Source organism: Megalops cyprinoides, chromosome 11 (genome assembly GCF_013368585.1).
Source record: "Megalops cyprinoides isolate fMegCyp1 chromosome 11, fMegCyp1.pri, whole genome shotgun sequence".
NCBI classification, from domain to species: Eukaryota; Metazoa; Chordata; class Actinopteri; order Elopiformes; family Megalopidae; genus Megalops; species Megalops cyprinoides.
In genome coordinates this window covers 12,041,162-12,183,576 of record NC_050593.1, presented here as the reverse complement: position 1 = coordinate 12,183,576, position 142,415 = coordinate 12,041,162, and the positions used below count along the sequence as shown (strand labels likewise).

At 48.2% G+C, this 142,415-nt stretch overlaps 6 protein-coding genes across 10 annotated transcripts in view; 3 read left to right on the top strand and 3 right to left on the bottom strand.

Moving 5' to 3' along the window:
* Positions 1-10,005, top strand: part of LOC118785855 (tubulin polyglutamylase TTLL4-like) — a 14,135-nt gene extending 4,130 nt beyond the window's left edge. Inside the window, exons 4-19 of the mRNA XM_036540797.1 lie at positions 61-142; positions 1,118-1,236; positions 1,762-1,872; positions 1,985-2,061; positions 2,655-2,849; positions 3,419-3,501; positions 3,955-4,083; positions 4,963-5,085; positions 5,364-5,462; positions 6,330-6,464; positions 6,778-6,903; positions 7,117-7,219; positions 7,407-7,617; positions 7,851-7,921; positions 9,041-9,120; positions 9,231-10,005. Coding sequence (XP_036396690.1) covers positions 61-142; positions 1,118-1,236; positions 1,762-1,872; positions 1,985-2,061; positions 2,655-2,849; positions 3,419-3,501; positions 3,955-4,083; positions 4,963-5,085; positions 5,364-5,462; positions 6,330-6,464; positions 6,778-6,903; positions 7,117-7,219; positions 7,407-7,617; positions 7,851-7,921; positions 9,041-9,120; positions 9,231-9,390 — 1,904 coding nt within the window. The 3' untranslated portion in view covers positions 9,391-10,005. The remainder of the gene's footprint in view (positions 1-60; positions 143-1,117; positions 1,237-1,761; positions 1,873-1,984; positions 2,062-2,654; positions 2,850-3,418; positions 3,502-3,954; positions 4,084-4,962; positions 5,086-5,363; positions 5,463-6,329; positions 6,465-6,777; positions 6,904-7,116; positions 7,220-7,406; positions 7,618-7,850; positions 7,922-9,040; positions 9,121-9,230) is intronic.
* Positions 10,006-11,375: 1,370 nt separating this feature from the next.
* Positions 11,376-20,177, top strand: LOC118785523 (5'-AMP-activated protein kinase subunit gamma-1-like). 4 transcript variants are annotated; one of them, XR_005005296.1, is made up of 13 exons: positions 11,376-11,547; positions 14,068-14,107; positions 14,708-14,814; positions 15,461-15,542; positions 16,330-16,388; positions 16,605-16,650; positions 16,743-16,797; positions 16,893-17,019; positions 17,193-17,358; positions 17,551-17,588; positions 18,147-18,293; positions 19,066-19,234; positions 19,963-20,177. XR_005005296.1 is itself a non-coding variant. In XM_036540236.1 (13 exons), exons 1-13 carry the CDS (start codon positions 11,530-11,532, stop codon positions 19,974-19,976), a joined length of 993 nt encoding a protein of 330 aa, XP_036396129.1. In that variant the 5' UTR covers positions 11,376-11,529; the 3' UTR covers positions 19,977-20,177. The 4 variants fall into 4 exon arrangements, 3 of the variants coding, with proteins under 3 accessions (XP_036396129.1, XP_036396128.1, XP_036396131.1); XM_036540236.1 differs by having other exon boundaries at positions 19,066-19,159; XM_036540235.1 differs by lacking the exon at positions 19,963-20,177 and having other exon boundaries at positions 19,066-19,955.
* A 4,324-nt stretch (positions 20,178-24,501) lies between these two features.
* Positions 24,502-31,612, top strand: retreg2 (reticulophagy regulator family member 2). The gene is made up of 9 exons (XM_036540716.1): positions 24,502-24,810; positions 25,331-25,434; positions 25,901-25,931; positions 26,169-26,298; positions 26,572-26,656; positions 27,186-27,323; positions 27,711-27,799; positions 28,480-28,615; positions 30,035-31,612. Exons 1-9 carry the CDS (start codon positions 24,560-24,562, stop codon positions 30,697-30,699), a joined length of 1,629 nt encoding a protein of 542 aa, XP_036396609.1. The 5' UTR covers positions 24,502-24,559; the 3' UTR covers positions 30,700-31,612.
* A 5,696-nt stretch (positions 31,613-37,308) lies between these two features.
* LOC118785854 lies at positions 37,309-39,212 on the bottom strand. Its single transcript, XM_036540796.1, has 3 exons — positions 38,569-39,212; positions 37,941-38,324; positions 37,309-37,826 (listed from the first exon to the last, which is right to left on the bottom strand). Exons 1-3 carry the CDS (start codon positions 39,155-39,157, stop codon positions 37,309-37,311), a joined length of 1,491 nt encoding a protein of 496 aa, XP_036396689.1. The 5' UTR covers positions 39,158-39,212.
* A 1,229-nt stretch (positions 39,213-40,441) lies between these two features.
* On the bottom strand, positions 40,442-46,376 carry mdh1b (malate dehydrogenase 1B, NAD (soluble)). Its single transcript, XM_036540795.1, has 9 exons — positions 46,339-46,376; positions 45,943-46,055; positions 45,484-45,618; positions 44,898-45,040; positions 43,926-44,443; positions 43,055-43,196; positions 42,653-42,828; positions 41,814-41,953; positions 40,442-40,495 (listed from the first exon to the last, which is right to left on the bottom strand). The coding sequence occupies exons 1-9, from the start codon at positions 46,358-46,360 to the stop codon at positions 40,442-40,444; spliced, it is 1,443 nt and encodes a 480-aa protein (XP_036396688.1). The 5' UTR covers positions 46,361-46,376.
* Positions 46,377-73,852: 27,476 nt separating this feature from the next.
* LOC118785487 (neuropilin-2-like) lies at positions 73,853-141,640 on the bottom strand. 2 transcript variants are annotated; one of them, XM_036540168.1, is made up of 17 exons: positions 141,238-141,640; positions 133,603-133,780; positions 122,198-122,379; positions 114,740-114,970; positions 112,739-112,894; positions 112,476-112,645; positions 109,574-109,729; positions 101,143-101,287; positions 99,558-99,907; positions 99,045-99,189; positions 92,071-92,157; positions 90,668-90,829; positions 87,000-87,265; positions 86,123-86,219; positions 84,794-84,826; positions 77,340-77,402; positions 73,853-75,788 (listed from the first exon to the last, which is right to left on the bottom strand). In XM_036540168.1, exons 1-17 carry the CDS (start codon positions 141,305-141,307, stop codon positions 75,484-75,486), a joined length of 2,796 nt encoding a protein of 931 aa, XP_036396061.1. In that variant the 5' UTR covers positions 141,308-141,640; the 3' UTR covers positions 73,853-75,483. The 2 variants fall into 2 exon arrangements, with proteins under 2 accessions (XP_036396061.1, XP_036396062.1); XM_036540169.1 differs by lacking the exons at positions 73,853-75,788; positions 77,340-77,402 and adding an exon at positions 82,341-82,823.
* Positions 141,641-142,415: the final 775 nt, after the last annotated feature.

Below are 142,415 nucleotides of genomic sequence, written 5' to 3'. Positions count from 1 at the left end.
TTCCCTTTTCCCGTAGCGATTGTTTGATTTGAATGTTTTGTCTTTTCATTGTGTTCTTAGACGGATCTGAAGCCTCCTCCATGAATGACGCTTCTTCTGTGAATGACACCTCTTCTGTAGCCTCCATGGTGGTTCTATCAAAGTAAATATGGATCTGCCTCTGAAAAGAGCCCCTTTGGCTCTTTAGCAAACTGCACGACATGAATGCTCTTAGAATAGTAACAGGTTACATTTTGCTTCAAAGGACTGGACTGAAAAATACAAAAGGGACTTGCAAGAAGATCATTTGCATCCGAAAAGAGCGGGAAACTGTACCTTCTGTCTGAAGCTGGATATCGGTAGAATAGTCACCCTTTACATTCAGACCTTTTTAAAATGTTTTCAGAAAGTCCACCCCCCCCCCCCCAACACCACAACGGACGTAACTCATAGCGTTGAGCTTTTTTTTTTTGTTGTTCTAGGGGGTTGTTCTGCGTGAAAAGCTTGAAAAGCACAGAGGCCAGTAGAAAGCTCTTCCAATTGTCAATCACTGATAAAGGCAGGACAACCGTCAATAATAGGGACCTCAGTCTGTGGCCAAATTGTGCTGGGCCCAGGGGTCCATTGTGCTAAAAGGATGACCCAACCTGATTGGCTTATTTGTATTTTTTTTTTTCCTTTTGAAAGTAAAAGCAGATAGGGTTGAGTATGACCTCAGGCTCAATGCGGTTCACTGCCAGTGCAGACCTATGCTTTTAGCCCCGGGAAAGGACAGGAGTACGCTTTCCTAAATGACTGTCATGTGAGTTTAATGTTCAATGCTTCTCCCCTCCTTCTTAACTGCTGGATTGGGTGGTTAATTGATTTGGTTGATTCTGTAAGCAAGGCAGGAGGGGAAAAGGAATTGAAAGTGTTCGGAATTTATGAATTGAGTGTGTGTGTGTGTGTGTGTGTGTGTGTGTGTGTGTGTGGGCTCAGGCATGTGTAGGGGATACTTGGATATGATTCCAGGTGGGAGTCTGTGTTTGTATATATGGTCTGATTTGTGTGCGTGTGTGCGCGCGTGTGCGCGCGTGTGCATGCGTGCGTGCTGTGACGTTCATTACTCACAGCTCTTTATAATTTCCTTGGCGGTTAGCGTGGAGGAGCCGGCGACCCCCGACATGGAGGATAACAGGCCCGAGAGGCCGGCCCTGGTGCCCAGCCTGTTCCCTTCCTTCCCCCCCACACTCTACTTCAGCACAGCCGCTGAGAGAGGTGAGAGCCTGAGTCTCTGTGTAAACACTGTGTTTATATCACTGTCTGCCGGGCTCATGCCTGGCTGTAAACCTTCAGTACTGCGACCGCTTGTGGCTGGTCATAGTGATTATAACTTCGAACGTATTGCCACTACTACTACCCTTTTGTTACCAGCAATGAATATTCTGCTTTAACTGTGAGGAGGTGTAGCTGTGATGTTATTTAATCTTTTCATGTACTATAATGGTTTCCTATGCCCTTTGGTGCGACGCACTTTAAGTTCTTGAAGTGTCTGTAGAGAACAACTGTTTGATCATGTAGTGGTACAGCTGTGACTGTGATAATCACGGTGTTTTGCACTTAGTGAAAGAGACCCCCCTGAACTCTTGATTGGCAGGGTAATTTTACAGAGAGGGTTTACAGTGGCGGTGTGTCACTCTGTGTTTCAGCGGAGTGGAGTGGAGTGACCCCCTTTAACTCTTGATTGGCAGGGTAATTTTACAGAGAGGGTTTACAGTGGCGCTGTGTCTCTCTGTGTTGCAGTGGAGCTGCTGCCAGCGGAGCAGAGGAGGCTGCTGAAATGGAAAATCAGCTCCGTCACGCCAAACGTGGTCAAGCAGACCATCGCCAGGTCGCATTTCAGGGTCACCAAGAGTGAGTGGCACCGCGCGGAGCCAAGAGGCCTTCTGCTCTTTCATGTAGACCCGCCAGGTGTGGAGCCAGCGCTCTAACCAGAGAACGGGGCGTTTTTTTCTTTCGCCTGCAGGGAGCCACGACTGGCTGGGATGCTGGGGTCACCACATGAAGTCGCCGGGATTCAGGGCCATCCTGGAGCACCAGAAGGTAAACGGGTAGAGCGTTCTGGCCGGGCTGCCTGTTTTATCATCCGTGTATCCTTCTCCGACTTCACTGCTGTTGGATGGGGCTGCTGCATTCCAGGATATGTTTGGTGCTGGACTTTACATGGCGCAGTAGGAGAGGGAGACATCTGTGTGGTGAATGTATAGACACGGTGGCATATGTGCGTCGTGTATGATGAGTAAAGCCATCCTGTCATTCATACGTGTGTTGTTTTAGATTTTTTTTGATATTGTGAAACTTCAGTTAGTCAGCCAGATGTTCATCTGCTTTAACTGTAAATCAGCCCAGGCATGTATTTGAAACCATTATAAATGGTATTAATCTCAAAAATACATGTAATGTCTTTCGGTCTTTAAAATAAAGATTGTTTAACAATCACCATAGAAAATGGTTACCAAGTTTCATTGGAGATTTATTTACTTTGTTATGATACAATACCGGACTGGAAAAAAGAGACTCTTACGGGAGACTCAGTGACAGAGGTTTTGCTGTGTATTCTGTATTCCTTTCCTTGTTGTGAATGCGTCACTGAGAGTCTCTCCCCCCCCTCTCTCTCCCTCTCCCTGCTCTCTCAGCTGAACCATTTCCCAGGCTCTTTTCAGATTGGCCGAAAGGACCGACTGTGGCGGAACCTGTCCAAGATGCAGGCTCATTTCGGCAAGCGGGAGTTCAGCTTTTTCCCACGGTCCTTTGTGCTCCCGCAGGACATTAAGCAGTTGCGGAAGGCCTGGGAGGAAGGCGGCAGCCGGCAGAAGTGGATCATCAAGCCGGTACGTGTGGGGCTGGGGCGGAGGTCCAGAGGGCTCACAGTCCTGGACAAGCCTTACAGATGTTCTCATCCCACATAATCATGGAGCAAGATGGTCCATGACGCATATCTCAAGACGGTCTAATATCTCACCGTCTTTGAAAAGCTATGCAAAGCTGTCCAAATACAATAGTTCAGTTTCACTTTCTTTCTTTAAAAGTAAGCACAATACTTTGTCAATGTCAGGGTGCTGCTACTGCCAACAAATGAGTTGGCTTGCTGGCTTGTACAATAAGCCTTTTTGCTAAAGCTCATTGATGACTAGCATTAGCTGGCAAGAGCATCAATGTTAGAAAATGGCAAAGCATTTTTTCCCACAGGTCTGGTGATTTTGGGCTGTAGCCAAATGTCACGGGACTATTGGAGCAATAAAAGTAATCCTTGAGAAACGTACATTTACCCGTAAAAGGTCTTTGAAAGGTAAAATGCAAATCCGATTTGTTTGAGGGCGCTGTATAATGAGAAGAATGGAGTGACGAATGGCTGGGAAAGACCTGACAGGCTGGTTTTCTTTCCCCTCTCTCTGCGCAGCCGGCGTCGGCTCGGGGGATCGGGATCCAGGTGATTCACAGGTGGAGCCAGATGCCCCGCAGGAGACCGCTTCTGGTGCAGAAGTAAGAAACGCCCCTCTTCCAGACTCATGCTCTGGATTGGTTGGATTCTAATGGAAGTCATTAGCCAAGGCTCACACGCATCCTTGTCAGTGTTCAATCAGCAGAGCATGACTGAACTTTCTACGAAGGGGGTGATGAGTTAAGAACTCAACCTTTGGACTTCACTTCCCATGATGCTCTCTGTGAAATATTTTTTTGGTACTCTGATTACTGAATCTAGCCGTATTCGCAACAGGTTTGCAGCAGGAATTGCCTGTCATCGAGGCTCTCGTATGACGGTTTGCAGAAGACAGGCTGTGGTTTTGAAGGTTGACCTCTGACTGACCACAGTCAGTAGTCTAAGAGGAGGTTATGCGGGGGTGACCGCAGCAGCAGCGTAGATTCTGTGCAGGAGATGATAAATTGCGTGGTATGTCAGCCATTCCCTGCTCTTTATCGCTGTTTGTGTTGCAGATACCTCCACAAGCCCTACCTCATCAGTGGGAACAAGTTTGACCTGCGGATCTACGTTTACGTCTCCTCCTACGACCCTCTCCGCATCTACGTCTTCACCGACGGCCTCGTCCGCTTCGCCAGCTGCAAGTACGCTGCCACGTGTCTACATACTGCATTCCCTCCTGACTGCTCACTGCTCACTACTGCTGAGCGCATTCCCTCCTCACTGCTCACTGCTCACTGCTCACTACTGCTGAGTGCATTCCCTCCTCACTGCTCACTGCTCACTACTGCTGAGTGCATTCCCTCCTCACTGCTCACTGCTCACTACTGCTGAGCGCATTCCCTCCTCACTGCTCACTACTGCTGAGTGCATTCCGTCCTCACTGCTCACTGCTCACTACTGCTGAGTGCATTCCCTCCTCACTGCTCACTACTGCTGAGTGCATTCCCTCCTCACTGCTCACTACTGCTGAGTGCATTCCCTCCTCACTGCTCACTGCTCACTACTGCTGAGTGCATTCCCTCCTCACTGCTCACTGCTCACTACTGCTGAGTGCATTCCCGCCTCACTGCTCACTGCTCACTACTGCTGAGTGCATTCCCTCCTCACTGCTCACTACTGCTGAGTGCATTCCCTCCTCACTGCTCACTACTGCTGAGTGCATTCCCTCCTCACTGCTCACTGCTCACTACTGCTGAGCGCATTCCCTCCTCACTGCTCACTACATTCCCTTAGTACTGCTCAACACTTACGGTTAGTGTGTCTTTTCAATGGATTTGTATGTTCACCCTGTGGATTGGTGTGGTTTATGCCAGCATATAATTTAGTCATTTTCTTTGTAAAATGTCCAGTTGCTGATTACTGGAACTCATGGATCAGCCTTGTTCGGGCTAATGAGTTTAGCAGCGATTGTGGTAGTAGTACAGTTATGTCACAAGGACACTGTAGTCAGACCCTGGCCTTGTGGTGCAGGTGATTTTGGTGTAATTCTTATTTTCCCTCATTGATTTTGTCTGGTGCAGGTATTCCTCTTCAATGAAAAGCCTGAGCAACAAGTTCATGCACTTGACGAACTACAGTGTGAACAAGAAGAACTCGGAGTATCAGAGCAACAGCGATGACAAGGCCTGCCAGGGACATAAGTGGTGAGAGAGGAAGGAGTCTGTACACACACACACACACACACACACACACACACACACACACACTCATATGTGTAGATGCACACTTTTCAATAATGGGCATAAACAAATATGTTATGGAGTTTCACAGATGTTTATACCGTGTGGATTGGCTGATATTTTGGGGGCTGTCAACATATACTGAATCTCCCATTTTAAAACGTATGCTTCTCTGCTGAGTCTGTGATTTTTATATGTAACACTGTGTGAATAATGTCTGTCTGTGTTGGGTGTGCCCCTAGGGCTTTGAAGGCTCTGTGGCAGTATCTGGGAGCTAAGGGAGTCAACACCACCGTGATCTGGGACAAGATCAAAGACATTGTGATCAAAACCATCATTGCGTGAGTACTTCCTCCGTGGGCCAGCTGCAGTGAGTCCTAAATTGAAGCCTCAGTGTCGGTCAGTCCTGTGGTGGCTTGTGGATTTGTGTAACGTGTGGCGTCACGTCCAGTTGGAACTTAAGTACTGGATGTACTGGAGCTTATGGTCTTCAGGTGTGGACCAGTTTTCTATAAGCTCAGTACTACTACCCTCCAGTGGACACTAATGTTCAACACTTTTATATACACTGTGTGCTGGCTGAAATACTGACATGCTGTGGGCGGAAATTTCTTGAGCACTGTACTGTGCCTGGCTAAATTCTTTATTAGAATCACTTTCCATGAGTAGCCTCATTTGGTCATGTTACGTAATTGAAACGACCTGTTTGTACTCTTCAAGACATCGTTTTTTTCCCGTTAAATGTGTGTGGAGGCCCCAGACGCTGGCAAACAGCAGGGCTAACACTGGACCTGCTGCTGTCCTGCTTCTCTCTGCAGGGTTTTTGTTGCAGCTTCAGTGCAGTCCTTCTTCATTACATTACAGTTACATTACATTATATGCATTTAGCAGATGCTCTTATCCCGAGTGACTTCCAGCACAAAAGAACAGAAGTGTATCCATTCAAGTTAAATGAGCAGCAGTGTCAGACCAGGCTAACAACACTCCCAGACCAGAGCATTACACTATTCAAGCCCTACTACATGTTAACTTGTGCAGCCTGACTAGGGAAGTCAAGTATATTACTGTGCATCAGTTTTCAGGTTCAAGTGCTGTGATGTTTGTGTACATTCTTGTACAGACAGTAGTAGCCTCATTTGTTGTGAAAGTGCTTTTGTCGCCTGATGCAAGGCTGTGTTTCTGCCACGCGGGGGCGCTCCTGCGAGCAGGTCGGACCCGTACGTCAACGCGCTGCTGAAGATGCACGTGCACTCGCCCTACAGCTGCCACGAGCTCTTCGGCTTCGACATCATGCTGGACGAGAACCTCAAGCCCTGGCTTCTGGAGGTCAACATCTCCCCCAGGTACAGTGCGCGCCAGCAGGGGGCGCCCCTCCAGAACAGAGGGCATGCTGTTGGTTGATGAATGTTCTTAACTGCAGTTGAGTTTACATGCAGAGTTTACTTACGGTTGAGTTTACATGCGGTGATGATTAAGTGGAGAAGGTATTGTGCTGTATTTTGTATATCTTAAATCTCTCGATTGTTTTTTACACATTGCCTCGCTCTACCTCTCTCTCCCACTTCTTTCTCTCTCTCTCTTTGTTCTATTTATCCCTTTCTCCATCTCTCCCCCAATCTTCTCTCTCTCTCTCTCTCTCTCTCGCTCCCTCCGTAGCCTGCACTCCAGCACGGCGCTGGACGTCAGTATTAAGGGGCAGATGATCAGGGATGTGCTGAACCTGGCTGGCTTTGTGCTTCCCCACCAGGAGGACCTGGATCTGTCCAGCAGCTCCTCCAGCAGGTCTGGCTCAGGCGGTCGAGCACAGCAGTTTCACCTCTCAGGGAAACCCATTTCTATCCATTTGTTATACAAAATACAGAGATGTAAATGCACGGTGTTGACGTCTGTAGACGAGCGCAGCACTGGGTTTGTGTTGGGTTTTTGGTGTTTTATCCTTGTTTTGCATTGTAAATCTGAGGAGGTGAGCTCATGTGTTTGTGTTGCTTTCTGTAGCTTGTGCGGCGGGGCGACGGGGAGAGTGGGACACACATCAGAGCTGTCAACAGATGAGAAAATCAAGAGAGCTGCTTTTCTGAGCCAGCGCTTTGCAGATCAGGTACACAGTCTCACACACACATACACCGCCATGTACATGCTCAGTCTCACACACACACACACACACACACACACACACACACACACACACGGAACCACAGAATGCACATACATACATGTGCATGCATGCACATGTGCACGTCCTTTCTTAGGTTAAGAGGAAAGGCCCTTAACGTCCCCCCCCACAGGAGTTCCTGTCCTCTGTGCTGGACGTCCTGACTCCGGGTGATGTGCGGGCGCTGGCGGAGACGGAGGACGAGCTGACCCGGCGGGGCGAGTTCGAACGCGTGTTCCCCTCCCCGACCTCCTCCCGCTACCTGCGCTTCTTTGAGCATCCCCGCTACCTCAACATCCTGCTCAGCCAGTGGGAGCAGAAACACTGGCAGAACAGGGCCAAAGGTCAGAGGTCACGTCTGCTCCTATGTGTGCCTGAGAGTGTGTGTCTGTGTGTGTGTGTGTCTGTGTGTTTGTGTGTGTCTGTGTGTGTGAGAGAGAGTGAGTGTGTGTCTTTGTGTGTTATGTTTGGAGGGGGGGGATGTGTGTGGGTGCTGGTTTTTGATGTCATCCGTGCACTTCCTTAAGTAGCCTGCAGGGCGCGCTAGACCCATGCTGACCTGTTTCTGTTCACTTAGGCGTTGACCTGCTTAGGAGTCTCTGTCAGAAAGGCGTTCACCTGGGAAACACCTCTGACCCAGCACACCTTGTGAGTTCTGCCCCTTTGCCCATCTCTTGTCTTCTTCCACCACCCTCCTCATTCCCGTTCACCCTCTCCTGCCTTCCTCTGGAATTGGACACATGGTTATATCTCAGTGAACTCCACAATGCAATCCAGTCTTTCTACACTGTAGCTGTGCATTGAATGAGCATGGAATTCTAGGTTCCTGCTGAGGCAGCTTCACTGTACCTTCCACCGTTCCTGTAGTTGGAATTTAAGGCAAGTTACTGTTGGCAAAAAATGTGGAGGCTGTCTGTGATCTCCATGTACACACTACAAACTAGTATTCACAGTGATTCCATATCCACTGTCTATACAAACAGGGATTTATTATATGTAATGTTACTTATACTCATCATGGGTTTAAACTGTCAGTACAAACGCATTTACTACCAATACAAACTATTACTCATCATGACTGGCATTTACCAAAATACAAAGGAGTTTTCTCCATTGGTACAAAGTAGTATTCGGTACCCCTTCAAACTGGTATTCACCATCACTTTAAACTAGTATTTGCAGAAGACCTTGTTGAAAGGTAAAATGGGCAATTAACATATAATTGCAATAACCAACTACTACAACAGTTGAAGTCCATGACATACAATCTGCAATGCATTTAAAATAGATTTGTATAGCTCATGTTTGAAAAGGAGATGTAAGTGCACCAAAGGTGGTTGTGTATGCATAGCAACCTCAGAGAATGAGTTTAGGTGAATGCAGCATGCATTTATGAATCAGTCTGGCGAGAACCACTCACCTAATGTGAGATCAGTAGAGAATACCCAACTAAGTGCTTTCCTTGGACTTAATTTTCATAGTTTTCCTTTATTTGAATTTGATAGTTTGAAATTTGGATTCTAGTGAGATATGGCTAGTTTTTATCTGACCACATGCACAGAACATCCCTAAGTTCTCTTCTGTCAAGTGAAAAGGTTTAGCAGTTGCGCAAGAAAACTCCAAAGCTGTGTGGCCCTGTTTTGCTACTAGTCTGTGAGTTTACATGCACGCATCTGTTGGGTGCATAGATGCTGTTCGCCTATTGATTTCTGTTGGATCTGTAATCTCTCTGTAATCACTATCTCTCCCTCCCTCCCTGCCTGTCAGTGGTCATCCAGAACCAGCTGTGGTCAGAGGTTTGACCCCTGCAGTAACCCCTCCCCCAAACATGATCCAATCAGATCAAGGTGAGTACAGACTTCACCCACATTCACAGGGCCTTATCCGACAGCGACGATGGCTAGTATTGGTAAAGTCACCACTCTGGTATTTGTGTGTTTGCTGGTTTCCATCTTAGCGTGGTGATCAGTAAGAGGCGTGGATCCCAGGGCGAGGATGAGGATTCTCCCCAGGAGGACCTGTGGTCAGTGACCTCCAGCCTCTCCGACATCGGCCTCCTGGGGTCCCCCAGCCCCGGGCCGGCCGGCGACAGCCCGCACCCCACTGACTCTGCGTGACGCGCGTGCTGTCACTGTTTACACTTTGGGCTTCCAACCGACGCACAAACGCAGTCTCAGGGTCCGGGAGAGGGGAGTGAGGCGGGGCGTGCGTGCGCGAGGCACGGGGCGAGCACAAAATCGCAGACGCACCCTTCTGTCCGCTCTCCTCTTCCACTCCGGGGTGCATCCCTCGCTCCTCTGGCTCTGTCTGAAGAGAGGGAGAAAGGAGGATGAGAGGAGATCTATCTGATGGGCAAACAGCATTGCCGAAATCACTGGCCAATACCACGGTGACGTTGTCTTCGTTACAGAGCAGCCCTGTAACGGCTGTATAGGTTACACAGGAAATTACAGGAAGCCTTTTCAGCTGAAGAGAAGCAGGTGACGTCCTCCTGGTTCCTCGCCTGGGGTGGAGTCTGTCGAGAGCAATGCAATCCAATCAGGTCCCTCTCGTATGTATGTTTACATTTCAGCTGTGGGCACTGCGGGATCATTACTAACACACCTATTTGGCCTGTGATTTCATATATGCTAGATATTTGTTAATTTTTTTGGAAAAAAAATAAAATGGGAATAATAATTGTTATTAATAAAAACTGTATTTTTATCCTTGGATAATGGTAGTCACTGACGAGGGGAAGGTTTGGCTCAGGTTAAGGTTTTCACATTAAAACATATTTGAAATTAACCGCCTCTTGTTCTTGATTTACACTTTGTTTGCTGAACCAACTGCAACTTGTGCAACAACAACCCCACACTGATGGTGCTCTTAATGACCCCTTTGTAAAAAAACAAAAATACAGGTGGTATTTAGACGAAAGTCTGAACGGCCTCCTCCAGCCATTGAACAACCAAGGCTCATAATTTCGCTTCTAGTCAACAGAATGCTGCTGCTACTACTGTTTCAAGTCAAACCATTTTTGCCTACAATTTCAGTTGGTACACATCGTTTTTAATATCTGGTTGTAATATCTACCCCTTTTTGAAACAGTGGACATTTTTTGTGATGTTTCTGCCAGGAGGCATCATTTTTGTGCCAGTTTTGCTGAACACCGAAGCCTTCCCCCCCTGTCTGGCTCCTGCCGCTGTGTGATCCGTGGTTAGCGAGTGATACGCCAGTTGCCTAAAGCCACATAACCGTCAGGTCGCGGGAGCTAAGAATAGCACCGTCCGTGAAGGCGCATTGAAATTCTGACACCCAGTCGTGCTGTCAAGCGTCAAGAGTAAGACATCCTTAAAAAAAAAGAAGGACAACACCCCTGGCTGTTGTCCATTGTGTTCATGGGTCAACGTCAGTATGCATTTCCAATGTTTATATTTTAGTGTAGATATCATAATGGTTCAGGATATATGAATAATGAATATGAATACACTTTGCATGATGTGAAATACTATACATGCTGAATCAACACAACAAATAATGTCATGTAAATCCATAAAGTGGCTGGCGCAGGGCAAAGTATTTATAGTGAAAGAAGAAGAGGGCAGTTTACTGTAATGCTCCCAAATAGTAACGCAGACAACGCCTCTTCATCAAGTCTTAGCCATGTTATTTACATGTAATAAGGCAGCCATCCAGTTTTGCGATCCATTCAATGGCTTCCTGTTTTTCATCTGGCGCTCATCATAGCTGGATTGGTGGCTGAAAAAAGTGTGACCGATGCACACGTTTGATGTAAATGCTGACCTTTATGCAAGAGAAGAAACACATTGGAGGCTGAAATAAATTGTGGCTTCTGGGTAAGTTGACAAATAATTGTGTTAGGGAGCGCCAAGGCCCGCCCACTCAGACATCTGATTGGACGACAGCGGCGTTGAGCCTCCAGCACCCGCCCAATGGCCTCGGCCCGTGCTGAGACATGATCCCGGTAGCCTGCTCTGCCCTTTCCCCCATGGCAGCAGAGCAGCGTTGTTGTGTGTACACAGCCCCTCGCTGCTACAACATCTGTTGATCCTGCTCCTCCCCCCCCCCCCCACCCCCCCACCGAATGGGCCATTCCCCCACATGCCGCCACTGGCTCCTGCTCCCGATTTAGACCCCGTTGCTCTTTGGGACGGGAGCAGAGTTGGAGTATGTTCAGGACGAGACAGCGGGGCCAGTAAACTGCTGCTGCGGAGCGCCCTGAACACAGCACAGCCAGCGGACGCGCCCAAACCATGGACCCTCTCGCACAGGTAGGGAGCAGTGCGTTCACCTGTGTGTGACACAGAGAGAGAGAGAGAGAGGGAGGGAGAACAAGTAGCCACTTGTGCTGGTATGAATACAAACTTGAGGCTGAGGCTTCAGTGTTTATACTGTCGGTTCGAGTGCAACAAAATTTTTTTGTTCCACAAAATTGATTTTTTTTTTTTTTAAACAATTTCAAACTAAATATGCATGATTGGATAATTAATTCCTAATGATACCTCAACTACAGTTCTGAGAAACCTTTTTTAAACAGAACACTTTCTATGTAGTGTTAGTTTTGATGTTTATTGCTGAGTAAGCTCTTTTCTAAATATGGTGCCACCATCAAGTGCCAAGTGTAATTTTCACCATGTGCAAGATCCCGAAACACTGCAGTATATCATTTCTCAATATAACCATGCAGATAAGCTGCCTTGCTTCAGATCATCGTATTAAACCCGACTCAGCGCTGTGAGCAAATGAAATGACATGGAGCTGCTTGTGGAGCTTAGTTATGGTGGATATCATTTGAAAAGAGGAGGGATGATGCTCTGGCAACAGCTATCAGCTGGAGTGACAGCATTAGAGGCGATGAGGATGATCAAACGATGCTTGATCAATCTGTGCAGTGGGAACACCTTGCAGTTCTGTTCTCTCAGTTTAATGAAAAGAATGTGCAAAAAACCTTCATACACTAGTGAGGAAAAAGTGGAACCTCACCCCCCCAGTTCCACTGACGGCAGCCGAAACAAAACTCCAGGAATCCAACCCATTTTGTCTGTTCAGAGAGATCATAGAGATAAGCCTGAGCTTGAAAAGAAATGAGGTGGCAGCGGGCACACGCTGTATCATCAGTTTTTATCAACTAAAGCAGGAGGCAGGCACAGGGTGATGTGGGGTAGACCAGAGGCTCTGATTCTCTATAATTTGGAGCGTTGCTGTCCTCATCCCACACCCCTCTTGGACGGGGAGTGGTCTTCTTTCCCGGGTCCTGCTTTGGTGTTGCCATGGGGGGGCAAGTTCACAGATCTCTTCTGTTGAAAAGAAAACTGGGGGGGGAATTAGTTACATAACACACAATTTTTGTCCTCAGCAAAGACAAGCCAGGAGGTGCATTTGTTGCCACAACGAGTGTTTTGGTGACACACACGAGTGACATATTTAACTCCATCCTGATGCTGCACCTGCAGCACCAGTATGGGTCACAGCCAGGTGACATCACAGGAGCTTGATTATTGAGTGTCAGCACCAAGAGGCATAGGGGTAGCAATCAGGCAAAAATAAATAAACTGGTTCAACAGATTGAAGCTAATTATGTCACGAAAACATGAGCAAATTGTTACCATTCACATGTCTTACAGAGACTTTGTCTTGCCTCAGTTAAAATGTACACAAATAACTGAATAAAAGGTATGGATATCTGTAATATTTTGCTGTGTTGAACAGTGGTGTCCACACCAACAGGATATAGATGTGCAAAATAGGATAGTGCAGCAGGATAGTGCAGTAAATCTCTGGGTGTTGCACAGTTCCTCTGTTAAAAGTGAGTATGAACTTAAACTCTGAGATTCTGAGTGGGTCTTATTAGGTCCAACGCGTTGAAGGTGCAAAGATATTTTTATTGATGATGTCAATAATAACAAAAAGAATAATAACATTTTTGTATACCAAGTGTCCAGGAAAAAAATCATATGAAATGAAAAAACAATACAACTGAATACCATAAAACATAAAATATTAAAATGGTCTGAGCATAAAAGCAATGAAGTTATCAACCAAAAAAGCAATTACATAAAAGTGTGTGAGGCCACTAAAGACAGTTATTCTGTCTTGTGGAAGGCTGTTCAGAGCCTGGACGCTCTGACAGAGAAAGAAGTCTTCTTTGGTCTTCAGCTAGAGGCTGGAACAGCCAGTAATGCCTCATCTGAAGATCTGAGTTGTGAGGGGTGTGAAAACATGGCAAGCTGAGTAATATATTCTTTTGCCAGACCATGCACATCGCTTTGTAGGCAGTTCATAAAAATTTAAAGTTGGCTCTGAACATAACTTGCAGTCAGTGCAAAGAAAGCTAAAATTGGGATAATATGGATAATATGTGTTCTCTTTTCTCTTATTCGCAGCCAAAGATTCACAGCTCAAGCAAGCATAGAGGGAATTGCTGTAATCTAGATGAGATTAGATAAAAGCATGCATAATTTTTTCTGAGTCCTTAAACAATAACATTGACCTGATTTTAGCTTTATTTCTTAGCTGGTAAAGCATGGCTGAACCTGTCTCAGTTAGATGCTGATCAAAGTTGAAATTAGGATCAGAAATCACACCAATATTTCCTCAAACTAGATTTAACACTGGGGGGTAACACAGCCAAGACTCAACTGGATTTTCTCAGAAAACATGCCTTGGACCAAAAATCACAACTTGTGTTTTATCATAGTATAGTATAGTATAGTGTAGTGTCGCATAGTATAGTGTAATATAATATAGTAAAGTTGGCCAGGTTTGTCACAGTTCTTTTATCCATTTTGAAGGTCCCTGTCCTGGACAATGGGCTCACCATGAAGGAGACAGGTAACTCCCACTTTTTCATGGAGTGTGTGTGGACATGTGCTTCCATGTGCATGATTAGCACATAATGACACATTATGCAATTTATTAGGTGTAAATATAAATGACTGTATCTGCTTAGGTTCTGTTGTGTGCTACTACTCTGTACTTTTGTAATAACCAGAATGTGTATGAATAAACTTACAAATTCCCACCAATGAGTTTAATAGTTTTTAGTACTTTACAATAATGTATGGTAGCTATACTGTACCTATATACGTAGAATTTAAATGCACAAGTATTTAGGCCACTGGCAAGTGAGACCTTAAAAGTCAAGCACAAACAAAGCGACCAAGAAACAGGCAGACAGGGAAACATCTTCCTTCCATTGAGCTACAGCAAGCTATCTAGTTCATCAGCCTGCCTCCCAGACAGACAGGTGGGGCAGATAGACAGACTGTGAGATTGGCATCAGTGAGTTTCCAGTAAGTGACACAGGTTTTGGACGGCGCTTTGGAGCGGCAGACAAGTGCGCAAAGCGATGGGCGGATGGACAGACAGACAGGCGGGCAGACAGACTGACCGACCTGCAGCAGGGTGCTTCTCTCCTGTCCTCCCCTGCAGCCACGGATCCCGACCACAACGTGTACATGAAGTTCATGATGAGCCACTGCTGCTACGACGCCATTCCGACCAGCTCCAAGTTGGTCATCTTCGACACCACGCTGCAGGTGAGGCCCCCTCGTCCCAAAAATAGACCGGCAGGCCAGCGGATTCCCCCCACCCTGTCGGGCTCGCTCGGGCAGGCGTCAGTATTCCAACGTTGTCCAAGTCACTGTCATGCTTTGTTTTATTTACAGTCCTAAATAAAAGTACAGTGTGATCCTCAGATTAATGCACAATGTAACATGCACATACTAAGCATAAGAACAGGTCTTCCTGTTCAGATGGAGGTAATGAATGAGGTGCTGTATGTGATATGGATGTATTTGCTGGGACTCTCCTTTGGGCTCTGATGGGATGATGGGGATACAGAGAAATCAGGAAGGAGATTGGAAACTGAAAAAAAATTGCAGTCTGAAAGTGGGAAGGTGTTGTAAGACCACGCATCTTCCTGCTTCTTTTCAAACATATATTTGTGGTGTTATTTTGTTCTTTGAAAATCATGTACTGCTTGCTGTTGTACTTTAACATATTGCCATGTTTCAAATTAAATATAATAATGATTAAGCAAAATACACACACACACACACACACACACACACACACACACATTACATGTATATATGGTTCTCATATGCTGAGTGAACAAACATCTGGTATAATATCAACTGGAGCAGCTGTGATTGATACATGTTCTGTCTCTCACCTGTGCAGGTGAAAAAGGCCTTCTTCGCCCTGGTGGCCAATGGCGTGAGGGCCGCACCTCTGTGGGACAGCAAGCTGCAGTGCTTCGTAGGTGAGGGAACCTAAGCGGAAAACCAGGTGTCCCTTAACCTTTCCAGTCCCGCGGGGCAGCTATGCGCCCGGGTCGGGTTACAAACACCCCTGCGATATCAATACAGCCTTCCTCACACACTCCTCTCCAACCGTCCTCCAAGAAGAGATCGCTTTTTGGGGAAGACTAGAAGCCACTTCCCACAGGACGCTATGAGGAGTCCTGGGAAGAGAAACAATTTCACACAGAGCTTAATGAGTGCGGCCAAAATATAAAGGACCAAATTCAACAAATTCAATTCAGCCGTTGAGAGGGCCGAGTGCCTGGGAGTTTTTGTCCCTTTATTTCCACATGTCTGTCTGTGTTTTAGCACATTTCTGCCCGCCTGTCTGTTTTTTTGAGTGGGCTTATGAAATTGGAGTTGTACAAAATGTACTGAACTTTGCCACGCATAGCCAATTCCCCCGGGTGTAAGGGTAGAGAAAATACACAGCCATTTCGTAAGCGTGATGAAAATTTCAACAGCAGGGTCACTGATGGGGGAACATTCAACTCCAGCCTTTGCAGAACTGGTGCCAAAGCTCTAAGTTTAGTTGGGACACCTGGGTCCAATTGTCTTGTGGGAATTGGCAGGGTGCTCTGATAATCTCCCTCTCCGCAGCTAAAAATATCACTCCTCTGGGATAGATTGCGAGATACAGCGCAGGTGGGGAATGGCTCGTGTCGCCTCTGACGTCACCCCTCTCTGCGTTTGCTTGGGTTTAACTGCCCTTCCTCTCCCTCTCCCTCCTGCCCCTTGTCCTCACAGGAATGCTGACCATCACAGACTTCATTAACATTCTCCACCGGTACTACAAGTCCCCCATGGTGAGTGTCCTCTACCCAGCATGCACCTGTCTCACTGCTCCTGTGTCACGCTGCGGCCGTGCAGAAACGAAACAGCAGCTGTCCAGAACACTGCAGGGTGAACATGTGGCGGCAGGCCTTTCATCAGACGCCAGTGTGTCCACAGCAGGTGGAACACAGTGTAGCGGCCACTCAGGTGAATCTTACTGAAGCCAGGTATGCGCTTGTGTCTCCCAGGTGCAGATCTATGAGCTGGAAGAGCACAAGATTGAGACGTGGAGAGGTGACCCCTTTCGAACACCAATAAACAGAGTTAGCTCAGTTTAAGCCTGATAGGATTCCCCTTCCAACCTCTTGTCCTTTCCTGTGTTCCAGAGGTCTACCTCCAGTACTCCTTAAACTCGCTGATCAGCATCACGCCTGACTCCAGGTACACTTTGCTGCTTTCTCCCGCGCCTCGTGCGATTGGCGCTTTCGAAGGGAACCGCCGGAAACTAACAGCCGCCTCTCCTTGCCTTTCCTCAGCTTGTTTGATGCCATCTACTCTCTGCTGAAGAATAAGATTCACCGGCTGCCGGTCATCGACCCAGAGTCGGGGAACGTCCTGCACATCCTGACGCACAAACGCATTCTCAAGTTCCTGCACATCTTTGTGAGAGCTCCTCCTCTTAATGACCGGCCTTTGCGTATGACGTTCCTGTCTATAAATGGCGTTAAAACCTCATATGCCATTCCAGTTTGATTTGCGGGTTTCCGTTACATGTTATTCTCTCTCCCCCTCCCGCACCCCACCCCCAAACACACACCCACCCCCCACACCTGCAGGGCTCGATGATTCCAAAGCCCCGTTTCTTGCAGAAGCGGATTGAGGAGGTTGCCATCGGGACTTTTGACAGGATTGCCACAGTCCTGGAAAGTGCCACGGTCTATGAAGCCCTGGCCATCTTCGTGGAGCGGCGGGTGTCTGCGCTGCCAGTGGTGAATGATGAAGGTGTGTGTATTAATAGGTTAGCCCTCAGTGCTCCTGCAACCACGAGATCCGCTCCCTCTGTAACTGTTTACAGTGTTGCTCTGTTAAAGATTCTGTGTGTCCAATTGCTTTTTTCACATCTGAAGGGTGGACTGCTGCTGCCTGTGAAATGGTTTACTCCTCTGATGGATTCATGCTCTGTTTTGGTTACAGGGAAAGTGGTGGCCCTTTACTCCAGGTTTGATGTGATTGTAAGTATCATTGAACGGCATGCTGGGACTTTACACCCACGATTGTTCTGTGATGTGCATATTTGTCCATGTATTTTGCCCTGGCCCTTGCAAGATGTAGTTCTTACCAACCCCTTACTCAGACATTCAGGTACAACCTTCTACAAGGAGTCAGAAGGGATATGCAAGAAATATGTAAAATGTCTAATAAAAATCACTCACCATAAGATGTAGCAGAAATACAGGGCACATTTCACAGACTGACATCAGTTTAATTGTATCACTATAATAACAACAACTCATGGTATTTGTCTTCCATATGGTTACATTTCCAAAGTATTTAGATCTTGGAGACAGCGTCCTATTATTATCATTATGAACTCTAGCTGCTGCAGTACTGGAATGCACCACACGAGGGCGCTGGGTGCAGCTGTCATTTCATACTGGAACGAGCTCTACGTCTCAATACATCATGAATTGTGGGGAATTGTGTTCTGCTCCTCTTTATTCTGCGGTGACGCCAGGTATAGGTCTATTACCGATTCCGTTTTTTTTTGCCCGCTCTCTACATGGGGTCAGAATCTGGCGGCTCAGAAGAACTACAACAACCTGAACATGACGATGCGGGAGGCCCTGCAAGGGAGGGCCTGCTGCGTCGAGGGCGTGCTCAAGTGCTACCCTCACGAGACGCTGGAGACCATCATCGACCGCATCGCCAAGGCGGAGGTGAGCACGGATTCAGCGTGCGGCCGGGCAGGCGAGGGTTAACAGGAGAGCTAAAGAGGGACACAGACAGACAGCTGGAGATCTGAGACAGAATGAGAGCGCTGATCACCCTCCTGGCTGCTTTTATGGCTGTGGCTGATATGGTTGCCACAGTGGATATAATTCTTCTTTTGGTAGTTTCTGTGGCTGTATGGCATTTCTAATTGTCACTTTCTTGGCCCACTTGACTTGAAGTGTATCATGAAACTGAAAATAAGTCTTTTGGGGAAAGTACTGTCACATTCAAGTCAGAGGTATTTATTTATGAGGTATTTTCTTCTTTAATTAAATTATCAAAGCACTTATGGATAAACAGGCTGTGTCTTCATTATGGTGGTTTCAGTCTTTCCCACTTCATATCTGCACAGGCTTCCTGTGGAAGAAGCATATACAGCATAATTATATAATTCCATCTTTTCTGTATCTGTGAAAGAAGTGAAAGGGTGATCAGGATATCCTTGCTGCATCATCATGTTAACCGCTCTGATTGCTAATTTCCCAATGCCTATTAAGGTGCCTGATGAAGTGCTACCTGAGTCTGTTGTTCCTTTCTGCACTTGAGGATTTCATTGCGCTCTTCCCCATCCCCCCAGCTTTCACCACCTGTCTTGTCCCGTTTTATGAGGTTTGGCCTTGGCTACGCCCTGTCGCTGGGCAGATACGCTGCTCAGATATGTGTTCTGTTTAACAGCTGTGTGCAACCCCCTCCACCCTCCCCTTAACTTTCTCTCAGGTTCACCGTCTGGTCCTGGTGGACAAGGAGGACATAGTGAGGGGAATCGTGTCGCTCTCCGACCTGCTGCAGGCGCTGGTTTTGACTCCCGCAGGTATTGACGCCCTTTTCTCTTAGCACCTGGGCGGTCTGTTCACCTTCATCACCTCACAGCCTTTCCCCAGCCCAGGTAGGAGCCCTGTCCTCTCACTCCTCTCGCCCCTCTCGCCCTCGGCCTGCAGTCTTTAGTGCCAGAGACCCTGCAGGTTGCTGTCTGTAGCTGCATCTTGCCATCCTTTTTTCTGCTCTGTCACTCCCCTCCTGGCCCCACACACCCCCTGGCAGAGTCAGGGTCTGACGCGAGCAGATCTGGCAACCCGTCTCCTACCCCTCCCTGCTTGTCTGGTGAGAGAGCGCTTTGCCGCTGAGAGAATCTCCAGAGGTCGATTCTATGGAATCCCCACTGTTGGGGGGGATTGCTAGCCCCTTGTTCATGCATGGACTGAATGTAATGGCCGATGGAAAGAAAGCTCTGCAAACGACAGGCTTCTGTATGGATCCGCAATGGTGTTTTGCGTCTCTGTGAGCAGCAGCTTCCTGTTAAAGATGACAAACGGGTCTGCCTGTCTCGTTTGTTCCCTGCATGGAGTTCATTGATCCAATATCCATCTCACCAACATATGTCTTACACAGTCTTTTGCAATGTATCCACCAATGATTGATATGTTATTGTGATAACTTTGCTACATTGTTGTAATTGTTGTGATCAATCAATCAAACCTAATTGTGTTTGACGTATAAGGCCATATTAATACAGGTACATAAACCAAATAGATCAAAATAATATACTTAAAAAAACTGACAATGAGCAGTTTCATCTTTCATAAAATGTACCATTTTGCTGTTGTATTTCTTCAGAGATTTCAAGATAAGATGGCGATTGCTGAAAGAAAAAGTGAAGTGGATTATGGATAAAGAAGCACATTCTACATATTTGCATTCTTCTACATGCACCTCTAAAGAACTTATGAGCTGCCTATTTTTGACATGCTGCACAAACAACTATTGGACAATATATATGTTTTTCTCCTAAAACAAATACTTTGATATTTTTATATTGATGCCAATTTCAGCCTCGGATGTTTAGTTGTTAATTTATTATTTCTAAATGTTGTAAATTTTACAAAAAGTTTTGTATGCTTACTGGTGCAGAAATGTTGGTTCTTTTAGACATAAACTGACACACCTCTGAATTTGTTTGAAGTGCCATTGTATACTATCCCATATAATTACTCTCCTGTACCTTGGATGGGGTCAGGAATTGGTTGGTGGAAAACTGTGGTATAATGGAATATATGCCAAGCATACCCATGAGATGAGTCATAGTTCACTGCATGCTGTAAATCACTAGATTACACTATTACATCCCACATTTCAAACAATAGATACTCTAATTTAAATTTTTCCATTTTTCACTGCTAAGAATAGGGTGGTTTACATTAACTGTTGTGAAAATAAATGAGTTCATAAGGGCCCCCCTAAATTATTGGGGAATGGACATATTCACAACTAGATTAATGGCCATTTAGACAAGAGCCGTCTGTAACCAGGGAAACCAGATATGCAAACAATCTGAATCAGCACATCAGAGAATGACAATGCAGTGGTTAGGATATCATGGCGGGGGGAATAATCTGATTATATCTTATCTTATATCTTAATATATCACATAAATTATAGTGTAATGTGGCAGAAAACTAGTTCAGCTAAAACTTCTGAAGCAGAATTCAAAAACAGCAATGATGTGCTCTAGTCAATGCTGATGAAGCACAGGACAGCTGGAAATGACTGGACTGCACAGCAATCAGTGCATGTTAATTAACCCATGCGTGGGGAATTCTTTTCTGGGCAGTGCAAATGGCTGAGTGCTGATAATCCCACTTGCATGATCACGTCTCCAGCCAGTACTTTCTTTGATCAGACCCCCTCTCAACCCCTCCTTTCTATGGAAAGTTTCATTTTACGGTTAGCGGACACTTTCAACTCCAAGTGTATTGACAGGGGTAGGCTTTGAACAAGCTCTGCTCAGTTTATCCTAAAGACATGCTCCACGTAGATGACCCTGACTGACTCACAAGCCTAGCAGCCTCCTCTGTTCTGGATCATAAGATCTGCGCTGCTTATCATTTTGCATTATGCCTGACATGTTTGTAACCGCCAAGAATAGAACTGTAAGCCATTTAGTTGCCCTTTAGATTGCTGTTAAAGGAACCCCAGAAGGCAGCATACGGTTGATGTGTCAGTCTGTGCCTGGGACAATGACAAACAGAGAAACTGTGGGTTGATGAGTATTCACCCAAAGTGTGTTGATGTGATGTTGCCGCCTTAGGCTGACACAACCCTGCTGCAGACCTCCCATCATTACTGTTGTAGAAACAAGGAATAGTCACTTTGTTCTGTAATAACTGGTTTGTATATTTGATGTTTTTGTATTTCCTCTGAGACCTGGATGTCAGTATTGATCAAATTAGAACTGTTGCGCATGATAATATTTTATAAATAAAGTTCATGTGCTTACAGATGAAGTCTGCCTTCAAAGCTATAGTACCATGATTTAATTGCCAATATACATGTACATAAACATGCATGTCATATGGAGAAATGACTCTTCTGAGTTACTGTGTATTCATCATGAATGAGGAATTTCATTGTAACCCTAACCCCCTTAGTGTTTTAAATAGTGGTTTAAAACAGTTTCTCCATGTGCCATATTTGCATATTATTTTAATCTCTCATTGATGTTTCTTTATAGGGTACTTTGAATCCACTCATTGTCTTGATACTAAAGTGGTGTAAGGAAGAGTTATAAGGAACTAACTCCTGATGGAAATGAATTGCCCCTGTTTTTGTCTTTCTTTGGAGTGCTATTTGTACTTGTTTCCCTTTTCTTGTGTGACTCAGCTCAAACACCCCACCCCTGTGCCCAGTATCCATGTTACTGAGATGGTTAATTGCATGTCAGCAGCTAACAATCACATGTGCATGCCACGCCCCGCTCTGCTTTTCATATGAGTACGAGTTCTCTTCTGCTCAGACACAGAAACTCCTTTTATCTCTGTACCTCAGTTATCTCTGTTGAGCATCATTTGTGCTTGTCCATATTTTCTGTGTACTTTCATCTCTATTTTTTGACTACTTTGTATTGTCTGTGTTGCCTACCTCTTGGCCTGGCCATTATTAAAAAATAAAAAGTGGAACTTAACCGATTAAATCAAGGTTAATTGAATTAAACATTCATGTCCCTCAAAAGTTCTTGTGATAGTTGCAGTCTACCATGAAGAGGGCATATTGTGTAGCTACAGTAAGATGTGAGTGTAACATCTTTGTAACATCATTGTGACATGAATCGCAATGCCCTCCTAGACAGGAAATATTGAGTATGAAGCAGTCCTTGACATACAGACTGGTACCCAACTTCATTGAAAGAACTGGATCAGCTGGGGTCTGAGTACCTGTGACCAGAATTGTCACAAAATTGTTTGTTCAGTTGTCATTTTGTTAAATGTTTCAGGATTGTTGTTTTTCCATTTCCAGCTTTGTTAGTAACTGAGCTCATCCATCAAATGCATCCATACAGGTTAATCGTTTAATTGTTCATTGTAATTGCCTTTGTAATTGCCTGTGAATCAGCCATTGGTTAATGAGCTACACCTGCCTAATTAAGTGCCTATTAAATACAGGTGTGCGGCTAGATAGCAGGAGGCTCACTTCTTTCAGCTGACTGTGTGCTCAGGCTGGTTCCTTTTGTTTGTTTTAAAATAAATTCTTGCTTTTTTGAACCCTTGTTCCTACTCTTCATTTTTGTGAGAAGTGTTGGCAAGTTTCTCCACTTTTGGTTGCAGAAGTGGGATAAAAACCATGGATAGCACTATTGTTGCCCAAGATGTACAGCGGGGAATGGCTGTCTGCAAGGCTGGGGGGAAGAATTCCTGGCATCTGGTGATCTTGTGTATTGGGACTCAATGACCATTTCCTGATTTTTATGGCCAGTTGAGCCACAGTTGGCAATCTCACAGATTGGGAGTAGAGCCACAGACTGAGGGAAGTAAATGTGAAGGAGAACTTTCACCTTTCCCCCAAAACTGTTTAAATTGTCACTTCTAAATATTTAAGGATTGTTATCGTTCCACTTCCCACTTAAATAACTGGGCTACCTCACTTGTAAGTTGCTTTGGATAAAAGCATCTGCAAAATGAATAAATATAAATGAGCTCATGGAATTAAACTGATCACTACAGGTTAATTGTTTCTCTTTGTGTGAGCCACACCTGCCTCATTAAAGGCATATTAAATTAAATTAAAGGCTGCTCACCTTTTTTAGTTGGCTGTGTCTTCAGGTGGGTTTTATTTATTTTTGAGCATTTCTTCTTTCTGCTCACTTTTCATTTTTGCAAGAAGTGCCAGTCACCTTCTCCACAAGAATATTTGTGCAGTTTCACAAGAACCCATGCTGTGGTGTTAAACTGGAAATTGAAAAGATCTACAGGAGCCTCTGTGCCCTTGACCTTTGACACTGTGAGGTAGAAATTGATAGGGTTTTGGGAGAACTGCCAGGACAGCATATGTGTGAGAAGATACTACAGACAAGACAGAACCATACAAGAACAGAGGGAAGCTCATGTAAGGCCAACATAGAAGGCTTCTTCTTTTTAAAAAGGGGAACAAAAATGGCCCCAAGAGACAGAAAAAAAGTGGCATGTGCTGCTGCAAAGAGAGATCTGGCTAAATGTTTGAAAGGGCATGTTTCATAAAAAGTGGCATGTTATTTTTGCACACCATGTACAGCCCCACAGGGGTTGTATTGTATGCAAGAATTAAGCTGAAAGAAATCCATGTGAATGCACTTTGCATAGATGAATTTACCAGTTTGGCAGAGTAAGCCTCAGTTGTATTACTGATATCTAAGCGTGGAAGAAAATTATACAACTGAGCGTTCTCTCACTTAACAGGAGCCTGGAAAGTGGTTTATTCTAAACAGGCCTGTCGTCTCCAATTTTTCTAAGAGGTTTATTGGTGCCCTACGGATCAGAGATTTTTTGTTATTCTGAAGCTGTCCATGACAGCACGCAGCGTACGTACTTCAAGGGCTCAGCAGCAATCGGCTTGCATCATGTTCAAAAACATTTCTGCACCGCGCTGCTAGCCCCCTGCTAGCCCCAGTCAGCAGTGTGTTACTGATCTGATCAAGAAAACCGACAAAACTGAGATCTCCTTCACCCTACTACTGTACTCACGACACATCCGCCCAGCAGATGTCAGTAGGTGAAGTTATCTGATTTACACAGACCTCCTCGGAGCTGTAAACAGAAATGGAACACGTGGGGGGAAACAGCCAATGAGAACGGGTTCACGGTGTTTTTTTTTTTGTTTTTTTTTTTTTATCCGTGACGTCTCCAAAGGACCCTCCTTGCTGAACCCCGTGATCCTCAAAATACAACAACAAAGTGGGGCTAAGATGGCGAGCGGAGAGGAGGCAAAACACCCCGGTGTTTCCTCCTCTTTAGTGCGTCTGGAGGCTCTGTTCCAAGCCCAGGAGTCCGAGCAGGCCTGCGGGGATGGGAACCCGGAGCTGGTGCGACTGCGGGAGCGTCTACAGGGCTGGCTGTCGCAATACGAGCCCGTGATCCTGTGGGTGCAGAGGCTGCTGGTTTGGGAGAGGCCGCTCCACAGCATCTTCGTTGCATTCAGCCTGAATACCGTGTTCTGGTAAAATGGCCATGATCATGGGAACACTTCATAGGGTTAGGGTTGTAAATGATCACAGAACACTGCAGCCACTGAATATACTGTCTTTTATACGCTGGTCTGCGTGACATAACTTTAGCTGCTGTAAACGGCGAAGGTTTCAAGGTAGCTCTAGCTACCGTTAGCCAGCTAGCTGCCTAGAAGAGCGAGCTGCTAGCCGTTTGATATACCCTCGTGAATAGCTAGCTAATCTAGTTAGCAACGTGTGACACTTGACAGCCTCAAGTAATTGTAGCAAGGTAGATCGACTTTGTCCTCATTGCCATAGCGATACAGACTAGCTTTACCAGTTAACTTTGCGAATTAGCTAGATGGCTAATGGGACGTCATGTGGAAGTCGTGTCACGGTTTTTTAAAAAGTGAGATAGGAATATCTCGAACGCTTCATAAACGAGCTGCGAAGGACCTGAAAACCTTTCGGTGAAAATTTCGACTGCTGAAAATGTCACTGGTTCATTTTGCATTTTTTCCTGCGTTTCAGGCTCCTGTCCTCCACGTCCATGCGACCCCTGTTTCTTTTGAGCGTGTCGCTCCTCGGCCTCGTGTTGCTGGAGAGATGGAAGCACAATTTGCCCAGCATTGCAGGTGGGTGTGCTTCGCTCCCACGACATCTGCAGGCATTGCCGCTACAGTTACCTCAAATAACAGGTTCATTCAAGTCGCATTCCACCGGCATACCCGATGTGACTTGATGTAACAACTGCATAATAACCGCTTAATTAAAATCTTCCGATGACTGCGATCACATCAATCAAGTCGGTTAATTAAGCTGGCTAAGCAGTGTATACCCGGGTGGTATTTAGCAGTTTCGCACGATGTGCTCTTGGGAATTCTGCCTCGTGGCACAACAAACACGAAAACAATGAGGTACCAAATTGTAATTGATGTTAATTAATTGTCTAAATGAAACAATAATTAAACGCCACTGCTCTAAAAACGCCGTGGATCAGGACCAGGATTTGATGCATGTGGTTTATTTGTTAGGAATATTGGCTTTTTATTGGACTGTAATTGTAAATCTTTTGCCTCCTTTGTCCTCTGCCTATTGCAGTTCAGTACCCAGAAGCCCCTGTGAGTGAAAGGTAGGTTCTTTGTGCAGGTGGCCCCTGTGCTCTCCTCTCTTCTGCTCACGACAGTTCCCCATAATTCATTCTCATAAATGAGTGTCGTGGTATTATTCTTGCCTGTTAATGTCAAGTCAGCACTGAATTGCATTTGCAAGGAGTGCCAGCTAGAGTGCTTGATGTCAGTTTGCTTTGAGTGTGTAAATCTGTTGACCGCGGCAGCGCCGGTCTCATGTGCTCCGCCTCTGACCGCAGGGAGGGTGTGGCCGTTCACCCGCGGCTCCTCAGCGTCCCGGAGCTGAGCCATCACCTGGCGGAGAGCTACCTCACCTGTAGCCTCTACATCCAGGAGATGCTACAATACAAGAGGCTCAATCATGGCAAGGTGAGAGGGCAAACAGCATGCTCGGCTGGAGTCACATGTCTGTGCCACCAGTGTGTGGCCAGAATTCCTGTAATACAGCGCCTGATTACAGAAACCATCATAAACCTCACTGGGTTTTGAGTCTGGGGGGGTCTTACTGTTCTACCAGTTTTAAGCTTGTGATTAAAGAAATATCACATTGTAACTTTGATACAGTGTTTGCCTTCTGGTTTTAAGTGATGGTTATGAAAGGTATGATGATGTCACCATTGATCCTTCTCCTTCTCTCTCCAGTTCTGTGCGTTGATGTGTGGAGGGTGCCTGGTGCTGGCAGTGGTGGGGCACTACGTTCCGGGAGTCATGATCTCGTACATCATCTGTGAGTGGCAGTTCGGATTAATGCAGACATTGGTCCTGGACACCTGTATTGAATCAGTGCCTCTGAAAGAAAACCTGCTGTTTTTATTTGATGCTGTAGGGAATTATTGCACTTATTTATTGATGTTTTTATTTTTTTTTATTGAAGCACCTCTGTGTTAAGGGTAGCACTGGTTATTATAGCTCTGTGATAGGCTGTGTTCAGATGTAGCCTGTCATCATTGCTTAATGTTGTTCGTGTGACTCTTAGATACAGTCAAAGGTACGAAAAAGGGTAAGTTGGTGTGAATGAGAGAAATTGCCAAGTGACTGTAAACAAAGCCAGCTTTTTAAGCGCATAGCCAGTCTTTTGTCTGCTATCCGGCTTATGCCTTTACTGGCAAATCCACACTGTGCTCAGTCAGGGTGTTTTTTTCGTAATCACTGAAATAATTTGTTCGGTTTTATTCAGTGACACTCCTGCACGTGTGTGGTTGTTACTGTGGTAAACCGTAGAGGGGTTGATGGGGTCTCCCTCTCCCCCTGTGCAGTGCTGAGTGTGCTGCTCTGGCCACTGGTGGTGTACCACGAGCTCATCCAGAAGATGTACACAGGGCTGGAGCCCATCCTGATGAAGCTGGACTACAGCATGAAGGGGGACACTCAGCTCCGCAAGCACGACAAGAAGAGTAAGCACTGCTTTCTGACCGTCACTGCAGTGCTGGGTCCTTCCTTTGGCTCTTATATCCATATGAGTGCTGCTGTCTCATTACCGTTGCAGTGCAGGGATAATCCTTTGGCTGTTATACAGCATACGTACATTATATATCTGCAGAGTAAGCACTTCTTTCTCGCCACCACTGCAGTGCTGGGACCTTCCTTTGGTTGTTATATATGTGCATAATATATAACATGTCGTAATCTTGCCCATAATCAGCTTTTGCCCCGCAACATCTGCGGTTCAGCAGAAATCCGTTATTTACATGTTCCAAAGTCTGCAACTGTTGAGTGTTGTGAGTTGAAACTCCAGTGTATATAAGACCTGTTGTGAGCTTTCCTCTTGCATGCGTTTGCAGAAGTGAAGAAGGAGTCGGAGGACGGCGACGAGCCGCGGGCGGAAACGGAGAGCGAGAGCGAAGAGGAGCTGTCCTGCTTCGCCCCTACGGTGAGCACCCTTCCCACAATGCCAAGGGGCATCAGTGTCCGGTGCCTGGTCTGACCGGTGGATGTCTGCTCTGATGACTCACCGCTCAGCTGTGTCATTCTCAGGGATCAGATTATCCAGGAGCCCTTGTGACTCAGTTTTCAGCCATCTATATACAGTTGCACGCATGGCCTCGAGGTCACAGGGGAACGGATTTTCCCTCACCTTTTCCTCTCCAACGGTTAACAGTCGAGATACAGTGCACTCGGGTCATCAGTATTCATACTGTGCGTGGAAGGGTGATAAATTCATGATAGAACCATTAGAGATCTGAATTAATAGATTCCAATGTATACATTTACTGATATGCTTTTCATTCAGTGGGTGACACAAGCAGCACCTCCTTATACTAACACAGCCACAGATCAGCTTTTGTTTTGGCAGTGTGAGTGAAACGGTGACATGCTGTGCTCTGACGCACAGTTGTGGATAAGCACAGACCCTTCCATTTATGATCTCGCCGTTCCACAGAGAGGGAGGCAGGTGACTCATGGGGAACAGTAGGCCATTGAGCGTTGTACTTGTCACTGGCTGGAGTGTGGCGGGGCGACGGTCAAAAGAGGGCTTGTTGAAAGGGAGTCTGCCGTTTGTCGGCGGCGAGGTGGCGGCCGGTTCACAGGCCAGTCCTTGTCGTTGGTCAGGTGGATGTGAAGACCACAGCCCTGGCGATGGCCATCACGGACTCCGAGCTGTCGGATGAAGAGGCGTCCATCCTGGAGAGCGGCGGGTTCTCCGTGTCCAGAGCCACTACGCCACAACTGACCGATGTCTCCGAAGGTACGCCCTCTAGTGGTGAAACGTCGTTAATGTTGTTCGCTTGGGCGGGATCTACTCACTGATAGTGATGCCAGGCTTGCACATATATTGCCGACCTTGGGTCATGTAACCATTCATACTTATCGAATGAGCAAATGTTCATTGTGAGGATTCACAGTTAAGAAGGTAGGCACATAGAAGTTTAGGCACTTGCACAGCCATGTGCTCTTTCCAAGTCAGAGGGGCAGCATGAAGACATTTGTGCCGCTATATACTTTCACCATGTGTGCATTTCACATGTCAAATGGTATTGTCAGTGTTCAAAATGAGCAATGATTCGTCATGAAATTTCTCTGAACTTATTCAAAAGGGAGAGCAAGAAATACCAGTTTCTGTACATTTTATTACCTTTGAGGATTAATACTGTATGTAAAATAATATTTGTTCACCATTGGCCTGGTTTACGACATGGTGCAAGAACAAAAGGTGATTGTGCTTTACTTTGAACGTGTGTATTATCACCTTTAGCCAGTGGGTTGGTAAAATTTATTTGATGTTTTTGACATGTATGGAAATGGTAAACGTGCTTTCTTGCATTCTCACACAGACACACAGAGGGCAGGTTTTTAGTTTCAGAGCTGATTTGAGATTATGCAAATAGCAGTAGATGTTTTCCTCACGGTACAGAACGTTCATTGGGGGTAAAACCAAAAGCCTTAACACATGCAAACGCACAGCTGACTCCCCTATATCTTGTATGAACTGTTATCTGAATGCTTACTGAAGCTAATTGAATGCGACTCTCCACTTTGAAAGTAGCTAAACTTCCTGAGCGAGCTCCCTCCAGCTCTGGCGTTTCTTTGCGTGGTCTGTGACAGAACTTAGCAGCGCTGATGTCAAACAGGCAGTTCTGCAGCTGCAGCTCCGTTTCTCCTCCTTGGACTGGTTTTGTCGGTTGAGGCTCCGCCACCTTCAGCTTTTATTAAACGTTTTCTTTTGATAACGTGGTCATTTATCCTCACTTCCTATTAGCTGGTGGGGAATGCTCTTTGGGACATTACTTTGTAGTGCCACTCATGCTTCACGACAGAAAATTTCAGGCGCGTCAGAAATGCAAGTCATCTTAAAATGGCTGGGAGTTCTCAAAGGAAATTACTCGTCCATCACTAGCCCTCTCACAGGGTGCTTTGATTCTGAGCTGCAATGTTTCATGCTAGTCTTGATAAAAGATTGCGAGGTCGTATGATGAAATAGTGGCAGACTCTAAGGGCTTGTTTGGTAGCCAAAAAGGCCATACCTGACTCATTCACTGCAACTCCTCTTTGCATTAGTCCTGAGTTGAAAGGAGGTATGTATGTGTGTCTGCTTATAATCCCTTCAGAGGAATACCGTCTGAGAAGTCCCATTAGTAAAAATCTTTCTCTTCCCTTGGCCATACAGACCTGGACCAGCAGAGTTTGAACAGCGAGCCGGAAGAGAGCTTCTCCAGGGACCTGCCGGAGTTTCCCTCCGTGGACGAGTTCCCGTCTGTCGAGCACGGCCTGCTCCACTTCCCCACGCAGCCAGCGGGACAGGAGGAGGGGGCGGCGGCTGAGCCGCAGGAGGGGGAGGAGCCCCAGAGCCCAGCCAGCCTCCTCATCCAGCACCTGGCGTCGCCCCTGCACTTTGTCAACACACACTTCAATGGGCACGGGCAGGGGGCGGCCGCCGGCGGCCCCCAGGGCCACGGCCTGTCGCTGGAGGCCCTGAGCGAGGAGATCGTCAGCTCGGCCATCTCCACCGTAGTGCAGAACACTCTGACGGCCCTGCTGCGCTCCAGCGAGGCCAGCGAGGGCCCCGCCATCGCCGAGTTCCTGCCGGCCGACACGCCCCTCTCCCCGGAGGCGGAGTCCAAGGAGGAAGACGCCCCTCTTCTGGAGGCGAGCGCCGCAGAGCCGCCCACTGACACGCCCACGCCCATCGAGGAAGAGGACTTTGAGCTGCTGGACCAAAGCGAACTGGAGCAGATGGACGAGGAGCTAGGCCTGGGTTTGGGGGGAGGGGATTCAGACGAGGCCCAGCCCACTCTGCTGTCCCCGCCCACCCAGAAACCCAGGGAGTCCTAGTCAGCCTACTGCTCCTTCTGAACTGTTTTGATCCATAGTGCATACATAGATATATACACCACCTCCCATCATACCCGTTCATCAGAGGTCTCTTGATCAGTTGCAGTTGATTACTGTTCATTTGTCTGTTTTTGTGACTTGGGTGTAAATATACTGTGACCGAATGCTGAGTTCACACCCACGCTCTGACGGTTGATCTCGAACCCGAGGCTTGATGGCAGCTTGTGTTTCATAGGACCCTACTGCCACTAGCCAAGGCAGCAAGCCACCTGAGAAGGATGTGTAATCTGTATGTAGTGGGTGAATTTTAGTTAAACTGGTTTGACTAGTTTTTTTTTAGGTCTGATCTAGATCTCTGTTGTTAGTGTGAACAGACCACAATTGTTGATGAATTTTAAAAAACATATATAGAAAAATTTTGTTTTGACCACAGCACTGATAAATATATTATATACATTATTTAAACATGCTGGTAGTTTGATGAAAAACCCTTTCTGGAAGATAAATTTTGAGTTTTATTATTTATACAAATCATAATCCTCTAAACTTCAGCATGCTCAGTAACTAAATGTGGGTATTAAATATTCATATAGAGTGCTGGAGAAGGAAGATGGTTAGTTTTTAAGGTGCGGTGATGAGTTATTGATACCTTATGAGTTATTGAAAAATTTGACGTTTTCATGGACTTTTAGTCGTGTCCATTGAACCAAGATGCTTTCCCGGATTGGGCAATAATAAACATAATTTATTTAAAGAAATGATTTTGCACTACTTTGAACTTCCCCTTAAATCGGTGAAGATCGATTTTGCCACAGAACTGACATCACTCAGACAGCAGACCCGGATTTTGAAGGATGTTTAGCTTAATTTGATGTCTGGTCGTCTCGTTCCCACTCGTGCTCACAGAACGTTAAACGAACTGCAGATACTTAACAAGATTCGCATGTGCTCTCGAAGGAGGCCGATGCGTGTTTAAAATTCAACCCTGGAACGGTTTTTGGACGACTGTTGGGGCGTCGCGTACAATGAAAGCTTTGTGTGGCGGTGCTGCTTGGCATATGTCTGGTACATCTTAACCGCACACCCTCCGTCCATTTCATTTCCAAAGATGCACTGACTTTTTGCGCAGGACTGAGAGCTCGTCTCACGCTCTCCCTCTGGTGCCGGCCTAACCGCGAAGGTAAGTTTGCAGCTCTGTTCGTTCTCCTCTGAAAAGGGAGCCGAAGATCGTTGAGCCCAAACTGTGTCCTGCCTCGGGGAGGCTTTTGTGAGGCTGTAGCCTAAAATAAAAGAAACTGTTGAGTAGTTTGTAGTGGTTTAGCATGGCAGTGGCAATGAGTCTTTGCGTAGTTGCTAAGCAGCAGTCTTCCTGCCTCATGCTTTGTCGTTGCTCCTAAAAAGCCATAAAGACAAATTGCAGCAGAGTACCACTTAAAAAGCACTGAAAACATTCTCACTGGAGATGAATTGCTTTGTGATGCAGTGTAAGACACCAGCTCATTCCTTATTATGAACCTAGTTAGTGTTGGGGGAACTGAGCTTACAGGCAAAAGGTTGTCGGTTTGAATCCCACATAGTGTCCCAGGGAGCCACTGTTGTACCCTTGTATAGGGTACCTAACCTGTCCACCATTCGTTCAGTAGACAGCTACATGAACTGAGTAGTGCGTATGAACACGTAAACTAGGAATATGGCCTCATGCAAGGCAAAATAAGTAAAACGGCACAACCCTAGATTCCTCTCAGTGGCTCCATTGTTTGACATAAGTGCTGAACCCAGACGTTTAATTTCACACAAAACCTAACATCTCGACTCCAAACATATGAGATGTGGCCCGCTGTTTGCTTTGAGGCCGATTTTCTCCAGCTGTGTTGTTGCTGTTAAAAGGGCTGTATGTTGTGCAGGGAAAAATAGTTTGTGAAATATATTTGGGACAGATAGAGTTTCATATGATAGTTTTATATTGGGTGTCAGAGTTTGGAATGTATTTATGTATGCCAGTGGTTTCAGCTTTCATTTGACGGGGAAACTAATGTTGAGTTGAGTTGATGTATGGTGATGATGGTAGGTTAGGTATATAGTTGTACATAGGGAGGTTACTACAGCATAAGATTTTTTGAGCAAGCTAGGTCTGTGGTAATGCCCCTAAGATTCTGCAAAATCAGCTGGTTTGGAATACATTGAACAGCAGAGATCAGCTTTTGTTCATGAATCAGCTCCCCAAGTTTCATTGATGGTTTAAAGAAACCTGAATAGATCCCATCTGGCTGTGACTAAGTTTTGCAGACATGTACATTTTCAACGTTTCAAGTTTCAAACGTTATCCGTGATGCTTCATTCTTTATGCAAAATAAAATACAGCAAATTTAATGCAGAGTCAGCATGAGCACGATCCGCAGGGAGGAGATGCAGAGCAGTGCATTCTGGGTATTGACGGTTAAATATCCTGATGTAGATTATGAAACCATGTGAAGATTTCAGTTTAGTGCACTTCGTCAAAAAACAAGTGAGGAGCTCATCAATGTGGATACCTGCAAAAGCAACGGTAAGGAATACTTAAGTTTCCATTTTCCAAATTACAGCCTTAAGGTAATCTCAACAGCAAGAACATTTTCATCTTACAAAAACCGCAGGTCACCCTCACATACAGAAACTAGGTCTGTCTTTAAAATGAGTATCAAAATGATGCAGTTACAACCAACAATGTGGAGAGCATTACCTCACAAATTAACTTAGCACTACTCCCAAACTGTGCTACACAGTGCTACCCTAAATACTTTCATGTAACTTTGCCGTGGATTTTTTTCCCATCTTCCAAAAAGTACGACACATAAAGTTTAAAAGAGCACACATATGTGAAATGGCCAAATTAAATGGCCTGCCATGAAGATCCTCTAAAGTTTTGTAACATGTTTATGTATACATCATGTTTTCAGCCATACTATGTATCTTTTGCATCACTTCATATATTCTTGTGCACTCCCCTCTGTTATGTAGCTGCCATCTTTGTGTTATATGTATAATAAAAGGAATGGTACTTGTCTTTGCAGCAGCAGTTATTTATGTTGACATTCTGCACATGCTTTGGTTGTATGTCATATGTTCTGGACACTAGGAACCAAGTTGTACCACTGTAGGTTCAAAAGTCAGAGATATACAAATGAAGTTTCTGCAGGTGCACCTAGCCAAACAATTGAGAGCAGAAAACAAACTCTCTCTGCATGCTGCAACATTTTGGCAACATTGAGCTCTTTTTGAATGCATGTCCACTATGTGGATGGCATTCCATTCTCTGTGCTCCATACTACTGTAAATTACGTGAACAGAACGAATGAGTAGTAATGAAGAGCAGATACCAAGAGCGGGGACAAAATAAGCAGTGTTTTGGATCTGGGTTAACAGCTGTGGCTCTTGGCCTTGTGATTTTTGTCTTCCATTTTTACATTTTTACATTTAGTACAGGTGTATGAAGGCTGGGACATCTGTGGCAGTTGCAACAGCATGCAAATGGGGCTCAAATTGCATGCAGTGCAGTTGATTTATATGTAAAATATAGCATTCCTCTAATACGTCGATATTTGGTTGCATAATAGAGGAATAATGGGAATTTCATAAATATTTTTATAAATATATGAAAAAGACTTTCCAACAAAAACATTGGCAATTAAACCCCAAAGACAAGTTCTGTCTTTCTAAGGTCTTCCTGCATATGCTGTTTTGCTAAATTGCTTTGGCTGCTGTGTGTAGGCTCTCATTCACCACTGGGCAGGTCTGTGCATTTTGCTCTTCTTATGTGCTGTTGCATGTGTAGCTTTAGTTTTCACCTCTTCCAAATCAAACTGGTCATCTCTAGTTTTCTTTCAGATGTTGCCGTAGTACCGGGCAGCAGTGTAGCATAGTGGTTAAGGAGCAGGACTCGTAACCGAAAGGTTGCCGGTTCAATCCCTGCTGGGACGCTGCTGTACCCCTGGGCAAGGTACTTAACCCACAGTTGCCTCAGTAAATATCCAGCTGCATAAATGGATAACATTGTAAAAACAACTGTAACCTATGTAAGTTGCTTTGGATAAATGAATAAATGTAAATGTAGGTAAGGCACAGCTCACCCAGCTAACCTCTAACATTTACAAAGTACTTAAACTGAGCACTTAAAACACTGAAACAGTCCTTTTTTCATAAAAATTGTTACTGTACTTGCTTATGATGTTGCTGTTCAACCCATACTGAGCCCTAAACAGTTCCTACCTTTCTTGCTGCTGAAGAAACGCATGCAAATCCTCCATAATGGTATATTTGCATACCCTCTGCAAAAGACAAAGTTGCACTCTTTAGGTGAACAGAATACATGGCTGACTCTTGCCCTCATGGTTCCCAGGGAGGGTTCCCATGGTTCCTATGGTTGCCCTCATGGTCCCCGCTAGGAGGTGCTAAATCTGCCCTTAGATAGAGGTGGAGATGCATGAAATAGCACACATTTCCTTCTTTACTGAGGAGGTGAAAGGAAACAACCTGACCATGTAGGACAGGAAGCCTCTGACACAAGAACAACACAACAAGGTGTGGCAATGGCCTCCTTATTCACTGCTGAATGCTCATCCATCTGCTAGTCCTTGAGTCAGGGATTAGGCGCTGGCAACACCCTGCCCATACTTACCACTACTAACCAGGAACAGACTAGAAAACTAACCAATACTAACCAGGAACAAACTGGGGGTGAGGCAGACTTCACTAAACTGCAGCCTCCACAACTAAAGTAAAAAATGCAATATATACTGTGTTTGTTGGCACTGATGTCAGTTTCTGAGTTGCACGATTAGCGCAATTAACGTTTGATTACCTTTCACATTGTCAAGAGTTTTAATGAGAACTACAAATCACATTCTCTGGAGGTTGTCATTAGAGAAATGGCATCAGACAGTAATCTGTCACCACGCAGTGTCTCTCTCTCTCTCTCTCTCTCTCTCTCTGAAGGGAGGGGTACACTGTCCGCTGTGTGAATGAACATCCCTCCTGTTTGAATAACCACATTCATTAAATACCACAATGACTAACTCAGCTTCCAGTCAAATGAGTGTAATTTAATGAATCGGAGACGTGGGCAGATCCCAGGGCCTCGGATCAGCCGTAACAGCGCCCCGCACGGATTCAACAGAGACCACTCCTATTAACCTCTCTCCCAAGCTTTGCTAACAAAATTAGCCGTGATAAAGAACTGCCAGATATCATTTTAAAGCATCAGGCCGCCTAAATGAATTTCTCCAGACCCAATTAATTTTCCTGCAGTGTATTCGCGCTGTTTAATGTGCGTGCTCACGACCGCAGAGTGAGAAAATACTGTTTTGTAGAACTTTGATCGAAACCAATTAAGCTAATACTGTTGATCTTATTAATCCATTTGCATTAGTGCGATCCTTCTTTCTCTTCACTAAATGTGTAAAGTTGTGGGATTATTTTGTCGGCTGGAAGAATGCTAAGCTTTGTCTTTTCTTTTAAAGGCACAGTTATGCTAACATCTGAAACTCTTTTTTACATGGTTGGTATTGCAAACTGATCTCAGGCTGCAATACAGTCACAAGGTCTTTTTGACTACTGATAAATGCTCAAACTGCCAAATGGGAATGCCTGACTGCTATTGGTCATGAACACCATTCTCTGATTCGGACTGCAAAATAAATGACTGATTTTAAATAACATTTTGCAGAAGGGTTTCCAAGCAGGAAACTGTAGTCTTGAAATTGTGTTTTTTATATAAATATACCTTTGAAACAACATTAAAAAAAAAACACATACACTCATCTATTCCCCTGTGATGTTATTAACATTGAAGATAAAATATATTTTTTTTTCACGGTACAGGGAGTTAATATACTAATCACACTGCTGGCACAGAGCTTTGATCAATTTAAGATGTGCTGCACTGCAGCCATGTGAATGGAGAACTGCAGTAGGTTACTTTCCCTGAGTAAACACTTGGAATGCTCTGTGATCACTGATTACTTCACATGTAACCGCATCATTATTCATTAGCGTACTGAACATTAGAAATTGTACCCAAATTAAGAAATGTGACCAGCAGCAGCAAACTAGTCCAGCATGTTTGACATCGGGGTCTACAATATTGGTTTTACACAGTCATCCATCCTTCACAAAGACAGCACACAACATACAGACCCTTTAAGCACCCTCGGTCATGGATTAAAATAAAAACAGAGAGAAAGCCAGACGGCATTAAAACACTCATTTCTCCAGTTCTGAAAATGTCTCCATTAAAATTACTACTAAAAAAACTCCACTGAATCAAAACAGCCTGTACATACACTTGCAATGTTACAGCAATAAATTATCCTAAGTGTGCCGTTTCCCTTAAACATCCAAGGTTTATCTTCGCTAAATGTGGACTGCTCTTACACCGTTTACCTCTTGGAAGTGGAAAACCATTAAACTTTCAGCTGTGAGTAGAGCTGTGCTCTTCTGATGCGAGAATCCTTGCTGAAGCCTCCTTTGCTGGTCTTTTTCCTGGAGCAGTTCTCCTCAGTAACCTTTTGGAATAAAGGTATTGTACCATGTTGCCTGGGAAAACTGGGAACCCTCAGTCCGCAAATCAGACTTCTATTGGAAGAGCTCGGAGTCTGCTCCCAGAATACCCTGCTGCGTGGATGATGTCACTCCCGGCTGCAGGAGCGTGTCCGTTCCGTCCTGCCTCAGGCCCGGCAGCAGAGGGCTGGAGCCCAGCTGCAGGAACGGGGCGGCGCCGTCGCAGCGCGGGCCGGCGTACAGGAGGCCGCTGAACTGCGGGGCGGCGCCGTACGGCGGGCGGCAGCGGAGCGCGGCGGCAGCGGGCCGGAGCCCCGGGCCCGCGGGCTGCGCCGCCAGCAGCCCCGCCTGCAGCTTGCGCTTGGCCCGCCAGCGCGCCACGCGGATGCGGGTCTTCTCCCGGCGCTCCCTCTCCAGCGCGGCCTGCAGCGGCTGCGGCAGGCTCTTCTCCCGCTCACGCCGCCGGTGCTGGCTGCTGCGCTTCAGCTCCGCCCTGCGCTGCCCGTGCTCCTCGGCCACGCCCACTTCCCGCAGACGCTGCCGCCACCGGGCCTGCCTCTGCGCCCCCCGCAGCGGCCTCTGCACGTCCAGGACTGGGGACACCACACAGCAGCTCATTAGCTAACACCATAACCCATAAGAGTAACAGTGACTAACTGAAAAGGGAGGTAGGAGCTTGAGGCCCCCTTCCTTAGCCCTGTACTCACATGTGGAGGAGGGTGAGGCAGCGATGGACATCTCTGCTGGTTCCTCTGGGCATGTGGTGCCTGTGGGTCCAGCTTGATTTGCGCCACCCCACGGATCGGGGTGCTGGGGGCTCAGAGAGTGCGCCTCCACCTCTGCAGGCTCCTCCTTAATGCAGATCACTTCGATCTCCCCCTCCTCCTCCTCCTTCAGCCGCAAGGGTGAGCCCCCCGCGACCAAGGCACTTCTATTTGCAGTGACATCTGTCTTGATGGCGGGGTCAGAGATGGGGGTCTCTGTGTGCTCCCCCCGTGACGGGGTCCGCTGTTTTGTGCCCCAGTCAGGCTCAGGCCCCGTCTCCCTCCTGTGGTACCCGTCATGCCCCTCTGCGGGGTCTCTGTGCTCCTCTGGGACGGAGAGAGACAGAGGTATGAACTGGGGTCACTTGCTACAGGAATGCATTTTACAGCGGAGATCGTCTACATTCAATTATTCAACACCAGATGATTTTACAATCCAGATGATATTTCAGAATTAAGCGCATTCATTTCGTCCTAACTGATACGCCAGCAATGCAATTACATAAACCCCGCTGTCAATTACGCTAAATAAACCCAGCGGGGCCAGTCCCTCTCTGAGGGTCTGTCCTACCTTTGATACGTGTCACATGTCCTTCCCTGTCGATGCTGTGGCAAGGGACAAACGAGTCTTTACTCTCTCTGTCGACAGGTTCCTGGTCTAAGTCGTGTGCGCTTGTAGCTGATCCATCCCATGATGTTACGGCTCTGGACAAGCATTCAGACGTATAGGCACTTCGGTTCTCTATCAAAAGTGTCTGAGATTTCCCATTGAGGATAAAGTTGCCGTCACCCACTTTCCCTCTCCGCTTTAAATCCGGGGAATGTTGCAACTCTCCCACAGACAGACAGAAAGTCCTATTCGGCTCGCTCTGCCTGCCCAGCTTCCTCTGATTCGCAAAGACATGTCGCTCGTCCTTCGCGACCACCGCACTCAAGTACTTTCGCAGCGTTTTCATCTGGCACCGCGATACTTCCAGCATTTGCTTCATGCTCTCGTTCTCCTTTTCTTTCGCAGTTATTTCCTTGCTGAACTCCTCGAGTTTGCTTCCCACAACTTTGGCCATCTCTCTTAGCACCGTGTCGACGGCTGCAGCAACCGCCTGCTCGATCACGGTACCCAACTGATCTCTCATCAACGACACCGATACACTGACATCCATCTTCGGGTGAATGCCTACTACAGACGGATAACTATTCGAACCATGTGGTATTATTGCATTTCACCGTTGCATTTCCATCGTTTTGACCCGGTTTGTGCATAAATGTAGTTGTTGGCTGGCTCGTGTTACCAGAATCATCCAACTAGCTAGCTGACTGTCAGCTCACAGCAAGCTGACGACCTGTATTTATAGCTGCTAGTCACGTCGCAAGGATTATCTTAAAATAAATTACCAACGACTCAAATAAAAATATAATTAGTCGAGCATCTTCAGGGAAATATGCATAATTAGACTATGAATTTCAAAAACTAGGTCAGATAAGATGTGGAGCGGAAGCAAAACATTGCCGGCTTCCTGACTGTAGCTTCCGTTTCCTTTCGCCTCGTTCACTTTTTCGGGGGATCATTGCTGCAATGATAGTGCACACCTCTTCTAATCTGTAAATGAAGGGGATAGTTTACTGTACCCAGAGACAGCACCACTCTATCCACAGTTGTACAGATCACTGAAGCTCAGCAGCACGCAACCAACCAGATTTGCTGCGTACTTGGGAGTTGCAGAAGTCAAACAACAAACGATGCTGCAAACATAAATCGTGTTTTAAGAAAGCTTGCGCTACTCTAAGGATGTCGGGTGTTGGAGCGCAGACACAGCCAATCACCGCGAAACACGATTTTGTCGTAGGTTTAATAGTTAATCTAAATCGAAGTTAAGAGCAGTGACTTTATGTGGATCAGTTTTGTACGGGTTCCGCAGAGCCATAGAGCTTTAATTCTTCTATCCCTTTTAACACCACTGAGCCCACTGTGTCGGTCAATCCATTTCATAAAAGACCGGTGATTGCAAACATCGGTGCCTTACCAACCTTGGCGCGAAGTGGTGACGGATGGATGATTCATTGCCAATCACATCCGACTCATTTAACATTATATTACCATCGAGATATGTTAAATATGTCGTTACAAATAAACTGTCGAATATTGTAAACCCAAAACCACAAAATGATTTATAATTTAGACTGTTAAAAACACATAAATTATTAAAAATAAGATGAGTTAGTGCTTCAGTGTAATGTAGACATATTATGCAACATAGAAGTAAAACTATAAAGTTAAAAACTTGTGTGGTATATTTGAAAACATGTTTTGCACCACTTATGTCATGGATGAGTCTATAGTTGACTGTTCATTTTTTCTTCTACCACTCCAAAGCTGTCCATCGCCATCCTTCACAGTCTGTGACATCATCAGCTTGAGGGGACCATGGTCTAGACAGTGTGGTCACCTATGCAAACACAACTCCTGCTGTGCTATTGAGCGTGTCATTAGTGTTGTCTTCCTGTGCCAGATGAGGTGCACTTATAACAACCAAGCAGAGGATGTAAAATGTAAAAAAGAATGTAAAACATTACTCAGTCTTACAATGCATCACATTTTACCCCCTGGCAGAAGTTGTTATTCAGAGGGACTGACATACAAAGCAGACCACATCTGCACATGTCAATCTGTCACACAATGGTGTAATAACTAGTGCCTGTGGAGAGGCTGGCCATTGTGGCCAACACTTCTCACAAAAATGAGCCAAAAGAGCAAAGGTTCAAAAAAAAAAAAAACCAATACTTTACCTTAAAAACCAACAAGCAAACAGTCAGCAGAAACAAAATGAGTCTCCTTGTTCCTCAGCCACACACCTGTATTTAATATGCCTTTAATTAGGCAGGTGTGGCTCATTAACCAATGGGCTGGTTCACACAGACAAAAACAAGTATTACTTGACAATTATATTAACCTGTCTAGAACAGACTTGACGAAGGAGCTCAATTATTTACAGTGTTGGGAATGGAAGACAACATCCTTATACATTCAACAATTGACAATTTAACCAGTTTTCTGGGAAAGGTGAAGGGTCTCCTTCACAGTGCCATCATGAATAGAGATATGCTACAATATGTTTCAACAAGTGCAATAACACCCTACAGCAAAACACAAGAAAGTAAAGATTTAAGTTATGAGTAGGCAGGGGATTAATACTAAAAGTTACTGAGACTGAGCATACATGAAAAATCTTGAGAAACACTTGTAGAAAAAAACTCTTTATTGGAAGTCTCCACACAGCAGATCTATGGGCATTTACTTTGTCTTAATGCAAATCCTGAAGCAATGTCTTTCTCCTGTTGAGAAAATAAACATGTCAAAATAACTGAGGTGAATTGTGTCTTTAGCATATTGTGCATTTTGTACTGTTTTGTAATTTGCATTCTGTATTGTGCATGTAAGGCTGGGGAAGACACATTTCATGAAACCAGCAATGGATGAAGCAAGCAAGTTTTTTTCAATTACTGACTTGTATGCACCAATCAAAAGGCTTTGCTCTTGGAGTCAGAATAATACTTCTCTTCTTTGGTTCATGAAGCCTCACTGTCAAATCACTGTTTGTGCAATGCATTATGCAGGATGTGCACTTACTTTTCTTTATGTAGGATGTATGCTGTTCCAACTACCATGTATATTCCCTTTATATACATTTAAACTGGCATACAGCGATTTGATAAAGTGGCTAATTGATGTCCACAATACAAGCTGTTAAATCGGCAGGCTAGTTTTGAGTTACTTCTTGTTTGAACTATCCCCTGGCATTGTGACCTGTGTGTACTCACCACTTTGAGCTGATTGGCAGCTGCCTGCAGTTTGTTCTGCAGTTCCTCACTCATGGAAATGTCCTCTAGCACTGCCCAGCTCCCGTCCTTAAAGCTCACTGGCATGGAGAAGGCCAGACCCGCGGGGAGGCCAAACTGCCCTGTGGGACCACCACAGGAGGAACGCTTATGTCTGGTTTCCTCTGACCCACCTGAGCTGGTGGAGTGCTGTTCTGATGCATGCTAATATAGCGACTTTCATTTCAACTGATAGTCTCACCCACTGCTCCAATACGACTGGTGATGAATGAATGAGGTTGCTTGCCAGCTTTGTGTGGCTTCTTGCTATTTTGTGAACAGAGATAAAATCCTAGCAGGGATGCCGATTATATGCAGATCTGGGCTAAATCTCTGGAGAGAAAAATTTAAGTTCATTTTCTCGCCTGTGCTATTGATGATATGTGAGTTCAGGCAGGAGTAAGCACTGAAGAAGACTTTGTGGCTATGGTGTATTACACAGGATAACAACAGTTACTCCCAGCTGACTCATATGGGATTGGGGTGAAAAAACTATGGTATCTGAGGCTCCGAGATTTGCCAACACACTGTCAGTGTTTGGCTGAACTGAGCTGTAGTCGATTGCTAAACAAGGAGTGTCAGCAGAAATGTAACTTTAGACACATCTCCATCTCTTTGACTTGCCCTCCCAATACACAAACATTATTAATCATGAGCTTCATCATTGTTTTTCAACCACCTCTAGGATCCACTCGCTTGTACTATCCTGTAGGTAGTCCTCTATCAGACATTTCAGCAATAAGTGACAGCCAACAGTATTTTCTTAATGGCATAAACTTTACCTGTACTGAGTATGCCCAATGAGAACACCTCCCCAGGGGTGGAGCCACAGTGCCACGCCCTCAGAACAGTAGCGATCCCGTTAGCTACTGACAGGGCTGCAGCCCTCTGGGTCTTGGTCACCACAGTATCATATCGTGAAGCAACCAAGTTTACGAAATCAGACTCCAGCCAATTCCTTAAAAAAAAAAAGAAAAATGAACAGACATGGGAATTAACTTTAATCTGCATGGAAACATTCGCAATGTACATTTTTTATTCTCTAAGTAGGCTATACTGCATGTAGATAATCTTTTCAGGATTTATGCCAATAAGACTGAGGTCTAATAATGCTAAAGACCATTCCTGAAGGCGACTGTTCAGCCATGATGTGGCCTGAGCTGTTGAGAGAAACGTAAGGGTACCAATCATGTATCCTCTCCAGGATGGGCTGGGCGAAGCTGGGGGGTCCCCAAATGGCCCCTTCGCATCGGAACACCTTGGCTCTCTGCAGGTCAATGTGGTAGCTCCCACCGATGTTGCCCCACACAATCACATCTGTCACATCTGAAAGGAGAGAGATCCATTTCAGTGTACTCGTTACACAATCAAGTTTCCATCCCCGTCTTAAAATGTGCTTGTAGTTTAAAATGTCCACTTCACCAAGTAGCCAGTAACAGATACATGACGCTGACTCAGAGCTCAGTATAAGGGAACTTCCACCACTATTTTTAGTCCACCAGAAAGACATTTAAAGCCGTTCATAATCAAAAGTGGGAGAAATCCTTTTCATTGGTTGGGAAACATATAAGCGTAGTGTTGATATGATGTGTGTTTTGGTGAAGCAATGACCAATAATTGCCTAAAGCAATTTTTGAGGTCATCATATCTATTGTTAGCTAGCTTGAACTAGCTGTCAATGACAGGGATGCACAAACCAGCTGGCTTGCATGAAACACAGTTGTCAACATTAGTGTGCTGTTTCTTTATATAGCTATATATCATTTGCCTTGTGAAGTTATTTCTCATAAAATTGCACACAGGTGGGTAAATGATGTCACTCTAGCAAATAATATGAGGCAAACTCCATGTACTAAACACTGTTAAAAGCTATGGTTACACTGTACGGTGACCCATGAGTGCTGATATAATACAATAACTGAATTACCTGGGTTGTTTCACGAGAAACAAATACATAGAAGTTGTGTTGTATGGGGAGGAGCAACTGCATTATTACACATTGAAGTCTGGGTAAGTCACCATTGTCACTGACATAAAAAGCGTCTACCCTGTTACCTGCAGTTTTCACATTTAGCTTCTGTGCAAGCTGTGCTCTGGCCTCATTCTCCAGTAACGTAGCCATGGCAACGAAGCGGCTGCCATCGAGCGAGGGCGCGTTCTCCTGGAGTATGGCACACTTGAGGTTGACGAAGGAGTGTCCCGCCACGACGACCCGCACATCCCTGTGTGCTCTGGCGTCGATGAGCTGACCGTAGCGCGTGAAGCGCTCCACAATGTTCTCTATCACAGCCTCCCGCTCCGTCTCCCCTTCCCCCTTCCCCTCTCCCGCGGACTCCGGGTCGTCCAAAACGAGGACGACGTGGGCGTGCAGGAAGGCCTGGTCCAGCGTGGTGTGGGCGGTCACCTGGTGGAGCCGAGGCAGAGCCAAGTCCTCCGTCTCCATCCTGAGCCCCTCCAGCGCCTCCTCGCTCCCCCCGACGTCCAGCAGGTGGAGGCTGACGGAGGGGGCGTCCCCCAGCACCCCCGCCTCAAACAGCAAGGGGATCAGGTTGTAGCAGGTGGGCTTCAGGGAGCTGCAGGTCAGAGGTGATGAGTTCATTCCCACATAAAGCAACTTTCCGGGCCATGTTTAGAATTGTGATGTGGCTCTATGCTTAAGAACAGATGGTATTTGTACTGCCTCATGTTCCTTCCCTCCAGTACACCTCTAATCATGGAAGGTGGAGAACTGAGACACTTCAAGTTGTTTTTGTGAAATTTCACACACCTACACAATATAAAATGTCACACAGCACTACAATAACCAGTGCCATATGGAATACAGAGTAAGTGCCACAATCATCAAAATGTGAACAACTAATGCCAGTGGAAAAAGTACTACATGAAAAGGCAAGACTAAAGTGCCACAACAACTTCATAGAGGAGCCGAGACGCAGTTTGCAGAGGTGGGTCTTAAACTTCGACACCCTCCTTGAACCCGCTGGCCCGTGTGCCTGTCCTCAGGGCGGCCCCGTGGCGCTGCAGTACCCGCTGATCCAGACGTGCAGCGGCTGGACGAGGCTGTGGAAGTGCTCCTCCTCCTCCATGCACAGCTCCTTGGTCTGCAGGTTCTCTGCAGCGATCCTCAGCATCAGCTCTGATCTCATGTCTGAGGTGAGGCCGTAGTAACCCTGATGGACAGGGAGGAAAAACCACAGCAAGTTCAGAAGAGAACTTTTTATATCTGTCTCATTACTAATGTTTTTGTCCTTTGAGATGCCAGAGGCATTTATAGGTAACAAGCGCTGAGCATAGGTAATAAATGTTACATATACTATGGATCCTAAGATTGCTTATTCAAGCGATTAACTCCTGCTTTTCTAATCTGGAAGATGATCTGAATTTACTCCTATTCCAAGAAGGAAGTACATGAATGGATGGGTGAATGAAAGGACCAATAAATTAATAACGACTCAGTGATTTTGTGCAAGACTATTTATGGCTCTCTCCTTCATGAATTTTGATGAAAAATAATATGACTCTGGGTTTTTCAATATGAAAAAAATTTGAATAAAGTAATCTCATGGTTAGATATTTATATCAAGGAATGTCCGGTCTCATTCAAAATGGACACCTGGGCATGTTCCAGGAACTTGTTGAAGCCCCCCAGAAGCATGCCCTTGCCCCCTCTGTCGATCAGCTCCCGCCACACGATGGGGGAGCGTCCGTGCTTCCAGCCGCGCTCCGCACACGTGACCTCCAGCCATCGCTGAGGAAAGTAGAGACAGGGATAGATGACGCTGAGTCAGAGGGGAGCAAGTGAAACGGGGACAAAACAGAGAGAGGCAGCCACAAAAATGCGCACATTTGGATCTAAGGCTTAAAACACAAATTGATTTTAGTTTAATTGTTAAACAACAACGTAACAAAAATAAGAGCAGGACTTAAGTAACCCTGTCGATTTGCTAAGCTGGTGATAGTAGTCGAACACAAAATTATTTTCAAGCTTTAGTGTGTCGGAAATAAACGTCACAAACATTTTAATTCTGTATTTCATTTAAATTCTGTATCTTTGATTATCGTAAATCATTACCTCCCAGTCCTTGGGGTGCTGGCAGATTTTATGGACTTTAAAATTGGGCAGGTTTATTTGCAGGAAGTCTGCAAGAATTTCGGCTTTAGCAAAGTATGGGCAATCTGCCCGGCCTACAAGAGAACAAAAATGCAAATATGCGTTAACATTGTGCATTTCATATGGAGTAGACATGGCAGCTCAAGCGCGTTCTTAAACTACTGTTTAACGAAGCGATCTGGCTACCCTGTGCGCTTGCACCACGCAAATGACTAGAGTGTGACTTGTAGAATTCGCTAGCTAAAATAAACCAATCAGGATAACTCGGCAATACATTTCATGGAAACACGAAACGTGAACGTTTATCGTTTCAATAACTAAACAGGGCAGCAAATTATCTGGTACTCTTTCCCTTACCTGCTAGTACAAATTTGGCCATTTTTTTCGTTTACAACAGTTGCTTAGCAACCACCTGGCGCTACACGATAGCTTTCGGTGGAAACAAATTGTCTACCGTACAAAAGGTCTGAGGGTAGATAGTATTAAAATAATCTTGAATGTTTAACCGGGTTTTTCTGGTTTAAAACGTCACAGATTATAATGCAAATTCCGTAGCATTTGCTAGTCTGCAATCTGACAATCACAAAACTATGCAACTATCGCGACGATCGGTCAGACTGTCCCGGCTTCTGTAACACTGGCATGTAAAGAGTGTGGGCGACGACGATAACTTTATGATTAGGAATTAACATGACACACACTTAATGCTAGTATGCATAGGCTGATAAGGCAAATACTTAAGAGTAAGCGTCACATGAAGTGTCTTACAGCGAACTACTGTATGTATCATAGGAACTAATAATAACTAATCACCACATATTCAGAATGACCAACAATCATCATTAATATGTATAACTCAAATCCAAATATCCAAATATGTATAACGGAATTGGAGAAAATATGAATAATCATTAGCTAGGCTATCGTAAAAAAATCTGATGAGAAATGATTCACATTTACGCAGCTATCTCTCGAGAAGAGAAGGAGAATCTATTTCTAACTGGGAAGAAAATATTAATCATGCCAAGCAAAAGCATCCAGCTGTCACTTTTGGTTCACCGAAACGAATTCATTTCAATGACATTTTTATTGTGGCATCACTTCTCGAACCTTTGATCATTAATGCAAATTTTAAAATTGTGTTTCTGTGTATTTGCACGTGTAACGGTAAATTTCCTTAACACGTATGACACAATGTGTGAAAAGCGGTGAAAAGTTGCAGTTTTGTGAACCTTCTTAAAATTGCTTGCAATGTAAAGAATACCGTACCATACCAGAAACTAAGATCTCGCACTGCCACCAAGTGGAGACATATTGTCACGACAATTTTTGGAACATCCTGCGTCTCCGGTTTTAACGGACACTTCCCGGACTACCCTCGGCGTGGTAGGCTTGACGAAGAGGTAAGCAGAAAATATGGATAAGTTATTATTTTTACTTTAAGGTCTTTGTACCCCTCCAGCACAAATAATAATCATTCTAAATTAATATCTTCTCGTACATTTCATCTATATATAAACAATATGAGTAGTGTTTCAGTGGTCAGTAGTAATTTGGATGTCAGGGAAAGAATAGGGTAGAATAGGACAAAAGATTGTCAGATCTAGAGTGTTCAAGTGTTGTCAATCACACATTGGATTGAACTTTCTGGAAATGCCTGCAACCAGATTAAATACTGCACAAGAGGGAAAGAAAGACAAATCCAAGCGCCGTCAGGGAATCCTCTGCATCTCTCTTCCATGTTTCTGATAACTTGCAACCCAGCTTCTCAAAGAGTCCATGATGCCTTACATAACATGCTGTAGTACCATTGTGTGTCTGACTGTTTGTAATTCCTCTTAGTGTTAATGGGCATAATACAGCCAAATAACTAATTCATGGTGAAATTGTCTACATAACAACATCTTCATAACAACAAAAACATGAATTTGTGAACATTCAATCCCAGCTCATTTAAATTACTTAAAAATTAATGATTTTATAACTAATTTCACAGCAGGATTGTACTGAGCAACTACTCTAATTGTGCATTTTTTTTTTGTCCCTCATATGAGCCTGCATTCCACTAAATGAGCAAAGCATTAACATTCAAAGCAGTAAACATTTACATGCACCATACTTACAGCCAATTTGCTAAATTGCTCTCCTAGAAAATTAATTGGAGGTGCCATCATGTTCAATTTGCGTATCAGCCCTGAAATGTTTGCTGGAGCTGTTGCTAGGGAGAATGAGGAAGTGACTTTCACGAAGAGCGCTGGTGATCTGACATTTAAATTTTCTGCGTGAGAAGGGGAGCTCTTTTCTGCTCGTTTTATGGGTGAAGTGTTGGCCAGTTTCTCTACACTGTGCATTCCATTCACAGTGCGAGTCTGTGCATTCACCTGTTCACCTCGTAACTGCTCTGAGGTCTTAACAGCACACGGTGTAATGAATGTCATTATAATGATAAAAATGAACTTTACAAATGACAAAAATACATCCTTTTGACACCAAGTACCTGCATTACCCTGAGTAATTGTATGATATTAATGAAATTATGACTACAAAATTGATCATTCTAAGTAATCTATGTTAAATCGTCTATTAATAAATTCTTCATGAAAGACTTATAAGATGTGATGTATTTTAGGACCTGGACCATATCTTCTTATGTCAAATGTGGCAATGGCGGTGACACAATGTGTACATAAATATTTATAAATGTAAATATAGACATTTTATGAAGCAAATTTGTCAGCTTTATGTACAGTAGCTGTGATGTCAGTCTTACCTCATGTTAATGAAAGCATTATGCTGCAATGTCACTCATGTTATTAAGCACAATGGATGGTTTGAGTAGCTGTCATGTAGTGCTATTAAATAAATTGTACAAAACGGAATTATTCTTCCTCAATAATTGTGTCCCTTGGATGGCATGTGAATGAATTATGGTTTTAAGGATCAGCTATCTTTATTTCTAAAATTATACTCTGGCTTAATGTCTTAGACTGTGTAGTATGTCAGGTGCTGGGAGAAACCAGGCTGTTTTGAGTTCCTCATGGACCACGGGTGGATATCAAACAAACTTTAAACTTTTGCCATTTATTGTTAAGTACTGGGTTACATGAGCAGTATGTGACTGTCAACAGGCAGTGAAAACTAAAGCATTCCATAAAGCAATTGTTATGACCATCTTCTCTTGGCTTGAAAACACCTGCTTATAAAGGGATAGGTACCACAACCTGATTGTGTGTTGTGTGAATGTATTGAAAACAAAAAAAACAAACTCCAAAAGTGGCACAAGGTAGACCTCCCAAACCAAAACAGCAAAGGTGAATTTACTCTGAGGATTGCCTTAGGGGCCAACTCTGTCCTCTGGGCTCCACAGCCATCGGAGCAACAATGGCGGTTTGCTCCGTTTAGTTTATGTTTATTTAAAAACGATGACACAGCAGAAGTACCCAATGACTGGCTTCACAGATCAGGCGGCAAATGGGTGACTCAGAAAATTCTGTCTTGAGAGCCCCAGTGACACAAATAGCATATACAAATGACTTATGGTTGTGATGTGCCCACAACAAACCACTGTGTACCAGCGTCCCAGTTAAAACAAACAGTGTTAAATGGACGACTGAAATCGTGTAAGGCCCTGACAAATGCTATTGTCTGGTTTCCCCATCCACACTGCATAAAAAACTAAGCACCAATGTCTCTGTTATGTTCAAAGTTACTGTGATATTCCTGCCTCTACATCTGGTTAGTAGTTCACTTATATAAGCTTACCTGGAAGATGGGATGCCTCTAGCTGCGTGACTATCGTGCTGCAAGTACCAAAATAAGAATCTAAACAAAAAGTGTGCACTTGCATGAAGAGTGTGTGTGTGTGTGTGTGTGTATGTGTGTGTGTGTGGCCCTAACCCTAACACCCTGTGTCAACAAAAACAGCAGTGCTCTGTAAGCTGTTCATGTTCCACTGAGAAAAGCATCACGAGAGACATGGCATGCACCAAGCTAAAAATACACATTGGACAGAAGTCGAATTTACTGAGCTGTGGAGAGAGCATGATCAGTTTATTTAATCCCTCCACAAACACTTCCCACTACAAACAATGGAGGCATGATAAGTGGAAATAAATAGTAGGGTAGCTTGACACAAACAGTCAGTGAGTGTGTGTGTCCTACAGTTAGAGTAAGTACTTAATAACCTTAAAGGGCTGCATCAGTGGGCAGCACCGTATGGCTCTGAAATCATTGCAAAGCTCTGAGGTGGTGACACACATTAAAATTTTCTGAATTCAAAACAAGTGCAGTGTCCATGAAGCAGCCATGTAGAAAGCTGCTGACAAACTGGCTTCTTCCACTCAGAGCAGAACTGGATACAAACTCGCACAGGCATGCACACACACAGCAAAATACACATGCATGTATACATGATTCCAGACACTAAACCACTCGCACATACACACACATGTACACACACACAAACACACAGAGGCAAACAAATACACATATGTCAAACACTACCACAAACGAATGTGCACTCTTCACACACACACACACACACACACACAAACAAACAAACACAATGTGACTACTTTTGTATGCGTCAGAAATGAAATCTGGACGCTAGCTGGTAAACCCAATGCAGACAGGGCAACCAATCGCTGTGGAAACAGACAACAGAACACCCACCGAACATTAGCTTTCTCAATAAAGCCGAGCTAAAAAGCATTTCTCACTTTTTCAATTCCAGCCAATTTTTTAAAAACATTTGCCTCAAGAGGGAAAAAAGGAAAGAGATCAAAATGCAGCCATCACTCTTGTGTACAATGAAAAGAGACAAGGAAGAAAGAAAAGAGAAAGTATGTGTGTCTGGGTGTGCATGAATGGGAGGGGGTGGCATGAAGGGGAAATCTTATCATCTCTTCCTCACAATAGGCCGCCTTCTATGGCGGGACGGTCGGCGATCTGGTTCATCTCTTCCCCTCTTTGTGCGGGTGGAAATGGACCCTCTGCCTGTCAGCGCCCGCTGAATGCGGCCGAGTGCTGTCCATCACGGGGCTCATTTGTCCCCCATTGTGGTGCGTCCCTGCCTTATTGCCCAGCCCAGCGGGGCCGCTCCGAATCGCGTGCGCCCCCCCCCCCCCCCCCCCCCCGCCTCTCTCTATCCCTGCGCCGCCTCTCTTCCTCTTTGTGATCCATACGCAACCAAGAAAAGCGCAATTTATAAAAGGAAGGAGGATGAAAATGGAGGAGAAAATCAATCTAATCCTTGGGAGAGAGGTCTGCAGGGAGGAGCGATTTGAGCCGTCCGGAGATGATTGGTATTTTAGACTTTTACACTGGACACAAAAGGGAGCCTAGATTTATTCGACCCTATTCTCTCTGTCCATTCTGAAATACGCCCCCCCCTCCCTCAACATTTCTATGTATACAGCACTGTGTTCGGCTCTGTTCAATTTACAGCACTCACACAAAAGGCGTCCGCTTCTCCTACGCTGACTCCACATTGTGAGTTGCTCAGGGTCTGAGGCTGTACTGAAAAGAAGGCACCAGTAAAGTTCACACTCAATATGTGTTTAACTACTCAAATGTTTGTGGGGAATAGTGTGGTCTAAAACCAGGGCTAGTTGAACGATTTAAATGAACACTCCATTCCATGTTTGTAAGAAACAGTAAGTAAGGGGTGCTAAGGTGTATATACCTTATATCCACAAACACATTAAGGTTTCAAATTGTCATGGTTGGGTGGTTTTGACTGGACCCTTACTCACTAGCTAACAGCTAGCTAACTGGTAAGGAAGTGAGGTGATGGTGGAAAATGCAGCAAATACAAAGCAAGGGCAAAACAGTCCACATAAATAGTAGCAAGCTAGATGGTCTGAACATGCTACTCTTACATAACTAGTCAGGTTTTGTTTTGCTATAGTCATCGTATTCAAGTACCAATAATGTTAGGTCGTCAGATTTGCCATTTTGTGAAACTTTGTAAAATGCCACAGTATCCTTATGTAACTGTATGGGAAGGAATTTTGGATTTGAAAGCCTTCAGTAAAGTACAAAATGCTTTGACATTGTGTCCATCTCCTGTTTCCTCAGTTAATTACCTCCATCTGTCCTGTATCTATTTTTATTTGCCACAAACTACATTTTTAAACAGCTAGCTTATGTAAGTCACTGTCTGAGGAGGCAGTTTGTTACTCTATACTGTGAAACTATGTTATGTTACTTTCTTCCCCTGAATTCTTTATGTGCTTAAAAACAGATACCCTTATCCAGGGCTGTCTACAGAGCTCCCACTATATGTTACACATCCAATCATTCAGGTGGACATGAGCTTATGCTGCTCAGGAGAAGTGCCTTGCTTAAGGGTACAACAGCAGCATCCCGCCTGGGAGTCAAACCTGATACCCACTGTTTGCAGGCCCTGTTTCCTCACTGGTGTATAACACTGTGCTTGAAAAGGCAGATGTGGCTGGCTGCCTCCATATGGAATGGTGACACTGGGGAGAGTCCCACTGTGAGGAGCTCAGAACAGAAACCCCAGTCAGACACCCCCCTCCCCCCCGACTCCCAGGGGGTATGAGGATGTCCGCTTCCTTGGCTGATGGCAGTGACCAATAAACAAGCATGGAGGGTGAAACGATGAGTTCTACCTGCCTTCCCCTCATGCTGCTACTGCAATCCAATAAAAAGCAGAACGGTCTCTCAAGATACAATCTCTTCTCTTCACACTACGGCCACTTATATTGGGGTATGGGAATTCTCCACTTAGCGAGTCCGGCGTAGCCACCCTCCCCACCCCCCGAGCCCTACACTAGAGGTTTGTCTGCAGTCTCGTGATGTAGTCGAGGGTATCAGCAAGTGAGGCGGTTATCTCCGACCGGGTCAGTGTTGAGTGGAATGTTAACCGGGGGGACGGCCGTTGAAGGCTCCCAGCGCTGCTTCACGCTGCGCGAAGGATGAGACGGGGATAAGATCTGCCTCAGTCAAGCTTTCCCTCACAAACACAATGAGTCCTGCGCCGGGAGTGAGGCACTGTCCCAGACTCCTCCTCTCTCTGAGCGTCGCTGAGAGAAACTGATAACACCACAAACAGGCCTATTAACTCATTGGAGAGGGGAGGGGGGGGGGGGGGGGGGGGGGGAGAAAGATTGGCAGATGGCCTCACTGAAGTCTTGGCGCTTATACTGTATATTTGCTTACTTTTAACCTTTTTTACTTTTCTGTATTGCTGTTCTATTTGTGCTACTTCAGTGGTGCCTGGTGGCTGTTACAAGTTCTGTTCCTCTCAGCATTGGGGCAGATCACTTAAATGATGGATAACTCAGGAAATTTGAATCCCAGAACAAACTGTGCTCTGTTTCAAGGCGAGTTTTTTTTTTCTGGGACGTTAGAGTTTTTTTTTTTTAGAGAGGGTGCATTTGCACACATCATGAGCACAGCGAGACGGGAGATAGGACAGGAGAGGTGTCAGAGAAATCGGACATTCCGAACCCCCGTCCCGCTCCGCCTGCGTGCCAGCTCCATCTGCCTCCCTGTCAGACAGCAGCGCGCTGGCGTGTCTGTGACAGACGAGAGGACGTGATGTTTCATTCAGCCGGCGTGCATGAAATCTCTCACTAGGGGGCAGTGTAAGTCCGCGCGCTGGGTCCAGAGGAGCACTGGGGGCGGACCTGACCTGTGAGCTGGTGGGTCCTGACTGTTTTACTGAATACGGAAGCTACACATGGGAATTCCCTTAGTGTGGAGGACAATGTCTGCCTGTCTGTCTCCTATGCTGTGATTCTCTTATGTCTGCCAGGGGTGTGGATCTCCTCTGAAGGACTGGGGCACCAGCAGAGACGCCACAGAAAGGTTTTCCTCTGCAATTAGGACCGTACCATTTAGCTAATGGTGAAGTAATGACCCCTATCGACTAAGGACTTCATATCTGCTTCAAATATGATGCATACCTCAGAAAAGAGAAAAAAAGCAAAGCAACGTCAGCAATCCAACAACGTCAGCATCCTTGGCAATTTGAGGCAGTCCACGAGCCTCCCACAGAAACAGCCCTCATTAAGCGGGCGGCCCCTCCGCGGGACTGGGGTTGAAGCGATAATGTATGTGCGCGCTGCCGAGGAGAGAAAGGCATACATCACGTCAGCGTGAGACCGTTTGCAGGTAACCCGATCCCCCCGCCGGGGCTCCCGCGAAGTTCGTTTAAAAGTTCCGCGGCGAGGCGGAACAAATGGCGAGGCATCTGGCGCGGAGTCGAGGGGCAGAGGTTCGCGGAAGTTTTCATTATTGTTTGTCGGGTTCTTTTCGGCGCGGGAGTTTCGGGACACCTTGTTTTTAGAGGGGTAAACTTTCTGTCGATGCCTCTCTGAATCCCTTACCCCTGCGCCCCCCCCCTACCCCCCCCCCCCCCCCCCCCGGCCGCCTGGGTCTGCCACAGGAGCGAGAGAAGCACGCGGTGCTGAGCTTCGGTTAAACAAACAGGTCCTCCCAGAGGCATCGCAACGGCTGCTTCTCTGTGCACAGCCATATGAGTCAGAAAGGAGTCTGGTATGATGGAGATGCGTTTATGTGCGTTGAATATGAGTGAGAGATCACTGTGGGAGTGCGAGCGAATGCGATTCTGAGCTGAAGCTCAGACTGGGTTCATTACACTCTGCTGTCTGCGGATCAAGGGCTCGGCCCCTGACAGTAGTAATCTCAGTGCTAATGGCAGTGACCTCTCTTACTAATGAATTCATACCACTCTACTCCTGAGGCCCACAATCCCTCTCCACCCCCCTCACACATGCATATACACACATATACACACACACAAACACAGGCACGCAGACAGAAACACACATGTACACCCACATACACACACACACACACACGCACACACGCACACACACACGCACACACACACACACACACACACGCACACATATACCAACATACAAACATGCACGCATGCACACACACACAGCCAGACAGAAACACACATGTACACCCACATACACACATGCACATGAAAAAACATGTACACACACACACACACACATACAGACAGACAGACACGCACATCCACATACACCCACGTACGTATACACACACACACACACACACACAAACACACACTCGCTCCACAACATTTCCCCCTCACTCATATGTGCTGTTCGTGAGTATAAGGTCAGAGGGTTCTCTGGCAGGCTTTATGTCTACACTCCTAATATAACAGCAGGGAGGTCACCGCTATACCCACGAGTGCGGGAAGGAGCTCATCTCCATTACCGATCTGACGCCTGACCTTTAACCTCACACTGAGAGTCAGAAGTACCCCGGGGCTGTTTTCTTGCTCCTGTTGTTGTTTTATGTTACAGGGGATAGGGGAGCCTTCGTGCTGTGAGAGACGGCTGGCTTACGCGGTGTAAGGCTCTCGGTTTATTCAGGGGGAGATATCCTGCCCCTGAACAATGCGCCTCTCAGTCTCGCCCTAAGCAGCTCGAGCACCACTTCACAGGCTGGGTAAACAGGGCTTATCACCTAGGCAGTTATGAGCCTCTGCACACAGTCTTTGTGTCAGTGGCAGGTCCCTCAGAATACGGGTTGCCGTGTCACTGTGGGAGACCTGGGATGGTTGTTAATTTGGTAACGTCCTTCAGTCAATCAATGAAGCAAGCAGACAACCAATGAATGAATTAATCAATCAATCAATCAATCAAGTCAATGAACGAAGCAATCAATCAATTAAGGCATCATGAACACAAATCCATTATCTAAATCTAATATCTTAAACACATAAATCTAATATCTTAGACAGCCTGTATTCATTGGGCCAGAAGGATAGCGTAGCCTTTGCAAGTCCAACTCAGTTACAGGTAGCAGTGGTGCAGTGGCAAGGAAAAGGCCTTGTACCCTAAAGGTTGCAAGTTCAATTCCCTGGTGGGCCATCAGTAAATATCAGTAAATTCCCAGCTGTCTGAACAGATAGCATGAAAAAGTGGCTGTTTTAGTTGCCTAGATCGCTCTGGAAGAGTGCTTCTGCTAAGCAGAACACAATGTAATGGATTGAGTCGCACAAACTGTACCGCTGTGCATTTGGAATTCCCTCTGCAGGCTTCATGTCTCCTAGGTGGGGCACTGTGGCGTGCAAGAGCCGCACGATGTTAGCACTATGCCCCTGAAATGTTTCCAAGCCTCTGGAAAGAGCCGAGTGCAGAGGGGAGCAGGTTTACTGATCGCTGCATTGATCTGAGCACAGGACACTGGTTACAGTAGCAGAAACCCCTCCCCCCCATGTAAATGTTCTGCAGTTTGCATAAAATGCTAAAGGTGGGTAAAAGCACAGGAAAAATGGTCATTGTGATAAACAGTGTCACAGTTCACAGTTCATCATCTGGCACAGTTGCAGGGTTTTGTGCCAGATGATGTGAACTGATTGTGGTAATTTAGAGAGAGCGGCTGAAGCAAGCGGCAGAGAGACAACTTGTGGCAGCAGCTCCAAAAGAGACTGTATGTGTGTGTGTGTGTGTGAGAGAGAGAGAGAGAGAGAGACCCACGTCGACACACTGTCTCACAGGAGCCACAGGCAGCAGCAATATTTGCAGCCTTCCTGTGCTGCTTTGCGTGCTTCCAGCAGGCACCGTGGGAAACGAAAACCTATGACGTTCCGCTGAATCGTTTATTTTTTCGTGTATGTGCAAGAACAGGCGGCAGCGTTAGATCAGAGAGAGCAGGCGACGCTTTGAGGATGTGTCGCGACCGGAGGATGCACTGTCACAAAGGCCGATGGGAAGCCAGGGAGACAGGGACACTGTGGACACAGAAGGGCGGAAAGGTGATCTGCAGGACTGACAGGTGACGATTCCGCTGTGACAGAGATGATGTCACCAAGTCAGGGACAGAACAGGATGTGGAGAACTACTTGGCTCTTACAAGGAAATTGTACTAGTCACCCAGTTTGTCTACAGTGCCATGTATGAATGCTGTAATTAAAAAAAATGGTCCCATTTTAAAATTAAATGGCTCAAATACCTGCATACCTACAGGAGTAACTACTGTGCACATACATACTATTAGTATTATTCAAGTGTACCTTGCACAAGCTTCACGCCAATTTATTAATAGTACGTACTATGTAACTATACGCATGTACACTGTAGTTGTACTGTACCTAAATAGGTAGAGCATTAATACACAGGTATCAGGGTCATGTGATGAAAAGAGGATGGAAAACCATTTATTTGCCTTTTATCTGCATGAATTGACAATGCCTCTTCACAGTGCAGTGTCAGCACATTGACATGGAATGTTGTGCTTCTGCATGCTGTTCAGCAGTGTGGCAATATGCTTTTCACAGTATCACACCACATACTGGGCCTGGAAGACTGGGCCACACCTCAATGCTGGATTCAGTTACCAGGAGTTTCTTTCTCTCAAACATCAGTTACAGCTGTAATACAGACAAAATTGCATACATCTGGTCCACTTGAGTTTCCTCTCTTGAGTTTTGATAACATAAATCAAAACTGAAAAAAGAAGAACGCTAAAATTATTCAGTCATTATTTGCGCAGGAATAACTGAAACGCTGAACGGTTATCTTTGAAATTCATCATAGGTTTAGACAGTATCAAAGAGAAAGGCATATCGATGGAACCCCATGTGTACAACTAATTTTGTCTTGATATTTACGGTGCCATGGGGTGCATTCATTTTTAATGTCCACCCACAGCGGCAGCACATCAATATGTTCCATGCGCCCAGTCTCTGAGACATATCGAGCACTGAACACATGCTATCTGAGATGAGCCCATGCACCAGTCAGCTAAGCGGTGTGCGCAGGAGAACCTTGTCAAAACTTTAGCCGGTCTAAAAAGCTGACACTTTCACTCTTTTCCCACTTGAAACAGTTTTTATGGTTTAAAAATGGCTACAGTAACTGCTAGAGTTGTAACTAGCAGTTTCAGGTTTGAATCCAATGTGTGGCAATGCTGTTGTTGCCTTGTACCTGGATTTTCTCACTCAACATCCACCTGTATTTAAGGATGAAGTGTTGAATGTAGGCTATGTAAGCTGCATTTGCTAAGGAAACATGTCATTGATGTATCATTGTAAGGCTAGGAACAAATAGCCTAATATCTAGAGGAATTACACAGAATTGACCAATATTCTTAGTCCCCACTTCTCCTTTCCTTTTCCAGGCCCCATATTTTATTGCTCTGTTGCAGTGTTATGTTGTCTCACCCACCGCACCCTTTGTGTCCCTCCCTGGCTGCCATACTCTCATCTCCACACATCTGTGCCAGAGGAGACCCAAACTCCTGTTTCCATGACAACCACGGGCAAGACGTCTCCCGTCAGCCGCGTGTCAAAGAGGGGGACGCACCCTTCTGAAAACAGCCCCCTCATCTGTGATTGGCTGGGGGAAAAAAATTGAGGATGCACCACTTTAGGCATTCATCAGAGAGCTCATTAGCTTAAAGCCTGTGAAGAGGCTTTCTCTATACTCTGGACTGGAAAATAAAGATTAACAGTGACCTCTGACGTTGCCAAATTTACAGCTTTCTTGGAGAGCTTGGGGGAAGTAACCGCTGTATTTACAAGCCAGTTTATCTCAGCTGTTACTGCGGTTAGGCCATCTCTCATTTTGGCACCGACAGTACATTGTGTTTAGACAGGATGTGTTGCACATCAACATCGCAGAGATGCACAGTAGGTCTGGGTCTTGATAAAAATGAGCACACAAGGAGAAACCGCTCGTGGCCCCATGGCTAGAGCAATGTTGAAGAGCTGGCTAAGAAAATGAGAGATATTAGAGTTTTTTCTCCTTTTTCTTTTTCCCTTGGTTCCCACAAGACAGCCAGACATATGGCTGATGAGATTTAGGAACTGAAATAGTGAGGAGACTATTGAATGACACAGTGAGGATGGCTACAGCGGGTCAGGCTGACTGGAATCCCCCTGGCTGGTCCCACACCGAAGCACCACCAGTGTTCCTCATTACACGGACAGGACCAGAGCTTAGGGCACGGATCTGATACTACCCTGACAGTGCTTAACGCTGTTCCCCCCCGCCCCCGGCGCACTGCACCCACACACAGACACACATACATAGTGGAAATATGCGAAAGAACAACCTCAAGACGTCTGTTCTGAATTAAGAACCCTCAAGCGAAATGTGTTGGCTTATCTAATTACCGAACAGAATAACCTCTTTTAATGAAACCGAAATTGAAAAGGAAATTGCAGATTTCATGTCTGAGATTGCAGCGTCATGCCCCCTGCATCATCACACTGCCCTCATCTGGAGCGGTGTCCACGGAAAACCATGATCCAGGGTGACCGGTCAAACAGTCATCGTTTCGACTGCTCCTGATCTGATTCTCAGACAGCTGTTCTTTTAACGGTGACGCCTTGGCTAAGCACATGCCAGCACTGAGTCAATTTTTAAAATGGGAAACACAGAAAAATAACATTTTCATGGAGGAAAATCTTTCTCATGGACGGTAGAGACGCAGGAAATGCAGGAATATCCAGCAGGAAGAGACTCCAGACACAAACATTCGTGTCTGACTCCTGGAAAAACCCAGGTGAATCATGGGTAAATCATGGATCCAGAGAGGCAGGATTCTGAACCAAAGAGCTGGAGGTAAACATTGCTTCCCGCTTTGTTTGCAAGACAAGGCTGGGTACACGCAGTGCGAGAGGGATTTAGGAAAGACCCTGGCCAGTTGAAAAGTTAAAAATACAGACCGGATTGATTGAAAATGAGACTATTTGAGACTATTTGTCAGGCGGATACTTGCGTTTATTGTTTTTGTTTTTGCCCTCTGTCATATTTATGGAAAGTAGCATTCTTCTTTCGCTCCAGACCCCCGCTGTAAAAGGAAGTGCGATTGTGCGGCTTGCTTATTTTTACGTGAAGACGTTTATTAAACGCCGGCGCGTGTCCTAGTTTTGGGCTTTGCTTTGTTTCTGTGCTCAGCTCGGCTCATGAATGACATCAGAGGAGGCTGTCAGCGGGCTCGGCTCATAACTCCGGCACGCTGTGTTTGACTCCGCCGAATGCAAGTGCGCCGAAAGTATCCCAGACATAAAAATAGAAAGAATATTAATTATCTATAACGTCGGAGTTTTTTTCGGGGCCTGGCGCAACATAGGAGCACGCGCTGCAATGGCAGACGAACGCAGAGCTATAACACACAGGCCCCAGAGCCGCAGGCCCAGACTGCGCAGGCAAACACGGGGGTTCCAGTAATAACCTATTCTCCCCAGAGACCGACTCCAACCTGCCACCCCGCCATCTGTGACTGTTAATCAAATATCCATATCAGATCACCTAATCTGAGCGCAAACACTAATAGCCCCCCTGGTGGGGTCTTTACCTCTAATCTCTGACTTTATGGACAATCTGGCATGGGGAGGTGCTGCGGCTGGGAGCAGGCCAAACGGAGAGGAGAGTGTGGGGATCTCGGGCTGTGCTGCACGTACGCAACACCGAGGGGTTTGGCTGAGCCGAGGTACCGAACGCCCGCGGGCGAGATGTGATCAAAGGCCACGTCAGGAAACCAGGGGTACAAGTGAGACCGTGCGACGCTACGATTGGAGCAGAGCGCTCTGCGCGGCCGCTTCTGCCCCTCGCGAACGTACCCAGCTGCCAGCGCCAGGAGCCACTTCGATTCGACCCCCCCCATCGCAGCCACGTCCGTCAAAGCCAGCTGGCAGAGGCCCTCATCCCCGCAAGCCGAACCTCACTGCAAAGAGCCAAGTTAACAGCGTAAAGGACATGAATCTTAGACGCAGGGAGACCAGACTGCGGCAGGACTTGGGAAAAGAAAGGAACGGCGAACTGGCGATTGGGTCTTGGAGCAAGGGCGTGTCAGAGGGAGCGCCAGGCCTCTCTACAGATACACCTCAAAGACCCTCCTTCTCTGTCTGCCGTCTCTCTCTCTCTCTTCACAGAGCCAGAATGTGCTTCACAGAAAGGAGCTGAAACGGCGTGCACAATTTCTTCTCAGGCGCCGAGGCATCGTGGACATAAACACAACAATCCCATTGAATCGGGCGGCCATATTTGGAGCGAGGCGAAAGGGGGGCGGAGACTTTGGAAAGGGAGAGCGCAAAAGCTGACACGCCGGAGCGTTGAGTTATTCCCGCCAGCTAGGCCAGCCTGAGAAAACTATTTCTTTTCAACTCTCTCTCTCTCTCTCTCTCTCTATTTATCACCCTCTCATGTGCCTCTTCTCAGCTGCGGATATAAATATTTAAAGAGCCCAAGACCAGTCTCATCAATCTAACAGTCAGTTGTGATTACAGTGGACGACGCCCTGGTTCCCCCCCCCAATGGAGACCCAAGGCTTTCCCTCCTTAGAGGAACCACGTAGGATATCCATGCCCTCATCTCACGCGCTCGGCTATGAGCAGCTGTGAGATGATTAAATCATAAGAGATTTTATAAGGGCGAAGAACCCCTGACATGTAGACATGTACAAAACTAAAAGTTGCGTAAGCCTCCCAGTCCGCAACCTGGATCAAGCGAAGCTTATGTCAGCCTTGAGGAAAGGTTTCTGTGGTAGAAAACACTCTTTAATATGATGGACCTTCCCAGCCGAGAGTGCCACAGAGCCTCGGAGTGTATTGACGTGTCAGCGCTCGAGACGCATAATGGACGTCTCTGTCCGCAGTTTGTTTTCACATTTCAGAGAGGGCAATGCAGCAGCTGTCCCAGAGCGGCTTCCATTGACCGCATGGGGAATTGTCTGGTTAATGGCCTGTGACACAGCCATGAGATAAATGCTCTCTCAAAGCGCCACACTGAACCTGAAAACAGACACAGCTGCAAGCCCTAAACTGGCTTTACCATCTACTGTACAGTAGAGGGCGCTGATGTGAGCACGCTGCTCCGATTAGTATTTGTATTTGCTTTGCAGAGGTGCTTATCTAGGCCAGTTACATAGCTTACTGTTTACACATCATCCATTTAAACAGCACAGTTGGATGTTTACCAAAGTGATCAGGCATAAGTACCCCTCTCAAAGGTTCAACAGCGGTGCTCCACCCAGGACTCAGGGAGGTCGGTTCTGGTTACGGGGCCGGGCCCTCCACCAGCGCAGCGCGGTGCTGCAGCTGCAGCTGCGGCACATCTGCACCTGATCTGAGCAGCTGTGTCACTGCAGGAGGGAGAGCCTCCGGTGCGGGGTGCGTGCCTCGCTGACGGCCCGTAAATCAGGCCGGCTCTGAGCGCACGGGCTGGCGAGGGCTTGGCGGGGAGAGGCGGAACGGAGAAAGCGGGCGTGGCGCTCACCGTGACGGACACGCCCGGGCATGCCCTGTGCTTAGGACACACGGTGTCATGTCCTCACACGGACTTGCGTATGGAGAGTGCACTATCACTGTGCGGCATGGCAAGGAAACCAAAGTCCTCTACTGAGCATGAGTGATAAAGCACATATGTCAGTTCATTTTCTAAAATACTCTCCCCAGCACACACACAGGCAAGTGCGCATGCACGCACACGAACTCACACACACACACACCCACACACATTCACGCAAGCACACAAGTAGCCTCTAGGCTTTCAATATTAGCAACAAACTGAACAAATGAAACTGAGGGGCATACAGAGAAAAACAATAAAGTTCCACTGAGGAAATGACTCCTTGTTTTCTTCTACATAAATACATATTTCACAAAGGTTAATCAATATGTTAGCAAATACTGTTTGTGCCCACAGAGGCTCACATTCTCCAAACACTTCAGAGGCAGCAAAGAATAATTGACGTGCGCAACAAACACAAAATCTATTCTTCACTAAACAAAATCTAATCTCGGCCTGATGCAAGAGAAACACAGACAGACAGAAATGCTTCCCTTTGGGTAAGGAGAGCTCTCTGAGCTGAACTGCCACTATAAAACATCACTCCCTCAAACTCATTTCACAAAACTGGTTTATTCTTTCATTAGACGTGCTATTGTGACCATTCTTCTCCTGCTGTCGCAGCCGGAGCTCGGCGGCTGTCTCCCTGAAGCCCGGTGTGTCATCAGATTAAAACTCCCACACCTGAGCCCGCTGTCTAACATTACTCTCTGCACCTCTTGGGTTAATCAGTGACATCTGGGGAGGGGTCAGTCGACATAAAGAATTGGGGGGAGATTTCTGGTCTTTAAAAATATTTACAGTTTGCCCCACTCTGCAGGCCGAAGATTTTTTGTTCTTATCTTGTGTTTACCCTTTTTACTCAGGCTCTCTTCCAGGAAAGGTTGACCAGCTGACCCATTCACAACAGGAGTATTTAGAACCCCCCCATGACTCATACATCCATGCCAAAGTGAATCCATTTCTGGAAAGAAACAGGAGATGTTGGGTTGGGAGCATACAAATGCTCTGAACCGGAGGTCACACAGAAAGGACATGTGTTTAAATGTGTGGGAGCAGAGGTGTGGCACAGTGGTGGAGAAAATTGACCGAGTACTAGGGGGTTGCTGGTTCAAATCCCACGTGGGGCAAAGTGGTTGTCTTCTTAAGTGAGGTACCCAGCATGCCTCAGTTCACACGCAGCTGTAGTGCGTAAGGAGACGATTGTGCAAAACACAAGCTGTGCAGGTCACCCTGGATAAGAGGATAAGATCTTCTGTGAAACAAACAAACGTCCCTGTGATGTGCAAAGTGGCTTGTTTAACACTATGTCAGTGCTGGCTGTGTTTGGTCGTCCATGCTGAAAGGACCGCTTTAGGCGTTGAAGGAGAAACCAGAGGGAATCTGCAATTAAGCCAACTTTGGCAGCAGGAGCGGTGTATGGTGCCACTGTCTATTAGAGGCTTTGCCATTATTATTTAGACTGCTTAATAGAGCCACCTGCAGGCACCGGGGAGACATCTGTGTGAAGCTGCTCAGAGCCATTTAGCAGCAGCATCACTGTGTCACAGTATTTATCCGTGTGCCTAGCAGATTCCCATATCGAGAGTGACTCGCAGGGTTTACCTCTCACACATTATCCACTTGTAATGGTAATGCAGGGCACCTGACTTGCTCATGGACAAAACAACACATGAGATTTAAACATGCACCACCTCTGGTTACAGTGCTTGTTCCGTTACCGCCGTTGCCAACGTTCGGCCTGAGATGTTTGGTGCAGTGGTTACCAGTCCTGCCAGCTCATCTCCGAACCAGTTCACATACCCACAGTTCCATTAAACCTTCATACACAAACAAGACACATCTCTTCCCATCAAGAGAGCCCTGGAGTTTGTACAGATAAATATTCAGTTTGTCAGTCTCTGCACTGTTACCTGCTGTTTTGCAATAGCTCATCCCCCAGTAAAGAGGGTATGTAGTGTCAGCCCACAGGGAAACAAAGGGATTCCAGTCTAAGTAGTCAGCTCTTACCTGATCTCACCTGAGCTGTGAGTGGGAGTTACGCCTGCTATGGGTATCAGAGTTAACCATGTTACTTTCAGAAGTTTGAGAATGACAATGCTCATTCACCTAATTTTACGTTTAAACTTGCAATCTGTGAGAACTTTCCATGAAATAACAGGCCATTTTAGAAAACCACAAAACATGACCGTGTGTACACACACATGCATATGCGCACAAGAACACGCACACGCATGCCCATGTTCACACACTCACATGTACCCACATTTGCACTCATAGGATTGTCAACTTTATCTCTCTCTCTCTCTGTACCTCTTTCTCCCTTACACTACCCCTCTCTTGCCCTTCTCCTTCACTCCCCTGCCTTCTCTCTACCCTCAGCTCTCTCCTGTCAGTAAGTTGTGCGTTAGGGATCTGTCCGGGTGGGGTCAGGTGCTGTTGTGCAGTCTGATGCTGTTGTGTTGGGAGACCGTTGGAGAGAGATGCTGGTCCGGCATCCTAATACTGTGTGTACATACATGGCTCACTGTGATGGGAGGGGGGTCAGTCTCTCCGGGGATTAAAGCCATAGTCCCGCAGCTAAAATAACCCCTCTGACAGTGGGAGAGGCATGGTAAGCCAGGGCACGCTCTGCTTTTCAGAGCTGGCAGTGTGCTAGCTGTCTGTTTGAGCATGTCAGTGTGATTCATATGAATTTACACCACTGTGCAATTTTGTTCGGGAATCAGCAGAGACATGTATCAATTTCAGCGCATCAGTTCTGTCAAATTCAACCTTCTCTATACCCTCCAGTGAACCTGAATGAAGGCCACAGACTGCAGCCTGTGGACACCATCAGCTCTGTGGTTAGAATTACCTGTTCAAACTCTTCCACCTCCTGGTCCGCGCACACACACCTGAACCTCAGTCTCCTGGTCCACACATCTATCTGTATCTCAATCTTCCAGTCCACACCTGTTCCTCCAGCTCCTCCTGTGTCTCATGGAAGAGACAGAATGATACGTGAGAGAATCATCTAGAACCTTTCCAGTGCAGCTCCTCAGACCTGTGAGTGTCTCCATGAATGCTTTCTGTGAAAGATTCTGCTAAGAACTAGATAATGTCTTCATGAGCACTATGTAGCATTCATCATGTAAGCATAGCATCATGACCATTTGTTCTGGCTGAGATAACATGCCATAGTGAATGCTTCCATCACATCCATGACTTTACCATAACAAACCAGATAAAAATGTCACGACAACGTCGCATGGATGGTGATGCTCTGTCTATGTGGTTGTCTTTTGGCATTCATGTAGCTATTAATATGTTATTACCAAGTAAACATCTTCATAGAACGTGAGAATATGCTGGAGAGCCTGTGATGTAAGCCCTGCGAACCACATGGCTATTACTCTGTCCCCCCCCCCCCCCCTTTTCCTCATGGTATCCTTGCCTGCTCAGACACACACTGGGGAGTCCCGGCCTCCCCGTCACACACGGTCATGTGCAGACATGGAGACATGATGAAGCCCCTGCGCTGATTATCTGAGACCTTTATTAAACTCCCCGGGGATGTAATCACCCACAATCCCTGCCTGTCTCCCTGTCTGTCTGACAGCACGGCAGGGAAGGGATGATGTCACCCTCTCAGCGTGGGAGCACCTCTGTGGCCTTTACTATGTGTGCTTTTCTGTAATAAAGTGTATGTCGTGTGTGTGTGTGTGTGTGTGTGTGTGTGTGCGTGTGAATAAGTGCATGTGCACTTGTAAGAAGTTGTGTGCTTGTGTGAGTATTAATGTGTATTTCAGCACGTTTGTGTGCGTGTCTGTGTATACATATGAGAGAGTGGTTGTGTATATTTATGTGTGGGTGTAAGTATGTGAGTCTGTGTGTGGGTACATGCATTTTCACGTGTATGTGTGTGTGATGGTGTGTGTCTGTGTGTGTCCTTAGAGCGTCTGAGCTGCCTGTCGGTTCCTGAGCTCTTCATTTAATCGGGAAAGTGTGAGGCGGGGGGCGATGGTGGAGGCGGATTTGGGGGGCGGGGGTCGAAATGAAACTAAAGCCCTGGACAGCTGGGCAAGGGCAGTAAATCCCCCTCCCAGAGGGGCTGTTATTTGGGGGTTTACAGGAGCGAAAGGCGTGGAGTGCTGTCTGAAAGACTGGCAGGGGAGAGGAATCAAACCACGCTCAATCCAACTGCCATTCCAGACGTAAACAAGAACCTATCAATCTCCATCTGGGAATCAACAGTGAACTCAGCCGACACGGATACACAAACATGACTCTGCTACGCTGCAGTGCAGAGACCATGTTTAATGCATGAAGGACCGTTTCAGCCTACTGCTACTACTATAGAGCAACAACAGTGACCCCCAGCTCCAACAGGTACAAATGACAGGAGAGGTGATGGCAGATCTTAGCCAGCGTTCCTTGCAGAACACATGAGGAATGAGAAACAGTGCAAGCCTTCTCTGCACTACCCCAGTGAAACATGGCAGTCAGCCTTACAGCCATGACTTTCCTCTCAGCTCTGATATGGTGAGTCACTGGAATGGAAACAGACCTGTAAGGAGGATACCTTGCGTCCTGTCTGTGTTCATGAAGTTTGACTCACATGATGTAAACTAAGTGTTTTTCTGGACAGTGACTCCCTTCCTGTATCCAGAGTGTGTTTCTGGACAGTGACTCCCTTTGTCAGGCTTTCAGGTAGAAGGACCCAGGCACAGACCGGAATGACAAACCAGGCATTTATAAAAAGATATCCAAAACCGTAGAAACAGAACAGTCTGAGTCAAAACCAGAGAATCCACGAGCAGAAAATCCAAAACACTAGGCAAGGGACAACGAAACAGGAAGAGAGTGAAAAAAAAACCAGAGCAAGGAAACAACAAACAGGCGGGAACGAAACAGACTGAAACACTGTGACGAACTGGCAAAGAAACAGAGCAGATTGAGGGGTATAAATACACAGACTAATGATGAGACAACAGGGACTAGGTGTGCAGGATGGGCGTCAGGTGGTGGGTGTGGCAGCAGGGCAGATAGGTGGGACAGGAGATGGGGCGATGGCTGAAAACAAAAACAAAAGCACATGCACGCAAGAAAAACAAAACAAATGACACACCCACACTGACAGACCGGAAGACAAAAAATGACACAAGCAGGACATCAGGTGGAAGGACTGACACCCTTCCTGTATCCAGAGTATGTTTCTGGACAGTGACCCCCTTCCTGTATCCACAGTATGTGTCTGGACAGTGACTCCCTTCCTGTATCCAGCGTATGTTTCTGGACAGTGACTCCTTGTCAGGGACACACTCTGACTCCTCCTTCTCTTTTGTCCCACCTTCCTCTTTAGCTCAGGGTCTGATGAAGTTATGCTACCCACAATGCATCAGGGTCACAGTGGTGGGTACCTGCACACCAACACACCTGAAAACCTGCTCATCTACACAACTCTGTGCTGTGGGTCGGAGGTGTTTTTACATTAGCATTGGCTCATTCAGGTGTTTTTCATAATAGACACCTGAAAATTGTTCATGTCACTGTCCAAAAAACAAACCTTTTTTTAAATCTGTGTGTGCTTCTTGTTCTCCTTCTAATAAGTTCTACGTTGATCTCAGGGGGACAAGGGAGGGGAGGCTAATTTCACTCAGAAATCTTTGCCCTCATGGTCAGGTATTGATAAACTCTGCTATTCCACAGTAATTGCTCAAAGAGCAAGCTACCATGGGAGTCAGCTGCTACTTCGATCATCAAACTTTGATTTTGTGTCCATAGGCAACACAGTCACATAACTTTTGGCCCACAAGCACAGATCTAATTGCCTTTCAAATGAGGACTCTTTGTGAAAACGGTTTCAAAACAACTGCTTGGATAATTTAGATTTTGTGCAACGTTTGTTAATGAATGTACATACAACCACAAAATAGTAACTGTCGCTCCAGTTGCATAAAACGATCGTTTGACACACAAAGGCATAAGCAGTATCAAGCTCTTTATCATTACTGGCCATATACCATGGTGTGGTGCTAAGAAAGAGAAATGCATCATGGGAATCTGACAAGATTTTTCAGGGTGTGTAGGAAAAGTCTTCACTCTTCACTCGTCACCTTTAACTCTCCCTGGTGTTCAGAAAACTGTGTTCAGGTTGTCGAGTTTACACAGACACCAAAGCCCAGTGAATTTGGGACTGCAAGCCTACAGGTGAATTGTGCACCAGCACCACAACTGTCATTCATTTAATTGGCTCTAAAATAGATGACTTTTAGAGTGCCGTTAATTTTGATTATCTTGTGAAAAAATTGCCAGCAACAAACATTAATTAATAAAGTGATGGGAAATGAGGACCGCGTCAATTATTCGCAGCTGAGAATTTGTCAGGGCCAGGTTTGAAAAGCGTGTTTTATGCGCTGCGGCTTGCGAACAGACAGGAAAACAAACAAAGGAACGAGCGGCTTACTTCCACACAAATCAATTAGATTTGCGACTGAAAAGGTATTTTTAAATGAGGAATTTGGACTCTGCTGCTGGGAGCTACGGCGTAAGCGTATTCAGAATTACACATCATCACTTGCTGAAAGCGCGGTATGAGAATAAAACAAACAAACCAACAAAAAACATTTTTTTAATTTAAAAATATCCATGTGGCTGGGTCCTTGTAATAGTTTCCCTCTGTTTTATTTTTTTCCCCACACACGGGAGCTATGCTCTTTGGTGTCGGAATAATCACATCATTGTAACACTGCTGAAGATACTGCACTTACACAAGTCTTTATGTTTTGCTATCAGCACCATAAGCCTCTGTGCCTTTCCATACCTTTCATAGTATTCAGATCAGTGTGCTTTGCATAGATAGGCACAACATGGACATACACTGCCCTTAGACTAGTGACATACGCTGCATGTGGAGTTCATTTTACCTTAAATGTGACTAAGAACGACCACATATTACATCCTGCATTGAAATACCAACATTGCATTGTTAGGTTTACTCAAATATCCACTGCAACAACATCAATCTCATACAACCTCTCCACTGAGTGTCTCACAGTCTACTAAATGAGATTTCAATTAGCCACAAACCCCTTCACAAGGTGGAAATTGTAAAAAGTGAATATGTGAATGAATTAAGAGGAAATAATGTATTTGCCCAGCTCAGAGCCACATGATTGTACAGGTGTAGCGTAGGGAGATGCAGTATATATACCATGTCTACAGCCTGACACAACAGGGGATACCAACCTTATCAACTTAATCAAAGAAGCCACACAGCAAAAGGGATGGGCAGAGAAAATGTTACCAAAGTGATGGGTGATGGAGGTTTCCAACTGCAATGAGGTTCAGTTCTGTCCAGTCAGCACACAGTAGCCTGGGTGTCCCCACACAGAGGAGAGGGTCACAAAGAAACCAGATGGGGCATCAGGTGAGATTCCAGGAATTACAGTCAAGTGGAAGCGGGGTGTGCGTGTGCGCATGTATTATAATTGTATTATGTATTGCATCATAAGTGCATTGTATTTAAAGATTACAGTACAAGTGAAAAGTTTGGACACACCTGATTCAAGGGAAACATGTATTCAAAGACATTTTCATCTTATGCTTAAATGCTTGAAATTTGTTTCTTAGACAAATATAAATAGTGAAGTTGATACCTATGTATGAATTTCTTTCCAAAAAATTTATTTTTAAATTATATTTTTGGCTACTTTGAAGAATGCAAAATATAAGATAGTTCTGATTTATTTAACACTTTCTTGGTCACTGCATAATCCATTTGTGTTATTTCATAGTTTTGATGTCTTTACTATTATTCTAAAATATGGAAAATAGTAAAAATGAAGGAAATGCCCTCTATAAGTAGGCATGCCCAAACTTTTGGCTGGTACTGTAGATGTCAAAGACTTTAGAACAGCTACGTAACATGGACACAGAGGAAAGACATTATGATATAAAACTAGTTTGAAAGCACCTGTATTGTTTATTTTTCAATTTGCAATCCATGTAACTATCCTAATTCCCCAAATCCCTTTGTACTGAAATGTAAATTAATCTCTAGTACAGAAGCAGCTGTTTGTGTGTACTGTAAATGTTTAGACTGGTGACTGATGGTACTCCATTTCTCTGGGACTGGAGACCCGAGCTCTCCCCCTGACCCAAATAAGCGCTTTGATCTGCTGGCTGTGCTGATGGACAGATTGGTGCTGATGTGTCTGCCCTTGATTTGCTGGCTGCTTAGGGGGTTGGTTTGGGAGATAGAGACTGCACCACAGCAAGGGGCGAGTGAGTGGTGGGGGGGTTGGGGTGGCAGGAGGCTCTTGGAGGGGTCTGGACCGTGTTGAAAGTCTCTCCTCTCTGGGGGGTTCAGAATATCTCCAGCTCATTACTGGAGAGAGAGGCTGGCTGTCCTACCCCCCTCCTGCCCCCCGTCTCTGGCTGATCTGACTGTCTCTAAGCCATCTGCCCCAGGGAAGCTGTCTCAGATACATCAAGAGATGTTCCACAAAGCCCCCCACCAGACTACAGAAGTGATATTTACAGGATTTTCTGCTTTGCCATACAGAATCCAAGAGGATCATATACTTTAGTCATGTACTGGTGCAGGGTTTTTTTAAACTTAAATATTAGTTCAGAATTTCAAGATAAATCATCTCAGCATTTGGCTCATTTCCTGTTGTGAGACATGTGTTGTCCTGTTGTCCAACATCCAGCCAAGTCTGCCAAGATTTGCCCTAAATCTTAGCAGACATGAAAGCCTGTGATTTGATGGCTGGTGGTGATTGAGCATAAAAGACTGGGTTTTGAATTCAGAGAGGAGGGCCCCTTTGGGTATTAGCTTGCAGTCTGTAGGGGAAAATAATTATCGACTTATAACTTAAACAAATGACAAAATGTACGTGGAACCGAGTGAAGATGACATCTTCTTTTGATTGATTGACTTGGTGTTATCTTTTTCTTGCTGTGCCGTTCCATTGCAGAACTCTGAGAGGATCAATCAAGTCCTTTAATTTGTGGCCCAGTTCTGTTTCAGGATTTGTGCTTTCACGTTACTTTTGAATTTGAGTAACATATGAAAGCCAGTGTTATATATTTTTTTCGATTATGCATGTCTTGAGCTTGATGGTTACAGGGACTGCTGAAACTCAGTACAAAAAAGGTCTACATTTTTTGCAGAAATTCCTCATTGAGAGGCACCATTGAGGCCTGATTAAAGGGCTTTAGCAGCAGTCTGATTAAACGGCTGCCTGAGGGCCGTGGGATCTTTGACAGAACGCCCACTCCATCCATTCAGCTGCAGGTGCGACTGCAGCACGCTGTCCCCGCGTTCTCTGTCTGACACGCGTCCGCCGCGCCGCGGATCTCTGACGGGAAACACGAGCACACTAATGACATCGGACGGCAGACACACGTGGGCCCTCAGTGCGGTGGGTGGGGGGTGGGGGGCTCTCTGGAGCGGCCCCGCTCGTGTCTCCCGACACCTCGCTTTGTCACACGCTGTCAGGCGGAAGAACGCGGCGCTCACACACCCCGAGTCGCCGCACTGCCAGCGGGCGGAGAGGGTACATCCCTCGTTCACTGATCCCAATGCTGGGATAATTGCATTACTGGGATAATTCCATATGTCAACTTTTGTTGCATCTGACGGAGTCCCAAGAGTTGAACAAGGTGAATTTCGGTTACTTTTTTGGGTAGCTGTCACTTCTGAAAATAATGAAAGGAAAAAAAACAAAGGTGTACATCTATAATGAATAACTAGTACTACTTACTCTGATATTACATTTTCCAGGGATGCAAATGTACGTATTTATGCAAATACTCACCTTATACATAACTTCCACCACTCAGTCATTCCTCTCACATTAGCACATATTTGTTGCTATTCAAAACTACTTTTCATGTTTTTGAATGTGTGACCACAGATTTCAAGGGTCTCAAGAGGTGTTGGACGGAAATGTATGCGTTGCATTAAATTGGTGTGATGACACTCTTCCAGGCAGAACTTTTATAGGAAGCAATGCTTCACTGGCTGCCAAATACAGCGATGCTCCAAAGAACTCACTTCCTGGGATTGTTGAAAACAAAGGAGCGAAATGAAAACCAGAGCCGCTGTGCAGGTGTTTCGTGTGAATCATTCCACGAGCCCCTTTGAGGACAACGGTGCGACTATGACTGTGTTATGAACGCCTCTGAATGGAATGCCTTCGCGTTTCACCGTGTTCACCAAGAGCAGCAAAGTGAGGTTTCGTGTAATGTGTGTCAGTGGACGGGAAACGGCCTCTGCCGTAACTGGGAGCGGGTTTCCCTCTCAGATTGTCCCTTGTATCGGCTGTATTGCGCATGTGCTGTGCCACGCAAAGCTTTTAACCCCTGAGGAGTTTACTGGAAATGCAGTCAATAACACTAAAACTGGGAAAGTAATTGTTTTTAGGGCTTAACCTTGATTTCCATGTAAGAGAAATGGCTCTCCATATCCACAATCCCCTGGAAACTTAATCTGTTTATGAAAATCCTGCATGGTTTGAACTGGGGCACCCTGCACCCCTTCGTGCCCCCCCCCCCCCACCCCCCGTGGCTCCCCTCTCCTCGTCTAGGGGCTGATTAAAAGCTGAAAAGCACAAACGCCACCCCTCTTACTGGTGATTCCATTTCGATCTCCTCTCATACTTAAAGCTGTTACCGGGCATTAATGGTTGTTAGCAGTATTTTAAAAGTGCTTGTTTTTAAAAGCATGCCATTAACAGGCGAAGAATGGCGTGAGGGGGAGGGAATGACGATGGGGGTGGGTAGGTATCTGCTAGAGGAGCGCTAGACCTGGGGAGGGGTGCGGGGGAGTAAGGAGAGGGGGTGCGTGGGGAAAACAGCGAGGACTTCAAAGCTTTGATGATGACGTTGGACTCCTAAAGGTAGGAAACGGTCCGAGCCAAAGGGGCCCATGGGGAGTGAAGAGAGAGAGGACTGGCAGGGCCCTGTGTGTGTGTGTGTGCGTGTGTGTATGTGTGTGTGTGTTTGCGTGTGTACAGGTATATATATGCTTGTGTATGTGGGGGTCTTCTGTGTGTGTATGTGTATGTGTATGTGAATATGTATATGTGCGGGTTTGGGAGCAAATGTGTGCATCTGTGTATGTGTGTGTGTGTGTGTGGTTGTATAGCATCTGAATGTCTGCAAACTGTTGGACCTGAACCAGACACACAGATACATGTACCAGGACCATGGAGCATCAACCTGCAGGCAGAAGAATGAAAAGCCACACCACATTCTAACACTGCAAACACTCGAGTGACTGACAGCTCCACACGCTTTCATATGTTGTCAATCCTTTATTAAATAATAATAATAATAATAATAACAATTATAAAAAAACATTTCTGTACAAAGTCTACAAACAACAATTGAATATCTGACCAGTGCCAGGATTATCATGTCTTTTTGTCTGTGCCCCCTGTCCCAGACAGAGGAGGTAACACTATCTCAGCTCCAAAGGAAAGTTAAATCGGGCGAGCTCCAAGGCACTTGGAAAAGAGTCAACAGAGGGCCCGGGGGGGGGGGGAACTCGTGAAAAGGGAGCTCGATGCGCCATCTCGGCCCGACAGCTGAACGATCCTCATCTCCGGCGTCTTTCAGCACCTTTTAATCAGCTCCCCCGGATCCAAACACTCGCGCCCCTGCTCCGCCCGGGCCTCTGCTCCTGTTCGGCTCGAGCGCGTGAGCGTGTGCCCGAGTGTGTGTGCCCGAGTGTGTGAGTGAGTGTGTGTGTGTGTGTGTGTGTGTGTGTGTGTGCGTACGTGTGTACGTGGGGTCTGATCTGGGTCTGAGGTACAGAAGGAAAGTTTTACAGTTCTCTTTCGATTTTCAACACAGTAAGAAATCCAGGGGCAAACCGATCACAGGACTGGTCGCAGATTGACACAAATGCAAAAACCTGCGTCCCATTAACCTTCAGAAGGAATATCAAAGAAAAAAAAAAAACAATCAACAAAAGGGAAATGAAGAAAGCATAAGGCCTAATCCTCTGAAGGCCTCAGTGGGCATTATCCAGGAACTGGACTTTCCCAATGGCTGTCCTCCACAGTTTCCTTAAGGCTCAATAGTGTGTCCAAGAAAGTCTCTTTGTTTTTCCAGCTTCCATTGTCTGTCCCCCCTTTTGTTTTTTGAATTCTTTTGTCCAGTACGCGGGGAGCTGGCGTTAGTTAGACTTCGGGAGGGAGAACATGCTCTCTCCTTCCGTTTCTCCTTCTTTGTTTCTCTCCTTCTCTCGAGAGCGAGTCTCCGGTCTCTGATGCAAGTGTGTAGACCCACAACCGACATCTCCGAGGCTCCGACTCTCCGCAATCCATAGGTTGCACTGAAATAATCCTCAAGGCCACACAATCACCACGACTGTGTGCGTATATCCTTCTTACAAAAAAATAAAACGTCAAAGACAAGCCTTCTGGTTAACCTAACTTGTGTAGCCCGCCATTTTGTCTCTGATTCCGGACAATTTTTTTCTTTTCCTTTCTTGTCCTATCATTTCCTTTAATGGGCTGGCAACAGTCCTAAACCAAAGCATCATATATTACAAACACACTGAACTTAAGAGGCGTAAGACTGGCAGTCAACACGAAAAGAACGAGCTCTAAATATAGCACAGATGACGACAGGGAGAAAAACTTAAGCTGGTACTCTATGGGGACATGGGGCTAAAACCAAATGAAACAGCTCACAAAGTAAGAAAGTCCTAGGGCACTGCTTTTACATGGTGGAGGTTACGGTTTCACAAGTGACCACCTGTCTAAACAGTCCTCCCATCACTTGCCTGAACTTAAGCCACCTTAAAAAGTAGATCTTTAAAAATCTATACTTAATATATATATTTTTTGGGATAGGCATTAAATTGATATGTTTTGATATTTTTCAGATTTTAGCACTCACGGAAACAGTCCACTGGGAGCAGCTCTAAGTGACCCCACCCCCCCGTACCCCGCAGCCTAAAAGTCCGCCTCCTCCTCAGCAGCAGGTGGGTCAATGCTTGTGGGTGTGGTTTGTTCTGTCCTCCGTCGAAGAGGCGCTCTCCCACAGGTAAGAGAGAGATACAGAGGGAGAAGGACGGTAGAGAGAGAGAGAGAGAGAGATAGAGCGAGAAAGTGTCTTGTTTTTGGGGTTTTGGGGCTGGCACGCGGTGGCCTCGGCGGCGCCCCCCTCAGGCCTCCGAGCAGCAGCGCTGCTGGTTGATCTTGACCTTGTGCTTGATGCCGTCGTACAGCTCGAAGTTGTAGTTCTCCAGAGTGGTGGAGCTGCGGGAGGAGAGGCCGTTGTAGGAGCAGGTGCAGTACAGCAGCAGGCCGGCGCACACCGCCCCCAGCAGCACCCCCAGGGAGCTCATGACGATGATGGTCACCAGGATGGGGTCCAGCGTGTACAGCCACGAGTTGTCCTTCTCCGACACCCGCGTCACGGGGGGATCGGGGGAGGGGCCAGGCGTGCTCCACTCCTGGAAGGGGAACCCTGGACAGCGGGAAGAAAAAAATGTGAGAACTACATTACATTACAGATGCTGATTTACATTAGGAGACGGTCTGACCCAGAATGGCTTATATCAGTTACAGTTCTTTTACAATGTTTTCCATTTATACAGGTGGATATTTATTGAGGCAACTGTGGGTTAAGTACCTTGCCCAAGGGTACAGCAGCAGCGCCCCAGTGGGGAATTAAACCAGCAACCTTTCAGTTACAAGTCGGGCTCCTTAACCACTATGCTACACTGCCACCCATTACACAAAGCAATCTATTAAACCACGCTCAGATTGCTTCATGTGACACACTATGACACAATCTACTAGCAAATGAGAGACAAGTCAATTGCATGAAACAGACAACAATCTTATTTCATGCAACTGATTTCTTGTGGTATCATTTATGATATATAATCACATTCTATTTTTAACCGGCAATAACAGGGAGTGTGGCAACAATTGTTGTAACTTGCATTATGATCAATGTTCCTTGAATTTAAATCACATTTAAATTGCCTGCAAATTGTATCGTGTGACTGCCAAATTGGATGTGATGACATCACAAGCAATCTCTTCATGCAACTTTTGCTGTGTGTAGATTAGTTTGTGTAACATGGACTTAAGAGAGTGCCCTGGCTCGAATCCATGAGCTGCAAAAATGCTGGGTCGAATCGCAGATAAATGCGGTCACTGTTCCCCCTAGCTCCTCCAAATGCACCACATTGGTTTTTCATTGGCTTTCCACAAGTGCCGCTCCCTTCAACGTACAAGCAACAGATATCAAATACTGCTACCCTGCACGACAAAGTAGCCAAAAGCCATCATCCCTGCTCCAGGTTGTTGGAGAGGGAAGATTCATAATTGCCCTAATGATGCTGACACAGGAGCGACCCTCTTTCCATCGGTGTTTGGCTTCCTCTGCTCACTCTCCTTAGCTGGGTGACAGAACCTCACTGCCTTCATCACACCCTTCCCCGCTATCTGGTCAAAGCTCATAAAAAACGTCCCTGGCGCTTGTTTATTATTAATTTAGCTTTGGCAGCGCTAATATATGTGTCATCTGGAGACTGGCAGCCAAGAGGAACCGAAGACTCTGATCATTTCATTATTTTCTGAAAAGAAAGACCAGGAGCTGGGCGGTAATGAAAGCGGGGACGATGAACAGATTCTGTTGCAGGCTGTAATTACTTTCCCCCCCCCCTTTTTTTTTTTTTTTTCTTCCCGGGACAAAGACATTCTTATGAGCTGGAAGCGTTCCTACAGCCTGTGATACTGGGATTTGAAAGCCGAGCAGGACTGATAAAATTAGAAACGACGGCGCTCCCACAGAAGGGCCCTATAGCGAGGCGGAGACGGAATCCAAGTGCGGGGCGGAAGCGCGGGTTTATTGCCTGCGCGGATAATCCGACGGGATCGGCTCGACCTTGTCTCTTAAAAACAGGCGCGCGGCGTTTGAGTGCTTCCCAGCGCCGCGGAGGGTTTTCGGTGCAATGTGTGTGCAAAGGGGGGGGGGGGGGGGGGGGGGGACTCGGGCTGGCCTTACCTCTGTCCCCGTGGTCCCTTCCGTTGAAAAGACGCTCGTCTCCGAAGTCCACGGGTCTGTGATCTGTGAGGAACAAAAGAGACACATAGAACTGATGTTGCCTTACTGTTTCCCAACTTGGAGCAAGCCAGTAAGAGAGACGAGCAGTTCACTTTTGCTGTATGCGAAAGAACAGTAAGCTTTTATTCTCAGAACAGTCATAGGAAACGCCTCCGGTAAAACTGGAAGTTAATCCAACAGAATGAATGCCCTAATGACAAACCATTATGACATTACTCTCTGTGCAGAGCAATCCTTGAACTCGCTTTGACTCTGTGACCATTTATACTCCACACGTTCATATTCATATATTCAACAAGACTCTTTCATAATCATAAATTTGCACATTAGCCATGAAGAAGAGATTATTGACTTAAAACAATTAATTCACCCCACTGGATCTCTAATGCCAAACCATAAACAAAAAACTCTGAGTAAGCCATTATCAGTGACTCCAGGATGGAGACACAGACTTCTGTTTAAATATGAATGGGGGAGAGATAGATAACAGCAATGATGGATCTGACAGCGGGGACAGGCGCATGTTTGTAGAAAAATATGCTTTTTATTATTACATTCCGCACAACATATTTCCAAGAACATGAAATTCCACAAGCTAAAATATCCTTTTTTTGTCTTCTAAACAGGCTAGGAGCTGATCTTCAGCATTAACATGGCTCACATTTTGAGACATTCACAGTCAGAGTCTAACATTCACAGATAGAGGACAGAAAATGCACACGGCAACACAATCACCAGTAACCCAGACCCGTTCATTAGCATCCCCCTCATAAAGAAAAAGAAAAGCAGGCTTTGAATCTCAGCTAATGTCTGTCAATCAAGACATCACTGGGGGAAAATGCTGTTGGGGTCTTGGGTGTTCCTTGCTAAAGAACTTTTAAACTAAAGTCAACAGCCTGTATCAAAGTGCATGTTACAATAACAAGAAATAAAAATGAAAAGGAGTAGGAGTGTGTGTGTGTGTGTGTGTGTTCACCTGTCTGTATGTATGTGTGAGTGCGTGTGTGTGTGTGTGTGTGTGTGTGTTTGGGGGGGGGGCTGGTTTGACCCTCTCTGTCTGAAGCAAACTGCATGATATTCATCCTCTCCCTCCCCTAACAGGTCTTCGGTGGACATTTTTAACACGGACTCCACGCCTGAACCCAGCACACGAGTCACTGTGCGTTGCAGCAGTGGCTGCGGGGTGCGGGCCATGCCGCAGCACCCTCCTCTCACTGCAGTGTCAGCGTCAGCAGGCAGAGAGGAGAGTGGGCAGCGCCCGGGGGCCAGGAGCGCCCGGCTGGCACAGGCTCATGCCCTCGCTGCCACGCCGAGCCCTCTGAGTGCTTTCCCTCATTAATATTTCCTCCATGGCCAGAGACAGAAAGGCTTACGGCTGGGCTTAATAAATGTTATCGGCTCCATTAACTAATTAAAAATATTAAGAGCTTCGCAAGAATCTGCGGAGTGACGAGGGCCTCTGCAGCTGATTTAAAAGCACGTCGCGAGGACCTGCCAAACTTTTTTCCAAACACCTCAGTCTTTAACCCCCCCCACCCCCCACCCCCCACCGAGACAGCTGAGAACCAGCAGTGCTGCTTAACCCTGCAGCCTCACAGAACACTAGCTCCATATGAACAAAGCACTGGGTGACAGGTGTAAATTACTGTAAAACTCCAGTCGCAAATTAAAATTTCATGTTTTATGGTAATAATCTACTCTGCTGACACTTATTATTACACACACCTGCCACACGCGGACAGCTGCTGTAAAGTAGCGCACTCTTTCATTGTTATCACGTTTGTTTATCAATCTTCCCCGCGCTGAGGCAAGCACGCCTTAACTGCAATCTGGTCTTGCGGTGTTTCACATTCGCTACCCAGAATGCAACAGGTGAGCTATGTGGGAGTGCCGCTGCAGCTCTGTGGCTGGCTTCATGATGAGACTGTGAGCAGAGGGGGCTGTAATGCAGTTATGTCCTGTGTGCAGGATTACAGGGAAGGGGGGGGGGCTTTCACAGGGAAACAGGGAGAGGCGGGGGAGTCAGCCAGCCTTTGTCTGCCTGCAAGGAACCATATGTGCTTAAAAATCCATGCTTTTCACAGAGAGACTATATTTAGTGAAGGTTTCATTGTTTCTTTTCCCCCATCTCGACATGTATTCCATTGTGAACTGTACATTCCAGCCCAAGAAAGGGTATTATCATCACTTAATGCCAGATGAAGGAAAGGAAACAAGGATGCTTATATTTATTATCCTCTGTAGTGTGTGTGTGCATGCGTGCATGTGTGTGTGTGTGTGTGTGTGTGTGTGTGCATGTCAAACATTTTGCAAGCTGAAGATACCCTTTGATAAAATGCGTGGACTTATCTCAGGAAATACTTGCAGAGCTGGAAATTTGACCAACTATATGAGTGTGAAAGCAATTATGAAGCAACATGATAACAAAGCAACCTTAAAGAAAAACAAAATGAACTGAGTTTCAGAAAGTTGCACCGCTAAGATCTGCGTTCTTTGTGATTCTGCATGCACATACATCACATCACCGTTGACATCATATTTTTAAACAGGATGTGAATTTAGGCCACTTTAGGCCTTGCACTGAATCAGTGTAATATACTGACACACAGGTAAAAAAAAAAAAAAAACATCCCAATATCAAAGGCTCAAATGACCACATTACTGGATTGTCTTCTTCTCTGGCAAATTAACTGAATAATATTTCAGTAAAACAAACCACGAGATCCTATGAACTCCACTACTTCTCTATTAGGACTGACACCTATAGGTCAGTTTGGAAACACTTCGGTTCAATTCGAGGAATCAGCATCTGAGCTGAGGTGGGAAATTTTGGCCTCTTATCTGCTGTGCACCTTAGGCCATCCTAAGGTGTTCCTTCTCTTTATACCGCTGTGTGTCTGTGACTGAGGCACTCTACCCACCTCCGTCTCACCAGACATACTGTATCAGCTGTGACCAAGATGTCAGACTCCTTGTTTTCCACATTGAAAGTTCTGTCCATGCACCGCTGAACCAAGGCTTCTTGGGAAGGCAGGTGCTCATGAATATGCAGAAGCTGTGGGACGGCACTTGTTCGGCTCTGATACTAATCAGCATGGATATGCTTAGAACGGCAGTAACAGCCAATCACTCAGGACCAAAAATAGATTCAGGGCCTGTCTACCTGCCCTTCCATGAATATTCAAAAACAGCGGCCATCACACCATCTTTTTAAGGTCTCACAAAACAAACCATGTGTCAAGAGTTTGACTGCACATATCTCCTCGGACCAACCAATATGCGAAATAAATAAAAATGAAATATAATGTAATATAACATAATGTTTCTCGAGAATATTAAATGTGGAAAAAAATATTCTCAAATCCATATGTGAACTAATATAGCAACACACAGCAATATTACGACAATGCATTGGGAAGTAACCCATTGCTCAGATTGCCAATCACTTCCTTGATCTGTTCAGTGAGTGGTATCACGTACACAGTGGAGTACAAACCACATTCTCTAAATTTTTTTGATCATTTACACAGGATTGTCAAATTCTGCTAGCTGTCTTTATGTGGTTTTGTTATTTGAATTATGTATTTGACAAAAATATACTTCTTGAGACTTGGGACTTTCAGAGGTGACAGTAGTTTTGTCAGTGGTGGTGGCCTGCAGCTCCTGTCTCTCTGGTTAAGCTTCTGGGAACTGTACAGCTACAGCGTCACAGCTCCGGAACTGTAATAAACTAAAGTCTGTCCTGTGCTGAAGTGACACATGACGGCCACAGCTCTGTGACTGAAACAACATCTACCTCCACTCAGCTCCGCTTGCACATTCCCAACAGGCAAAAGTAGCAGCGAAAAGAAACAGGAACAAGAAAAAAAAAAAACAACACATCTACAATCCGGCGTACAGTGAACCTCGTAACAGAGAGGGGTGAACAAACGACTCTGCCAACCTCCTCCGCAACCACCCCCCACCCCCCCACCCCCCGATTTAAGGCCAAAGTATGAGAGGACTGTGGTGGGCTCCTCAGAGAACCAGGCTGGCTAAGGCAGGTTAAACAAGCTTTTTGCATATCAGAATAAAAGGAAACTCTGCATTAACAGGTGTGGGTTTGCAATCACTCTTGTTCGTATCACAGGAGACCCAAGCAGGAGGCGGCCCTGCCTGGAGAGCCCTGGGTGGGGGTGGGCATGTCCAGCCCTGCGTGTTCCTCACAACACGAATCCATTCATTTTACATGGAGGAGGAGGTGACAGCAGCACGCAGCCGTCCTGGTTTCCGGCATATTCATTCCAAAAGAGAAAAAAAAGAAAAAAGACGATTCTCCATGTCTTGGTATCCGGCTAAAAGGAAATAACACGCAAAGGAACAGCAACGCCTCGGGCAGGAGCAGTGCTCTGTTCTTTCAGACTCCAGTCTGTCCTGCCGCAATGAGCCGAGGAAACACAAAGACAACAGTCCCTCTGCCAAAAAAAAGGGGGATTTCTGTTTACAGTGACTGCTGGAGCTTCAATCCCCCCCTCCTCCCTCCCACTCTTTCCGTTAACGCCATCCCGATGCCATGGAAACAACCTCCCCACACCTGAGCGCGCTCTGTTGACATCGGGAATCAGAGGGAGTATCTCTGTGGGGGGGGGAGGGGCCCTCCTCTGGGCTCCGCCCACCTCTCAGGGCCGTAGCTCATGCAAATCACAAACAGCCTCCCTGGACTGCGGCCTGGCGTCGCCGGGGAGCTCGCTTGACTCTCCAAGGGGGCCCGTCACGCGCGCGGGATTAAGTGCCCACGGAAAGAGAGCGCTCGCCCAGAGCCCAAAAAAAGGAGGGCTGGATGTTCCGTAGAAAACAGGCTTAGGGGTGCGAACACAAGGACCGCAACCCCTACCCACCCCCAACCCCCACCCCCTCCCCAACACTCCCATTCACAGTCTCAAAGCTCCTGTCAATCCTCCTCCGAAGAAAAAAAACACCCCACGTCAACGTTATTAGCTCCGTTCCTTCCATTAGGTTTGTATTGTTTTCAGCGATTTTTTTTTCTCTTTTTGCGGATGCAGCATCCATCAGAAGAAAGATAAGGCGGGGCCGGTGCACGTTCCCGTTCGGTCCCCGCTCCCGAAAAAAATGACAGAGGCGCGGGCGCGCGCTCTCAGCACTGGGAGGTGCGGCCCTCCTTCTCAAGCCTAATGGTGAGCATGGGCTCCAGCCCCGCCCCCGGCGCGACCCCGCCCGGGTAGTGGGGGCCCTGGTAGGCCACAGAGTGCTGGCTCTTCTTGGCTGCGAGGCGATACCGGTGACAGCACAGCGCCATGACCAGAGCAACAGAAGCCAGGAGCAGCAGGGCGCCCCCGCCGGCCATTACGTAATACCAGTAGGTGGGAATGGGCTGCACTGACACCGTGTCTACTGTGGGGTCACTCCCGCCAGGAAGGGCTCCCCCTGGTGGAGAGACACAGAAGAATTGGCTTGGGTAGGGAGGCATGCAGACTAAAACCCATTCAAAGCCTTTATTTATTTATTTCATTTTTTCTCTCTCTCTTTCTTTCTGTCTCAAATGTATTTTGTTTTGCATACAAACAAAACAGACATTTGCCGCACATTGACAGGCAGACACGCATGCATGCTGGCTTCTCGTGATCTCTTCTATTTTTATTGATTTGTTTATTTTCCACTTTTTGGTTGGTGCAAGCCAATTATCCATCTCTTTTTTTTTACATATATTTAGAAAAAAGCGTAACGTTATTGTTTTGCAGCTCTTGCAGTTATTTTGCGGAGGCAGTTTTCCCTCTAAAATCAGAGTAATTAGCTGCATGGCTGCTGCAGTGCTTGGACACGAGGCCAGTGCAGAGGCAGAGGGATTAATGCCCTGCTTACTGCATTACTGCCCAAGCGACCTGAACCTGGAGAGTGGAAAAGCTGCCAGCTCTCTGCAGACAGAATTCACTCACAGCAGAAGGACGGAGAGGAGCCTTTGTTTGCTGTTAGCTGCTATAAGCTGGAATAGCCTGCTCAGTGTGGCATCTAACCTCAGGTGAGGGAATGTGAGGGGCTTTGTGTATATTTATTACGCCGATGAAAAGAGGGGGGCCACACACTTTACAGACCTGGGGGAGCCCATAAACCAGAGATCCAGGCAGGTATCGGAAATTCTAATACTATTTACCATGCTCTGTCTGTGAGGACAGGGTGAGAGGCGTTCTGTGAGTGAATTCTTTGCAGGGTGGGGTGGGGTGGGGTTTTTTTGGGGGGGGGGGGGGGGGGGCTTATTTTCTTGCATGCACGGTTCTCTGCCAGTCTCCAGCCCCCTCTGCCTCCAGCCAAACTCTCCTGAGGTTCTCGGCCCTGACGCAACACCTCACAGCGATTCAGTGCACCCCATCCCACACTCAGCATTCCCAGATCACAGCACAGAGGAACACAAGACACCACCGTTCCAAACAGCAACCCACAGCCTCAGGGCTATCCCAAAGCGAAGGAGGACCGCCAAGTGATTTAAACTAACAGCCCGTGACTGACGACCGCCCTCCTGCCGCTGCAGCTCCGAAAGGGGAAGAGATCACGCAGCACATTCGGCTGGAAATCGACTAACGTGAACAAGGGCTTGGACTGGCACCAGCTCCACATTCTGTTCCTGTGGAGTAAGCGGCTCAGAGCAGCTCCATGTATGGTGCTGAATTCAGCTGGAGGGAACGGCGGCGCACGAGGAAGAAGCAATTACTGGGTGGAATAGCCCGCATGCCTGATTCTCTGCACGTTAATTAGATAGTAGCTGAGCGGAGTGCTGTGGCTGCTCCACTGAGTTGCTCTGACTGATCGCATTTCCCACGGGAGGGGGACGTTATGTACGGCGCAGCTGTGATGGACTTTGTGACACCTCATAAACTCACATGCATCAAAGCCCGCCATCCGATTGGTGCATGAAAAAAACACACCCCATCACTGCTGTTAGACCCACCCATCCCAAGTTCGCATCACTTCAAAACAGGGCTCACTTTATTGCTGCCTTTATATCAGTTTAAACGCAATAGTACTGACCTTCAAAACAACAACGACAATACCAGCAACCAGCAAGTACAAACAAAAAAAAAATGCAGGACTGTGGACAGGCATGCTGAAAATGCATGCTGGGCGTGACAATGACGATGCCCCGAATGATCGATTATGCTGACATATCACTACCAAGGCTGAATCGGTCGATCGGCTCACGCTTCTCATACACCTTTGAGCACCGGCTCAGTCTGTCCGCTACGAGCGCTTAGCTGAGGCTGCTGGGACGCGGCGGGCACGTGGCTCCCACCGCGGAGAGCCTGGGGCCCTGCCAAATACTGCAAGCTATGCGGCGCAGCGAGCAGGAAGCACAGACATTCCCACAGGAGGGGGGAGATAAGCAGCCAAGAGGTCAAACTCACCGGTCATGTCTGGAGGGAAGGCGGCAAACGGTTCTGAAAGAGAAGAAAGGACCCGGTTCAGAGAAGGCATGGAGGTGCTGGAGTCAGAACTCAACAGAGAAATTTGAATAGAATCGATAAAAGCAGGAAGAAAAGGTAACTTTATATGTTCCAGTTGTAATTACTTAATAAAGCATTCACAGCTACACCAATAACCACAAATACATTTCCGATATTCAGTCTAATAGTAATAAATATATGTACATGTGTTATGAAGAGGAAGGTTACTTAAAATTTACACAAGCCTACTATACACACTAGGTATGGTATGTTGATTCCCGGCCTCAACACTGCATGAGATAACGTTGTGTGGATTTTCTTCAAAGTGGCAATGCTGGCATCACCCTTAATCATTCACCAAATATTTTGCATGGTTTATATTTGTGTTATTAATGTTTTACAAAGCATCTATAATATGTTTATGAGTGTATGTTAACATATAACATCCTGTTTTACACAATATGACTGCCTTGGTGTGAGTTTGAGGTTAATGGCGCACTGGTTTGAGCGTAAAGTCACTGAATCCCAGCTATCAGGCTGTAGATTAACTAATCTAACTGTAGAATACGAGGCTGATATACAGCTGGTCACCTGCATGTTCCAGAACACAGAGACAGCTGAAACAGAACAGGGTGCCCTGGTGTTGTGCGCAAGCTCAGCGCTCTAAATGGAGACGCTTGCACCCAGTAGCACATGCTAACTGTGGGAGTATATCACTCGGTCACGCTCCAAGTTTTGGTCCAGAAACAGTGCTGTGACGGTAAGGCTTCGGTGGAAACCACATGAACAATTGGGGGGGGGGATATTTAAAAAAAAAGAACGCTGAAGAACCGTGGAGAGGAGGAGACCCATACGTGCTCCGCTCAATCTGTCTGCTCCACGCTACAGATAGAGACGGGAAATCTAAAACCCCGCGCGGAGATCTTTAAGACTTTAAACCCCGCTCTGTTTAATAAGAAGCACGCCTTCTTGCCTTGGCTGGGAAACAGGCTGTCAAGTAATTCCCTGTGACGGGGAGGGGAGGCTCTGTTTACAAATAAGAAAGGAGAAGGAGAGAAATCTAATGAAACATAGATTAGAATCCCAGCCCGCAGGGCATTTGTGGCCTAGTTTCTTTTTCTTTTTTTTTGTGAACGAAATACATTAAGAGCTCTTTTTCTCCCCCTTTCTTGTTTATTTAATTCGCCTTTTGAAAAGAGAATCGGTGAGAGCGTCTCCGTGGCTCTGTGGCCAGGGCCGAAAGGAGGAGAGCACGGCGGCTTCCGCCGGGGGCGCGCGGGGGGGACTTACGGGTGCACTCCTCCAGCGGCGTGCTGGTGCTCAGGTGGATGTTGTCGATCCAGATGTGGCCCCGGCTGCCGTAATCGAAAAAGCCTTCTACGACGACCTGCCGGGCGGAGAGGAGGAGAGGAGGAGAGTGAGGAGGAGATGTTTTCTGCGCACAGCACCGGAGCTGAGGCTCGCCTTAATCATGCCACCACCCTCCCGCAACCTTGGTTAGCTTGTAGCTTTGCCTCTGCGGCCTGTCGATACTACCTACCGGCTCATGCTAAGGCTATTATTCTATCTGCCACCAGTGCCCGATGGAGCGTAATGTGAGATATTTTGATATTTCTTCAGAACAATCCAGTTTACACCATCCAGAAATGAATGCTACAGCAATATTGCATTTTCTAATGAGACAGCCAAGGATTTATGAGACAGACTTACAGTGTTTTACTCAGAATGCTGCTGTAATGTGTGAAAATGTGACTCAAACAGACCCTCAACAGTGTCAGGGTAGCTCTGTGAGCACACGTCACCTCCTCGGTGAGGTATAACCACTTCTCTTACAGTTCTCCGTAACCATAACATTCTCTGTGAGGATGCATAATTTTCTGTGAGAACTCATCACTTTCTCTGTGAATAAACATATCTTTCTCTGACTGCTTGCTCTCCATTCATTTTGCTGCTACATACATGGGATGCACATAGCTTTCCTTTCAAACTCTTTACAACCAGAGCTTTTCATTAGCCTGAACAAATATATCACCTCCCCTTATAACACACATTCTTTGCGCATGGCCATTAACTAGTAACTCTGTCACTGTGTACGGCATGTAGGTATGTCAATTACACTGACATCAATTCAGTATTATTTGCTTCCTACTCCCCGTAGACATAGTACCTTGTACTCTTTTGGTGAGCGGGGCAGGATAGTGCGTCCCTCCCTCCAGAGGGGCCCCTGGTCCCCCTTGAGGGCCCACAGCAGGGTCTCCTCTTCGTCAGTATCCCGGAGCAGGACTCTCAGGGTGCCCATGCCCTCGCCCCTCAGCTGGTAGGAGAACAGCAAGCAGATGGGCCCCCTCTCTGGCGCCACCTCCGGGCTCAGCAACCTCGCCCGTTGGCCCTCCGTCTTGGGGCTCGCCTCCATGTACAGGTAGTTACCGAAATCTGTACGGGGACACAGATCAAGGCTGTCAGGGTCAGAAAGACACCATCTCCAGCGGGAGATACTGTTATTCTGATCTCAATCATGGAGGGTGTTTAGTATTCTGTGCAGATACCACAAAATATATGGCAAAAACATTTCAGACAACACGGGCATCATTATTCCGAAGCATTTCCAAAGACACATGTTCAGGTTGTAAACTGATGCGTGGCGTGGATTTCAATCAGAGATATTTAGAGCAGGGGAATTCTCTGTGTTATTGTCTTCAGGAATCTGACACACAGCGTAGAGGGAGGGGGATGGGGGGATGTCTTGAAGATAAGTGGTCCCCATGGGCAGATGGTCAGTATCAACACTGCGGTCTGTGTGCGTGTGTGTGTGTGTGTGTCTTTGTGTGCCTGTGTCTATGCGTGTTTGAGAGACTGTGTGTATGTGTGGGACTGCGTGTGCTTTTTTCAGAGACAGAATGTGTACGTGCTTGAGAGAGAGAGAGACAGAGAGAGTGTGTGTGTGTGTGTGTGATTGCGTGTCTGTAACTACTACAGTAAAACTTGTGAATCCCTGTCCCGATTGCACATCTCACCTGCTATTAAGTGCTTTGTTGTATTATTTTCAGTGTGGTAGCGAGTGGTGTTCAGTGACACCGGGTTAATCACTCAGAGTTGAGCTGAGCTACGTTCAGTGAGACATGGCTAGTCGTTCGGCGTGAGCTGAAGTTGAGCTGCGTTCACTGGACCGTGACTGGGGGGTGATGCGCGCTCGTGCTACCCTTCTGCCTGACAGGTGGCCGCAAGTAACAGAATGCGAGCAGACCGCTCCCGACGCCGCGGTTACCGAGCGCGCCTGCGCGACACGCTCGCGGTGCTGCGGTCCTGTCGGGAGCACGGCCAGCAGCGCCCCGCGGGCAGCGGGATCCCGCAGAGCCACAACTGCTGCCATTTAAGCCACTTTATTGCGCGTCCTGAAGCGCCCGGAAACAAAGCTTCCCCGCTTTAAAGACATCGGGCGGCTCTAAATGCTGACTGCTATTTTTAACGCTCCTGTCGTTCGGAGCTTGTTCAGCAGAACCCACCACGGCTAAAGAGGCATCATGTGTGTTTTGGTAAGCGATGAATAAATTATTAATCAATTCCGGCACCTAGGAAAAAAAATAAAACAACAAAAAAGAGAGGGCCTGCTTTCAAAACGCATCCATAAACATTATTCATGCTGGCTGGGAATACTGCTTTGCTGGTATAAATCGTCTTTTTATCGTTGTCATTATGCCCGACACTTCAGCATTTTGAAACAAGACAATTAAATTAGGAGGGGGAGGGGGGGGGGGTGTTTCGCGAGCGCTTGCGAGAGCACGCAACAGACAACATCCTGAGTGATCGGTTGGGGCCAGCTCGGCGGCAGCCAGCGCTGCCTCCGTTTCCAGAACCTTCTGATCTCGAACCCGTCTGCCACGGCGTGTCTCCCGCTCTCTCTCTCCGAGAAAAATGAAAGTGCTGAACTGCTGACAATCTTTTACAGCTGTTTCCATCGGCTGTTAAATATTTCATAAACCGCATTTAGAATATATCAAACCTAATGAATTTTAATCATGGTCGGGATAACAATTCCTTTACCCTAACTCTGAAAATACCTAAATGTACATTTAAAAAAAACTTCGTATCTTTTATTAATACAGTAAGGCTTCCTTTTGATCCCGGGTATGTATGAAGGGAAATTAATAATTATTTCTTCAAGGAGGTTTTAAATACATGGAACTCTACTTAGCATAGAGTTATCTGCCTGCAAGGTAGCTTGAGGGGCAGCAAGGCCCCGCTGGGAGTATTGTTTTCCACTGGAATTCTCTCCACTGAAGTTAATTAGAGCTACCGCGTGTTAACCCCTTCCCTGCCGGAACCCTCCAGCGGCGCGAACATTGACATTCCGGCAGGGCCAGAGCGGACCGTTCCCAGAGGAACTCGCCTAATGCACCTGGATTACACGGCTTACTGTCGTTTCTCTGCATTTCAAAGACACGGTTCCCTTTGTTTCATCACCCGTAAACCCGCTGTGTGAATCACGTCTGAATAAGCCCCAGCAAAGAGACCAGGGGGGTGTTCCATCAGGCTGCCGTTGCAGTTTGTCCTTTGAGTAAAGAATTTAAGCAAGCGTTACATTTTTTGAGACTTACACTGTATTTTTTCTTTAATTTCAGTGACTGACAAATTCATAACAATGTATCATTTATAAGTATCAATAGAACGAATTTATATTACAGTACATTACATAGGCTTACATAGGCTACAATTTTTACATGTTATCCATTTATACAGCTGGATATTTATTGAGGCAATTCTATGATAAGTACCTTGCCCAAGGGTACAACAGTAGTTCCCCAATGGGCAATGAAACTGGCAACCTTTTGGTTACAAACTCTGCTACTCAAAATGCACTGATTTTGTAATGCTAAAATTGGTTACCCATACCAATATATATACCTATACCAATACCCATACCCAACACAAGGAGATTGAGCGTGTCCAAGATGGAGGTCTTTCCAAGTCTTTAGGACCCCTGGAGCGCTCGCATGGTGTGCGCTGCACTTGCTGGTCGTGTGACACGTAAAATCAGAGGGGGAATTCTTTCCCTTCCTCTCAAGGATTTCTCCTTAACCAGCAACATATGGAAAACAGACCAAGCTCCCCCCGAGCTCTCTGGAGTCGGAGCAGGGGGGAGAACGCAGAGCAGAGCAGGGGAAACGGGGATGGGACGGGTGGCTGGGGGAACCTGGATACACGGAGGCCAGCTTTTCCATTCATTATGGTTACAGCCAGGACACTGCAGGATGGTTAGTGCAGGGAGGGCGTGAGGGGTGGTGCATAATTACCCACAATCCCATGGGAGGAGAAATGAGTTGTAACAGAGAGTAGAGAGAAAGAAAAAAGAAAGAGGGGGAGAGAGTGACAGGAGCTCTCTTTCCTGGGAGGAGTTATTACATTAATTACACCTTATTACAGTGAGTCAGGGAGAGTGTGTGACTGTGTGTGTGTGTGTGTGTGTGTGTGTGTGTGTGTGTGTGTGTGTGTGAGTAAGGGAGGGGGCGGGGAACACTCTTCTGTGCGTGACAGAGACCCACTCTGAATTACAACAGGATTTTTCCAAACACAGATCAAAGAGCTGAGAGGAACGCTAGCGCTTGCTTTTTATTTCCTTTGGAAAAGCTGCATTAAACTACATTAAAAGAAATCATGAGATACAGAAATACCAGATCTGATTTAGCCTGAATTTCAGCATGTGATGTAACACCTCAGTGCAGGAGGCAGTCCCCAAGCCTCCCCCCCCCCACATCTGTGACTGACAGTCGTGTCGGCCTCTCTGAGCCAAACAGCCTGTTCTTGTCATTAAACTTCATGTGCTCTTCCAACACTCACCGTCAGAGCCCAGAGAGAGGTCCTGGCTGGGCCCAGAGCCGGGGGAACCACCGCTGCTGTGCAGGGCCCAGTTGAGGTCGGCTGCGGGGTCGTGCGTCCACCCACACAGGTTCTGCTGGAAGTCACACAGGCCACTGAGGGGGGACGGGGTGGTGGCAGGAACTGGAGGAAGGGAAACCCAGATTACCATTAGCATGTTTATACGCATTTCATGCCATCTCATAAATCATGCACAGAATATACAAAATATTCATAGGCAGTCACACACACACACACACAGAGGGAAGGGAGAGGAAATCTATTAGCAGCACTTTGATCAATGGCCTTTTCCCCCACCCCGCCTGTGAAATCCATATTCCCATTAAAATGACATGTGAACAGCAGCCTAGTGGGGACGGAACTCTCAGCAAGACTCCTGGGCTGTTTTACAGGGGGTCATACTGCACACAGTGACCTCACTGCAAAGCACCTGGGATCACCAGAGGCCTGTGTGTGTGTGTGTGTGTGTGTGTGTGTGTGTGTGTGTGCGTTAGTGTATGAGAGACTGTGAGTGTGTGTGTGTGTGTGTGTGTGTGTGTGTGTACTGATCCTGTGACAGCTCAAACCCTAGACCTTTGGCTGCTGTTGTGTGTGGTGGTGAGGGTGTAGCTAGAGTGCACAGCTACATCCTCTGATCCAGTGCTGTCTCTCTCTGCCTGCTCTGTGGGTAAGATATTCAGAGATTAGAGCAGACCTGCTCCAGGGTGCGGGCCCCTCTACCGATTTCCACCCCGAAAAGGGGAGAGAAAGGGATGATTGGTGCATAACGTCAGCGCTCATGATGTGCTCTGCACTCTGCCTTTCACAAACGGTACAAATCACTCTTTTTCATACCTCCCTAAATTCAGAGATGGAAGGTCGAAGCTACTGAGCCATGTATGCCAAGATTAATCATTCTCTTAGCGGTCTTTTGTTACATTCTGCCTGGAATATCGAGGCACAAATCCTGCTTTCTAACCTATTTAGTACTACAGACGACACAACAACAAAAAAAAAACTCACCCACCCAGCCCCGTCAGTGTCATGTCCAGACAGATATTGATCAGTCACAAATCAATAACAGTGGCATCAATCAGTAACTCCCTTCCCATCGGGAGGCACTAATCACAGCGAGACGGTTATCAATCGCTCTGAGGAGTGACAGGGAGAGGGAAACTGCTGTCCACTCCAATATCTCAGCCTCGCCGTCCATATTGTCCCTGAGGCGCTGGTGTGTGTGTGTGTGTGTGTGTGTGTGTGTGTAAGAGACACACACACACAATACTGTGTGCCCTCAGTAGATGTCTATCCACTGGATGTTGGGAGGGCTGGTGTGGGGTGCCTGGTGGTTGAGTCGGCTGTTTTAGCATGTGGGCATGACTCACCCGGCCCCACTCTCCGGGCGGTGCTGCTCTCTGCTGGGAGGGGCGGGGTGGGTGTGGTTGTGGCCATATTTGCGAGGGAGGTGGTCTCTGAGGAGAGAACACAATCACCAGGTCAGTGAGGGAAAAGGACTTACCACACACACCTAAACTAATAACAGTATACTGTATAACACAGCCTGGTTGGCTGTTAATCAGGGAGCTCTCTGCTCATCTCTGGGTCTGTCTGTGATCTTGCCGGCACAGTAGTGAGCAGCTCCTTGTGGTGATGGATGTTGTAGTCTCTCTGACCTTGGTGGATGAGCCACCAGGTGGCAAACAGAGGAGCTGGCTGACCCCAGCCCCTCTGTGTGGCCTCCACACTCTTACCCTGAAACATTTTATTCTCCCTCCACATCACAAATCACCACAATTACACTCTGGGCAAGGACCACACATAATTCAAAAACATGCATTAGACCCTCATACACACACACACACACACACACACGCACGCGCACACGCACGCGCACGCGCACACATGCGCGCGCACACACACACCTACAGTACACTCTCACACACTATTATACGCACACATGCAAACACACATTCACATACTTACACAAATATGGACATGCACACAATCACAGATGCACACGTACTAACACACAAATACACATGTGCACACACACACTCGCACACATATGCACACACACAGCCATACATGTTCACATGCATACACAGCTGGAGAAGTACTCAAAGCACACGGAGCTCTGTTAACTGTTAGAGGAATCTCTGCGGAGGATTTTCGGCGTGGTTATTGGGAACAGGAGGGTTGCCCAGGGGGGATGACGTAAGGGAACGAAACTCTCTGGATCGAGCAGCATGGGGATCGGTCCTCCCTCGCATCACCGGAGCCCCCCTAACCACCGTCTCAATCACTGAAGAGCCTCCCTGTAAACTAAAAACCTTCTGTATCTACTAACCACCACTGCAAACACACCACGTGCCCCCCCCCCACAAACCAGAAACCAATGTTATTTCTGAATCACCTAACCGCCATTTCAAACGCAGCCCACCGACTTCAAGCTGTTTCTGAATCAAGTAAACAACATCCCACATTTCAAAGGCCCTGCCCTCCCACTCTGAAACCAATGTTGATTGTGCATTTCCTTAGCATAATTTCAAGCGCAGCCCCCATCCGGTCACCCAATTAACTAACGCCATTGCTGTCCCAGCGTTTGTCTTGTTCCAGTTCTTCCCACTGGTCACACATGGCACTGAGAAACAGATCATAGCTGAAAAACAGCCTTAACTCAGGGAGGCAGAGCCTATCGCTGACATACAGGCCTTAATTAGTCTGGGGGGCGGGGCCTGTTGCTGAGAAACGGACTCTCCACCGGGAGGCGGAGCTTATGGCTGACAGGCCTCTCTCAGCCTTAGAGGCGGAGCTGAACGGAGGCAGATCTGACACGTTCCTGTAACTTTTGTGTTCCTGTAAGTTACTCTCATTGCCACTGTTTCGAAGGCGAGAGGATGACACACACCGTCCCTCGAGCTGGAGTGCACAAATCCAGGAACAAGTGTTAATTGGCTATCAACATGTACGCATGCGCAGCCATCTGGAGGAACGCGTCTCAGCATCTGTCTATACTAGCTCTTCCAGAGGTTCGCATTATGGAATAATTCCGCCACGATCACAAGCCGTCATCACCATTAGTGTCATTACCCTTTGCAATTCTGCTCTTAATTATAATCAGCCAAAAAAAACGCCAGGGCAACTGCTAATCATACATCCATCTCTGATCGAGGTGGAAAGAGAAAAAAACCTCACGCAGGTATGTAAATTCACACACGAAGGGGAGTCCCAAGCTGGCAATATCTCAGACATTAAACTGCATTAATGATGCGCCCTTTACAAATGCAATTAACTCCCCAGCAAGGCCTGTATCAGCTTGGAGCAAGAGGCGCTCCGGAGTCGCTGATTACCCCTCTAAATCTGCAGGGCCCGAGCCCTCTCTCCTTCATCCCCCTCTCACCTTCCCTCTCTCTCGCTCTCTCCTTCTTTCAGCCAGGCAGCTCCTCCATAACACAGGACTCAATTAGTATTCAGCTGAACTCTTTTCTCTTTGCATCAAAAGGTCAGTTCTTGTCACAGTGTAAACATACTGACCTTTTGGTGTCATAGGGCCTGTTAAGTGAGGCGGGGGTGAGACTGGGGTGGGGGGTGGTGGATGGGGAGGGGGTAGTGTGACCGCCCTTCACTGTTCTGGACCCCCGCCTCGGTGGAGGCAACGTGGCAACAGGGGAAGGTCCTCCAGGGCAGGAGACCCCTGGGAACTTTCTTGTTTCCTGAACTAAAAGCAGAACCAGCTTCCTGGAATCCGAGAAAGCCTCTATGACTGAGCAACCAGAGATCTGCTGAGTCCCCTGTCAGCTGATCCAAATGTGATTAAATTCAACTCCAAGAGCCCGAAACTCGCTGAACGCAGAAAACAAAACTGGCTCGCTGTTCCTCCAGCACGGACGGCCTGCTGGCCAGCCTCCAGATGGGCACAGCCTCAGAGTTTCAGATCAATCCAAAAAAAGTTCCAGATGAATAAGAACTGAAATGGGTCACGTGGTCAGTGACAGAGCACTGCGCATACACGCTCCTACAGATCCCCGTCAGCTGACTGTGGATTCGTCCTAAGCTCTCCTTCCACCCTGGGCAGAGAAACAGCCATCCACCCCCAACTCCACCCATCTTGCTCCCTGTGCTTGTACACACATCCAACACTGTGGTGAACGCGGGCGGATTGGAAACATATGTCCTCCCCTACTGGGTCGTGAACCTCAGCGCTGCCCAGGCGAGCATGCGCTATGTGCCCATCCCTCTCACCGTACCGTTCAGTCCCCCCGTCACCACCCCCCCACCCCCCCACCCTCCCCCGGAGCCTGGCCACGTCTCCCTCCAAAGCCACTGACACAGCAGTTTCTAAGCTGGAAAAAAGTCTTCAATTATGTAGAAAGCCTTTCTGTAAATCTTCCCCTGGCAGCAGGGCTGTACCTCGGTATTATATCTGGCATTGGCAGCTGGGGAGAGAGGAATGCTGGGAAAATAACTGCCAGTTTCCTGAAGGCCTGGCGTTCCAGAATGCACGAGGCACGGGAGGGCTCAGTATCTGAAGCCCGGAATGAGACAATCAACGGACTGATGTGCATTTACACTGAGCTAATGACACACACACACACGCGCACACGCACACGCACACGCACACGCACACACACACACACACACACACAGAGTCAGAGTCAGAGGCACACACACAGAGGAACACTGACATCCATGCACACTCAACAACACAGACACATACACGCACACAAATTCTCAGCATCTCATTTAAAAAACTAGGACTCTTTGCCCTTCAGGATTGCACAACAATGAAGCTATTTCAAGTAAATACTAATCCAATTAGAGCTTTGGTTTTTAATTATCTTAAGAGAAGATGTAATTATGCAGCAACATCATGCTTTGTATCCTTTCTTCTCGGCTGGAGACCATCAGTGGTTTCTCCTGCTGGCTTACCAGGACTTACTGGAAAACCAAAACATTACAGCTAATCTCTCTCATCCAGTTGTTTTGCTGGTGATAAGGACGATCCCCCATAGCGCCCCAGAAAAGCAAACGATCAGCTAATATTAAAACAACTACCAGAGCACTCAGAACGGCTCAGAACAATCTGAAGGGTTTCAGTCTCACACATTCACATGTGTGCAAAATATGAAAGGTATGAGCAACGAGGGGTCACCATCAGATTAAACAACACTCGGCACACAATCAGTCGCCAGTCTGATAGCTGCTGAATGCACGATACACAGCAATCCAAATAAGCAGAACGTTGACGGAAATCACAATTTTCTACATTGCGTGTACACAGTGGACTTTGTAAAACGGAGAGGCTAATATCCTTCATGAGTTGCCGGAGGGTGAAAAGCCACATTAAAGGGATTCCACGTGATCCATGGTTTTCGGCAAAAGGCATTCTCCACTTGTGGGTTACGTGACAGAGAGGGGTGCGCAACCGCGTGCAAGATGGAGAGAAGGAGGAAGCGGGTGCAAAGAAGAAGAAAGTGGACGGGGAGAGAGAGTGCGTGTGACGGGAAACAGCGAAGGAGAAGGCGGAGCTGAAGCGCGGTGTTTATGGAGGACGTAAGCGCAGCCGCGTGGCACGCTTCAAAGAGCCCGATCGGCGACTGCACCAAGGGCACGATGGGATAGGCATGTAATGTCCATGACTGGAGGCTGTGTTTTTTTCCCCTGTGCTGAAGACTGGCCAGGTCCTATTATGGCTGGATTGCTGGGCTCTGTGTTCCAGGCACACTGAGGCAGTCAGCAGCTCAGTGGGCCAGCTGAGACCGGCAGCCCTGGCACAGAGACGGAAATGGATTACATCCGGCACTCGGAGAGGGAGTTTTTCTCCATCAACCTTCCCTTTCCTGCGGGAGGGGAGAGAGGAACCTGGACACCTCCCCCCACCGCCACCACCACCACTGCCATCACCACTACCACCACCACTACCCCCTCCCTCCCAAAACAGGACAGCAGCCCATCTGATCCCCATCTGGGCCCCATCAGAGCCCACTCTCCCTGCTTACACACACGGGTCCCGGACGGCTGCGGTTTCTGACAGGCCCGAGTTTAGCACACGGGGCAAGCGCAGTGTACACTGTTTATCTACCCCGGAGGTGTTTACTGAGGACTCAGGCAGGATAATAGAGGTAAAATTGGAGTCAGCAGCAGAGCAGGAGCTGGGGATGGGGAAGGGGAAGGGGTGGGTTGGGGAAGAGGGGGCAGGCAATAATAAATAACACGGCCTAGCTGGAATCCGTGTGCGTGAAACAGGGAGAAACATCCAAAGTGAGGGCGCAGCAGATCTCGGCTCCCTGGGAGCTCTGCTCGAGTCACGCGACCCCAGGGGGCACTGAGTGTTCACTGCGCTTCAAAGCGTGGGTCAGCCGCCTACATGAGCTGAGCGGTGGACAGTCTTACGCTGTCCCGCTTGCACCTACCCCCCCCCCACCCGGCGCAGCGTGATACTCGGTGTCCCCAGTAGAGGGCGCTGCCCGCTCTTCCTCTCGCGGAGAAACGCGGCGCTGGCCGAATCTCGCCCGGGCCCCGAGGGCGCGACGGCTCTCAATGAAACGATGAATAATAGAGAAGCTGGGCTGATTGAATACCTGAGGTTCAGGCACCTTCCACACGCGGCCTCGCCTTTTCTTTTATTCAATTTTCCCGTTTCATTTTTTTCCAGCGAGGGGGATGGGGTTCGGGTGTGGCGAGATGAGGAGAGCCGGTGCAGGTCACCGCCGGTGGATTATGGGGGTAAAAAGAGGTGGGGTGGGGTGGGCTACTCTCCCACTGATGGCCCTGTGAGCTCGTTAATGTGTGTGTTAGCGGGTGGCTGAGCCGGGAGTGTGATAGCAGATGTGCAAGAGAGGTAAACAGTCCTGTTCAGTCGTCTGGAGCTGATGCGGCCCTCTGAATATTTAATCCCCCCGCCCCGGCCCCCGCTGCCCCTCCCGGTTCCCCCCCGGGTATAAAAACCCTGAACAAAAACAAGGCCGAGGCTGTCCTCTACCTGACAACAACCACCTCCTTCTCTCTGCTCCGCCATCTTATTTTTAACCCACAGGGTGGGTTGGTCCAGGGTGGGTCCTCTCATTCCCAGCTCTGGAAGGACAGAGGGACGGTATTTGCTCCTCGACCCTTCGGTGTGCGGTGGGGGGTAAGCCTCACAGCCCCCCCACCCCCCCCCCCCCGGATCACCCACGCCACATGTCGTGGACGTCCTGCTGGGATGGGATAGTGCGCCGGGGTGGGCGCGGTGTACAGGGGGGTGTCGTGCGCTCAGATTGAGACCAGGCCACCCCGCCGGCCCGGCTTCCTGCGCCGGGAGCTGCGAGGCCACAGTTGTCCACAGATGTGGTTAAAAATTAAAAGGCTGCTGCCTCCCTCCACCTACCACCCCACCCCCCCATCACATCTGCTGCGCAGACCAGACCAGAGGCGGATTATTGCACGCTGGCTCAGTCACCCTGCGGGACTTCTCACAGCCCTCCGGCTCGCTCTCCTTCTTTCTCTCCCTCTCTCCTCTACCATCCCTTGCTCGCTCGCTCTCCCTCTCTTCTTCTACCTCTGCCTCTCTTTTTCTCTCTTTCTCTTCCTGCCCTTCCCTCTTTCCTTCCCTCAGCATTGCCAGCCTCTCTGGGTCCCCGTGACTGAGCTGTGGTCTTAATTCTCAGCAGAGCCCCAGTCAGCAGAAGCCTGCAGAGCCCAAAGAGTCTCAGACAGGGCAGGAGCAGAGATTAAACAGACTCGCCCTGCTCACCGTCTCCTGCTCCCGCTGCCCGTTCCCTCCACACGCCCGCGCACACAGCGCAGAGCTGCTGTTTAACCTTACGCCCAGTCTCCGGGCTCCCGCGTCTGACACGCGGCGAAGGTGCTGCTCTCAGCTCTGCGTGACACATCGGGGCTACAGCCCACACGGGGAAGCAGACAGCGCAGCTCGGGGATGCCTTTTTATAGCCAGCCTCTCACCTCCCTGTCACGCAGAGAAAGAGGAGGCCGGACAACACCCGATGACAGGGAACAGGGGGGGGATCCGTAAACATAACGGCCAGGTGAGAGGGATGTCACATCCCGAGCAAATCCTCGCCTGGCCGGTGAAGCGCACAGCTAGCGGATGTGTCACCTGAAGGACTTCAGGGAGCACACACAGCACAGCGTGGCAGCGCTGTCTGGTGTATTGGGAGAAAAGGTACACCTGCTCTCACACAGAGAGGATTCAGGGAGAATCCTAATCCTAACCACCCACAGTGACTCAAACTGAAATAAGACGGATGACCTACGACAGCACAACGCATAGTTTCAGACAGTACAGGTAAATGAGCACACAAGAGATGACCAATGAGCCGGACTAACGAGCTTGATGCTGGAGCAACGAGAGGTCCCTTACCTGGCAGGTCACAGCCCAGCACCTCGAGTCGCATGCCAATGCCCGCGGGAGACCACCTCTCTGGGTAAATCCTGATAAACTGGGCGGGGATCTCCTCGAACCTGCGGATTTCTGGTGTGTCGTAGTTTGTGTTCCCCTCGAAAATCTGGACAAAGACACAAAAGATGGCCTTTTAACTATTGTGTAAATTATGGGTTAATAATGTTACATCCCACACCTGTAGCATTGCGGGTCACATTTACAAACTAAACTAACTGATGCAACTAAAATTCATTTAAAAATACGAAAAGTTGTTAGTGAGCGGACTATAATGATATTGTTTTATGCAAGTCACCAGGATAAAGTAACCGTTGTCTTTCCACCGGACATCACAAACTAAAAAGCAACTTGCTTTCTAAGGATATCCTGGCCGGCAGAGGGATTGACAGTGCTGTGCCAGCATGTGATTGGCTCACTGTAGGGAGGCAGCGTGTGATTGGCTCAGCTTGGGGAGGCAGTGTGTGATTGGCTCACCTTGGGGAGGCTGGTCTTGATGTCCATGAGGAAGTTCCAGTCCTTGCCGTTCAGGCTGTGGGCCAGGCGGTACTTCCTGACGAAGGCCCGGTTCTCGGCGCTGGTGCTGCCCTCCCCGCTGCGTGCTCCCTGGGTGATGACGCCCCGCACGTTTTTGGGGACTCCCAGGTCCACCTGCAGCCACTCCTCCCCTGCCACAGGTTGGGTGGGGTGGGGGAACCACCCTGACCTGCTGGCCACCAGCCGGGCCGAGCCGGGGGACCAGTGGATGTCCCGCACCGAAGACGCCGAAATCTGGGAGTCTGGGAGCAGGCCGGAGAGCATGCCCTGCATCTCAGAGCAGGGAGCATCTGGCGGGGGGAACAGGAAGAGTGAGGGTGCGTGAGTGATGAAGATTGACGTTTTAAGGCTACAGAGATCAATGTTTCATCGTACTAAGTCACAGTCACAAAGTAAATAATATATATCCAGCCACAGTGAAACATCCTCTCTCGTGTGAGTCTGTGCACGAGAGTGTCTGAGTGTACTCATAATTGTGAATGTGTGTGGCTGTGTGTGTGCGGGTGCATGCTTGTGTGTACATGTGTACGCACATATTTTTCTGTCTGTGTGCGTGCGTGCATGCGCCCGCCTATGCATCATAATGTGTGAGTGTATACATGTGAGTGTGTGTGCACGTGCGTGTTTGAGAGATTGCGTGCCCAGGGGGGAACACAGTGGTCTGAATGCAGAGGTATGAGATCTGTGTCCACAGCTCCGCCGCTGCTTTTGTGGGCCGGGCCAATGAATTTGCCCTTGAACCAGAGACTCTAGAGGACAGACCGTGTGCGCTGAACACGACTTGATCTTCAGCTGAGAGAATCACACTCGGAGGGTGCGAAAAAGAAAGAACATGTGAATAACTGAGTTCGGCCTACGCTCCGCAACGCAGAAGAGGTGTATGCTAAAAGAATGCATGGTACAACCTGACTATCGACTGCAGCAGTCCACAGAGAGAGAGAGAGGAAAAGAGGGAGGGAAAGAGAAAACAGAGAGAGAGAGGGAGAGAGGGAGAGAGACGGAAAAGAGAGGTGGGAACGAAACTTTGATTAAGATAATTCGATCCATGCTGCAGCGAGAGAGTGGGTGTTATATGGGAGCTTTTATGGGGAGACAGCAGGGCCGGGGGGGGTTGCGCAGTGGCTAGTAGGGTGTTTTATGTGTCTTTCGTCTGGGCTGCAAATGCCACTGCCGCTAAAAGCACATTCATCTCCTTCAGAGCAGACAAAACAGGAGCAAATAGCTGCTTAATATAATAATGAATGTGAGTAATAGAGGCACTGATAGCATCAGTGCAAAACATCCCTTTTATTTCTGCTTCTTGAGAGAGACAAACCTAATTATATCCCACTAACATAATAATATAATCACCATAATGCTATAAATAGAGAGCCAGATAGGAATAATGATGGAGTGACAGGCTATGTGATGTTTGGGACAAATTGCCTGTTTATATGGTACCTGGGTCCTTTCTGCTTTCACTTAGCGCTGGCACTGACAGCAACAGGCATGTCAGTGCCGTAGCTCGGGTTTATGGCGCACTTACTCGTGATCTGACAGCCGTAGAGCTCGAAGCGCATGGCGATCCCGTTCTTCCAGGTCTGCGGCCGGATCCGGACGAAGCGGGCCAGGACGGGCTGGGGGATGCGGTTCAGAACCACCTCCGAGGGGTCCGTGTTGGCGTGGAAAACCTGGACGGGGGGAGGGGGAGAGTTCTGCTCAACTCGAGATCCGACACTGACTCATCGCTGAACCACACCTCCCGTGCTAACCCAACCCCGCTGGCCTCTTCCCCAAACACCATCCCCCCCCCCCCCCCCCCCACAAGCCGCGCCTTCAGCGGTCAGTGAGCTCATCCCTTTAATCGCAAAACAAATGCACACAGCAGAAAGACATGAAACAGTGTTTACGGGGCCAGGCTTCTGAGGCTGCTGAGATGAGAGTGGGCAGGGGAGGCTGCAGTGAGAACACAGATCCGCCGCGCTGCCTGACTGAGGCGGCTTTCCGGGGCTTTCCATCCCTGCCTCCCTCTCAGGAAAGGAATTCATTAGTCTGGCTCAGGGGGCGACAGAGGGAGCCAAGATGAAAAGCTCTGATAGCCCCCCTGACACACACACATACACACACACGCACGCACACACTTCCACCCCACCTTGTCCACCCTGCTGCCCCCCCACGTGTGAGCTTTTCTCAGTTCCGTCTCAGGGGAGATCACAGGGGAGGAGGAGAGGGAAGAGGAGGAGGGGAGAGGAAGGGAAAGCCCCACTCCGCTGCACACAGAGAAAGGCAGGGAGGCATGGGAGATGACCGGCTCACGGATCCGGTGACACCTGGTCCAGCTGGCCGGGTTTGAGGCAGAAAGGCTCCTCCTGCCCCCTCCAGCCCTGCCCTGGAGCTCCCGGGACACAGAGGTGTTGAGTAAAGAGCGTTTCCAAGAGAGAAAGGTTACACAGGTAGTAGCGGTGGGATAAACAGGATACGTTCACAGGGATGGTTTCCTGTCTAAGGCTCCGTTTCTGCGCGGCTCTTTGACTGTCCCGGTGTAAAGTGAGACGCTCTGTGAGAGACAGAGCTTCCGGAGTTCCCCTTCTCCCACACCCATGTTGGCCTCCAGCCGTTACTCACCACGCAATGGGAGAGCTGGCTTTCAGTGAACTGCTCATCAGCCACTCTGTCCTCATGAGGTCAGGCCTTCACAAAACTGTCCGTGAAGTTTAATCACTAATCTGTCCTCACCCCATAGACATATTACATCACCCCCGAACTCTCTCACGTCACTCGCCGTTCTCTGCTACCAAACATGAAGTCTGCCAACTAGGACACAGGCAGACAAGAGGAAGGAACCGGGCACATTCTACTTCGCTGTGAGGATGCAAAGAGAATCATGCCAAGGTGTGGAGAGGAGAACCTCATTTTGCACTTGAGAGTTGAAACTTCAACCATAATCTGTCACCAATGGTGGCCCACAAAAAACACTCCTAAACAGACACAGTTTCAGATCACCTCAGGCCTTCATAACCAGACCAAAGGCAGCCACACGTGCAGACAGGCATGTGGAATGACCGTGAGGGATGCTCTGAACTGAAGATGGAGAGATACTGTGGTCAGACAAGATGCAGTCATATCAGCAACTCCAACTGCCCTGACCCCTCCAAGAGGGGTCAGGGCAGATGTGCAGATGTGTCGAGAGGGGTGGGTTCAGGTGTTTTCAGGCATCACACAGAGCATCACTTCAGCAGTGTTTTGGGAGAGCCTCCCCTCTCCCACCACCTCTCCCCTCCCGCTCTCTCTCCCTCCTGCCTCCTCCTCTGAGTTCCCAGTAACAGCCCGGGACACCAGCACTGATGCCATTGACTGCACCGCATCTGGCAAACTGCAGCCAGGTCTCCGCTGCCGCCCGGTGCTCAAAGCACTCTCAGTAATGAGCCCCTAAATCCCTCTCTATTCTTCTGTTGTCATTATTGTTCTTATTTACTGGGGAGCCCGAGGGTGGAGAAACCTGCCGCGCTCGTGTTCCGTAGGCTGGCGTGCTTAATCCGAAGCAGGTTTGAGAGCCTTACGCACAGTGAGTTTCACCAGAGAAAGTTGGGTAAAGAACCTCACTCAGCTCGGGGGAACAGCTGCAGCACCACAGCTGGGATTTGAGCCCAGCTCCCCCGTGGTTAAAAAGGAGATGAAACGAACAAAACCTGTGAGGGAAAAAAAAACTCCACAAAAAACTGTGAAGCTCAACAAGATGTATAATAGGATTGTAAAGTGCAATTATTGGGAGTGGGTCCTGAGGGCCTGGGGGAATGTGACTGCGGACTGTGTGAATGTGACAGACTGCGGACTGTGTGATTTCCCCCGGCGCCCCGACTCCGCTGGAGAACGCCGCGCCGCCCCGATCTCTGTGTTCTGCTGAATTAACTCTCTACATCATGGGAGTCTCTGGTGGGAGAGCTGGCAACAAACACAGGAAAAAAGGACCCTGCAGCGTGTATGACACAAATACAGGGAGGAGACGCCCCCATTACACACACACTACACACACTACACACACACTACACACACACACACACACACACAAACCTTACACACGCACACACACACACTACACACACTACACACACACTACACACACTATACACACACACACACACACACACACACAAACCTTACACACGCACACACACACACTACACACACACACACACACACAAACCTTACACACGCATACACACACACTACACACACACACACACAAACACACACACTACATACCCACACAACACCGCTCACTGCCCCCTCTCCCTTCTGTAACGCTTGCAATCCTCTACCTGCAGGACCAGAGACAGGCGCACCGCTGTCGCCAGCGACAAACTCCCACTCGGCCGTGGCGGGAGATCTGCTGTCAGCGTTATTCAGACCTCTCCACAGCCTAGAGCCCCTTCTCTCTCTACACCTCCCTGCGTTTGCTAGCCTGCACCTGCCTTACAGGGTGCCGGGACACTCTTCACAGACCACAGCCTCCGTCTGTCACCTTTCACCGAGACGACCTCATTTCCTGCGCACGGACCACACGCACAAACACGGACACGCACCCTGACGTTTCAATAACAAGCGCACCGAACGGGCTGTGTTCACAAACACACTCCACCCGCACAAAACCTAATTGTGTGGTCTGCGCCTTAAGAGGGCTGTGATGTTTTTCGCGGATATCTGGCAGCTGTAGTTTCACTGCCTTCGTGCTGAGAGTCAGATGACAGACTGTGAGCTTGAGCTGCGCAGGTAGCGAAAACAAACACACCTACCGGCTGAGCGACACCGGCGGCGCTCGGAGAGACTGCCTCCGTCTGCCGTGAGAGGTGCAGGTGTTAATTGGCCGTCTCAGGTAATAAGGGCATTCCGCACCTGAGGCCAAGTGGAGACAACCTTCGAAGGAAGAGCTCTCTTTCTCAAAAACAACTACGTCACCGCTAGACACGCTGGGACCAGGGAGGTGAACTGACCGTCATTGTGATTACCACAGAGACACTGACACTGTAGGCCAGGGGGATCAATTCTTTAAGTGTGCCTCACCATTAAATACGGTAAACGCATATATTCTGCTGAACCCAGCAGGACTCTCTCACAGACAGTAAGATAAAGGCACAGTTCCTTATCAGATCTTCCCAGCATAAATAAAGGAACATCAGTAAGCCCCCATGTTCATTAGGGAATGAAAGCCAGGAAGCCGGGTAATAAGTATCTGTCAAAAACCTCCACAAACCTGCCTATCCCTTCAGTCTATTTACACAGAAGGCACGACTTCTGCAAGGCCAACAGCTACAAACACAGGTCTTTCAGCGAGCCCGTTCCATTCACTACAAGTCGAGAGGCGGCTAAATGGAGTTTGACTCTCCCAGTAGGCGGCTGGTTTCTGGTGTAGATCCGTGCTGTGCTGTGATCACAGCCAGAGAAGGAGCCATGGGAGGATTGTGGGGCTACGGAGCCGGCTGCTATTATTCACCACTAAAGAGGGAACGCGGGGCAGACCAGAGGCGCATTACGCTAATGTATCTGAGAGGCGGCGAGGGAATCGCTACGAGACATTTCCCTTTTCCTTTTTTTCTGTGTCAGGGAAGGCCTGCGCTTCACCTTGCTGAGGGTTTGCCTGTCGGCTGGAGCGCACTACTCTCTATCTCACACACATACACACACACACACACACACACACACACACACACACACACACACACACACACACACATATACACACACACACACACGCACACACACACGCACGCACACACACACACACGCTCACACACATATACACGCACGCATGCGCACACACACACACACACATATACACACACACACACACACACACGCACACACACACACGCACACACACACATACACACACACACACACACACACACATACTATACTTGTTTTTAGTATAAGCACAATCACATTCATTTTGGTGATCACCGAACTTGCTAATTTGTGTTTGTGAAAAAACAATGTTGTGAGGCAATGTGAGGTATGTCTCCCAGGCTATAGCCCATCCTCCACACCCCATCCCCACCCTGAGTGAAGCACTGGCTCTCCCCAGCAGAGAGGGCCTGCATTATTAACGGGCTGCACAGGCACGGTGTCTCCATGTTGTGTCTGAGCAATGAAAACAGAGCAGCGACACTGCTCTCTCTCTGCATGTGACAGACAGGTGTGACGGAGGGACACAAACAGCACAGGACAGGATGCTGCGGTGAAATTAAACCACACGAGCAGACTGAGGAACAGAACGCAAGCGACCTTCCATTACACTCCTGTGCGTCCGCTCCTATGACTCTGTGTGTGTGTGTGTGTGTGTGTGTGTGTGTGTGTGTGGTGTTTGGGGGGTGGGATATTCTACCACAGGGAACTGGGAAGTGGGAGGTTGAAGAGGATGGGTGGAGAAGGGGTGTCTGGGTGGGGAAGACATACTGTTAAACTCCCTCTTTCTGAACACAGCACTGGGGAATTGAATGATGGACCAGCACCAGCTGTCCTGGTCACAATCATCCCCTGGCTCTTCCCTGTTATTCTCCTGGCTGAGAGCGCAAGGGACGTGCAGTCAGCAATCACAAATCTATTCAAGACTCCTACTGTTTTTTCTTTCTTCGCCTCGACTCCCTCTCTTCCCCTTTGTCTCAGCCTTCTATCTCTCTTCCTCTCCCTCTCTTTCCTTCTACCCCCTCCCCTCTCTCTCCCTCCTTATTCTCTCTCCCTTGTGTCTCTCTCTCCTTCTCCCTCTCTCTCTGCCCCTCTCTCTACCCCCCCCCCCCCTCCTTATTCTCTCTCCAGATGAAGATGTTGGCAGTAAGAGCTGGTTCCACTTGGCCGAGCTCCAGCTCCAGTCTCTCAGACAGCCGGAGTTCCTGTGAAGTTGTTCTGAGGTTTTGTTTTTTGGGAAGGTTGTTGGGAGGGGGATCCTAAAGAGAGAAGCAACACCAGAGGCTGTGGATTTCTGATAAACTGAAGACTCTCGAAATTCAGCTTCACCCCCTCCAGTCCCGCACCCTGCCCCTAACCCTTGACTTATCCCTGAGGCATCAGAGATAGAAGATGAAGAGGAGATCAGGTTCATTCCACAGCAGAGATGAAGGACAAATCACTCCACCCTCACTGGCACAGGCTGGGTGACTAATGCTTTTCCTGTACTCCTACTTTGAGAGTACCACACTTTCAACTTGCAACTGTGTGTGTGTGTGTGTGTGTGTGTGCGTGCGTGCGTGCGTGCGTGCGTGCGTGCGTGCGTGCGTGCGTGCGTGTGTGTATGTGTGCGTGTGCTTGTGCAAGTGTCTGTGAATTTGCCAACGCTGGCAGTGACTGTCCAATTCACATAAGCATCAACTGAATGACAGTAATTCACAAGCCCTCTGATATATGTGGTTTGTGATGTTGCACAGAACGATGCCTCATTGAGCCTAAGTAATTTACAGAGCCACTGAGAGCCTTTACTTAATTTCACAGTTTGCACTTCAGAGTCTGAGCTCGCCGGTGAAGGGCGGCCCGCCGGTGCCAGCCAAACAGGCGGACGGCAGAGGTGTTCAGCCACATTTACCCACAGATCAATCTCCGCAAGCCGCCTCAGATGTCTCTCCCAGCAAGCCGTCTGATTGGTTTTCCCCTTCACCTGCCCTGCGACGGCTTTAGTCTTGGGTGATTACTCTTGAAACCTATCTCCCTCCCCTCTCCCCATGCGCCACGCACCTGCTTGGCAAAGATAACATTTAAAGAAAGGAGGAAAGCTGAGAGCTGGGGCTTCATCGCTCAGAGGGAAAGGATCCTGGCGCTACGAGCTCGACACACATCTCCATATTGCCGCTCCGCCCCCTCGAACACCACAGACCTGAGCTGGGCTTGTGTGACATTACTGTATGTCACAGATGTGATGAGGATGTCAGACTGTAACTGTAAATCCACTCAGGAGCACCAAATACAGCTGTTTTAAAGGCAGGCGGTTGGGTTTGAATTCTGTGTCGAATTTGGTCGCAGTACTTGGCCCGCTGACCTCTGCGCTTTCTTACCCCGCTCTCTCTCTCAGGGAACATCTTCGAAAGCGATGCAAATTACACTGTTTCTGTTCTGATGACTTTATCAGATGGTGACTTAAGAAACAGAATACTGGCAAGGAGGAGAGGAGGACAGCAACATGGGGAGAGAGAATGAGAGAGAGAGGGAGAGGGCGAGAGTGAGAAAAAGAGGAAGACAGAGACAGCGAGAGAGACAGAGAGAGGGTGAAAAAAGGGAGAGACAGACAAAAAAAGAACAGGGAGAAAAGGCAGAGAAAGTCAGAGAAGGAGAGAGAGGCAGAAGGGAGAGGGAGAAAAAGAGACAAAGAGGGAAAAAGGAACGGAGAGACAGAGAAGGAGAGAAAGAGAGAGTGAGAAAAAGAGTGATAGGAAAGGGAAAACAGCATGCTCGCCTAGCTGCGGCAGCACCAGAGGAAAGCTGCGACACAGCACCCGAAAGCGATGAGCCTGGACTGTGACGGCATTGATTATGGGTGGGTGGAGTGGAGGTGTGCCTCAGTCTGAAGTGTTGGAAGTGAGAGCGGGTAATCTGGCCCCGTGGCTGCTCCCCAGCCGGCTCAGAGATGATGAGGAGCCTCGGCTCAATCGGCCTTCCGGCCCGGCGTTGATGAGTCTCTGCTGCGAGAGCAGAGCTTCGACAAGCACTGCAACGCTGACACCACGGTTTCAACACCACCGCGCTGACGCTGTAACACCTGTCTCTGAACACCAGTCTGCTCTCCCGGTCTTCTCCATGACACTCCACTCCACTCCCACCAGCTTCACGCTGCGTCTAACAATGCTACAGCCGGCAAACAGGAAATGGAGCTGCACTTGCACTTCAGACAGGAAAGGTGGAGCTTGCTGAGCCTGTCCCCTGCATCCCTCTTCAAGGACAGGACAAGCCTCTCCTCTGATCCTCACGGTATAAGCTTTACCTTTAGTATTTCCTAGCAGAGTGTACACACATCAGATTCATATGTGTTACTCAATGACAGTCTGTACAAATCTTAAACCCCATCTCCAGCAAAACACAACCTCAAAAGCATTCTGATTAGACCGAGTCTGAGCCCGCTATGTGGCTTGGATTTCGCTGTGAGATTAAAAGTCAACCTGACCCAGCGTGAGTCCACCATGAGGACTACCCCAGCCTCAAATACACTCATTCTCAACCACACCAGCTGGTTGGGGGTCTAAATTCCTAGCTGTTTTCCTTGTTTATCACCAATCACCACGGCCCTGCAATAGATTTCCCAAATCGCCACCAAAGCAATCAGCTGGAAACAGGATTTTTATTTAATAGTAAAAAAGATTAAAGGGTTGTGACACCCTCTACCCCCTGTGGAGTTCTCTGCCCTAGCCCCATTACCGATTCTATACCTCCAACTCCTTTCTTCTCAATCCTGCTCTCAATCCTCTCATCCTTGTTTTTCATCTGTCTTCCACACCAGTCCTGCAGTCTCTCTCTCTCCCATCTGTTTGTGGGAAATATCACCGTCCTGCAAGGCCACCGTGGGCCCCTGACCCCCACCGATTTTCCCCTCTTAGCGTGGGAGCGGAGAACGTGTCGGAGCGGGAGGTGCAGTAAATCTCCCAGAATTCCCAGCGGCCTTGCTCTCGGGGCAAGAGGCCGCGCACAGAGCGAGGCCCAGAGCGAAAAACGCGGGTCCGCAGGCGGGAAAATACAGACCAGACGCTGATGGTAAAACCAGGAGGAGGACTGCTCCGCTCCGCAACACACCATGTCATCTCATAACACACACACAGAGCACAGACACACACACAGCGCCGTGGTCCCACGCTCTCTCAGTGTTTACAGGTCGCGCACAGGTGACCGTGACAGCCTGTGCATGCCGGTGATGAACGGCAGCCTTTTGTTCCAGCTGCCAGGTAATCTCCCTCTCCCACCCGTTCCCATGATTAGCGACGCTGCACTGGTTGCGGTGCCCGTACCTTGTGGTTCTTCCCGTGCCGGTAGACCATCCAGTCCTCCCCGTTGGTGCTGACCTCCAGCTTGAAGGTGGTGACGTAGTACGACTTCTGCGTCTCCTTGGAGATGGCGCCCTGGGTGGCGATGCCCGTCAGGACCTTGAGGAAGTTCAGGTCGACCTGGAAGGGAAGGAGACGCGGGGGGGGGGATTTCACTAACGGCCCTTATTTCCGCGGTGTCGGCGGGGAACGGGCCGCCATCGAACACAGCCCTGAGATCGATCTCCCATGCCTGCGGATCGATACCAACGACCCCAAAGTTCATTCTAATTTCCCCTCTCGCGGTACTTACAGTACAAACAGCTTCCTTCATTTGCCGAGATAACACGTGGCGCTTGTTTTCCATTTAGGGGACCTGACCTCCTTTTAGCATGTTTGAGTTTAGTCAGTGTTTCACTAGCTGTCCTCTGAGAAATCCCCCTAACTACCCCCCTTCCCCCAAAGCCCCGTTCAGCAGGTGTGTTGTATAAGCATGTGGAGAAAAACTGCAGCGCTTGTTATCTGTCAGCGAGACAGGTGCGGTGTTCACGGTCCCAACCTCAGTCACTGTTGAGAAGGAAATGAAATGCACCTAGACACGAAAATCAATAGCACGGAAGAGTGCTGCTAACTATTTATTCCCTGGAAAGGACCCTCATCAATCAAGTGGCAGTTACCATCAGAGGGGGCGGTCTGCACCACAGGCCTGTGCCTGAGCGGAGAACAGAGCAGAGGCCCGGGATCCACTGTGTTCTCACGGCCACACGAGCAGCAGCGCTCCGCAGAGGATTCTAGAACACTGCTGACCTCGGCCAGTGTTGACAGGAAGATTCCAGAACACTGCTGATGATAAATAGAAACTCGAGGGTTCTAGAAAATAATGCTGATGGAGAACGGCAGCCAGAAAATTCTAGAAAACTAATTATGACAGGAAACAGGAGGCAGAGGATTCTAAAACGCTGCTGACTATGATGAATAGTGATGCAGAAAGGGGACTGGAAAGCAGAATACAGAGAGTCCCTCTCACTCAGGAGGTGGGAACAGAGGTAATGGGGCAGGAAGAATCCATGAAGGTCTCTAACAGAGAGAAACAGCTTACCCACAGCGAAAAGCCATCTATGGGCAAGCTCCTATAACCGAGTGCTCCTTCTACTCTACTGCTGCTGAAAAGGATCCCTCACACACAGGCACACACACAAGGACACACACACACACACACACACACACGTACACACGCACAGGCTCCTGTGTAAACATGATACCGCAACATATGCGCACCCCTGCGCAAGCAAACACGCACACACGTGCAAACGCACAAACACACACGCACACACACACAGTCACCTCAGTCACGCCGAGAGGCCCGATCTGCCAGAGCTCTACAGCAGGGGAGGCATGTTGGCATTTACAGCAGCTGTTTGTCTCATTCAGGGGAGGGGGAGAGAGGGGGTGCACTGTGGAGGTGGGGTGGGGGGGGCTCTCCTAGGTGCTAACACGGGGCAACAGCTGGGACCCCAGCAGGCATGCTGGGATTGCGGTAGCACGCTCCTGGGTGTGCACCAATAGGGCCCGGCCGCGGCGGAGGAGCTCCGGTAAAGGTAATGCGGAGGGAGGATTCCTCTGCCGCCCTCCTTTCCAGGGGGCTGTCGTTAGGCCGAGTGACGGGCGCTTCCTGTTGGCCCTGAACGGGGGCCACGGGGGCTCAGAACCCCGCTCTCCGAGGCCCGCTGAGGCCCTGGCGCGCTCCTCATAAATCGTGGCGGACAGAACCGCGCCTGGAAGGCCGCGCGCAGGAAACGATGGCTCATCGCCGCCCGAGTTATTGACCCGGGCGAACCGCTTCCCCCCTGCCCATCGCTGTCCTACGGCCAAAATATGGCCAGCGCCCGCAGCCCCGCTGCCTGCCAGGACTAAAGCAGAATCAGCTACAGAATCTGCAGTGTGCAGCCTTTAGCAACAAGCTAAGTCAGAAGCAATTGCAAGCTAACCAGGCTAGCTAGATACATTGGGAACTGAGCTGTGGGGAACAAAACACATATTTTTATTCTTTTATTCTGTAAATAAGTAGGTTTTCAGTTGTTAGCAGCTAAAGCTATCCCAGTTGCAGTTATGTATTTGCATTGAAAAGTTTTCATTATCATAATTTAACTGCATTACTCAGGGAAGAATGGCTTCTTAAGTGTCACTAAATGGGAGCCATTCTGTCCATTTATTTTTGCACCTCAGGTATAACGAGCTGACTGGGCTAATTTGCTCATAATTTAATCAACTTAATGATCACTCTTCTTGCATTGTGTATTTAGCATCGAGCACAATCGCTAATGAATTCCACACATTCCTGCTGGTCGTTTTAATTCGGTCAGGACAGCGCTGCGTATTCAGAGGACCAGATAAGCACGCAACCATCTGATTAAGACAATGTACCATTTGCCACTGCTATGCCCTCCTTTGATGCTTGTAGCTTGTGGAGCATCACAAAATGCTCTTTTCATCTGATCCTATTCCAAAGCATTTGATGTGAACGAGATCAAAAAAATTCTTTTATGTCGTACGTTCTCACATTTTGATCCTAACTTACTAATGTTTGCGTGGTGGCTAACACATGAAAAAAGGTGATTTACACACCTGCCCACTCCAGGTCTTGTATTTTCTTCCAAAAGTATGTATATGTACATAGTGTGCACTGTGTACAGATACAATCACAAGTACAAGAATGCTTTCTGTACACACCTCTAGCATAGCATGGAGAGCTTCGGGGGCTGAAGGGGGATAGATTCCGTGTATGTACTACTTGCTGTGCTGGCTTGGGGGGTTGAGAGCAGAGAGGTTCTCCTATATGTACTCCTTGGTGTTTTGGGTTGGTGGGGTTGAGGGGTGAAAGACTCACCTGTATGTATTCTTTATTACTGTCCTCAGCGGGGGTCCAGCCGTTGTCTTCGTTGTTGAGCCGCGCCTGTCGGGGAGACCAGCGGCCGTCTTCGAAGGAGGAGGACGCTGAGATCTGGTCGTCCGAGATCTTGCCGGACTCCATACCAAACGCGCTGCTGCAGTGGAAGGCTGTGAGAGGAAGGGACCCCCGGGGTCAGCGGAGACAGGCGCAAGAGAGAGCGCAAAACGCATAGAATCGAGGAGGAACGAGGGGGCACTCACTGTCGCTGACTTCCTTGTGTGTCATGTTGTAGCGGGCGGAGAAGCCGTCCTTGGCCACAGCCGTGTCGGTGTGGAAGGACAGAGACAGGAGGCCCGTGGACGACTGGATTTCCGGAGGGGTCTTCGTGCCGCAGTACCGTCCAATCAGGGGCCCCACTGCCGAATGCACAAACACCTCGCCAATCACAACGTGCTCCAGAGGAAACAGCCCCCCCTCCCACTCACATCAACAAATAGCCAATGGCAGGTATGAATTCTGCCCATATTCCCGGTGAATTCTCGGCAGTCACAAAGCACTCTACAAGTCTGTCTGTCTGCAGGATAAGCCCTCGCTTTGAGGCAGGCTTCAGCTCAGGCGTGAAGCCTCACTGGGGGGCACCCTCGCTGGGGAGGGCCGCATTTTTCTGCCTAATGCCGCATAAGTGATTTGGTTCTAATAAGAGCCGGTGTGTTTCCCATTCAGTTCCGCCCGGCCTGCTGGATTAGCTACGCCTTCCTGGAGCTCTCTGGATTCATGGAGCAAAGTGATTTACTCTCTCTGCATTCCCGCCCTGTTTTCCCTCTCTTTAATTCCAGGACTTTTGCATGCCAACAGATGGGGCTGATTTGAGACCCTGTGGGTGTGGACAGCAAGAGACCCCCCCCCCCCCTCCACAACCTAATAAATTCCTCTGCAGCCCCCAGTCTCTCGCAGATGTGGAGGAGAGGGTTGCCGAGAATTGACGTGGTTTAGAATTTTATTTTTCTTTTGGGGGCCGGTGGACAGCTGAAAAAGACACTTGAACAAGTTGCTATAATTCTGCATTGAGTGGATAGATATCTGGGGCACGGAACACTCCAGAACCTTCCCGTTCTGTGACTTCTCGTGTCTGAGCACACACTACCTCCCTGCTTTACGCAACACCTCCGAGGGCCTCATCCTTCCCCTTGCAGCCACACCCCTCCGACCCAGCGAGATCCTGCTCTCTTTCCCGCTCGGGGGGGGGGGGGAATAAAAGAGAGGAAGGAACCACTTCCTGTGATGAAGATGGAGGGGCGAGGCAAGTACCGCGGAAGTGCAGATAATAACAAGGGTAATAAAACAACTGAGGAAGCGAGCAGCAGGCAACCTAATCCTTCAACATGACACCATATATTCTTCCATAAAGGAGATCGGCCTGCACTTCCCATGCTCCCTGCCAAGTCCAGGAGACTGGCACAAGGACGCGGGCTGACTACAGAGAAACGCAGCCCCCTGTGCTGGGGGTTGGGGGGGATGAGGGGAGTGTGGTGGGGGGGGAGCACGCTCAAGGCTGAAGCGTTATTAAAACAGATGGGAAAGAGAGGGCTTCATTGCTCTCTCTTCCAGACAAGGATTAAATCCCATTGCGGGTCTATTCACGGCCTATTTTTACCCCGCTGATAAAGGTTAGCGCGGCTGCTATTCCCCCCCCCTCAGCCCCCCTCTTCGCTGGAATAATATGGGTGATGGCGCTTTTTGGCCCGACTCTGGAGATAAGGGAGCATGCCCCTCGGCTGTTCTTTCATCTTCCAACGCGACGCACATAAATAGCTCTAACCAAACTGAGCCGAACGGCAGCACAGCCGCGCCAGGGCTCGAGGTTGTGGAGGCCGTTATGGGGATAAACTTTGAGGCCATGTATGAGGTCAGTATGCGGTTGATATGAGGCTGGTCTGAGGCCAGTATGAGGCTGGTATAAGGCCAATATGAGGCTAGATTCAGGCCTGGAGATAATGGTGTGAGGCTTTTATGAGGACGGACTCTGAGGCCTTATTTGAGGTCAGCATGAGGTTGATATGAGGCTGGTGGGAGGCCAGTAAAAGTAGATGTGAAGTCAGCGTGAGACCGGACTTTAGAGGCTAGCAAGAGGTCGGTATCAAAGCTGGGTGTCTGTGTAAGTGATGTACGTGGGTCTGCTTTACGGGACCCGCTATTCTGATAGTTCATATATCAGCTTGAAAACCCCAATGTGCACGAGCAGGCACCTTAAAAACACTCACCCTGTGGCAGGCCGTCCCACACCTCCAGCCAGTCGTACTTGCAGTCCCCCTCTCCCACCTGCAGGGGGTCATTCTCCAGGTCAAAGGTCAGGAAGGTGAGCGTGACATCCATGCGGGGCGGCACAATGATGATGAAGGTGCACTCCAGGTTGTGGGGATACTTGTCCGGGAACCCGGGCGACTCGATCACACCGGACAGGCTGGTGAAGTTCCGGGAGCAGAAGTCCGAACCTACAGAGGAACACATGGGGGAAGAGGGGCATGAGGAGGGTGGCAAAAACACAAACCACACTACGACAAAACGGGGAGTCGAACCCCAAACAATTCCAATAACGATGGTGATAAAAAAATAAACCAGCAGAACACATGAGGCTGAAGGCCTGAGATTAGGTCTTGGATCTGCCATGCTGCTGCTTTCCCGGGCCCGGCCGCCTGGGGGAATTCTCCCAGAACAGGCCCATCGATCTGAGCAGGTAGCAGAGAACCAGGGAGCAGAGGGCTAATGCTCTACACTGTCAGACTAATGGGACCAGCACACAGGGCAACAGGTCTCACAGACAGAGCAGAGCACCCCGCACCTCGGGCTGGGAGGAGCCGGACAGACCCAGGCCGTAATCAGACTGTCACTCCCACACTGACGGCATTTCACAGAAATTCGTGATTGGACAGATTATAACATATGCCCACTGAGGATTCCAAAACATCAAGAAGACATTAATCCAGTAATGTTATTATTACCCTTTGTGGAAAGAAGAATTTCTCCTTTCTCTTTTGTGTAAAGAAACCGTTTTTTAAATGAGAGAAATTGTCATTTTTAAACTTCTAAACTTGGGATTCGCTTCCATTTGCAAAAGCAAGGTTAAAAAGTTCCCTTCCTGTGTTGACATATGGAATATTTCACAGGGGAAGGACTGAGGTGTGCACGGCCAGCTGCGCGCTTTATAGAGATGCCTGTTTTATATCGCATTCTTCACTTGGTTTACAGCGGCTCCGTCTCCACTCATTCCCCTCAGAGTCCTGCCCTCTACTGAGCACGCTCACAGAGGACCGGGAGGGACATGCAGACAGAGCTCTATCCATTTCATTTATGTTCAAATCACTGGATTAGATGAAATGCTTAATATGCTTCACGCGCTGACACTCCGCAGAAGTACGTAAGTGCAGACTGTGAGAGAAGGAGTTTCTGCAGAACAGATTCTGGCATTAAAGTAACTTTGAGGTTCGAGCTAAAAACACAGTCCGCTGGGTTCACAGTAAAAGCTTTAAATTAACTGACTGCAGAAAAGAGCGGGGATGTGCCTAAACGCTTCACACCTATTGCACTCCAGCAGTTACGAAAATAACTTGTCTTGTCTGATGTACCGAGATTATAATTAAGAGTGAGGGACTTTTATTTGAAGTAATCAGAGGGTCAGAGAAGGTTGTGTTCGTGCTGTGTGCTCTGACACTACTACACGGAGGATGCGTCTTCTTGCAGAAGCTGCAGCGCCCCCCCCCCCCCCCCAGGGGCCGCCACCCCCCCGTCCCCCCCAGGGGCCGCCACCCCCCCCCTCCCCCCCCCGCCCAATCACGATTCTCACCCCTCCCCGCCCAGACCAATCGATAGCCCGGGAGAGAAATCAAATCACAGTCTGCTGCTGACAGGGTACATGTCGCTGCGGCCTCAGAGAGCGATAAAGCCGTCACAGGGCCGCCTCTGCAGTGTGGCGGCCCCGGGTGCAAGGGGCGGGAAAACGGCCGAGGCACATCCACTGTCTCATCCCGCGTTTCGGCTCTTTCGGCCAATTTTTCACCCATGTTCATGCTGCAAGAGTGTTCTTTCCCTCAGAAAAACAAGTTAGGATGGAATACATTAAACCCACTGAGTAACTGATAATCCTGAACAACAGGGAAAATGCTAACTAACAAACACGCAGTTGGTTCAGCTTCTGCCCCTCAGCTCATCAGATATGTAGATGCATGCACATTCAGGTGCTCGCTCTCAGCTCATACATGTACATTCGCTGCCATCCCTTGATGGTGATGCGCCGCACCTGTGAATGAATACAAAGGCACGGATTCTGTATAACGCATAAATGTATAACTAATGGAGCGTTGTGTGGTGCTGTTCTCCTGTGCTCAGAGTAGTGCCAGAGGGTCCTCCATAAACCATACTGCACTGCGTGGGTGAGACACTGCCCTCACGCACACGCATGCATATGCCCACCCACCCACACACACACACACATACAGAGACACACACACACATATGCACCCCCCCCGCACACACACACACACACACACACAAAATACCCCCCCCAATTTGCAAACAAGCCCACACACAAACACTAGAGCACTCGCCCACCATATTTTGGAAAGACACCAGTGTTTATCAGGTAAGAAACAGCTTAATTTCCAGAGAGACAGGGCTGTTGACAAGGTCTGGAATAAGCTGTGAGGAGAGGGGGGCTCGGGGTGAGGGCAGAATATCAGGGGATCAAAGAGGACCCAGTCAGTAATATGCAGCTCTTATCTCTTAAACAACCTTAATACCCCAACGATTTGTACTCCTCCTCCCCAGCTGCTGCCCTGGCCCCGTCTGCACGCGGGCACCTGACCCACCCAGACACAGGAAGTCCTCCCCCCGCCGCTCTGAGGAACAGCCCTAGCGCCACAGCGCTGCTCTGTAAACAGGGAGCCGTTCCCACAATTCCCCAGGGCTGTGTAAAAGGAGAAGCCGTCTTGTGACCGGTTTGGCCGGCGACAGCGTGACCCTCCATCTGCGGCTTTAACGAGAGGCCTCCGACCCCGGCCCTCTGCGGGCTGTGGCGGAGAGCCAGGGCCTGCCGCCGGGACTCGCACCACACAGGAGCTGAGAGGCGCGACTCGGGCCTGCCCCACCACCCCCCGACTGCACTCAAGAGGCCTCAGGGTCAAGCCCGTGGACGTCCCCCCGCCCCCACTCAACCCCTGTCTCCTCCGCTGCTCAGGGATCAGTACAGAGGCGAGAGGGAACATGTTTCCCCCTCTCTGCGCTACCTTCTGCCCCAGTGACAGGTCACATCTTCATTAGAGAGCCACACTCAGAAGGGGACGCTCAGAGAGATGGCTCTGCAGGACCTCACCGGTCGGCCCCTCTCCCTCCCTCTTTCTCTCCCCCCCGCACCCACAGGCTGATATAAATAACACACCGCTCCTGTCGGACCCGTCCGCGTGGCGGCGACCAGCGTGCGAACGGCGGTGCTGAGGGGCGGGTGGGTGCGTGAGACGGCCCCGCCCGGCGCAGACACATTCTGCTCTGACTGGGTCACTGTGCAGCAGACTGGAATACCGCGCACAAGGGGGGCTCCGCCAGGCCCTGCGCGCATTAGCCCGACTCCAACGCCTGCTTCACACGCTCCCACCCTCATTCACACACACATTCCTACCGCTCTGTGCATGTGTGTGTGAGTGTGTGACTGAAACTGTGTGTTTGAGACTGTATGTGTTTGCGTGTGCGCACGTGTGTGTGTGTGTGTGTGTGTGTGTGTGAGAGAAACTGTATTTGCATGTTTATGTGAATGAAACTGTGTGCGTGAGACTGTATGTGTTTGCGTGTGTGCACGTGTGTGTGTGTGTGTGTGTGTGTATGTGTATGTGTATGTGTATGTGTATGTGTATGTGTATGTGTGTGTGCGTGTGCGTGTGCGTGTACGTGTGCGCGTGTGTGTGTGTGTGTGTGTGTGTGTGAGAGAGAGACTGTATTTGCATGTTTATGTGAATGAAACTGTGTGCGTGAGACTGTATGTGAGTGTCTGCACATGTGTGAGAGAATGTGTGTGTGTGTGCGTGTCTGCGTGTTTACGTGAGACCATGTGCATGCGTGTGTATGCGTACACATGTGCGCATGCATGACCGATTCTGCTGCATTCATCCTTTTTGTTCCTCCCTAATTATTTCATGTTTATGAACATACCAAAAACAGCAGACGCCCCCCTCTCCCCCTGCTCCGCCCCCCTGCAGCGCGTGGCCCCGCCCCCGGAGCCTCGTGTTTGGTGCGCCCGATTCGCGGCGAGCCGTGATTTGGCGAGCTAACGAGGCCGGGGCAGCGCGTTGCTGGGTAGAAGGGGAGGCCTTGTGGCGGCGTGTTCACTGGAGCGAGGCGCGTGGCGCGTGAGGGGGGTCTCTCTCTCTCGCCGTCTCCCACTCCGTCTGCGCCATTACCGCCACACTTGCACACTTTCCGCTGCACTTCCAAGCCATTACGCCTTTTCGCTACTTATTAATTGCCGGTGTTTAAAAGCGTGTAACACCGGGGGAAAAGGGAGGAGTACAGAGGCACACCTTTAGCCATTCTACAGGGTCATTAAAGCCGCTGTGTCCTCCAACCGCACTGTTTGACAGAGAGGCTGGGAAGTGTGCATACACAGACGTGTGAAAGTTTAGGATGGGTGTGTTGCCCTCAGAGTCTAATGCCTGTGTCATTGGAGTGGCTCAGGCACCCGGCAGCAGCAATGGCCGTTTTATTGGTGGGAGGGCCAGGGCAGGCCCGGAACCCGGGGGGGGGGGGGGCGCAGTACAAGGGAAAGAGACTGTAAAGCCACTGGAGGACGGGATGGCTTCCAGACCACGCAGCCACAGGTGGAGGCAACAACAATAGCTGGGGGGCACTTTGAGGGAGAGTCCTAATTGGCTCTTCCTGTCCTGGGCTGCCAGACATGAGTGGCGGGGTTGGGGGGGGAATGGGAAGTCTTCCTGCAGTAACCGTGGCAACAGCATCAGAGGCACATGACTGGCGGGGCTGATCGGGGGGGTTAAACCCTGGCGTGACTAAACGGCTAGGAGGGGTGGGGGGTCAGGACAATAGCGGGGGAGTGAGGTCCTTTCACTCCAAAACAGGATGGGTCAGGGGCCCGGGGAAGAGGCGCGGCTCAGGGAGGAGATCTGGGAGGGAGAAAGGTCAGAGGGGCAAACCTCTTAATTCTCTTAATTATCATCTTCCAGGTTCCCTGAAAGGAGCCACCAAGAGGAGGAGGAGGGGTCTGTGCTCTTTTAAAGTCGTAAATCTCCCAGGAAGGAGACAGGGGGCGGGAAGGGGACAGGAGGATGTGTCACTCTACATCATTGACACCAGGAGTAAATTCATGGGCATCGCTGGCCAAACACAGTCAACTATATAATGTGTTTTAAAAAAAAACAAGGAATATATAAATAAATACATATTGAGTTCCTGTCAGAGCGGAGGGCATGGCCTTGATTGAGCCTTCCAGCTGTTGTTGAGCCGAACGGCGGACACACCTCTGGGGCTGTGTATTTGTGTAAGACGGTATCGCGGCGGTGGGGGGAGTCCGGGCCCCTCCCTCCGCTCTGGAGGCCCGTGCACCACGATAAACAAACAACCCTCTCACTGGAGTGCTGCTCGCTGGCAGCCGCCGCTCCGCTCGTAAACATTGCTTTTCGGAAATATTTGGCGAGGGCCAGACACGCTAAAACAAACAACCGCATTCGGGAGAGGTCATGGGAGGCGGGGGGCGAGGAGGAGTCCCCTCTCCCGGGCGCGCGCAGAGCGGGACGGCGCACACGCATCCCGAAAAGAGCTCTTTGTTTCCCCCTCTCACCAACACACACACGTATGCACACATACGCCCACGCGGCTTCGCCCGCACCCCTAAAGCGCAGCCAGATCTTGTTAATACCATGGCAACCGCACTCACGAGCCTACCAGCCTCATCAGTATTGCTGGTGGTGCGTTTTTTTTTTTTAATGAATTTGCAAGGATGCAATATTCTATTGTCGTCTGAATTGGAGTTCATAAAGAGTTTAACGGCGGAACTGGCGGACACCGTCCACACCTGCAGACAGTTGCCGGGAGAAGGGGGCAATTGCGACATCTCTTCCTCCCTGGAATGCAGGAGAGGCCCTGTTTTTTTTTTTTGTGCTGCCCTCATTACATATATGCCATTCTAATGTGAACACATGTGGCTGGCTGCATTTAAACTGAGCAACTGTCACCTATACCTGAAGTGCGGCGTACCAGCAAAGGTCCTGATAACATCTACACCTCCCTGTATCGCAACGGTCTGTGAAGGAACTAGCAAGATTGCGTCATTAAATCTGTTCCCTTGCTTACAAGGCATCCTGTTTTTAGATTGTGCTATTGTTATCACTGTTCTGGAGATGCTACAAAAAACCTGCAGTGAATTAAGATGCAAATATGCGCATCCAGTGCACAGCCTAGGTGTTATAATGGTGTTTATTTTCTAGTGTGAGCTATCAATGATATGCAAACAACACCATGCTACCAAGCAACAAGTAAGCTAAAACTGTTTGGACTCCTGATTCGCTCTGGATTTGGCTACAGCCTGGTGAGGAGGTGGAAATGGTTCCTCCTCACCTCAGGTGTAGTTGAGGTGTAGTTGAGCTACAGGTGAGAGGGGTCAACAGAAACGCCTCAGGTACAGCTGACCCGCAATTACGGTAGTTCGGTGGGAACATGGCTGCGTTTGTAAGACGTCCCTCAAAAGATCTCTCTCTGTCCCCTGAGCTGTGAGGTGACACTGCTCATGACTGTGTCGGGCACAACCCACGATACGCATAGCGTTCTCCTAAACCAGCCACACTCACCCCAGAGCTGAGCACAGACCACCACAAATGTGTCTCTACACCACCTCTACTCCCACCCTACCCACAGACACACACACACACACACACACACACACACACACACACACACACACACACACACACACACACACACACACACACGTCCCCAGGGACAAGAGATCAGAACCCAATTAAAGAGGCATTCCAGGAATGCTTTCTGAGGGATGAAAACAGATTTTTTTTTTCCCCCCAGAAAGCTGTTTATTTTCTTCACCCTCTCCCTTGATGTTAATTGGTTTTAGAATGAGTCCAACAGCCCCATGAAGGGGAGCGAGATCACAGGGTGTCCTGCATCTGTGAGCCAGGGTCACCCAGGGTCACCCCTCCTCACACATTTCCTGCATCACAAGATCAGTCAGAAAGATAGGCGGAGGCGCCATCAACAAACACTTTGGTTCCCGGCAAACCAGTGAGGCCCACTCCCCTCAGCACCGTGCTCCTGACGAATGAGACTCATTCCCTCCTTTTTAACAGCCAATCAACAGCTCAGAGGAGGGAAGGAGTTGACACATAAACTCCCAGACTGCTAACAGACATATGAAAATAGGAAAAGGAAGAGTACGCTGCCTAATTTCCTGTGAGGGAGGTGAGAGAAACTTTTGAAGAGGCTCTGTGACTTTCTCCTGAAGGTTTATGATGCTATTAGTCAATATTTTTGCAACCTTTAGCAGCTAAACACCAAAAAGATGATGCTGCTGTATTAAAGACACATTCACCTCAACTTCAGATTACACCCTTTTGCGTGTCAGTCTGTGATGTTTAGTGAACAGCTAGATTTGCTTAGGGAGGAGCGGACGATGTTTCCCCCAATTCGGCTGTAGAGACGGACACACTTACCTGTCTTAAAGATCTCGTAGCGCAGCGAGAATCCTGCCCCCTGGTGGGCGTAGTCGGAGGCGAACTTGATGTAGAGCACTGGGCCGGAGGAGATAATGGCGGGCGGGGCAATGTTGCTGCAGTGCTTCCCCAACAGGTCAGCGTTAGCAGACTTCCCATCCCGGATCTCGATGAAGTCATACCTGAGAGAGAGAGAGAGAGGGAGAGAGGCCAAAATGTTAAAACAGGAAACCCAGGAAAGTCTGTGAGGTCAACGGAGCAGTGGGTGGCAGCTGACTCAGGATCAGCCTGTCTGATTCCAGCCAGGGTGACCTTCGACCTCGGCCAGACCCCATGCATTTTCACAAATTCTTTCCTGTCACTTCAGAGGGGATTAGAACCAAGACCAAACACACCTGCCACCGCCAAATTACCCCAGCACCCCCAGCCCCCCTTCCCTCCGCCACCCCCCTCCAGAGCTGGCTGGCACCTCAACCCACATCTCTCCTCACGGGACTGCGCTCAGCCTGGCAGGAGTGAGTCCGCTCTTTTCCGCACAGAGCAGCTTTAATTACGGCACTCAGTGAAAGAACACGCAGAGAGAGACAAGCATCCCCCGGTTCTTCTCTTGTGGGATTACTCCCCGAGTCCTGTGCGATTACAAAAAATCTCCGGGCTGTTATGAGTCACGCAGCCCCGAGCTGCTACAGCCATTTCCGAAGAGTGTGTTTAAAGGCTGTCTGTTCCGTCCTCTCCTCTGGTCTTGCCGTCCGCGCCATAATGAGTTTTCTCTCCTCTCTTGTTTTTATTCTCACATTACAGTCCGCAAGGCCCGAGGAGATTACTGGGAACGGGGAGTGCGGCGTGAGAGAGTTTGATCTCAATTAACCGTGGAACAAACACATCAATTATAAACATCTAACGCTTTGCACCTGATTTATAAAAGAGACCGACTGAATTTAGAAAAAGAGAGCTCTTTTAACACTGATGGCAAGGAAATGAAGGAGAAAGTCCCTGTTCACAGCGAGCGGTGAATGACGGTTGGTTGTGGTCCCCCCCCTTTTCTTTTAAAGCTGCAATGAAAGCACTAGTCATAACACGGACAAAACCACAAAGGACTGAAGTCTATTGAACCAAATAAACAGACAATGGGATTCAAAGTGGCAACACTAGCGCTCTCTTGTCATGATAATGAGGGTGATTTAAACTGACTGATGGTGGATGGAGAGCATTTCACACTAAACTGTGACACCTGAATGGTCTCCCGGACTCAGCGGACAGAATGAGGGGCCCTTCTTCCAACAGTTAAGACTTTGGCTGATGTGGATCCTAGACCAAAGTCCACTTATAGTGGCAGCGGTTCTACACACAGACGCCAGAATTGCACAGCTTGTTCGAGGGGTTGCCCTCATGCCCTGAATTTCCACTCAAGCACAACAACAGGTCAAACATCAAGCCAATCTTTGTGAGGATGTAGAGTGCGGTGGTGTGGAAGACCATTGACTACAACAGGAAAGGACTTGTGGAATATGTGTGCTAGCACCCTGAATCACCCTATCTAGAGACGCAGCGACCAGCTTGATCTTCAGAGCCATGCACTCCCACTCCCACTCCTACGCAGTCTGTAGAACTGTGCAGTCCTCAGACCTACACAGTCCACAGACCCGAAAGGCAAAGTCAGGGTTCCAACAGCGAGACGTTGCTCAGATATTTACTGCGCCAGCAGCACGTAGCTCGTTCTCACACAGCGAGAGGCTGAGGAGCATGAGATGAAGCGAGCGAGACACTCACACCCCAGAATTACCAAAACACTTCTCTCTCCCAGCATGCTCTGCACAAATCTGGAGCAGGGTGATTCCCAGGGAGTGAGGTCTCCCGCTTGCACCTCTATCTGTCTGTGCTGTATTATGCGCTTGGTGTTGGATGTCAGGTCTTATTTGAAGTATAACAAATCTGCGCTCCGCTCGGGATGAAGACGTGACACACTTTTCTTTCTCTCCTCTGTTGCAGCCTGGCTGTGGGGTGCATAACTAGCGGCACCGAGTCAATCAGGGGCCGGGGATGGTGGGAGGGGGGGTCGAGAACCTGACACTGTGCTCCGTTCCTGTGTGACAGACTCCAACAGGTGCTCAGGGACTGCTGTCTCCATCAGCTCAGACTGCAGACTGTTCCCCCACTCCCCTCACACACCAACCCCTCCTCTCTGCCTGTAGCCCCCTCTCCCCTGTTCCAACTACGAGCCCTCCCCACCTCTGCCCCCTCCACACACACATGTAGACTACAGGCCCCCTCTCTCTCTGTCTCAATAAACCGATCCCCCTACCAATGCTCCCAAGACTATAGCTTCCTCTCTACACTGAATATAACCCCTACCAACCCTCCTCCTCAACTAAGAGTTAAGCCTCATTTCCCATGCCTCAACAAACCACCCCCCCTCCATCTTAGACTACAACCCCCAGTGCCTCCCACAGAAACACCCCCATTGCCCTCTCTTTTCCCCTCTTCCAGATCAAACCATTGCCCTTTCTCCCTCTCTTCCTGACTCTGATCTAAGCACCCTTTATCCCTTTCCAACCCCCCCCCACACACTCATACCATAGCCCCCAGCCACCCAGCCACCCCCCGCACAGAGATGTAAGCACCCTCTTTCAGGGTGTGGGGGGGGTTGGGGTTGGGGGGGGGTCAGGTACTCTGAAGCAGTGCTCCGCAGGCATATGTATATTTGGACCGCAGACACTGCCGTGCTTTTGAGATCGTTTCCTCCTCTCCGCTCTAGCAGCTCGGGGGGAAACGGCAGCCCCTCCGCGCAGGCCCCCCCCCCCCAACCCCTCCGCCCCCCCGAGCCACAGGGGCTGCAGAGCGGAGCCAGGGGAGAGAAAGCAGCTCGATCGCGTCGCACTGTCTCCCGTCCAGGAGAGCCGCGGGTGACTTCAGGGTGGGTTAAGTCACCCACGGCTCCCGATTCATCCTGCGCTCTCCCGATTCGTTCCGATATTCTCCCCGGCTCCGGAGACGAGGCGCGTGTGGCTCATTCCGCTGCCACGGCTGTTACCCGCGCCGCGCCGAGAGAAAGCCGCGGCACGGACGCACCGCATGCAAGCCTAATTACGTTCCCATTGATCTCTTTTCTTTCTTTGTTGGCTGCGGTCGCCGTGAATTAGCAGCGAGGCACATCTGGGAAAGCGGAATCCACCCTCCACTAGAAGTCACTCAAAGTCATGTTTAACACGTGCATTAGCGTTCACAACAGCGTGATTCAATCAAAACTGCCAAGTCATCACAAATGACGTATTACAACAACAAAAAAACATTTTGCCCCTTCATTTGGCTCGGCAGTTTTGATTGAATCCAGTTGATGTATCTCAAGGACCTCGCTCAGGTTCTGGTGCTAATCACATATGGCTTGTTCCCATTAGCCTCCCTGACCTGTGGGTCGACAGCCCCGGTGGAAGGGCCTTAGCCTAAGAAAAATAAACAAGGAGTGTGACCTATGACGTCTACCCCTTTTCACATGCCTCTCTCACTGTGTTGCACAGCTAGTAACCAGCTCAACAACTAGCGAGCTACCTAAAAACAACAATGTGGTTGCTTACTAAGTGTGAGAGAATATGTAACCTTTGCCTACCGCAGGCCTGACTCTGAAAGTAGCTGCCTCAACCCAGTAAACAGAGACCTATCTCTGGTCTGTGCAGAAAATCACCCTCCAGGGAGCGTGTCTGAGGCGACCGGGGCAGAGTGCAGCCCTGCCCCCCCTCCCCCCCAGCACACCCGGCTGCTAATTGCCTTTCACACCTTCTCTGTTTTTCAGGCGGGATTTTTTGTGTTTTTTTTTTCTGCTTCACACCTGCACATTCCCTTCAAGCGTCAGGAATTCCCCCCGCAGAGTGACCTCGCGCTCAGGGAGCTGGCGACGCCGCGGCGACACCGTGGTAACACTGTGGTAACACAAGTCCTCCTCTGGTGCCGGCCTGCCCGGGCAGATCACAGGCCGGTTTATGGCGCACGGGGGCCTGCAGAGTTTACAGTGAGGGGCGGCTCAGCCAGTGTAAATCAGAGAGACTGGTGTCATGGAAGCTGACTCCTATGACTGTGTGCTGCTGTCTTGGTCCAGTCTCTGTTAAAATAAAAGAGATTCTCTAATCTCAGTGGAACCACCTGGATAAATAAAGGAAGAATAAAAGAAATAAATCAGTGGCTTAATTTACTGCGGAAAAAAGGAGCCCTGACATATATCTATTTATATATGGTACATATATATGTGTGTGTGTGTGTGTGTACATTTCTGAGACACAGAGAGCCTGTATTTACATGCATAAGACTTCAAGGTGCGCTTTGCTTTTCCTTTACAGTACTCGGGTATTTCCTATTGACAGTACTTCCCTTTACTGTATTTACAGTAGTCTGAAAACCCTCTCTGAAAAAAACATGTCTCCATTGTGTCAGGATGAAACGCTAAAAAGCATAAATCAAAAATGTCTGCTCGGAAGCCCACAAGCGCCCGCAGGGAGACCTAATAAGCCATAAGTGCCTATGAAATATTAAGTAGATGTTCGAATGAATTCCCATTTTCAGTCCTCCACCAAAACAACCAGCTATGCCTCCCCATTCACGCCAGCCGCTCGCTCGTACCTGATTGGCCCAGGTCTCCGCAGGGAGAGGTGAGCATGGAGGTCTGAGTCATACAGCAGGGTCTGCATGCCCACAGATACTGTTCCAGGGATAGTTTTATTTCACTCTACTGTCCTCTTATACATTATCAGGGTTTTCTGGCATGTCAGAGACCTCCAGGCTCCAAGAGCATGCCTAAGCCTCAGAAACATTCAGCGATAAATAACAAAAATCAAAATGTCACGCTGGCGAGTTCCCTGAAGAACAGCCCCCTTTCCCCTGCCACAGCTATGGCCCCCCACCAACTTAAGACTGTGGCCCCCTCTCCCCTGCCCCAAGCAGCCACCCCAGGGAGTGTGGACTTCCACTGGCTATATTTGGATGTTATCTCAAGAATGCTGGTGCAGACAGGCTGCTCTTTAGCCGAAACGAACAGAATTAGCCCTGTAATTGGTTCAGTTTCGGCCCCTCGGAATGCGGCAGCGCGTGTCAGCTGTGTGCACGTGGAGAGCCGGCCGGGGGGATCCTGGGACTCCGCCCCTCCCCCGTCGGACGGCAGACGATCGGGCCGCTCATGACCGCGGCGCCGCGACGGTCCCGCCGCCTCCGGATCAGATACCCGTGGGACGTGGCCGCAACCTCGCCGCGCGGTTCGCTCTCCCGACCGCCCATCGATTCCTCACTTCAAGCAGAAAACACACATTGATCAACCGCTTCCTTCCCCCATCTCCGGAGAGGGAGAGACCGGGGAGAGTGATACCACGCGCACAGATCGCCCCTGTGTTACGGCTCAATACAATGTCGCTATTTACCAGCCGAGACGAGGGCCGGGGCTTCATCCACGCTGACGAGCGGAAGACCCCTTAAGCCAGACATTAACCATCCGCTACCAGTCATCTCTGTCTCATCAGAAAATAAACTGGGGGAATGGCGTTCGCCTGAAAGGGGGTCATTGTTCCCTGGTCATTTTTGGACTGATCTGAACCACAGGCCTGTTTTGAGCTCATCAGTGGCTGGTTTATCCCACTGGGGGATATCAAAGCAGTTTAGCGGGAAAGCCATTGTCAGGTTTCCTGTGACACAGACTTAGTAAGCGCCAGGGCATGAGCGGTAGAAAGGGAGAAGGCCAGCAATCCGGCAGTAGTCATGCTCTTTACAGTTCCACTGACCCCCTTAACCTGTGTGCGTGCCATTCTAATGTGATGGTTTGTGTTTCAACAGACAGAATACTCAACTGGTGCCCACACTAGACCTGCCCACATCAGCTTCGTAATAAAATTAGCAAATTTGTCCACAAACTGAGGATGAACATTTATATCATAGTGCCTGTGCCTTTGCTGCTCCAGCTTTGCAGAGATCACAAGAGAAAGACTGTGGCAAACAGCTGAATATATACAAATATAGTCTACAGGTCTAAAGGTAACATGTTAATTTCCCAGCATGAGCTACTGCTGACATGTGAACAGGAGCTTGCTACCTATTTAGGAGCTAGCACTAAAAACAACACCCTCTGGGTGTGTTATTTTACACAGGCTAAATGCTCCTATTTCCACCTGACACACGTGTGTTCTGAAGATAGAATGTTACTCTATCTGCTATTGGTCAACATGCTGTTGGCCTGGGCCAGTTTACTGTGTTATTGCCTCCAGCTCACAGACTAGCTAGGTGTAGCTAACCTCCTCCTGCTACAGTCAGCAAGTGGAAACGGTTCAGGTGCAGCTGATCTACGGCTCTGGTGGGTCACTGGAAATGCCTCAGGTATAACTGGCTTACAGCCAACACAGGCGTGAGGAAACACAGGTCGTCTGTCCAGCAGCAGTGTGGCAGAACCGGCTCCGATTCCGCGACACGTTTTACCTCCAACTTCCTTCATGTCACATCTGGGGCATGACAGCGCGATCAAGTCCCTGATTAAGGAGTCACACATAGACTGGAATATGCAAGCACCCATAAGGCAGCGGCAGTCAGTTAGTTTGGTGCATCTCTTTGTGGTACAAGAACCAGAGAGCGACATGATTCACACAATGAGCTCCACCTGTCTCACAGTAAAACTCAAAAGATAGAAAACACACAGCACCCACAGCTGGCCGCAGCAATCGGAGCAGATACTCCACCCCTGTAAAAAAACACCCTGTTTTCCGGAGTTATTCACAAACATTAATAATAATAACAGGAAAAGGAGAGACGCAGAAGTCCTCATAATAGAACAATAATAAAGGATGCATGAGATCAGCCTCAGTCTCACTGTCTTTCCGCCACCTCGGCTGACGAGGCCGGGTCTGCGGAGACGGGGGACGAGGAAATTGCACAAACTCTCGCCTCTTATTAAAACGGGCGTGAGGATAATATCCTCCGACCGGATTAAGCTCTGCGACAGTGAAGGGTACGCACATCCTCGCGTTTGCATCAGGAGGAGGGGAGAAGAGAGGAGGGTGAGAGAAAGAGATGGATGGAGGCACGAGTGTGCGAAGAGAGGAAAAGACAAAAAAAGCAGGAAGGAGAGCGACAGAGGGAGAGTATAAACTAAAACTCAAAGTGCGCTCATATCCATAACTGCCGCAGATCACATTACAGCTGCCATCACCATGCATGATTTACCATTTTCTTTTATTTATTCCACGTCTACTTCGAACCAGTGGCACAAGGGGAAGATGAAAATCTGAATCATGATGGAGACCTCTGAGGTTTGGCTCCATGCGCAGGAAACATGACACCTGACCCGCCGCTGTGACGATGTGATCTGACTCCCCCCCGTTACGGGCCCCCCGGCTGGGGCACCCTGACACTGCACTTTCCCGAGCTACGACACTCTGCTCCAGCCTGATCCCAGAGTCCCAACCCCCCATCTGCCATCTGAGGGTGGCCCGCCTCCGCCGTTCCAGAGCGCTGCTCACTATAGGCTGTCGCAGCTCGTTCTCCCGGCGAACTGTGCCACTGTGTCGACGCTCTCCGCCTCCGTTCACCGGGACAACCGCTGCACCCCCCCTCCCCCCTCCATCAATCGAACGCATCTCCGGAGCGGAGGAGGCACGGCCGACTGAGAGAATTTAATTAAAGGCAGAAAGTCTGCTTATCGCGCGATCCGCGCCCAAACTCTTTCTGTGCATATCAAAGGCGGAGGGTTTGCGCGCCTCCGACGTAGCTAGCTCCTCACCGCCCGCATGCAGATGAGAGGGAAGTGGCACGGTGCAGAGAGCCTGGTGACAGGGCGGGGCTGCTAATTCATCCCGTGCAAGCGCACGCGGGGCTCGGGAGATAAACAAGGGGAGCCGAGAGGAGGGTCCCAAGCTGACCAGGAGGAGGAGTCCCCGCCCCATTTCGGGAGTCTTGGTCCCGCCGTCCCTCCCCATCTAACCCCTCTGGCAGCATCCCAGACCTGCGCTGTAGCGGGGTGTGGCTGCGTCTCGGGGCTCACGTTGTAGGCTTTGACCTACAGGCTATTCCATAAGCTGCTTACAAAAACACCATCTCTACATGCATACCAGTCCAAGAGCCTTAACCCCAATCCAAACCCAAACAATAATCATTGGAATTAGGGATAACTAACAACATAGGGTTTAACTACAATGAAGGACAACTACTCCAGGTACTGAATCCTGTGCTGGGACAGGCTGACCTTCAATTTACCAGGGGTGCTACTTTTATTGAAACCTATGGAATAAACAACCTGTAACTGCTGTTTAATCCAGCCCCAGCTCTAGTCCTAATCACCCACTCTGTGTGATCTGGTCTGAACACAGGGATGGTGTTTATGAAAACAATACTGACAAGTCCTACAATGAGGAAAACTCTTACTGTGGGGGGTTACAGGGGCTGACATTTCCACTGGAAGGACAGCTGACCTGGAGAGATGTTGGTACAGGGCACTGATGTGAGGGACTGCAGGCTCTGTGATGGAGTGAGTCGCCTGGGTTGTGTGTGGCACATAGTCACAGACACGCACCCACCTACTGCCGCACAACACTGCTCTTACCTCCCCCCCTCCACACTGAACCCCCTCCTCCCCCACCCTCCGCACCCCCCACACCCTCCCTGGCCTGAGAGTCACAAAGGCAGGGTCTATCAGAGGGCTATAAAAGTGACCCCCGTCCCTCTCGCCCCCACAAAGACTACCTCTGTTTGGACTCCCAGGCTCGGCCGGACAGCGTTTTCGTCCTCAAGACACAATTTGTTGTCATGAGGATGACAAGCAACCACAACAAGAAAACTACGAGCCGGGATCTGAACACAAGGGCTGTCTCTGTCCCCACGCCTGCTTTCAGACAATGGGCCTGGCTGTCTGTTATTGTGGTCCTCTGCACTGGTAGTAAAGTGGAAGCGCTACTCCCAATCGGGCCAGTCTCTGTTTACTGTTATTACACACATCTCCCTCCCTTTACTCCCAACCTCAAAGCTGCCTTCGTCATGCAAACCTCACAGCCACCTACAGCCAGTTGACTTCAAAGCCACTTACACCATGATAAAATATAACCCCCTACACCCTCCAAATCCCAAGCCACAATCTATATAAACATCTACTCCCAGTTGACTTTGAAGCCACCTACACCAAAATGAATACACAGTAACTACCCCCAAGCCGGTCCACTGGCACTCACTGCCCAACCCCACCTTCCTTCCCATAGCCTCCACCCTCCGTCCACATGTCAGCTGAGCTGTCTCCTCAAAAATAACAGTCAAAAATAACCAAACCTAACCTCCGTCACCTAAAACCACCCACCCCCTAGACAACCCCCGCACTCCATCCCACGGGAGAGATGCCTCTACCTGGGGCAGTTCCAGGGACTTGCCCCCCCCCTCTCCCCCATGTTCGAAGGGCCACCTGGTGCTGGAGTTCAGCACAGAGAGAGAGGTATGCAGGGTCTGGGAGAAGGTCAATGGTGCAGTTTTCACAGATCCGGAACAGACAGAGAGCTGTAGTCACCCGCAGGTCCACAGCTCAATTTCAGCCTGAGCTATAAGCCTTGTACAAGCGGGCCCATGGACGCCATTTCTCCCAGAGACACCCCCCCCCCCCCCCCAAATGTCAGGTAATGTGATAGGATAGAGCAGCACAAATAACAGCAAGGCGTCATTAGGTACAAACGAGTCACCTGGCTGTTCGTTTCCTTCATTTCACTCTTCCCTTTCCACAGATCCTTCAGAGCATTAGAGAGCGCCCATGTGTTAGCGTGAAGCAGTCCAGTTCAATAAATAAATAACCGTGTTCGCGCAAGGTTCTGTTTACTAATGGACCTATCAGATTTCTCCCGGGATGCTTCTTTTAAGAGGATGTGAGATTGCTTCCGCTGCCAGCAGGCACAGAGGGTACACTGGTGTGGGGTTAGGGGGAGAGCTCTGAGCTGGTGCAAATCAAACAACAGGAAAGTACAGTCCCGGGAAAAGAGACATTTAGAGACCAACTTTCTCTTTTCCGGCTTTGCCTGCCATCTGAAAGCACCAGAAAAGGCATTTCCACAACAACAACAACTAAAAAATTTATACTCCCATCTCAACAAAAGAACATCAAGGCGTATCACAGAAACATCTGATCACTGACACATGTGGTATGCTGATAGCACATGGAACTATATGGTGAAACAATGCAGTTAAAAGGCTGACAAGAAGGCTGTGGAATGTGAATGCAGAAGCAGGAATGTAATTCCTGCCTGTTTCAATGATATAGACCTGGCTGCCAATCTGTCTTCACTGTGAGTTTTAGGGCAAATGTATTATAGCTAATGAGTCTCTGCACGTGGTATGACTGTGTGCTACTGGATGATCATGGCCAAGAAGGAGACAGCCTTTACAGTGAGATTCAGTGTAAAGACTATTGGAAAACACACACACCGTTTGCAGGTTTTCTAAAATACTTTCCATGCCCAGTTTAAACAGTCAGCCATCAGAATGCTTCTTGTACAATTAAGATCCAAAATCGGGAGACATCTGTGACAGATGTGCGTGTCCCCTGTTTACCCGCAGTCACTTACGCCCACGGGGGACAATCCACAGAGCCTTCCTCTTGGAAGGCTTCCGCTGCTTGTGATCTGTCCTGATTTTCAGATGTTTCAAGCGCAGTGTCGGTCGCAGACACAAGCTCTCAGCACATGGGGGTCTGCCTGATGTTGTGCCGTGCAAACCCTTTTACTGAGAGGATTTTGGCTGATGTATCCCTCTTGGGCGTGACCCAGATTCCACAGCCAATGAGAGGCTGAGAACGCCAGTGTGCAGCCACACATAGACTGTTTTCCGTGATCGGCCCAAAAGACAGCGGATATTATGATGTTCTGACTAAGACCTCCTAAGGAGTGTTGGCATGGTCACCTTCCCTGCCGGGGGTCGTGCTGCCTGCATGCACTTCCCTGACTGACCAGTAGAGGGTAGCAGAAAACCTGGCTGGAAGACGGTCCGCTCAAAACCCGATGAGACTCATAAATCTCAGAACTTTTAATAACTCGTTAAGATGCGTGATTATTGACGAGCCCTAGGGCAAAACCTTATGTGATGGAGTGTACTATTTGGTCCCAACCTGAAAGAGCAATGTGCCAACCCTGATGGGAGAAGGCAAAATGCAAAACCTTAGTCAAACTATGCTGATTCAGACTGCATTTAATTAAAGGCTTGAGAACTCAACTTCGTTATAGAAGGCTCACCTTGAACACTGAATGGGAGACCAGTCTCACTGGTCTATGTAAATTTCCAGTGTCCAGCAGCTGTACCACATCAATTGCAAAAACACCTATTGCTGCAGCTCCTTGACTGCAGTTTTGATGACCCCCCACCCCCCCACCCCGTCTCCTGACCTCTCTCCACCCCTCCCACACCCCTGTTCTCCACCTCACCTGCAGTCCAGCTTCTCCAGCTCGAAGTGGGGGTTGAAGTTGAGGACGATTCGCTGGGAGGGCTCGGGGGCGCTGATCACCCACTGGCAGTTCTGGTGGGGCGGGTACTCGTGGGGGTACCCCGGGGAGGTGATGTACCCCGCGTCGCTGGCGTCCAGATGACCACCGCACACCTCCCCTGTGAGGTGAGGAGAGGAGAAGAGAAGAGACACATCATTAAACAGACCCACACACACTCTCTATCCAAAAATCAAAAGGCGGCAGGGACTGACCCTGAGCTACAGATGAGCTGGAATGCTGCTCAAGGTCTGTGACATTCTGTGACAGAACTTTTTTGTTTTTTGGCGTTTTATTCACACTTCTTTTTGTCATACTTTTGGGAATGGGCAGTTGGGGTACATTAGCTGGAGTATATTAAGCCTGCCTCTCCACCTATACTCTTGCAGGAGTGTTGAAGATTGCAATCCGCCAATACTCTCATATGCACCAACTGGCCGCTTACAACACTACAAGTCCCACAGTGCACCGCAGCAGAGAAAATGCTTATTTACACGATAAGCACAACTCCACTAACGTCATCTGAGTGCCTCATAGGCCCCTCACAAGCTGCTAGGGGGCAAAAAAGCGGCGGGACGAGGTGACCCTGGCTGCCGAAACCCACTCTCCCCCAGAGGAATGAAGCCAACTGCACAGCTCAGGACTCCTGCTCATCGTCAGCGAACAGCACAGCTCAGACTCCAACCCCGGTCTAGACTGTAGGGCTCAGCCTGCGTTCAGAACAATCACCTTAATTGGCTGAGCCCCTGCGGAATGTTTTCTGACACACATTCTATGCGTCAGAGGCCAGTTAATCGGCGATTCCTCCATCAGCCCCTCCCCCCCTGCACTGACCCCGACCCCGCCCCCGCCGAGAATACAGAAGTGTCCTGCGGCATGTAGCTGTTGCGCTGGCTAACAATCTGCAAACATTAGGACACATTCACAGATCGTATCTTCCCTTCCATGGAATAATAGCCTCCCCTATCAGATGGCTCTGTGGCCGAGACAGGAAGTGACATACAGACTTCATGTCTGAGGGTTCAAAGGTCACCCCAGTGCTGTGAGGAGATTTTATCTGACAGAGCATTCATTTTGTCCCAGCTACACACACACACACACACACACACACACACCACTCTCAGACTAGATACGCTTCTGGTATGATGTTCACTTATTTCTACATCACTGATACATTTGAAGAGTATTTTCAGATCATGAGGGCAACTTACAACAGTGACAATGACATCACTATCACTGCCTGACTATGAAAATAATGGAAATAACACACATTCTACCCACATCATTACCTCATGTACTCATATTCAGCCTCTCCTGAAACCCTGCTGTACAACAACACCTACATATCAATGAGAATAGCTCATGCTTTGTCCTAAAACTACATTGAACCTCTCCACTCCACTCTAGGAAAGAACACATAAATGTACACATTCATAGCAATGTGCAAATGCTCTTATAGGCACACACATTGACACATAGTTATGCACTCATTTAGGCACGACTACACATATACAACGTAGTGTAAAAAATGCATACATGCATACACACACACACCCACATGTACACACACAAATACACATACATACACACACACACACACACACACACACGAGCACTGAGTGTAGGCCTGTCCTTTTCTACCTGGAGTGGCCAGGCAGTGGATGCTGGGAAGGGCCTCAGAGGAAGCGAGAGAGCAGTGATTGACAGGTCAGGGTCTGTTGCTGGCTTCCACGAGGAGGTCTGGTAACAATTAGAGCTCGTCTCCGCCAGGCACTCACTCATCTTTCGGAACATAATGAACCTTACGGGCCACATCCACTCAGCGCCATTTCATCTGCTCCACACCGGGAGCGTTATTCAGGCCCGTTGCAGGGGGAGAGGGCCTGTACCCATTCACACAAAGCAGCTTACAGCTCTGAGCCCTCGCCGCTGTGAGCCCCACCTGGCCTTTCAAACGACTGAGTGTCAGCCACTGAAAGGAATACGAAGACCTGGAGCTTCAAATGCAATAGACATTCAAATTGTGACATTTCAAAAAGCCCTTTAAAAAGGTACCCTCCATCCCCCCCCCGCCCCTTTCTTGTACTGCACTCTCTACTAGCTCATGAATCCACACACACACACACACACACACACACACACACTCACACTCACAGTTCCAGTACAGCCTCTGTCTGAAAAAGTGAAATGCAACAAACAACATATAAATGAGACACCTAGTTCATTCCCATCAAAATCATGTGGATTTTGCCCTCAGTGTGAATTTGCCCTTTTTTCGTATGGGTGCCGGCATATTTCAGAGACGGTAAATCTGTGCGAGGAAAACCCCGGCGAGCCACGGCTCCACCTCCACGCGCAGGGAGAGCGGGCTGCCTGACAGCCCTCATTAGGAGCTGCTTTTTTCCCAGGGTTTCGGGCCCCGATGTGGGGTGATCTCGGCAGCAGGAGGCTGTCAGAGGGAGCTCGGCCTTCATTTCCGCTGCGAGTTCGCAGAAGAGGCTGGCGAGCGGAGGAGCCGGGGCTTCATGAATTATTGTGCCTGCGCCGCTTCAGGAGTCTATCCATCTCCACACACTGCCACATGCTGTTACGCCAGCACACAGTGCGGCAGGGAAGGGCTTCTGTCTGTGTGTGTGTGTGCGTGTGAAAATGCGAGTGTGTCAGTGTATGTGTGTCAATGTCTGTGTGTGTGTGTGTGTGTGTGTGTGAGAGAGAGAGAGCTTGAACTAATTACTCTAAGCAGTCACTAGGTCTCCACAGATAATGGATGTGCTACGGACGTGACGAGGCTGTGCATGATCGAGAATGCTCCCCTGCCTTGCTGCTTTTAATATGCACTCTCCAAGCCAGCCCCTGCGCATTACACTACCGCAGGCACATTACATTAACACTACACGTTACAACACCACAGCACATAACACCAACACTGCGCACTACACCGGTCACACACATGAGACCGCTACGGCACATCAAACCAGGTCTGCACAGGAGACCCATCAGTCTCAGTGCTTTGACTGAGGGGTTGTGCATCGTGGCCTCCTGTTGAAGGTTAAGTGATTCTTGCTAATTTACACAATTAAATCTGAGGGGCCAATCGATCGATTGATCAATTCCGGAACAAATCAATTCGGATTCTCTTCAGAGCTCTGTGAAACTTGGAGCTAATCCCAATTTTTCTCTAACTGTGTCGCAGATTGGATCCGATGATCCCCTTCCACACCAATACTGTGCCCCTTATGACTTCCTGTAGCTTTGTGTATTCCAACCATGACTATATGCCCCCCCTCCAAGAAATAGGCAATAAGAAACAGTGCTAATCAGTTGGGGGGGGGGGGGGGGGGGGGGACAGGGATGGAGCTGCATTATTTATGGGTTTCTGCCTTCTTTTGAATTTCATCCCAATAGCACTGTTTCAGCACTTTTCTGCGCCTCGCGAGATTAAACAAGTCCTCCTTTGTTGGCCCCGATGCAAAAATGTGACCTTATTTTTCACAGATTTACAGATGAATTTTCTTCTTGAGTGGAGGGAGTTTCCCTTTTTTTCCCCCTTCCCGACAGCCGCAAAAAAGGGAAGCAGCGGAAATGCAAAAACTGCTCTGTGTGCGATTATTATTAATATTGTACACGCGGAGAGGTGATTCTGCTGTTCTGCGTTTGCGAGCCCACCGGGACCGTGTCACCGGTTGGGTAGCCAGCTGCTTAGTTAGAAGGCTAGGGTGTGTTCAGGTAGGAAGGGGTGGTCTTTTTTTTGTCATTGTTGTTCTTGATCTAATTATGCTTCTGTAAAGGCACCGAAATCCTGTCTGTTGTGACGGAGGAGACTCCGCAGTGTTCTAACCTCCCCCTGCCGCTCTGCGCTCTGTAACCCCTCCGACCACGGCTGCCCGCTCTCTCCCCACGCGGGGGTCTGACTCACCGCTAGCACAGGAGAGGGGGGCGAAATGCGGGGTGCGTGGCCGCCTCACGCCCCCACATCTGCCTCTCATCATCAGAGAGCGCGCTCGATCCAGCCTCTCCCGTGCCGAACCCACGCCCGCACCCAGGCCGAAGGCCAGACCTCCAGCAGGTGACTTGCATTAAAGTGCAGCGAAAAAAAAAAACATCACGAAAGAAAAAACAGAAGAATGCAAAAAAAAAGGACAAAGGGCCGGTAGGTAAAACTCAGGATGAGGTGCTGGAAAGGAAACGAGTGCTAAGTCCTAAGCAGGAGACAGATAAAACATGATGAATGGGTTAGCCGGGACTTGGAAGAAAAATCTAATGCTGAAATTTCAAAGAGATCTTGGCTAATCAGCCCACCACTGTATAGACTCCAAAAAGAAAACAGACCATTTATGAAAAACTGCTCTGGAAGGGCCATGAAAAAGGTAAAGAATGAAGGCACTTCTGCAGAAAACTCATGTCAGCCACCTGCCGTGGTCTATACCACCTCACTCAACCAGCTAACTACTGTCTGCTTACACACACGCACACATGCGCGCACGCGCACACACACACACACACACACACACACACACACACACACACACACACACACACACACACACACACACACACACACACACACATATAACCATCAGAGGAATGTGGATGAGATTCAGAGCATGTGAAGTGTGTCACATCACACACAGACAGCTTCAGAAATGTGTTAATCTAAACACATTTTCTACACCACGGCCCTGGCAGAGGTCGTATGAGTGAGTGTGTGTATGTGTGTGAGTGCGTGCTCCCGGTTAGCTATGCTGTTTGCAGAGCTGAGCAGGCGTGCTGCAGGGTCACCCGTGCATCCTTAAACACACAGGCTGTGACCGGCGGGCAGCTAGCTGCTGGCTAAACCTGGTGTCACCAGTGAGCAGCTACATATGGTGCCTGATAGCCAGGGAGACCGAGGGAGGCCGAGAAGACAGAGCTCCAGTTTCCTGAGCTGGAAAGAGTCTAACTTTACAGGCTGGAACCAGTAAATTGTTTCTCTTCCTGTTATGTTAAAATGTATAACGTTATAATGTCATTAACAGGATACACTTAATTAAGGTGTGAGTGAAAACAAGGCATTAGGTCAGACGTTTGCAAAACAACAGCACTGTCAAATGTTTCACGTGTTTCGGTGATGACGAAAAGAGGTGAGAAGGAAAAAACATTTGATTTAATTCGTATTAGGGTGTGAAGCTACAGCTTAAGTGGTGATCTGTACGCGGCACTGTAGGTTATCTGAGCTACAGCGTTACTGCGTTTTCTATGGATACATTTTAAGGATGGCTTCCTTTTGCCCCGAACGATTTAACTGAACACTGCCACCCTGTAAGTCACTCATCGATTGCAAAACAACCCGGTACAAAAACAGTCCCGATTCCAAATAACCCTTTTAAAATGTTTACTTAGATGCGTTAAGTGTTATAACTGTTTGCAGTGTTCTTTGCATTGCGTCCTTTTCTTGGGGACAAAAATACGAAGAAAATTTTTTGTTTGCGGAGAACACCGCGTAGAAGAGGTCGTGGGTTCAACGAGCAGCGATGCAGGAACATAAATGGCACAAATCTCTAGTCGCCGGGACGATTTATAATAAAAGAGTGCTTGCGCACCGTCATGACCCGCAAGAGGCTCCCAGTAACGCTCTGAGGTGCGACGCTAGGATCAGGCAAGACCTTAAGGAAATTCACAAACCACTTCAAACACTCACAGACTTACTACGAAATAATCGTCCATCAACTATCATAATTGTTCATCTTTCGTATGTTTGTTTCCCAGAAGCTCGTACAGCGAAGTCCGGGAAATAATGCCTTTAAAAGGGCGTCGGTTAATACTTTCTTTCTGCTGAAAAGAACCGTTTTAAATAGATCAAGACAGATGGAGCAAAATAACAGCTTCTATGAGTAAACGGCAACGGTAACGACGTTTTTCAGGAAATCCTCATCCAAGGCCAAATTCCGATTAAGTTACAAAGCCGGAGGTAGGCATTTTGAGTGCGGACTTGCGGGAAACAGCCGGGGACGGACACGGTGATGTGTTCGAGTACTCTGCACGGTGGGACGGAGCACACGAGGAAACTCGCCAAGTACAGTCAGAGTCACTGGCCAGAACATTACAAGGCGTCCGACTTCCTAATTTAAATGAAGCTACTGTTGAAAAACAACAACTACTACTACTTTAAATATAATAATAATAATAATAATTGTTGCTGTTTTATTATTATTAAATATTACTACTACTACCATTGTGTCTTATATACACGAAGCCATCGTTTATATCATCGCCTGTAAAGTGATTTTTTAGAGGTTATGCATTTATTATATTACAGGCAAATGGAAACTGGAAGGTAGGTGCTGCCGTTTTAACATGTTTAATAGACGCCCCCAGTCGGGTACCCTTATCAAAATTGAAAATAGGCGATTAGCCCCAAAAATGTAGCTCCAGATCATGCTCCAGAAACCACTGATAGAACTTTGGCCCTCGTCTATCTCGAAGCGAAAGAGCAACACTAATCCTTTAATTGCTTTTCAGTAAATCCAAGGAAAAAACGAGCTAAAGTAAACCATATTTAAACATATGTTTATCATATTCAGTAACAATAGATTTTTCTGTTTAGTTTTTCAGCTAACATGATTCAGCGACCGATTAAGAAAAAATAATTACTGTAAATTAATATCATGTTAATTATAGCACAGCAAAATAATTTTAAATCCTTTATTTGCAATTTTAGTCAAATTAATCCACTCCAAATTAGATCGAGACGCTGAAGGAAATGTACGTGTAATTTACATCATATCATAATGGAAAAACGGAAAAAGCCACACTGCTAACTGTAGCCCCATATCTGACAATGCATATTAAAACGTAACATAACTATAATCAATTCATAAATCGGAGACACACCAAGCCCACTGTTAGTAATGGTTTTACAAATGCCCCCCTTTTGGAAGGCATAGCGATTATTAAGGGAGGATTTCAAAAACAACTCCCAAGCATAAACTAAGTAGCAACACGACACCGTATCTCGGGGGAGAATGCAGGTATAGTGATATAATAAAACCTCGTTGAGCCGTGAAAAATTGTCCTCGCAAAAAAAGTAAGGATAGCCAAGTTCCCGGCCCCCGACACTTGGCTACATGGGTTCGCGATCACGCCGCAGGCAAAAGCGTACTACCGCTCCTTCTTCTTGGCTTCCCCGTGCATTGCTAACCGTTAACTGCGGAGACATCTGCGTACACTTCAACGTAAAATCAATAAACCAAACATCAGAGAATATCCGTGTTCATCATATTTATTTTGAAAATATACCGCATTCTCCGCTAAATGCTTGATTTATACCAAATGTTGATCAATCAACATTGATCAACAATCTCTTTAGAACCTAAAGAGATTTCCTAACCCCGAGAAAAACAATTGATCTACCCGCCGAACAAGGGAAATGATATTCTTACTATTTAGTGAGATTTAAACAGTCACGCGCTCGAAATATGCTAATCAGCCAACAGAAAATCTGTTTACCATTTAGAAGAGAAGTTAGATTTGCTTTCGAATGAGGTTCATGAAACCAGCGTGACGGGAAATGGCAAAGCAACTTCATAAAAAAAAACTTACCCTCATCTCCCTGAACTCTTAATGTTAAACAAAATGCCAGTAAAAATCCAAACAGCGAAGATGTATCCATCTTGTTGGGTGTATCTTCACCCTTTCGTTTTTGAAAGGAACTTGCTGTCAAAGTCTCCTCTCCGCGTTAAACCAAATGTTATTTTCCTTCTGGAACAACACGTCTATCCCCGAAACTCTGCGTGACGCTTTGGGTTCAAAGTGATCACTCTCGTCCTCCACCTCTTGGCTTTTCCTTTTCTTACGCACAGTTTTTGTTTAATTTCAGTCCAATGTGCATTTCGCAATATCCGAATACGTCATGCTGAATTATTCCAAATAAATGTTTATTACATTAATAAAAAAGAACTGAATCTCCTAAATGACAAAATGCAAATGAGTATCTCCGAATTAATTATTCGTTTACACATTTCAGAAATAAATAGGCTGCCGTTCAAATAAAACACAACATCGGGCTTTAAGTCAGGTTCTTCGGCAGCCGCTTGCTTGTGTTTCCACCGTACTGACGGTCTCCTCCAGCTAAAGTCTGAAGTGTGGCTTTCGGTTATCTCCAAATCCAACGACACGAGATATGTTCTTCTCTCTTCTCTCCCTCTCCCTGTCTCCCCGGAGCTCAACGATTCTCACTTGGCGAACATTAAAGGCAGTACAGTGGCGAACGGAGCGCTACTGTGCACCTCGTCGAAGCGTCGGACTTGATCTCCCATGTGGCGAATCTGAAATCAAGTTCCACTTGGTTCGGGAATTGCTCGCACGCACGCTATTGCGCTCTGCCGTTCCGTGCTGTCCGTGCGCTCTCTCGCATCCTTCTGCTCGCCGCTGCGTTGGACAGCCGAGTCTGCGAACGGCGCTGCTGCAGCGTGTGTATGTAACAGCATTAGAGCGGAGCTGCTATCGCATTACAGCCAGCGCCTCGACCCGCCTCCCTCCACCCGCTGATTAAAGAGGAGCGCTCACTGGCGTTTTTTTCTCCTTTAAAGTTATAAAAAGAATGGAAGGGGGGAAAAAAACAGAAGCGCAAGACGGCCAAACGCTCGTGAAATTTTGGTGGTACTAAACCACGAGCTGCTTTTGGTATATCTGGAAGGGGCTGGGCGCGTGTATATGCTTAAGAATACGAGGTGACAGCCAACCACGATCGCGCTCAGTTGTAACAAAGAGGCGAGGGA

Coding starts and splice junctions, on each gene's coding strand:
- LOC118785523 (XM_036540235.1), top strand. Junction 14,108..14,707: donor GCTCACCATGAAGGAGACAG/GTAACTCCCACT, acceptor CCTCCCCTGCAG/CCACGGATCCCGACCACAAC. Junction 15,543..16,329: donor CAAGCTGCAGTGCTTCGTAG/GTGAGGGAACCT, acceptor TTGTCCTCACAG/GAATGCTGACCATCACAGAC.
- retreg2 (XM_036540716.1), top strand. CDS start 24,560: ATGGCGAGCGGAGAGGAGGCAAAACACCCCGGTGTTTCCTCCTCTTTA. Junction 27,324..27,710: donor CCGCAAGCACGACAAGAAGA/GTAAGCACTGCT, acceptor ATGCGTTTGCAG/AAGTGAAGAAGGAGTCGGAG. Junction 27,800..28,479: donor TGTCCTGCTTCGCCCCTACG/GTGAGCACCCTT, acceptor GTCGTTGGTCAG/GTGGATGTGAAGACCACAGC.
- LOC118785854 (XM_036540796.1), bottom strand. CDS start 39,157: ATGGATGTCAGTGTATCGGTGTCGTTGATGAGAGATCAGTTGGGTACC. Junction 38,325..38,568: donor ACATGTGACACGTATCAAAG/GTAGGACAGACC, acceptor TCTCCGTCCCAG/AGGAGCACAGAGACCCCGCA. Junction 37,827..37,940: donor TGCCTCACCCTCCTCCACAT/GTGAGTACAGGG, acceptor TGGTGTCCCCAG/TCCTGGACGTGCAGAGGCCG.
- mdh1b (XM_036540795.1), bottom strand. CDS start 46,360: ATGGCCAAATTTGTACTAGCAG. Junction 43,197..43,925: donor GCTAAATGTGAAAACTGCAG/GTAACAGGGTAG, acceptor CTCTCCTTTCAG/ATGTGACAGATGTGATTGTG. Junction 41,954..42,652: donor ATTGGGCATACTCAGTACAG/GTAAAGTTTATG, acceptor GTGGTCCCACAG/GGCAGTTTGGCCTCCCCGCG.
- LOC118785487 (XM_036540168.1), bottom strand. CDS start 141,307: ATGGATACATCTTCGCTGTTTGGATTTTTACTGGCATTTTGTTTAACA. Junction 112,895..114,739: donor GTGGGACGGCCTGCCACAGG/GTGAGTGTTTTT, acceptor TGCATTCGGCAG/TGGGGCCCCTGATTGGACGG. Junction 112,646..112,738: donor ACACAAGGAAGTCAGCGACA/GTGAGTGCCCCC, acceptor TTCCTCTCACAG/CCTTCCACTGCAGCAGCGCG.